The 144,179-nt window shown below is 40.6% G+C and overlaps 1 protein-coding gene and 1 long non-coding RNA gene across 6 annotated transcripts; one reads left to right on the top strand and one right to left on the bottom strand.

Moving 5' to 3' along the window:
• The first annotated feature begins 40,319 nt into the window (after positions 1-40,319).
• Positions 40,320-126,915, top strand: epha3 (eph receptor A3). 5 transcript variants are annotated; one of them, XM_052082086.1, is made up of 18 exons: positions 40,320-40,516; positions 46,699-46,763; positions 54,928-55,588; positions 86,405-86,560; positions 88,148-88,507; positions 95,877-96,001; positions 101,521-101,683; positions 101,857-101,962; positions 102,748-102,812; positions 104,288-104,413; positions 106,523-106,708; positions 110,426-110,487; positions 112,512-112,721; positions 114,331-114,480; positions 114,593-114,786; positions 119,450-119,605; positions 122,204-122,322; positions 123,961-126,915. In XM_052082086.1, the coding sequence occupies exons 1-17, from the start codon at positions 40,423-40,425 to the stop codon at positions 122,280-122,282; spliced, it is 2,958 nt and encodes a 985-aa protein (XP_051938046.1). In that variant the 5' UTR covers positions 40,320-40,422; the 3' UTR covers positions 122,283-122,322; positions 123,961-126,915. The 5 variants fall into 5 exon arrangements, with proteins under 5 accessions (XP_051938046.1, XP_051938045.1, XP_051938044.1 ...); XM_052082085.1 differs by having other exon boundaries at positions 122,201-122,322; XM_052082087.1 differs by lacking the exon at positions 122,204-122,322 and adding an exon at positions 54,212-54,247 and having other exon boundaries at positions 40,502-40,516.
• On the bottom strand, positions 124,186-139,816 carry LOC127611569 (uncharacterized). Its single transcript, XR_007965374.1, has 2 exons — positions 139,629-139,816; positions 124,186-124,707 (listed from the first exon to the last, which is right to left on the bottom strand). It is a non-coding gene; the product is annotated as an uncharacterized LOC127611569 (long non-coding RNA).
• Between the last annotated feature and the right edge of the window lie 4,363 nt (positions 139,817-144,179).

Below are 144,179 nucleotides of genomic sequence, written 5' to 3'. Positions count from 1 at the left end.
GTTTTCCACTTTTGTCAAACTGTACAGTATAACAATGAAATCCGACATTTTGATGACTTATTCATAGACTCTAAGTATAGAAAACTGAAATGTACCTCTTCTTTATGTCGTTTGTAAACTGCATCGGTATCCTGGGGGAACACAAAACAGAACAATAAGATAGTTTCATTGCTAGTATTTGAACATAAAAAAAATGTATTTTTTCCCCCCAAAGGAACAGAGAACATTGCAAGCTGACTGAGGGGAAAAGAAGCCCCCCTTAGCATTCAAACTATAGCAATGTGGCACTAATGGGGCATTAGATTGGGGTTAAGCGGATGAATGGGGAATGGTCCGTTACCTCTAGCCTGTGGCTAAACATACAGGGACGCCGCTGTGCATTAGCATAATTGCTGGACACCGGAGCACAGCACAATGATTGAGCTCAGAGGACTAGCTCTGAGATCGAAGAAAGGCTCTTGGATGGGAAAAGAAGATCTGGTAAAATGGTTAGAGGGGATATAAAACAGCACAGATGAAGCAACACTGTTTAGACTGCAGTGAATGATCACTTAGATTCTTTGTTAAAGGGGAGAGGTAGTGCAGGAAAGAAAAAGAACAGCGCAGCTGCAGAGAAAACAATCATGTGACTGCTTGTAATTAAGCCAAAAAAGACTTTTTTTCCAAAATAAAGCACAGCAGTCCTTGATGAGATAAAATGACCTTAGAGGCAACAACTTTGTCATGTGTGTTGGAGCATAGACGGCTTTACACGAGTAATTTTCAGACTGTGCTAAGAAAAAAAAAAGAAAAAAAAACGGGGTGGGAGTTGAGAAAGTCTCATTTTTAGTTGGTCAATTGCTATGCCAGAACGAGATCAAATTCACAGAGGCAAGGTATGGAAAGAGAAGAGGAAAGAGGTCGTTTTATGTGGAATTTACAAATTGATGGCATTTTTCAGTTGCCCAACCTTACTGAGCCAAGAGACCCTTTTACTTTTGAAAAGTTTCACAGCACACCCCAAAAATCTCAAAAGTATGAGTATTAAAATGATGATGATCTTGTTTCAATTTACTTATAAATTGACTTAAAGTGAAATCACAGTGTCAAGTTTTTGTTGTGAGAGTTATTGCTGTTATGACACACAAGAATTAAAAATACTCAGTTTACTTCGTGCCAGATTTTAACGATCGTACTACTTCAAAACCATGCAATAGGACGTCATCTGTGGATTAGAAAGAGTTTAATATCTTTGCGGGGATGCCGAGCGTCCTGCTCAGTGAGGCTTTGAATCAAGACCCGTGGCCCTTACATCACGCCTGTGAGGGTTCCCTGAACCCGAACAAGTGTTTCCCCTCCCACTTTGAGCTATCGCTCCTCGCCCGTTGCTTTGAGTTGCTATTCGGCTTGTTTACCATACCAGCAGGCCTATTCAAACTGCAGTGAGCAGTTCTTATGGAGCCTTACAGAGCCACTGAACTGTTCCTAACCCACTAATCAGACCTCTCCTCCCTTTCAGCCCTAAAACATAAGGCCCTATTTTGACTACCATTTTGTAGGTCAGCCACTGTGGGCATTGTGCAGCCCGGAGCCCCACCAGAGAAAGATCCTCCTCCTATTGATGCATCGTGAGCATCTCACCCACGCACCTCCCCTTGCAGAAGGAGGCGGCCAAAGACATCCAGTTTATTAAGCTGTCACCGCGCATCTAAATCTGCTCCCTATTGCAATGGTGCAAGCGTTTGCAGAGAGCAAGGGACCCCATTGTGTGACACCAAGGTATTCACACAAGTATGTTAAAAAAAAATCCCCCACACTAAAAGTAGTGCACACATTTAGGCGTGTGCACACACACACACACACACACACACACTAAAATGAGATGCAAATCCAATGATTTTGTAGGCAGCGTGTGCTTTCATTTTGTGTGTGTGTGTGTGCGTGTGTGTGTGTGTGTGTGTGTGTGTGTGTGTGCGTGTGTGTGTGTGTGTGTGAGATATTGTTTAGTGCTTATTCGCCAAATTCCTCTTTCACATTATGCGGTAGTATAACAGCATCTTGCCATAGATGTACAGTATGTTATGGGTGCACTGTACTGTACTGAGACAAGAAAACCTCTGAATAAAATGATACTGGTTAGGCGTGGAAGCAGTGAGGGCAAGTGTTGCCTTGATCCACTCAGACTTTAAGCTTCTTCCTTTCATTTCGACAAACAAAACCCTCACGTTGGATTTGCATGGTTAATGGGAAATTGGGGCTCTTGTCGACGCAAAAGGCATTCTGATAAAACCTGCAGACTCGATCTTGCCTCAAGTGTATGTGTCTCTTGGTGCATTATACATTTTAAAAGTTATTCTGATAGTAGTCACTCTTAATTGTCCCTCTTTTTGTCTGGATTGAATGGCTCATTCAAAGTATTGCAAATTAACTTGTCAGACCTTTGACCAATAAACTTGTCTCTGTTTGCTACCATTCTCATGCAAGCAGTTTTCTCTGTGTGTGTGTGTGTGTGTGTGTGTGTGTGTGTGTGTGTGTGTGTGTGTGTGTGTGTGTGTGTGTGTGTGCACGTGCGTGCAGGGCCGGTTGAAATTACAGGCTCCAAAAGGTAAATGTGGGCATTAGGATGGAAAACTAACAGAAAGCCATTCAATGACCTGTTGATCCACTGTCCAGGCTCTCACACACACATTATGTAAATATATAAACAGATATACTGTAAATGATGGACAGAAGCAGGTTGAGGGAAAGAGCAATCTGAAGCTGATATGTAACTTTCCCACCAACTGTTGCACAGATTTCAGAAAATATATTATTTATTTTAGATGAAGCTGTTTTTGAGCATATTTAAGTAAAACCCCCTTTTTTTGGGGTGCTTAGAGGACTAGGTTACAGTAAAAACATTACAGTCGTGCATGTGTTTCAATATCATTAGGTCAGCCTTGCATGTGAGATGAAATATGACCCAATTAGCAGTGGTAGCAGTTTTGTTTTCATTTCTCCTTGAATGAATCTGCTGGAAACTGGACCAGAGTGTGGTTTGGAATGGTAGATATTTCCCAAGGTACTGCTTCTGTGTTTTCATATGTACGCTGCCCACTTTGGGCCTCATTTACTAAGGTCCCAAAAAGTGGGAGCTAAATTCCGTGTTTGCTCTCGTCTAACAGATTGCAGGCATTGTAAAGGGGGATGTGATAAAAATGACGATTTACAATATATTTAATTCTGTGGTCATTTACTCACCTCCCAATTAGTGTACGCTAAATAACCTGTAGCAGATTGCCTGTGCTGTTGGCAACAGGTGTGAAAATGGTGATAACTGCCATAGTCAAAAGACTGTTTTGTGCTTTCCGTAGCTTTGAAGGTTTTTACCATGGAGAATATGGGAGAGCACCTCAAACACGAAACAATGTTTGAGGTATTGGAATTAGAAGTGTTAGTTGAAGAGAAAACAAATACATTACTGACTTACAGCAAATTAATTGCTTGCTCTGATAATTTTGAGGGAGCCAGCAATTGCAGAAAAGTCATGTTTTAGTTGAATTAAATTGCCCGGAGTGAACGTAAACCTCCTGCTGGGAGAGGTTAGCTTTAATTTTCTAAGTATGCTGAAATGCACTGAATGCAAAGAAATATTGAGGTGAGAGGAGATTTGATCAGCGATATGCCACGACTCTTTCCTGTGACTGGTTTCAAGACAGTCCTTCGACCATTCACAAGCTCCAGAATTGCATTATCGAACTGACAAATTATTTGGTTGGAATTTAAAAAATCTTGAGACAGACAGAAAAGTTTACCTTACCACCAATAATTTGACCTGCACTCCACTGAAACTGCTGGTTTTAAACAAGTCATGTCAGTCAGCAATTTCTTTCGAGTTTGATAAATCACATTCCGCAAGCTAAAGGAATCAGTTTGCATGACCTCCCCTTACATTGTGAAAATGAAGTGCGTCTGTTTTTGCGTGTAGATGAAGTTAGTGCCGGTTTATATGATTTTTTCCGAGAACCAACTTTATCTGAAAAATTCATGTTTGGCCCAAATCTTCCATACATTGAAACAAGGATGAGAAACAAGATGCTCAAGGAAGCCAAGAAATGTCACCTATAATGGATCAAAATTGAATAAAGCATCTTCCACAATTCCATCATCCAAACAATATTGGTTATGACATGAATAATCGTCACACTTCACTGAGCAAAATTAAGTGAATTATTGACAAACCCGTTCAACGTCTTTGGGCTGAAGGTGGACCTTGAGTTGAAAAATATTTAACTCAAGATTGGCATCGCGTAATAGGAGAGGAGCTGGCAGAATGATTTCAAAGTGCTAACAACGAAATAGATTTACCGGAGCGAAAAACCTCCCTTTTACTTCCTGGTAGGCTGTTACACAAGCACTTCCAAATATGGGAAAGCTTGCCCTGGTGTCACTATGATCCTTGCTCGCTTCTTCTCGGCCAACTCCAAGAAAACCAAGTGTTGTGTGAAAAGCCCCTAAGATTACAAGACAGCATTACGGACTATAATGGCCTATTGTTTCGCTTTTGAAAAATGTTTCCTGCTATGTAATGCATACAAATGACTTTTTACACAGTTATTACATGAAATAAATGTGCAAAGGAAATAGCCTAATGGCCCTGAGTTGCAAATAGCAGACACATAAGAATCCTGGAGCACTTAGAGCACTCTTTCAATTCTACCAAGTGAATTTCTCTTTGTTTTCTAGCGGAAGATGGATAACTTCGAGAATGGGCTGTCGACATAGTAAACAGCACAATGGATTTAATCACAATAACACATTTAAAAGCTTCGAGATTGTTGAACAGGGGTACGTCTTTGCTAGACGGGAAATCGATAACTTCGGCGGAAGGAAGAGCCCCTGCGTGACGGACGAAGCTTGGCAAGGCGATGGGAGATTGAGATGAAATGACTAGGAAGAGGGAGGAGTTTATTAACTAAAGAGAACTGTCCATTCAAGAAAAAAAAAACACCACCATGCATTTTAGTGATAAATGGATAAAGGGAGGAAAGGAGAAGTAAGGTTGAATGAATAAACACAAATCATTTGACTCATCTCAGTGATCACCATCGAAAATTGTACACAAATGCAAGTTTGCTGTTTATTATGCTACGTTGTCATATTCATTTTAAATACTGGACATATTTACGATGTCTTGAAATCATGCTACTTTATTCTGGCGGCTTCCATTTAAAACACCTAAAGTGTAAAAGGGACATTCAGTAGATGAATCAATATTGTTTTTGCTATTAAACATAAACTTGCTGCTCTTGATGCATGCATCTGTGATTTGTGTTTTTGTGAAATAGCTACATTGCGTTAATACTGATAACCATGATAATTTGATGTAAACTTTTCCCCAAAAGTCAGCTTGGACAGGCTCCAGACACTAAACAGGATAAGCTGTCGTAAATTGATGGACTACCAAATTCTCAAAGATAAATCGGCTGTACTAAATGAAGCCAAACCAAACACTGCGCCTTTTTCAAATCAAGATCAGTTCGCAACGAAGCTCATAAAATGAGAGCTACTTCAGCAATGTGATGGAATAATAATGTGGTGATGCAGTTTCAAATAGTTCTGTAAAATGAAGATGAACTGGCAATTGTGTTTGTCTTCAATTCAGCTGTTTGTTTTAGAATTGGCCGTCTCGGAGAGGGGCGGTAGGCAACGTTTCCTCTCTTATCGGCGGTACTCATAGCATCCAAGATAAAGGAGTAAACAAAGCATGCTGCTCCGTGCTGATAAATCTCTGCCAAATGATCAGTGTTCATTTCCTAACAAAGAAAAAGTTTGCCCATCAGCATCAGATCATGTAGCGTTGCAGATTGTTCTCTTTATAAGTACAATCGGTTTAAAAGTGCAAGCTCTCATCAGAAACTTGTCAGTGACACAGTTGTAATGCATTTCATTACATTGGACCACATACCACATCTTAACAAGTAAACAGCTATCTTTTTTTGCATTTTTTTTATATTAATTGGATCAATTCATATTCATTATTACAGCATGTAGACAACCAGATCACCCACATGCTGCATAAAAGGAGGTATACCACAGTACTGGTGTTAACAGGTTTTAGGGTGCCTTGCTCAATAGTACCTTGATTTGTCACAAAACTAACTTGGACCACTATAACTGCTACGTCTAGTAGCATTTTATTTCGAGAGTTTTTCAAGGAGCAGCATGATTTTAACTGTGGGCCTGCGGACAAAGCCTGGTGCTTGCTAGTCTATGCATAGAACATTATTTTGTCATATGTTGATGGTTATGCAGGACTGGCAGTAGCAGCACCACTTTTGAGAATTGCCCAATTAAATTACATTTAAAAAGCATGAAAACAACACCAATTGCCTGTACCAACAGATGACATCAACGACTTAAAATCAGTTTGACGGCTTCCCGATCCTCACATTTGGCTTGCACACTACAACCAGGAAATAACATGTTTTTCAAATACTCTGCTGAAATAGTCACTGACATGTTTACTTTTCTTCATTGGATGGTGATTATATGTGCCTTCGAGTGAGTGGTTTAGTCGAAAGGTGGGCTATATGTCTGAACATGGGCCTCATGATAAATTTCTCTTCCTGTTATATAACTGAGACCATAAAGTCTTCGCATTTCTGCAACTCTGACCTAGTGCCGTTTTGGTTGCTTTAAGTCAAATCAGGAAATGCTTCGATGGGCAGTGTTGGAAACGGTCTTCCGTGTAGTGATTATTATTTGGTAATTGTGCTCTTCTGTATGCTTGATGCATTAGCCTAATTTTTGTTCTTTATCCATGCACCAAAAAATGAGCAATATACTTACGTCACAGCCGGTGAGCACCCACGTTTGTACAGATCTCATTAAGATCATTTCCAATGTTTATGACATTTGAATCTGGACAATACCAACTCTCCTGAAATCTAGTTTCAATCCCTCTCGTCATTCCAGAATGTCTTTCTGGATCAATAAAGTGTCTGCTTAACCAAATTCCAGTTACTATTGCTCCCTTTGAATGTGATAGTATCCCTGCCAGGACACGCAGCATCCACTCAATGAAAGACCAGTCTGTCAATGCACTCTGAAGCACTTTCTTGCAGACATGTGGTTCTTATTTTGAAAGCCGGAGGAGCAGATTAACATAAAAGAGGGTGTGTAACAGTTTTCGTATTCAAAACCCAGCCTGGAGCAAGAGGAGGCCTCAGTGGGATTACCTCATTTAAGATCCTTTAAAAACTCTGTTTACCTTGCAAAGTGCACATCTTAAATGAAGTCTTGCTGTGGCAGCAAGCATATCAGGGTCATTGCCATTAACTACCTAATTTCACAGAGAACTTGGCATACATTGACAAAATGATACAAACTATGATGTTCTCAAACCAATGTAAGATTCATTCAAACGTTTGGCTTATAGTATTGTAGAAATTATCAACTACAAGATGGCTGACGTGCACAAGCAGGAAAGCAGCAAAATCCAAACAGGAAGCTTCACAATGTAGTCAGATTTAATAAGTGGCGGACAAACTTGTTGAGTGGTTATTGTATAAAAAGTCAAAGTAAACCACCCCAAATAGAAAGAGAAAAGTCAGCGACTGCAATGCTGTTACCAGCAAAGCTAACAGCTAGCATACCTCTCCACTGTTTTTACAAGTACTTTTTGACTATAATTACGACTGCTACTTTGTATTTTCCTGCAGTCTGGATGTCCTGTGGCACGATCCTGCTTCACACATTTCCTGGGAGTGATTGTTAGGTGTGGGGTGCATGACTGTTGGTCATTTCCAAGGACACTACCCACCATAAGCAAAATAACAAACATGTTTGGGTCTTCTGCATTAAAAGAAATATTGTATGATGCATGCACATTTGACATGTCTGTCACCGGATATATTCCATGAATCTTTTGTGAAATTCATTTTAAAATGGTACAATATGACTTGTGAACAGTCACACGACACGATGTGCCACCAGCCATTTTGAAAATACATCATATTATTTTTATTAAAAGATAATCTAAAAAATAAATTTAAATCAGGAAAAATAAAAATAAATCAGGCTGTATATGTGACCTGGATCTTATCAGTTCATTTTGATGTTATTCTACATGTTAGAATCCACATTAACACAGCCTTCTTATGTGTCCTCGCTACCAGATCAGCTTGAAGATGGATCTTCATTCAGGACTGCACCCTCCCTCTACGAGTTGCTTTGTCACACAAGAAGCCATATGAATGGTCAACTGGAAAATACCTGATATGAAGGAATCCTTTGTCTCGGAGAAAAACGATTTAATTTTGAGCAGCTTGAATAAATCATAATACAGCTGGTAATGAATATCCACTTTTACTTTTTCATTACTCTGGCCAGTCATGTTATTAGGCTCTAAATATAACCTCATTATATATTCCATTTCTATCAGCTTAATTCAAAAACCAAATGGTTCTCTGAACATCAGGTGTATATTTCACTTTACAATTCATGCACAGGATGGGGCCCTTTCTTTTTTTTCTCTATCGCTCTCACTCCATCTCTGTGAGTTATCACCACCATTCGCACCCACGACCAGCAGATAAAGGGAGCCAGGATAGGAAATGGTTGAGAGAAACAGGGTGAAATTCTATGATGAAAGGATGAAATTATGTTTTTGATTGGTCCTGCGAGATGTTTCACCATGAAGGTAATTTAGCCAAAGTATCTCTGTGGTGGTATGGAAGCTGAATTGACCCACCAAGACGGGACCCAATTAAAAAAATAATTCATTTGTGAAAATTCTTTGCACATTTGTGTTTGTTTTATGTAAATCCATCATCAAATGGCGTAGAATTTCTAATTAGAATTAAAATGTGTCTTTATGACCTTGACCCTGAGAGGTGAGGCAGATGATGTCTGAATCTGAGTCAGGGAGCTAATTCATCTCGACACAGGAGTCAAAGGTCATAGATGAAGCTGTGATAAGAGACACAGCTAATGAATAGCAATTAATGGATTAACGAGATGCCAAACCTAGTTAGTGAGGATGTTTGACCAATGATACCCAACAAATATCACATTAGGGATAAAAGTCATTGTGTCCGATGCACCTGAAAGCATTATCTATCAATGTGCATACAGCTGGTGAAATAAATAAATAAAAAGGGGGAAAAAATTCAAAGGCGCTCAGGAACAATCAACGATCATTTATATATATATATATATATCAGAGGCGATTGCTCTTAGACTGCTATCTCAGCTTCCCCTAAAATATCAAAAAGTAAGTGATCAAATATACAATATGTGTGTATGTATAATTGTGTGGAAATGTCATGAACTGAATATGCGTGACAACGCGCTCAACTTTTGTTCGGAATCAGTTTCTTCCTATTGATTACGACGCGCCTCTCTTCTCATTCATTCCCACAGCTTCAATGTGCTTTAAACTGTGGACGCTGAGCGTCGACCGCGCGGACGCTGGGCGTCTAGAGAGTTCAGTGTAGGTTGCCCCAATGCATTGAAACGAGACGAGTCATTTGATTAAATGCTGGTTTTGTCCCGCCCATGGGACGCTCAGGGTCTCTGGGAGTCTATGGACAGTGGGCGTTTATCGGCTGGCCCGGACGCTCAGCTTTTGATCCGTCTGAGGTTGAATCTAATTTCATTCATTCATTCATTCATTTTCCTAGCCGCTTGATCCTCACTAGGGTCGCGGGGGGTGCTGGAGCCTATCCCAGCTGCCTTCGGGCAGTAGGCGGGGGACACCCTGAATCAGTTGCCAGCCAATCGCAGGGCACACAGAAACGAACAACCATTCGCACACACACTCACACCTAGGGACAATCTAATTTCACTGACAGTGAAATGAGCCAATCACCGATCTTAAGGTGAAGGCATCCTTTTCATTTTTTTTTTGAAAAGTAACGGAGAGTAGAATTCACGTATAAATCAACGGACACATTTTATGATGTAGGCCAAACTCTTGAGCTTCCCCTCCTTGACAGACCAGCATCTGCCACTGATTTATATATATATATATATATATATATATATATATATATATATATATATATATAAGGCCCCGGATAAGCGGTAGAAGATGGATGGATGGATGGATGGATGGAAAAAATCAGTGGCGGATGCTGGTATGTATATATATATGAATGTATGTATATATATATATATATATATATATATATATATATATGTATATACCGGGTTATGTATGTATATTATATATATACATATATATATAGGCGGCCCGGTAGTCCAGTCGTTAGCACGTCGGCTTCACAGTGCAGAGGTACCGGGTTCGATTCCAGCTCCGGCCTCCCTGTGTGGAGTTTGCATGTTCTCCCCGGGCCTGTGTGGGAAGATGAATGAATGAATATATATATATATATATATATATATATATATATATATATATATATATTCATTCATTCATCTTCCTAACCGCTTGATCCTCACTAGGGTCGCAGGGGGGTGCTGGAGCCTATCCCAGCTGTCTCCGGGCAGTAGGCGGGGGACACCCTGAATCGGTTGCCAGCCAATCGCAGGTATATATATATATATATATATATATATATATATATATATGGCGGCCCGGTAGTCCAGTGGTTAGCACGTCGGCTTCACAGTGCAGAGGTACCGGGTTCGATTCCAGCTCCGGCCTCCCTGTGTGGAGTTTGCATGTTCTCCCCGGGCCTGCGTGGGTTTTCTCCGGGTGCTCCGGTTTCCTCCCACATTCCAAAAATATGCATGGCAGGCTGATTGAACACTCTAAATTGTCCCTAGGTGTGATTGTGAGCGTGGATAGTTGTTCGTCTATGTGTGCCCTGCGATTGGCTGGCAACCGATTCAGGGTGTCCCCCGCCTACTGCCCGGAGACGGCTGGGATGGGCTCCAGCACCCCCCGCGACCCTAGTGAGGATCAAGCGGTACAGAAGATGAATGAATGAATGAATGAATATATATATATATTATATAACATATATAAATTATGACGGAAGTGACGCAACAGCGCACGATATGGCACCAGCTTCCCGCCGTAGTTCAGGCTGAGCTACCAGGGAAGTCACAGGGTAAGTCAGGTTTCATTGGCGGTCCGGATTCATTCTAGTTTAATTACAATATTTCACTTTGTTTTCCCTTTTTCTATGGCGCTGTGTATTTAATTAGTTCCCGGAATTGTTCCGAGTCCACATTGCTTTTTGTGTCGTCATTTAATTTAAGTTTTGTCGAATGAAAGTTTTTATCCATTGAGTTAACAGGTGTTTTTTTGTTGCGCAGTTTTCTAGACTGAAAAGCCCCGTGACTTCACCTATCTTGCCATACTGTGTTGCAGGTAATGCTTCTTTCCTTTTGATTGCACTGTATATAGTTTTTCGTGTTGTTTTTCATTTGACTATTAGTGTGGCTGTCGTGTACCCGCGCGGTTCGTCGCAGCCGCCATTACTGTGCATTGTGCAGCCATTCTGCTGCGTGTGATGCGTTCAGAGGCATCACGTAGATACCATTGAAAGTGCTTTTTTTTTCCTTTTCTTTGTAAATAGTTAATATACGATCACCTATGTTGTATATTTTGATTTGTTGTGCATTTAGCTTCTTGTGGATGATGTTGAGTTCAGGCAGAGCTACCAGGGAAGTCACAGGTTATTTTCTAGACTGAAAAGCCCCGTGACTTCACCTATCTTGCCATACTGTGTTGCAGACAATAAAAAAAGGAAAAGCCACATCCTAGTGTCTGGCATTCTTGTAGCGGCAGCGACGTGGAGCTCGAGACCATCATAGTTGTGACCCCCGTCACATATATATATATATATATATATATATATATATATATATATATATGTGGGTGTGTGTATATGTATTATATCTGTGTGTGTGTGTTTGAGCGTGTGTGTGAGTCTGAGAGAGAGAGAGAGATGCACCATTTTGGTGCAAATCCAGGTGGCGGCTTGGATCCAGAAATAATGTTTCAGTTACCCAAATTGCCTGGGTGTGTGCTTGTGCTCACCATAAAGTGCTGGAAATCAATTAAGGTCTTATATTGTAATCCTACACAAAAGTGGGCAATCGTGTCGTCACGTGTATTTTGATATGGGTTACTTTCATAATCACAGTTGATGTTACGCCACCCCCACCACCAGCACACCAACCGGCATGCACCATCGGAGGGGCCCCTTATATCCCCAAGCTTTGTGAACCCAGACAAGCCTATTTTTCTAAAGAGGCATTTTATCAATACCCTTCCTGCTGCCACTCTCCCTGGCAAAGCTGCAGTTTGTCGCCAAGTCTTTTCTTCAGACTCAAAACTGATTCTTAAGCTACTTGTAGTTGTTCGCCTTTGGGTCGACTGTCAGAAGCCCGTCCTGCGATTATACTGTGGTTTTCGATTTGACAGACCTCTTCCTGCTCGTTTCCTCCACTTTTCACTGGACCTTTGATGGCAGAGGAAACCATGTTCACTCACTCCTCGGTTTTCTTTGCAGGCCCTCTTAAAGGAAGGCATACACCTGAAGGCTGTTAGTCTGTCTGCCTTCCTGTAGTGGAACAATCTGTTCCAAGTTGGAACGTCTGAGAGTTGAAATGTTATCACCAACTGTCTTGGATTTATTTCATTCGTTTCGCTGAAATGTTGCCAAGGATCTGGGAGCTATAAACGTTGCTTATATAACGTTTTAGACTTTTCCTTTCGTCCTCATACATCACTAAAAGTAACAGTAAACTTCAAATGCAAGCTTGAGTTGACCCACCTCTCTCTCTCCAAAAACTAGGGGATGTCCTTTTCAGACAACACTGAACATGTAATTGAATGACACATTCCCAGGGTTCCCACAGTCAGAGCAATACACAAAATATTAACTTTGCCAAAGGAAATAACGAAGTATAAAACTAGTAATTAAGTATAAAATATAATTATTCTATAAAAAATTTTGAAAAAAAACCCCTAACATTTCTAATTTTGTGGATACCATCCAGCAATTGCTCAACATTGAATTCTTCGCTAAGGTCATTTTCTGTCATGATATTCTAGCAATATCTTTCATACTTTCAGTGTTGATTATTCATTAAAGTAAGACACTATAAACCCAGTTGTTCAAAATCATTAATTAAATTAAGTACAGTGATGTGTATAGGGTGTAATTGGGCCTGAAAACAGGTTTTGGTCTTTGATTTCATTGTATATAGAGTTTAGTATAGTATTGTATAATAGCTAAAATAAAACAATGTTCACTACTTCACGGATTTCACTTATCACTGGTACTTTTTGGAACGTAACCCCAGCGATAAACAAGGGATTACTGTACACGATTCTCAAAGTTTGACAAAAAGTACTACTAACTTAACTATGTCCTATGATGAAACATGTTGTGCTTTTATGAGTAATGTGCAGTAATATTATTTGATTCAATTGTACTAGTTTTGCATATGTATAACTTTTAAAAACATCACTTTGGTATAACCTCATAAAAGTGAGTTGTTAAATAGTACGCTGTACTTATTTATCATTATGAGTTCTGTGAACTCATTCCATTGGTTTGAAGATGAACGTTTATGAGTAAATGAGAATCATTGAGTTTCTGTAACTGAAAGCTTCTGAGTTACTACCGGTATATCAAAAACATATAAGTTGGATATCATGATTCTATCCCAAGTGAAGATCATTGGGGCACTCCAATGCAAGCCTTTAACGTCACTGTGGGGGAGTATACCTGCTTTTTTTTCTTTTTGACCCACAGGGTCACTGGAGGCCTGGATGATGGAGATAGCGGAAAGGAATGAAGATAACAGGATGGAATAACAATATGCGTTGCGCATTCATTTGCACATACATTCATGCACTAAGTGCACATGTGCTGATGAGGTCTCCCGTCTGTTGGCTTGTGTGATTGGTCAGTGCTGCATTAAATCCTGAGCAGTTTGCCGCTGGCCACATGCAGGAGCTGGAGATAACTGTGTTTGCATCTTAGAGTCCACAGCCCAAATATTACTTTGTATTTTCCCTGTAGATTAAAACTGGTACTTGGAGATAACAAAGGAGCTTAGAGAGCCTATCGTGTTGTTTACACCTGCTGTCCATCTTCTACATCATTATAGATAAACACCCCCCCCCCTTCCACACCCATCAAAAAGATCAGTTAATATTTATTTATTTTGAGATTCATATAAAGAGCAGAATGCAATGTATTTACTTACATAATTCAAAGGCATTCAGTAAATGTTTTTGTTTTCTGCATTTAAATACAAACAAAACTGGAAGACACCAGTATAATAAAAATGGAACATGAAAAATAATGAATGGAGAGGGTGCATTTGTGGTAACAATTTCTGCTGTCCACAGTGCAGTAAACAAGGTCTATATAGGCATGACCGGGTGAGTTTGATGTGGTAGAATATGTCTGCCCTTTCAAATGTTCATCTGGATGAAGGAAACCATCCCTAACGAGAAAAAAAAGACATAAAACTTTACATCTCATATTTTAATCTTCAATATATTTCATTGAAAGCAATCAATATCTGGACTGAATTCTGCCATTGTTTGTGGGTGATGGTGTTATACCTCTTCATTTCAGTGTTTTTAAACTTAAGATTTTTTTTTTCTTTTATCATAAAAGTGCACTTCTTAGCATTGCCTCTTCGGTACAGAGCTGCATATTGACACAAATGCTGGACTAATGTTGGTCTAATTGAATGGTGGTACTCCTGGACTGTTTTTCAGAAAACCTAATTGTGTGGACAGGCAGAGTGAACTAATTATCTGCATGCTGTTTTCCCAGCCAGTGCTGGTAATTTAACAGCAATTGACCTCCTGCAGTCTGCTTGCAAATGAAAACATGTAGGCTGGGTTGCTAATGAGGAGACCAGAGACCACAGGGTTTTTCAGGCCCCTGCACTCGACACAGGACATAGAACACCTCACTTCATTTCCAATTTAGCTCTGAACCACCTCCAAGGAAGACCTCATTGTCCTCACACAGAGTAATGGCTGAGGATTACAAACTTCAGTGGAGGAGATGGCTGTCAAGAAAACAATCAAATCCCTATCAGTGAACAGAAAATATTGATGGGTGTCAAGTCCTGGTTGTACCCCACCTCCACGATAAGCCAAAGCTCACTTGTGAAGCTGTAGTCGGCAGTAAAAACTGAATGCATGTCTGAACAATAGAATCATCACAATTCTTGTTCTGTGATACAATTACTTACTTTGGAACCAGTCTATCAACTCCAATTACCGGTACCTTTACTTTGTAACAAGGGAAAGGTTATCACTGCATATTTGCACAGATATAGTGAGAAATATTTCAATGGAGCAGCCAAAAAAAAATCTCACTGAGTGGTGGCCATATTTTACTTTTGCATGCTCCTCAAGCCCTCTGGAACTGAGAAGTCATTGTTTATCATAACGTCCACATTCAGGGTTTGATGAAATCAAATGCAAACGCATCCAGAACCTTGCCCAATGCAATCATAATAAAAAACAGGATCAAGTCGAAATAAAAAGCAATGCTTTGCTATGCCGAAATTGCGTTTTAATTTGCAGGTGCTTTACTTTTGTGTACTCGTAGGCTTTTTCTCAAAATGACCATGGCCTGCATACTGGGCCTTTTCTAAATCAAATCGTAATTGATTCTCATGGCAAGTACCAGCTGAGCAGACCTGCTGACACTCCTCCCATTGCTGACAATCTTACACCTGCTGAATTATAGATGCTAAAGATGATATAGGCTATCCTGCACCGCAACATTAATTCCTTGTTGACATCATTCTAAAACTAATATTTTGCAACTGTAATTTAAAAAAAAAAAGCTTACTTAACCCATTTATAAAGAATGAATGTGCTTTAGGGCAATACCAGACACAAAGGATACGCTGGTGTTTCAAAACGTTTCACACGAGGAATTATATACATTTTTGCGTATGTTCTTTGTATATTTTTACTTTGTGCAGTGGCTTCTTAAGCAAACATGACTGCTTTATGAAGACTAAGTAACCCCACCACCATAGTGCGTTTCTGTGTGTGTGTGTGTGTGTGTGTGTGCTTCGGTAATCATTCACCGCAACCAAGATAGTTGGTGGTTGTTATTATGACTGTGTCAGTACCCAGTAATTTGCGATGCCAGTGACTGGCTTAGACAAAAGACGGCTTTCGTCAAAATGTCCACATCGAAAACATGCGTGAACTTGTAAGTTTTGTTGAGGCAGCTCGACAAGGACACAAAGTTAGAATGGGAAATAATACCAGAAGATTAGCCTTTTTTTTTCCTCCCTGGCCAAATACCAATCTGTCTAAGCGCAGCTCTCCCACACCCATTTTCAGTGTCAAACTAACTTCTGGATTGGAATCTATTAGTATACCATTGCAACTCCTCAAGGAAAAAAAAAAACAAAAGGAGGATGTCAAATTTGTGTGTGTGGAAAACTCATACGTTTTCTCTTGACACTGCACCCAAATTCACACTACACTAAAGGATGGTGAGTGCGTGTGTGTGTGTGTGTGTGTGTGTGTGTGTGTGTGTGTGTGTGTGTGTGTGTGTGTGTGTGCTTACGTATGTTAAACACAGCAGCTTCCTGGAGCATTGAAATATGCAGCAAGCACATTCTTTGCTTGTATTAAGCTATTGATGCTGAGCATAAGCTGATTTTGCAGCAACAGCCTGAACTGCTGAATCACCTTGCACACTTTGAGCAAGTCCACTAGTTTTATGTGGAAAGGTGGGCGATAGCCACCATCCGTCAACTTATCTTTTTTAAGTGTACTCAATGTTCCTGATTTACTTGAGGTTTACACATGCAAAAACGGGCTCAAACTTGACTCCTCACGCAAAACAGATGTGGATTTTGATTTACTAACTGGACGCATCCTGGAGTGCATCTGCCAGCGGCACATTTGGGGGGAAATACAGTGTAAAATAGAACATTTCAGCATAAGAAATGTGATTTGCCAAACTTGGAGGAAATTGCAAAGGGTGATTATGTGTCTTTAAATAAGTGACAAGCCAGCATGCACTGTTGCCAGAGTAGCACAGGCAAAAGGAGAGGAGATGGGTGAATTTAAAAATGTTTTAAATGCCGCAAACAAAAATGATCGCATCATATTGTTGATTCAGCAATGTGATTCTACAGCCTGACTGATGATTTCTTGGATCTTCTGGAAAATGGTGAAATACAACAATGAAGGGTGACCGCAAACTGGTCTAGATAACCAGTCTGAGACTAGATTGATCATCTGCCTGGAAAATTCTTTCAAAAATAACACAAATGTTTTTCATCATGTGATCAATCAGTTACAGAGGGAAAATATGAAACATGATTTCATTTTCAGTGAGTATATTGTCATGCCACAAGGTCAGAACTACAAGTGGCTGTGGATTTATACCAAGGAAGTCAAAACCTCAGAATCTGAATCAACTTTATTGGCCAAGGATGTAGAACACACAAGTGGTAGAATACAATACTAGAACAGTTGTGCAGTTGGTGCAGATAATCATTGCACTATTTTAAAGTGACCAGTAGCAGTATTTGTAGAGCAAGTTGAAGTGTGCAATTGGCAAACAATACTTCTGAGCAAAGCCTGCAGAAATTGGCCAGAAGGCCATGAATCATTGGCTCTACGTATTTCAGTGAGGCCACTCTAATAGTTAAACTATTGGAGATAACTTTGACAAATCTACCACACACAAATTTCTCTCTCATTGTCTTTCCCCAGCCCAATACCTCCAAATGTCGTCAAATACAGTAGATGCCTCAAATCAGACGTGTCTCAATGGTTGTTTGCATCATCCAGGTTTTTTATTTTTACATAATAGATCATAAATCCAGTAGATATTATACTGTTAACAAAAAACATTAACCAAAATTAAATATTCAGCATTATGATCATGTCATGGGGGAAATGAGCCACAGCCAGAACGCAATCATCAAATAGGTCCCGTAAATGTTTTCAGCGTCAATAAAACAGTGTTCATCTGTTCCCAATGAAAGTCATTGTTCATCATCCGCTTCTCACAGTAAACATTTACATGACAGACTCAAATAGGCACCATGTATACAGTTGTGTCATAATCAGAGGATGCACTGTTGATGCTTCCCTGTCAACATGTGACTTGTGTGTGGTCAGCTTTTTGTTCTATTGACTTGCCATTGATTGTCAGCTGTGAATAAGTGCATTGGTTCCTCACTTGAGACATCAGTCATAACTTTCCCTATCTGGAGATCTGCAGGGTTCTTGTGTGTGTGTGTGTGCGTGTGTGTGCGTGTGCGTGTGCGTGTGCGTGTGCGTGTGCGTGTGTGTGTGTGTGTGTGTTTTGTTTCCTCCAACTGCTTCTGAACACGATCCCAGAAAATCAAAGAGAATTAAAAAAAAATAAAGAATTAAGACAAAGTAGAGAGAAGGGAGTATGGGTGTGCCTTGTGTGGATTCCTGGCAGTGCATCTGTGTGTTTCGCAGACTGCGCCATCAGGACTTCATAAATCATGCTAAATGCACTATGTTAATGAAACTTTATTCATTTGTCAGTCTCGACATATACAATTGATGACTTCAGCAAGCTTTTTTTTCTTCCAAGATGGCACCCGATTAGGCAGCCTTCGGCAGGTGCTCTTCAAGAGCCTTGCTTTTCTGTTGTTTTTGTCTTTTGTTTTGTCACATGTTGTTTGTTGTTTCATCGTGTGGACCTGATATGGACTGTTTTCAGCGTTTTTTTGGCCACAACATTCGTCAAAGGAGAAGTATCTGTGCTTGGTGGTTGCGCCTTCTCGGCAGCACGCTTGTACCAGCACAGATTTTGATTGGGAGGAACGTCGGCGCCATTGACTGGTGGTGCTGGATAGACCTGGGACGCTTATGTTTTTTGCGCCTGTAATGGGCCACATTTTTCACAACCCCGTTTTGTTCAGTGCAGATGTCGGCGCTGTTGGACAGTCGGCTTTGGTGCGTCTGGATGGATGGCTGCTCAAGTTGAGGATGAGGAGAGAGGAGCGTTGGCGCAGAGCGCCGATGCGTATTTGGAATCGAGAGTCACTGCTTGGAATTGAAATGGATTTCCATGGAACAGGAGAAGTGAACCAATCTCTTTTTTCGTCAATGGATGCTACAGCTTCTTGTTGACTTTGAAACTTAGCTTGTAGCCGACGTGTGCACATTTTGAGCATGACGTCTCTGATCCACTGGTTAAAGGACACTTTGATTCTCTCCTCTTTCATCTCAAACTGCTTCAAACAACAAAGCGTGTGACGGAAAAGTGGTTAGGACTGCACGACTGTCTGTGTTTTATGTTATGTGTTGTGTTTATATATTTTACTTTCTGTTAACTGTTTTGTTAAGTGCTTTGTTACAGCTGCAGCTGTTGTGAAAGCGCAAAATAAATCGGAATGTATTGTATTAATCCAATACGAATAAGACTTGATTCCAGATGAATATTGAGCAGTGGTTGCATAGATATTATTGTATTATCCATCCATCCATTCTTTTGTGCTTATCCAGGGTCGGTTCGTGAGGGCCGCAGATTCAGCAGGGAAGTCCAGAATTCCCTCTTCCCCAGCCACTTCATTCAACTTTTCCTGTGGGATACCAAGGCGCTCCAAAGCCAGCCGAGAGACTTAGTCTCTCCAGCATGTCCTGGATCCTCCTTGGGCTTCACCCCAGTGGGCCATGCCCTGAACACCTCAGCAAGGAGATGTCCAAGTGGCAACCTGACAAGATGCCCGATCCAAGTAATCTGGCTCCTCTTAATCCTCTGAGCCCTTTCTACATGACTGAGCTTCTGATTTCTAATGGACAGCCCGGACACTCTGCGTCAAACACTCATTTCAGCCACTTGTATCCAGCATTTTGTTCTTTTCGTCGTGATCCACAGCTTGTGACAACAGGTGATAACAGGAACGCTAGCCCGACAAGTAAATCGAGAACGTTGCCCTTCGGCTCAGCTCCTTCTTCATCATGACGGACCAATACAGTGTCCACATTACAGCGATCTGCCTGCCAATCTTCCACTCCATCCTCCCCCTTGTGAGCAAGACCCCAGGATACTTGAACTCCTTCATTTGGTGCAGGATCTTGTCCCTGACCTGGAGAGGGCACTCTGCCCTTTTTGAACTGAGAACCATGGTCTCAGAATTGGAGGTGCTGATTTTCATCCCAGCTGCTCCGCACTTGGCTGCGAACCGTTCCAGTGAGAGTTGGAGATTCTGGCTTGAACAAGCCAACAGTCCCACATCTTCTGCAAAAGGCAGAGATGTAAGAGTGAGACCACCAAACCGGACGCCCTCAAAACCTCGGCTGCGTCTGGAATTTCTGTTCATAAATGTTAGGAACAGAATTGGTGACAAAGTATCATGTTATTGTAACATGATTTAAAATATATATATATATATATATATATATATATATATATATATATATATATATATATATATATATTTTTTTTCACGAGGTCAACCCTCATAGCAATCAAAGCGACCTGTGACAGTTGCTAATAACAATATCATCCTGCACTTTATGATCAGCTGTGCAATTAATTTATTCCCTTTTACAACATTAAGGGATGTTCGGATGCAGTGTCTGACATGACGGCAGAGGGCAACATTCTGTCAGAGAATGAAGTTGCAAGAGAAGAAGAAAGGGAGGGATAGCGTGTCAGAGTGAGATGCCTGACACGCGACTGAGTTCTTTGACCTGGCAGGCCAAGAATGGCTCCGGACTTGACAGAAGTGAGGGAGAGATGCTCAAGAGGGAGACGGGGGGAGCGAAAGAGGTCATGTTTGCAGGAAGAAAGGAGGGGCTTCCCATTTTTATTCAAACTGACAACTGAATGGAATATTTTTGTCCATGTATTTCAGTTATGATGATTTTTTCCCCCACAATTCACATGTGTGGTAAAGACCACGTACATATCAATAGACAGAGAAAAAAATCCTGGCAGACATTGTGCCACCTTCAATACCATTCAGGTCTAAGATATGCTAAACACCAGTCTCTCACCTTTGATCCTTTTTCCTTACAGTTTTTTACCACTCAGCGCCTGCTATAGGCAACATCACCATCATGGATTACTACACAATTAGTTGCGTCACTCACTTGACAAATAAATGTAACCCAAACCGTCTCCGAAATGTAGTACTTTACTGTGAACTCGACAATGCAATTATTACGATTTTGTGCTTCCTAAACATGTCCACCTTTGGGTGGACATGTTTAGGTACTGTATTTATATAGTATTAAAAGGTACTGTATTTATTAGGCTATAAGTCACACTGGATGGTAAGTGAGACTATAAACAGTGGAGCTAGGTCTATTGATTATTGCGCCTTTTCCGATTAGGGTTAGTCAGTTAATTAGTTAATGCACTAGAAGTGTTTGAGAACCGCTAAAAAAGTAGAAGAAAGAAGAAAAAGAAAATAACAATTACAGTAGAAGTATTCAAGGCAACTAACGTCAGTTGGCAACATCACAAAAAACAAAGGGACAGTCTCCTCAATTAGCTCGCTAGTTTAGCATGCAGCATCCGCCAAAACAATAATTTACTATTTACAGCACCAATAGGCATTGTAAACAACTAGGATTCCATCTTTGGCCACATAGTGTGTTAGTCGTGATATGTGCCTATCATGAAGTGGTGACGAGTCCAGGGTGTGCTCCGTCATGCTCCTCAAGTCAGATGGGTTCAGCTTCAGTGTTCTACAAGCCTGAACAGGGTTACTGATATACAGAAAGCAGATGAATCGTGACTGGACCATGTGATGTTGCGAACTAAAACAAAAAAAAAAAAACATAAGTGAACATGTCTTCATCATAACTCTTTCTGCAAAAGCATTATTGGCGATAAAGTGATCCTTTGCTCTAATGCGGTTCACTTTCCACGGCTTTGCTGTTTCACAGATTTTTTTCGTGCAGTTTTTTCATGCTTTTTTAACCCCTTAAAACGCGTCGGCGGCGCAGCGTGTCGACAGTACAGTATTTCCAAAAACTATTATAGTTATTTGTTGAAAACGTTTGTTTGTTTATTTGTTTGCTGTTTTTTGTAATTGGGCCTGTAAACAGTATATATATATATAATATATATATATATATATATATATATATATATATATATATAGTTAAGAATTGTATAATAACTGTAAAAAAATACTTCATCAATTCCAGTATACCCACTGAGCTTTTAAACCGCTAGTTTACTTGACTGCTTTCACATAGTTTTGATTTTATTTCAGAACAAGAATTACTAGGCTGCAGTTCTTTAATTGTTAGTTTGCACGTACATACACTCTCTGGCCTTGCTGTCTTTTGTTCCTATTTAACTTTTATTTTGTACAGACATCTTTTGCTTAATTGTCAAGACATGTATTTAAAAAAAAAGAAAAACAACACACACACACAACAATTGAAGTCTGTCATTTTCCTGAGCATCATTTAAATGCCCATCCAGACTTTCAGCAACATTCCCTGAATGATGAATATTCGGTCTGGCAATTGCAAGCCTCTGTTAAACCCATGTTCATTTTTATTTATTGTTTATCCTGTGGCAGAGCAAAGGGGTTAATGTGTCTGCATGAGTGCCATTCTTAGCCACTCCACTGACCTGAAATAATCACTTGAGAAGGGATACAATATATTTCTTCATTTTTGCACAGAATAGCCAAAAAGAACGAGCGCTTTGCTAAAGAGATACATCCATCAACGACAGAACTTAAAGACGTTAGTCATTTGCAGCAATGCGACAGATGAAAGATTTTGTTGCAGGGTACCAATATCTGCATTCACACTAAAGCCAAGGGGGGGAAAAAACAACAACAAAAAAACGGTCATTTAGAGGTAAGGGATGGCGTGGTGTTCAGCATGCGTGCCAGTGAAATTGTGCCACTGGGTCTGTGTCACAACGCTTTAGACTTCAGACAGTCTAACAAGCATGCGTGTGTATGTTGGCTGGATCTATTGTGCACGCAAACCCTGCAACATAAGGGCAATGGAACAGAACGTTTGCATACAGCTATAATGATTTTTATTTCATTCTCTGTCATGGTTTTCTGTGCAAACAATAACATGTTAAGTTGCACTTTCCAATGCACTGTTAACTGCAACAACCACTGGACTCCAGCTTTCATTTGTATTTTATCCCTTTTGTTCAAACATTTAAAAAAAAATAAATAAAGTGATGCAATGCGAGTTATATTCACTGTATTATTAGGCCACATTGTAACTGGTGCACAGCAGAAACTGACCAATCCAGTATTGATTTTAGAGAGACAGCGCTTCAACTGGACATATGTTTATCGACAATTTATGACTGGCAAAATCCAATGAACTCCCTGAACTCGTCCTCTATCGCTGGATGCCTATCGCAGGCGGCTTATGAACCACAGAACCGCAACAAAGTGATGCAAAAATACCCGCTAATTGGGCACAGTTGCTGGATTATTGTGCTTGTTTGTTTGTGCCTCGCAATTAGCCACATCTCCGCTGCCAGTTGCACTGTTTTATGAGGAGTACACGTTTCATAATTTTACTCAGTCTATTGTGATCCTCTATGTATTCAAATAGATCAAACATCTCACGGGCAGGTTGAATAAGCAATATACTGTATATATATATCCTCGTCTCACCCCTCGGGTGGTGTCCGTCCCTCATTCAGCTCGGGTCCTCTACCAGAGGCCAGGAAGCTTGAGGGTTCTGCGCAGTATCCTTGCTGTTCCCAGCACTGCACATTTCTGGTCTGAGTTGTCCGATGTTGTTCCCGGGATCTGTTGCAACCACTCATCTAGTTTGGGGGTCACTGCCCCGAGTGCTCCGACCACCACAGGCACGACTGTCACCTTTACCTTCCAGGCTCTCTCCAGCTCCTCTCTGAGCCCTTGGTATTTCTCGAGTTTCTCGTGTTCCTTCTTTCTGATGTTTCCATCACTTGGGACCGCTACATCCACTACAACAGCTTTCCTCTGCCCTTTATCTATGATCACGATATCTGGTTGGTTCGCCATTACCATCTTGTCAGTCTGGATCAGGAAGTCCCACAGGATCTTCGCTCTGTCATTTTCCACCACCTTCGGAGGTGGTCCCCATTTTGACCTTGGGGTTTCCAGTCCATACTCCGCAAAGATGTTTCGGTAGACTATGCCAGCCACCTGGTTATGACGTTCCATATAGGTTCTCCCTACACCGTCTCCCGTATGCCAAACCGATGCCTTACCAACTGAGCTATCCAGCTGCTATATATATATATATATATATATATATATATATATATATATATATATATATATATATATATATATATATATATATATATACTGTATATATACACACTCCAGTCTCATATTTCAATATCTTGATGTCTGAATCATTCTCAATACACAAGCATCTGGCTCTCCACAGTCTTTTTGATGAGAGTTGTTTCGTCTGTGTTTTCACATAGTGTGTGCACGCAAAGAGATAACAGTAGGCAGCGTAAGAGTCAAGGTGAAGTTGACCTCCGGAATCCCTTTATTACTGAACCACGCACATGCATCACTCTATAGATTCCCTCAGTGATTTCATTCTAAGATATCTTCGCATTACAGCATTTTCCCACACTGGCTCCAGCAACAAGACTGTTAGCTAGTATGCTAATGAAGACTAGTGGAGGTTATTTCCCTGTGCGCAGGATGATTCCAGAAGCAAAGACAGACAGAGGATAATGGAAATGTTGATTAAAGACAATTACGGGTCTATCGGCGCATTTATTTTTCAAACATCCAACACACATTTCTCACCAACCTACAACATAAAGACCAAACGGCAACAGAAAAGATCACAGTTTGTGATGCTAACTCCCCGTGCCGACGTTTAATCCCCTTGCATTTAATAACTGTGGAACAAGGCAGGAAGAGCATGAGCCAGCCATTCCTGACATGAACGATGAGATGACTGAAAAGGCTTCTGAGTGCTCAGTTTCAGTTTCAATGTGATGCAAACATGTCCTTAGTTTTCAAAAATCGGAAGATGAAAAAAAGGTTCAAGGCCCATTGCATACTTTAAAAATAGAGAAAATTTGAGTCACTAAAAGATGACGGTCAACTCTATGATAGTAGAATTCTTCAGGACAAGAGCAGCGATTGAAAAATATATTTTTTTGGGAGGCAAGAGGCACAAAATAAACCAATAAGGTTCCATGTACAGTACAATAAATGTGTACTGTAAAAAATTATTTATTCTGTTTGATTGCTTTTTCTTCTGCATTTTTTTTTTGTCCACATTAATTGTGAAGCACATCAGGCCATGCAAGCAACCACAGTATATTCTCTTGCCTATTGCTTTGAGTAGACGGCATTTTATTTTGAGTTGATGCAGTTATTTGCAACTGTGTAAACAAAATGCTCAAGCACATTCTGCCTGGCATGTGCCAAGACAAATGAAATGTCTGTCTCTATAAATATTTCGATTTCTCATTGAGCTCACTGTAGAAGTTTGTCAATGTACTCAAACCTCTAAGTACTCCTTATATGAAATCAATGTTTCTTTTTTTTTCACTTTCGAGCAGTGTGATTCTTGGGGGCGGGGGGTACTTGGACAACAACAAACAAAAAAGCCTAGGCACATTTTACTGATGTGAAAAGTGGATTTTAATGACTGTTCTAATTTAATATTGCTTATATTAAACACTACTGATCAATGAACATAATGTCTGGAAGTAACTAGAAGCTATGATATCCCAGGAGGTTTTATTTATGCATTATATAACGTAAGACAATGTTTACCTGTTTTCACTGTTGGTTTCTAATTAGCATATTTGCCTGCAAGCACTTTGGAGAATGCCTCCGCAAACTACTTGAAATGAACAAGTGACAAGGGACACTCACAGCTAAAAAGTAGAATACCTTTCAGTCGTACAACATAATTTATAGTCAATCCTGTATTCTGAAAACCATCCCAAAAAATGTTTTCCCTCAACGGACTGATCACTGCTGCAATGAAGAGCATTTTTTGTGCTCTTTGTAGACCTTGGGAATGCTAGATATAGCGCATAGTTTTTGAAGAAACACAAAAAGAATAACAGGAAGCTTGAAGTTTCTTGCGACTGTGTAACCCCTGAGATTGAGCACAATTCTTACTGTGATTTATGAAAAAAAAGACATACATAAAAAAAAAAATATATATATATATATATATAAAATACATACTATATTATGTGCTCTTATCATGTTCCTCGTTCTCGTTACATTTTATGCTTCACTTCATTTAATAGAATCTATGCACTCCAGCAATATTTTATGGTTCAAACACTTTTTATTGCACATTTCAACTTCCTTAATAATCATTTTTCCCTCATTCATTATATATCACACACATTTTCAAAAAAGCGTTTTCCAGCAGACCAGATCCTAAATCGGTGTGGCACACCCATGACCTTGGCTTTTAACAGACATGCCAAACTATTCATAGTTACACAGGCGAGACCAGAGGGAAAGGTTTACAACTGAAGAAAAAGTATATTACCATCAAAATGTTTATTTTAGTTCCTGCTCTGTTCCCGATATCCGTTTCTTAAGCAATCATCAGTATTACTTTTAAGGGGGAGGGTTGTTTTAACATGTTCTCACTTATTTCACATCATCGGTCTGCAGAACACATTAATCTTCGAGTAGTGTGTTTGCATCACATTCATACATTGTCCATTTACAAATAAATCAACTCAATACCCCTACTGAGAACCCAGTGTGGGTCCGCAGAGCACAATTACATGGGTAGGTGTTGAAATAATCAAATTAATAAAAAGCGCTGGGTATTTGCTCCTGAGTTTGGTGTTACTTGATGCCTCAGCTGCCTTTTCTTTGCATGACTGCTCAGCCGTATGTTGCTCAGGTAACAGCCATGATTAATGAATAAGGGACTGGCCATTAATAGCGTTGTCAGAGAGCAGGCAACAAGTGTGTGTTTGTGAGTGCTTTTCTACAACACAAAAATCCCAATCCATTTGCCATACTGAGTTTGCGAGCAGATTTTAATGAGCGTGTGAACGTGAGCATGCGCCAATAATAGTCTGTCACGCAAGGAAATATATTATAGTGTGAAGGTGCAATGTAATTGTAAGTGTAGGTGTAATGAACGTCTGCATCTAATGATAAAAAAGGCAAAGCAGCAGAATGGACAACATTGCTGTTCCCATGAGACTCATTTGGGAAGATTCTCACACACATGCACACAAAGACACTACTGTAGGGCCTACTCAACGTAATCTGTATAATTAAGGTGATTTTCTCCTGGATATTTTCCTTCAAAGTGTCAGCAGCAGTGAAGCAATAGAGCCGAAAGAACTACAAAGAGCGAAAGCTCAGCTTTAAACATATATCTCGGCATGCACGCCGATCTTATCACACTGAGTTAATGCCCAAATCATTTGCTGGGTATTTGCTCCTAATGTGACCGTATGCAATTATCCAATAATATTAAATTTGACTTTGACAGGTTGGGCGTAGCTTTGAAGTCAAATTGAATTAGGAGGCAGAAACGGAGAGGAGAGAGCCGACTGCGACTGCTCGTTTGCCTTGCTTGTGCAGCTCCACGAGACAAAACCAAACCATCAAAAAGACCAAATGTTTTTTTCCTCCTCTCCAATTAAACATTCTTGTGGTTTACTTTTTTGTTTAGTCACTCTCCACAAAATAAGCGTCTGGAAAGTGACTAAACTCTTACGACGGTTATGTTTGGGAGTATTGATGCCTTGCCACCTTATAGAGCCCCTTAAGTAATGGCAACATTCCCCCCCAAAAAAGTGTAAAGGGACAATTTTTGGCGCATGTTTATTCCTACTCCCTTGATCATAATAATTGTGTTGAACGATGACTGATTTCTCTTTCCTTTGTACTATTTTACTTAGCTTACTTTCTGTCAAATTATTACTGTATATGTTTCATGTTCAATAAAAAAAAAAAAAAAAAAACGAAACGAAACATGGCAATTATTAAACATGGCTACCCTATTTTCCGGAGTATAAGTCGCAGTTTTTTTCATCGTTCGGCCCGGGGTGGGACGATTTATGTGTGAAATGGTTAACGCATTGTACACATCACATGTTATTTTACCATTAAACCGCAAGAGGGTGCTCTCGGCCTGTGTTGATACTTTCCACGTTGGCGGTAACTGAGAAAAACAAGAGACAATGACTCTGACGTAAGCGACGTAGAAGAGGAAACGTTGCATCTTCTACCGCCGGAATAGTTTTAAAAGTGACACCAAGGATGAGGATTTCATTGGATTTTGTGATTTGGAGTGACGCTGATGGTTTGGTAAAGTTGTTAGAATGTTCTTTGTGCTATAGTTGTCAAAATAACTCTTAATATGTGACGTGAACATACCAGGCACATTCACAGTTGGTTGTTTAAGCGTCATGTATCGTTAGCATATCGTACACTTATTCGGCCTGTTGTTCTCTATTTTTATTTTTATTTGAAATTGCCTTTCAAGATGACATGTATGTTTTTGGTGTTGGATTTTATCAAATACATTTCCCCCAAAAATGAGACTTATATATATTTGTTTTTTTTCCTTCTTAATGTTGCATTTTTTTGGCTGGTGCGATTTATAATCCGGAGTGATGTATAATCCGAAAAATACGGTACTCTCATGTTCATGAAGAGTGAACACTTCAGTATTATACAGATGCAATTCAATTTTTCTCATCTCACAACAGTTCCATCCCCGACCAAAATGACAAAACTAGAAAAAGTCCTTGAAGTTATTTTTTTGGCTTAATTCAGGGGTGTCAAACTCAGGCCGTGGAGGGCCGCTGTCCTGCATGTTTTCCAAGTCTCCCTGTTGCGACACACCTGATTCAAATGAACAGGTTTAATGTCAGGCTTCCACAGAGTTTGCTGATGATCTGATCATTTGAATCAGGTGTGTTGCAACTGGCAGACTTGGAAAACATGCAGGACAGTGGCCCTCCAGGACCTGAGTTTGACGCCTATGGCCTAATTGCTAGGAATCAGGGAGGCGAGGTTGGTCTGCATCCGAAAAGTATTTAATCCAAGAACATAAAAAAAAAATAATAAGGCACTCCAAACTAAATTAAAGAAAGCCCAAACAAATCTTACTCATAGTAACAAAACATACACTAGGAAAAACACTCAGCGTGACTCGACTTGGACAAACAAACAATGAACCAACATGGACTGAAAAAGCAGTCAGCTAATTACAAGCCAACTGAAAGGACAATGAAAAGACCTGACAATGGTCAATGACAATACACAAGTGGGTAAGAGAGCTGACTGGAACCCGCAAAGGACGGCAGCTGGCGAGAACAGGTAGAGACAAAATCCGAACGAGAGACAAACCATAAGAAAACATACAGCATGAAATAAAATTTGAATGTTCAAAACAAAACAATAGTCCAAATACAGTTCAAAAACAAGATTTACGCCAACATTCTTTGAGATTTGAGACTCCTAGTAACCAGTTATGTAATCCTGTAATCCTGTATTAGAAAATGGATGGACAATAAATGGTCAACCAATTGATAGCCTTTCAGGGAAATGTGTTCTACACTTCCCGTTGAAATTAAACTGTAAACTTTAAAAGAGTGACTGTTACACACTAGAAGATTGTTAACCTTTCCCGTGATTTGAAATATTCCTCAAACAGCAAACCAAGTTTCCCAGAATAGTGCCTTCATATTGTTATTCTCACCAACCAACCACTTGCCACTGCTCCAGATGATTGACATGATGGTAACTGGATGTAGGAAGGCAGTGAATTGTTTGTCATGGGACCAAGGCCTGACACTGTGTGTTGTGGGAGGTTCGTCCTCAAGCAGAATATGCCACATGAAGCATAAACCCATTAATCAATTCTACAACCAGAGGGGCTTTTGGTTCATTTGTGCAAATGACAGTAAATTAAACATTCTCTTCCGAGATAAGAAAACTTACCTCATTCGACTCCGAAATTCCCATGCCCTGCAGTAAAAGTTCTGTTCAGAAGTAGCTACATCAATAACAGGCACCAACTTTCAATGCTTTGACACGTCATTATACTTTGGAACGTCTCATGGGAAATAAGTTCTTTTGTCTGTAATACACATGACAGCTTCCAAATGTATCTAAGTGGGGTTATTTTTTTCTTACTGCTTCTATGAAAAATCCAACATAGTGGTCTATGTTTTTGTTAGATGAGGATTACACAAATATTGACACATTTAATATCCTGAAGATCCATAATGATGTCCTGTATCGGGCCATGTCTTTCAATTGATTTTTAAGATTTTCCAAATGAAGGGCTGTTTTCACTAATGGCGAAGTAATCGGCAAATGTAATCTAGACTTGCAGTGGACTTCTGCAAGCAAATGAAAGGACAGATTATGGGCAATCGTAAAAAGCCTTGAAAAGCACCACTCGTGAGATGTTTAATATGGTGGGATTCTGTTCCACGCCAGCGGCCTGCTCGGCTCTCCTCCCTCACTAGACTGGGAGTATGAAGGAATGCGCTGCCCAACAACCACATGGAAGAAGAAGGTACTGACAGCAAGCAGGAAACCCAGCCAGCCAGTCTTTGTTTGTTGGTGCGTTACTGTGTAACACTGTCAGGCCTTGGCAGCTTCAAAGCTGTTTGAAGCTCTCCCTATTGCCGCAGAAGATACGTTGGGATTTGCATTGCGGCTCCGAATCAATATTTGTTTCCATTTCATATGGGACCGTTTTAGTGGCAGAGGTTCAAGAATGGTCAGTATTTATCGAGAAAGGGTGGGGAAAATGGAATTCACCAGACCGAATGAAATGACAAATCATTGTGGTTGCCATTTTACTTCAGACTGGTGTGAGTCATCTCTTCAGTGAAAGTGAACATTAGGACTTATAAGTACACGCAGATAGTTGTCCAAGAAAATTTAGTCATCATCTTCCTTCTAGCCAGCTTATGCTTTACATATTGTTCTGGGTCGTGCTACAGCTTATTGGAGGTAAAGGGGTGGAACGATAAAAAAATGTTTGTAGTCAACACTAATGCGATGAAAGCCTTCAATGAAGCGGCCGGGCTTCATATTGTGCTACTTAGCATTGCCTTTTGTAGGACAGGACACCATAGCCAGGCAAAAATGTGAATTTCACTTGCTCTTCTTGTATTGCATTCAAGGAGATATATCCAGTGTATATATATATATATATGTATATATATATCCATCCATCCATCCATCCATCTTCTACCGCTTATCCGGGGCCGGGTCGCGGGGGCAACAGCTTTAGCAGGGAAGCCCAGACTTCCCTCTCCCTAGCTACTTCTTCCAGCTCTCCCCGGGGGATCCCGAGGCGTTCCCAGGCCAGCTGGGTGACATAGTCTCTCCAGCGTGTCCTGGGTCTTCCTCGGGGTCTCCTCCCGGTGGGACATGCCCGGAACACCTCACCAGGGAGGCGTTCAGGAGGCATCCGAATCAGATGCCCAAGCCACCTCATCTGGCTCCTCTCGATGTGGAGGAGAAGCGGCTCGACTCCGAGCCCCTCCCGGATGACCGAGCTTCTCACCTTATCTCTAAGGGAGACCCCGGACACCCTGCGGAGAAAACTCATTTCGGCCGCTTGTATCCGGGATCTCGTTCTTTCAGTCACGACCCATAGCTCGTGACCATAGATGAGGGTTGGAACGTAGATCGACCGGTAAATTGAGAGCTTCGCCCTTTGGCTCAGCTCCTTCTTCACCACGACAGACCGATACAACGTCCGCATCACAGCAGACGCTGCACCGATCCGCCTGTCGATCTCTCGCTCCCTCCTGCCCTCACTCGTGAACAAGACCCCAAGATACTTAAACTCCTCCACTTGGGGCAAGATCTCCCCCCCGACCTGGAGGGGGCACTCCACCCTTTTCCGACTGAGGACCATGGTTTCAGATTTGGAGGTGCTGATTTTCATCCCAACCGCTTCACACTCGGCTGCGAAACGCTCCAGTGAGAGTTGGAGAGCCCTGTTTGAAGGAGCCAACAGCACCACATCATCTGCAAAAAGCAGGGATGCAATACTGAGGCCACCAAAACGGACCCCCTCAACGCTTCGGCTGCGCCTAGAGATTCTGTCCATGAAGGTTATGAACAGAATCGGTGACAAAGGGCAGCCTTGGCGGAGTCCTACCCTCACTGGAAACGATTCCGACTTACTGCCGGCAATGCGGACCAAACTCTGACATCGGTGGTATAGTGACCGAACAGCCCGTATCAGGGGGTTCGGTACTCCATACCCACGAAGCACCCCCCACAGAACTCCCCGAGGGACACGGTCAAACGCCTTCTCCAAGTCCACAAAACACATGTAGACTGGTTGGGCGAATTCCCACATACCCTCGAGAACCCTGCTAAGGGTGTAGAGCTGGTCCACTGTTCCACGGCCGGGACGAAAACCACACTGCTCCTCCTCAATCTGAGGCTCGACTTCCTGACGGACCCTCCTCTCCAGCACCCCTGAATAGACCTTACCAGGGAGGCTGAGGAGTGTGATCCCTCTGTAGTTGGAACACACCCTCCGGTCCCCCTTTTTAAAAAGAGGGACTACCACCCCGGTCTGCCAATCCAGAGGCACTCTCCCCGTTGACCACGCGATGTTGCAGAGGCGTGTCAACCAGGACAGCCCCACAACATCCAGAACCTTGAGGAACTCCGGGCGGATCTCATCCACCCCTGGGGCCTTGCCACCGAGGAGCTTTTTAACCACATCGGTGACTTCAACCACAGAGATAGGAGAGCCCACCTCAGAGTCCCTTGGCTCTGCTTCCTCCAAGGAAGGCATGTTGGTGGAGTTGAGGAGGTCTTCGAAGTACTCTGCCCACCGGTTCACAACGTCCCGAGTCGAAGTCAGCAGCGTCCCATCCCCACTGTACACAGTGTTCGTGGTGCACTGCTTCCCCTTCCTGAGACGTCGGATGGTGGACCAGAATTTCCTCGAAGCCGTCCGGAAGTCGGCTTCCATGGCCTCACCGAACTCTTCCCATGCTCGGGTTTTTGCCTCGGCGACCACCGAAGCTGCGTTCCGCTTGGCCAGTCGGTACCCGTCAGCTGCCTCTGGGGTCCCACAGGCCATAAAGGCTCGATAGGACTCCTTCTTCAGCTTGACGGCATCCCTTACTGCTGGTGTCCACCAGTGAGTACGAGGGTTGCCGCCACGACAGGCACCAACCACCTTACGGCCACAACTCAGATTGGCCGCCTCAACAATAGAGGCACGGAACATGGTCCACTCGGACTCAATGTCCCCCGTCTCTCCCGGAACATGGGAAAAGCTCTGTCGGAGGTGGGAGTTGAAACTCCTTCTGACAGGGGATTCCGCCAGACGCTCCCAACAAACCCTCACAATACGTTTGGGTCTGCCAGGACGGACCGGCATCTTCCCCCACCATCGGAGCCTACTCACCACCAGGTGATGATCAGTTGACAGCTCCGCCCCTCTCTTCACCCGAGTGTCCAGAACATGCGGCCGCAAATCCGATGACACGACCACAAGGTCGATCATCGAACTACGGCCTAGGGTGTCCTGGTGCCAAGTGCACACGTGGACACCCTTATGCTTGAACAAGGTGTTCGTTATGGACAGTCCGTGACGAGCACAGAAGTCCAATAACAAAACACCACTCGAGTTCTGATCGGGGGGGCCGTTCCTCCCAATCACGCCCCTCCAGGTCTCACTGTCATTGCCCACGTGAGCATTGAAGTCCCCCAGTAGAACAAGGGAGTCCCCAGCAGGAGTACTCTCCAGCACACCCTCCAAGGACTCCAAAAAGGGTGGGTATGCTGAGCTGCTGTTTGGTGCATATGCACAAACAACAGTCAGGACCCGTCCCCCCACCCGCAGGCGGATGGATGCAACCCTCTCGTCCACCGGTGTGAACCCCAATGTACAGGCACTGAGCCGGGGGGCAATAAGTATGCCCACACCTGCTCTGCGCCTCTCACCGTGAGCAACTCCAGAGTGAAAGAGAGTCCAACCCCTCTCGAGAGGACTGGTACCAGAACCTAGGCTGTGTGTGGAGGCAAGTCCGACTATATCCAGTCGGAACTTCTCTGCCTCACAGACCAGTTCGGGCTCCTTCCCCGCCAGAGAGGTGACATTCCATGTCCCAAGAGCTAGCTTCTGCAGCCGAGGATCGGACCGCCAGGGTCCCCGCCTTTGGCTGCCGCCCAGCTCGCATTGCACCCGACCCCTTTGACCCCTCCCACGGGTGGTGAGACCATGAGAAGGGGGACCCACGTTGCCTCTTCGGGCTGAGCCCGGCCGGGCCCCATGGGTGTAGGCCCGGCCACCAGGCGCTCGCCAACGAGCCCCACCTCCAGGCCTGGCTCCAGAGGGGGGCCCCGGTGACCCGCGTCCGGGCAAGGGAAACTGGATACCATCGATTTTATCTGTCATTAAGGGGCTTTGTGAGCCATGCTTTGTCTGGTCCCTCACCTAGGACCTGTTTGCCATGGGTGACCCTGCCAGGGGCATAAAGCCCCAGACAACTTAGCTCCTAGGATCATTGGGACACACAAACCCCTCCACCACGGTAAGGTGACGGCTCACGGAGAGGTGTATATATATATATATATATATATATATATATATATATATATGTTATTGCATTTACCCTTTACTTCTTTGTAGTTTTGATGTTTACTTGAATATATTCCATGTAACCCATGCACCCAATCTCATTTTTGATCAAATATTTCCACATACTTGTAGCATCGTACAAGACTAAATGGTAAGACACAAATTACATAGAATAATGACATAACAGTACATTTGACAATAAATTATCCAATCCAATCCAATGTCATTAACATTTTGGAAGCAAAGATCGAACCTCACCACCAATTCGGTGGTCCCGCTGATATAAATATATATAATTGAAATATTTCAACAAGATTTGGAACCAGAACATCTGAGTGTGAGGCCGAGGTGCTAACCACCTGAAGTGACATGATGCCACGCATCTTCCAGTAATGCTAAAATGAGTAATTTTCACAAATTAGGGCAAACATGAGCCTTTAGCTTATCCAAGATGACCTTAGGTGGAGACTAGGTAATGTTCACCCCAAACTGGACGCCAGACAATTGTCAGAATGAAACAAAACAGAAATACTGTAACTGGGGAAGTACAAAAACGAACAAGAAAGACATGTCTATATTAGAATACAATAAATCACCACCTCTAAGGGCTTCAGCATGTGCTGTCCTTCTCGACCATCATTCCTAACTACTCAGTATCCTCCTCCACCTGTTTATAATGAGGTCCCTGCTAAAGGAACAACTTAGAAAGACAAAAAAAAAAAATCCTCACAAAGAACTACACAGACAGTGAAACATTCAAACATATTTCAATGATGATGCACCAAAGTTCCAAAATCTTTGACATTATCACCAAAAGCAAAATACCCCATGCCTTGTATAATCACGATAAATCCGTGGTCACATTTATTTTAAAAAACCTTTTGTTACTTTTCCCATTACTGGCTTGCAGGTTGTGGCTGAAAACTCCACATCAACATGCCTGTCCCTGTGAGGCAAAGGAAACATTTTTTTGTTTTGTTTTGTTTTTGGTAATCCCATGGAGATATTAAAACATGGTTTGGACTAAACAGTTAGTTGACGTTGCACTCCTGAGCATAGACCTCCAACAATGACCAGTCAGCGTTGCCTTGTCCTAACACATGATTTAGTTTAGCACATGCTTTAGCTTAGCACAAGCTCAGCAGGCATAGAGCGACCTCGTGACATGAGCCCATGTCGGTGAGTTTTAATCCAAAAACCAAACCCCAGTTGAGTTGAATTAGATGAAAGCAAAAGGGCATTTCTTTATTAATGTCAGTTTAAGAAGTTAATTACCAGAATGCTGAACTCAAAAATGATATCCGACATACAGATTCAAATTTGCTGTAAGATACAATGTGGCAAGAAACCTCTTCACGTTGATCCTTATTATTTCAATTGGCAGGCCAGAACTCATAATTACCTTTACGGAGCCCACTATACTGCACTACTATTTCTATATTAAAAATAAATATTACAACCCTACAGTGGCTCATATGACCTGCAAGTATGGTTGGCTGAGCCTCCTGTTGATGGCAGGAGATATATGAACAAGATAGATAGATAGATAGAGAGAGAGAAGAACAATGCTAAATGGAAAACACTCGATTTGAAGGAAGCTTCACTCACTATTCCGAAGTGGAAATGAACAGTGTCCCATCTGTCTTAATTATTGGTCTTGACATGCTGATGAAAACAGGGATTGAACTGTAGACTCATCCAAGCCCACTGTTAGCAGAGTCACACCATCAGGAGAGACAAACCAGGGCATTTCTGAAATGAAATGTGAGGAGCCCCTATAATAGCATACATATGCGCGGACAGAAAATGGCATATACAAAAGACCGTGTAAAAAGAAAAAAAATATGAAATTAAAAATCTGACAAAAAAATTCAACATCCCATTTATATACAAGGCATTCAAGCCCATGCCAGAAATGTCAAGAATTTTACATACACATGTAATCATCATAACTTCAACTCCTGTGTGAAATATCCCAATCACAGGATAATGTGGAGCATGTTTGTAACGATTTAAACCAAGTTCCTGTCAGTTGCTGCCTTTGTGACCACTCATGAGTTCCAGCTAAAGAAATAAGGCCATTTAAATTCAGACGCTGTTTCCAAGAATCTGGGCGAGTAACTGTGTTGTTAGTTGCTGTCTCCTCTAACTTTGTCCATACGTCAAATGCCTTTGCAGCCTTCAACCCCCCACCACAACAGCTGGTGTCCCTGCACGGACCCTGACGTTACACTGTCCGTGCAGGCTTTTGCTGCGGATCAAGTCTGGTGGTGTCGGGGGCCCCTAATGGCCCTCGCAGAAACATGCACACAGTAGGATATCATATCCCTCAGTGCCAAAAGATTTTGCCTGCACGGTTGTGTAGATTGGATGTATCCTCTTCAAACCAGCATCGTTTGGTCCTATTCTCTACATTTGATTTCCAATATATCATAACCGTAGAAATGTTTATATATCCCTGTCAGTCCCAAAGATGTTTCTATAATGTGCCTTTTTGAAACACAAGAACATTTTGTTAGGCCAAAGGAAGACTTAAGACAAAGACAAATTGCACGATACCGCAACATCGAAAATTAACAGGGATTTTCCTGAATCATTTTGACATGTTTTGTTTATTGCTTCAAGTCCAAATCACTCAAGGTCAATGCTTAGCTTACTCATTTTCCACCCAATCAAGCTTAATTCTGAACATTTGAACTTCAAAAAGAAAGCTATCAAATACAGGAGTTTTCATGTACCGGTACTGTAGAAAAGAAGATGGGTACTTTTTCTTTTAGCTTCATATGTTCCTCGATAAACCTGTTTAATTTCAGATTGTTGTTGATTATTTGCTCATCTTTCCACCTAGTGACTTCTAAATATTTCTTAAGTAACTCTTACTTTACTTGTCTTTACTTGTACTTTTAATGGCAATGATTATTGGGTATTTATTTATTTTATTTATTTTTTGCTCCCAGTTAGATTGGAGTGCATGATGTATGCACCGCCATCTGTTTTGTCACACATTTAGTATTTACTCATGAAACCAGCGTGTTAAGCCATTTTCACAAAAATGTATTTTCCTTTTCCATGTTTTTTTTCTCTGTGGTTTGTTCCACTGTTGACAAGTAACTTTGGTCACTAAAAGTGTCAGGCAATAAAACACACTTTTGGGGAAACTCCACCAGACTGAAAACTTCAGACCTTGACTTTAGGACTGAGGGAAAAAATTGGGGATTTTCACAGTGAGTGGAATGCCTGTACACACACACACAAACACACACACGCACACACACGCAAACAGACGCACTCAAACACACTGCATTATGTGCGTGTTATGTGTATACTCTTGCTTATGCTCTTGTAGAATGGCTCAGAGATAATTTGAAACCTGACAAATTTAATAAAAACTCTTTAGAAATACAGTAAATTAAAAAAATGAACACCAGAACCTTTTATGGTCTCATACATTTGTTAAAAAAACAACAAAAAAAAAGAAACAACAACAACTAAAAAACAATGACAACATATAAACTGGGCAGCCCGGTAGTCCAGTGGTTAGCACGTCGGCTTCACAGTGCAGAGGGTTCGATTCCAGCTCCGGCCTCCCTGTGTGGAGTTTGCATGTTCTCCCCGGGCCTGCGTGGGTTTTCTCCGGGTGCTCCGGTTTCCTCCGACATTCCAAAAATATGCATGGCAGGCTGATTGAACACTCTAAATTGTCCCTAGGTGTGAGTGTGAGCGTGGATGGTTGTTCGTCTATGTGTGCCCTGCGATTGGCTGACAACCGATTCAGGGTGTCCCCCGCCTACTGCCCGAAGACAGCTGGGATAGGCTCCAGCACCCCCGCGACCCTAGTGAGGATCAAGCGGCTCGGAAAATGAATGAATGAATGAACATATAAACTGACTGGAACAACATTTTCGTTAACTTCATATTTTGTTTTGAGATGATCACAGCAACTCAATCACACTTATTCACCTGCATTCTTCCACTTTTTCAGACTTCTCCAAACTGTATGTTTCGCCTCCTTCACACATTTTTAATAGGCTTTCGATCAAGGCTTATCAAAGGGCACTTTTGGTTGTTTTAAGCTATTGATGGGCGCATCGGCTTTTTGACATTAGGCAGCACATTTAGCGCCAGGATTCCTTGATGGTCTTGACATTTTATTGTACCATGCATAGATTCAAGATCCTCTGTATCAGATGCAACAAAGCAGCCCCAGAATGTATCCAAGCCTCCTCCATGTATTCACTGGACTTTGTCTTATTTTCTTTGTATGCTTAATTTTTTCGCCGTTAAATGAAGAGCTTGTGTGACTTGCAAAAAAAGATCAGCTGTTGTCTCATTTGTCCAAAGGACATTCTTACAGTAGCTTTCGACAAATTCCACTCTTGTTAATTGCAAGCAACTTCATTGACCATTGTTGGGTTTTCTTCAGCGCAAGGGTTTCAATTTAGAGTGTTCCATTAACCAGCAATGAATGTTTTTGGAATGTGGGAGAAAATCACAGTACCCGGTGAAAACCCACATAGGCACGGGAAGACCATCGAAACTCCACACAGGAAAGGCCAGAGCTGGAATACCATCACTTTGTCAAGTTTAAAAAAAACAAACAAACAAACAAACAAACCAAAAAGAAAAAACCTGTCATCCTTGGTGGATGCAAAGAAGTCTTAGGCCCTAAACGGCACTCCCTGCACCGAAGGAGGAGCCGCAGGATCAGAGACATCGGTGCCTGCCCGTGATTGTGAGCCGCCCAAAGAGAGATGAAAGTCTGTCAATATGATAGTGTTAGCAGAGCTTCCTGGTCCAATGTTTCATTGTAAAAGTCCCCTCCCCTTTCTTACATTTTAAGCCACCTTTCAGTGTGCATCTACATAACTTTTTTTCCATTTATCATGGACTTGGCACAATTATTTGCTAGTGAACCATATACACAATGTTATTTCTTCAACAAAGTGTGTTTTAACTTATTTTTATATACAATATTTATTTTTCGCTACACACATACAAATGCAAGGTGAATACAACTTATTTATGGGGATGGAACCAATTATTTGCATTTCCTTTCATTTCAATGGGAACCATTACATTGATTCACAAACCATTTGGTTCGTGAACAGAGTCAAGAAACAAGTTAAATTTTTGAATCGGGTGCCACACTGTATTGTAGTTCCGATCCCTGGAGGGGTGGCTGAAACTTCTTCAGCTTTTTAGGGTTTCTGTTGAACTCTGTGAAAAGAAATTTTGAAACGTGCATTACTGCCATTTGTAGGACTTGTGGAATAGCACCAGTGCTTGAGCGGCAGCAGTCACGTGTATACCATCCATCAATCTTTACTTAATCCAATTAATTTGTGGAGAGTAAATTAGAAATGAACAAAAAAACACTTGTAAAATTGTGGTGCACCATAGGGAGGGTAAACCTCGAAAATAGGAATAGCGTTGAAGGACAGTGGTTCATTCTGTCTGTCCATAAATTTCCCTTTGCTTTCACTCAGTGAAATTCACTGCATACTGTATCATCATATGGAGTGGTGTAAATGTCTTTTTTTTCTTCGCTTTGTTTCAGAAACTGTCAAATTCGTCCTTTGCAACAAAATGCCAACAATTTTATTTATTACAGTTTAATAGTTTCATGAATGCAAACTGAAGTTTTAATGACCTAAATTTGTAAATCAAACAGATTTGCTATTTTTTTATTCACTCAACAATTGTGCATGTTGCAGTAACCTGATCTAGACTGACCGGTACGTTGAAATTGACCAGTATCTGCGCCCTCTCTCTCTCTATCCCTCTTTTTTTCTATTGCGTTCTCTTGCCGACTCTGTAGGACCCTGCGGAAAAGCGTCGGCATGGGTTTGTAGAGTGGGAGAGAGCCGCGCGTGTACTCTCAGACCAGTCAGTGGCTTCATGGAGTTATGCACCTCTGATGCACCGCCATGGATTGCAATTCGCGATCGCACTTTTTCATGTTACCTCTTTTACTGTCTTTCGTGCTTCCAGCTTTCACCATCGTTTACCCTCCAAATGAAGGTAAGCAAAAAGTCTGCCTTCTTTTTCTTTGTCCATGTGCTCTTTAGTGTGCGTGCGTGCTTCACTTCTTTGCTTGGTGTTTTGCGCTGGTGTCCCGAAATTTCCAAATGGTTGTAATTCCAACCAAAAACAACAACAGTGGAATAGGTGATGTACTTACTGTCTGTCATATGGAATGTTTAGTATAAATCCATCTGTATTTCTCGCTGAACGCTGCGCACACTGAAACGTGACAATAGACACAAACACGACAAACAAGAGTTCCGTAATTTCAGATTATCGCTCCAATAAGGATTAAGTGCTTGAATGGGGGAGAATGTACGGATTGCCGACCAGACACGTCGCCAAGACATCGCAGTTATACCGCGGCGGTGGGAAAAAAACCCCAACTCAAAAGAAACTATATGGTTCGCTGATCTGTTCTGTTCAACCAGCCACGTAAAATTTGCAGTCTCGGCGCTCCTATTTTTAAGAAGTCAACAATATGAAAGCCACATTGGTGTAAATACTCGCAAATCTCTGTCCTTTTTGTTTTGACGCACATCGTTCAAATTATCTGCTATTTATGTTTGGTGCTTTTGTAACGCGCGTCTGAAGTTTATAGCCTATACATCCCAAAGCGTTCTAACTCATCACACGAAAAAAATAACGGTACATATGACTCGAAATTAGTCATTACTACCCCCCCCCCACCCCATCTTTGCCACTAGTTCACGGTATGTGGGGGCTGTGTAAAAGGCGACAGAAGGAGAAGTATGCGGTCCACTGGACGTAGTCACCTGTTTAAACACTTGATATTGCTCTGCAAACAAGTGAAAGTCGCACATGTTCTCCTTTGTATACTAACTTTTTTTTTAAGTTGTTGGGTTTCATCGTTAACGCATGCACTTATTATTTGGAACTGTATTTTTGCAGAGAGATCAAAACAACAAGCAGACGAGTGCGCGCTTGCTGGATAAATTGCGAGTGTTGCCGTGCATAAATTAACGTGAAACCGTTTCATATTGTCAATTCCACAATGATTACAATCAATATATTTACTCCGAGCAACCACAATAAGGTTACTTTATGTCTGTGTACGCACTTTAAAAAAATATATTGGGAATATATTGGAACCCATTTGGTTGGGAAAGATAGTGACAGGTGTGAGGCCGTCAATGTAATCTCTGAATGTGGTTTCGAACACCGCAAATCATGTTTTAAAAATGGACCTGAAGAGTTTTGATCATCAGGCTAAACTGACTTACTTTGAGTTTTTAAAAAAAGTTTGACATATAATTAATGTTGTCCCTTATTCACGTGGGACATCAACAATCAGGAAAACAAAACAGACCAAAACCTTGTGTGATGAGTTTGCATCGTGACTGAGACAGCAAATCTTGTCACCGCGAGAATCGTTTACACCTTTAATTCTATTGCTAGTACACAGAATTAAGCGAAGGAGTTGAACTTTTGTTAACTTTTTGGAAGGTGCAACTCAAGTCATTTTTAATTTACTTTATATGCATGAATGATTTTATCTTAGTTTAAAAATAAAACTAACATATAGTTTGCGTTTACCAAACAAACCCCCCAAAAGTTTAAATAAATAAATAATTGCATGGGGGGGGGGACTCTCAAAATGATGTTTTATCGATTTTTTTTATGCCACAAGATCGAGTTGAATTAGAACCACTCCATGAACAACACATTCTAAAGCAAATTTCTTCATTAGTGTGTTATTGTATATTCAACGTTTGCGTGTGTGTGCTTGTGTGTGCTTGTGTGTGCGCGCGTGTTGCTGTGCGGGGAAAGGAGTGCGCCCGTGCCATCGTGCATGTTTTCAAATGAGCTGAAAACATCAATGAATGAATCGAAAAGAGGGAGTACTGTACCATGTTTCACGATTGTTACATTCTCCATTTTTGTTTGTTTGTTTTTGTTTGTTTATCGCTCATCATTGCAAGTGCTCAGTGTGTGTGTTGTGTGTGTATACGTGAGTGTGTGCGTGTGTTTGTATGGCTTTTAAGTTGCAGAAAAAAGTTTTCAGTGACTTTATTACAAAATTGCAACAGCCAGTTTAACCTACCTTTTTCAGTCATGTAATAATAGTATCATTATGAAGATTGATTGAAGGCAATGTGAATTTGCAACTGTCCAATTCTTAATGTGTTGAACTTCTCATTTTAATGTCAACAAATACTTTGACATGACTTTGTAAATTTGAGCTTGCCATCGTTATGCATTTAACCTATTTATACATTAGAATTGTGATACCTAATTATGTCCTAAAATACTGATTTAATTTGATCTTCTTTAATAATATCACAAGATCCACACTTTTAAAACATAATCTGTAGGGCAGGTCTTGTTTTATTCCTGATTAAAATGTATTGTAATTGAGGGTAATTTAGAGGATATCACCTTGTATTGCCTTAACGTCAAGCAACTATGACCCCCCCCCCCCCTCCCACACACACACACACACACACACACACACACACACACACACACACACACACACACACACACACACGCACACGCACCCTCCTCCCTTGAACATTGAGTATTACTGTTGAGTCCGAGTGTATCGGTTGTAATCGGTTGGTGTGAATTTGGCCCTTGCTGCTGGGTGTCGCGAGGCCTGAGACCAGCTATTTTTAGGCGGCCGATGTGGAGCTTTGGTCCCGCGATTTCATCATTTATCAGCAGTGGTACCTTTTTTTTTGGGAGGGATGCTAAAAGATAGACACCTTCGAAAATATCCTTTTAACTAAAACATGCAATCTCATGTGTTTCAACCAATCACGAGTGACGCTGACACGAAACCGTGTTGAACATCGGACGTGCTGTAGATAACAGACAGGTCCTTTTGTGGGTAAACCACAGTTATGTAGTGCATGTGCTCCATATATTTCTATTTCATTTTTATTGTGAACGTATAGGTGTATGACAAGTATAGGGGCGTGTGACGCTAAAAGAAAAAGAAAGAAAGAAGAATGGGGCCAGAGGGGTTGGGCACGCGGCAGTAACATCAGACAGAGCAACTCTGCACTTGAATTATTCATAATGGGAGGTGAACATTTCATCCTTTAACACAGACACAAGTCGCCTTGCTTTGCCTGCACTGCAGCGTGCCAACCTGCACATGCACGCCGCCATAGCAAAACGAAGCTCTTTGCGTTAGCCTATAGCGCATCTATTCGAGCATCTGTCGATTCCATTCTATTCTATTCTATATTATTACTCATGTCTTTTGAGCGGAGACCACCAATAGTTCCTGTTATTATTTTGTGCCACATAATGAGAGGAAATTCTATGACGAATACATCAATGCTAAGATCATTAACTTGACAATGCACCCATAGCGAAGTGCATATTACAAATATTTCACTAGGTGTGATCAAGTGGTGTGCATGATTACTGTTTTTCTGACTTACTGTAGAAGAAAAAATTAAAACAAAGGGGGAAAAAAAGATATTTTTGATTGCTAAAATAGCAGTTTGACCAACAAACGGGTCATTGTATGATCACAGCCAAGGCGTTTACGATATATCAATACCTGCTTCAACTTCTGAAAATGTTCACATCCAGTCTGTCTGTTTTCTAAAAATGCTCCCGTTTTCCGGTTTGAGGCACTCTCTCACACGGGTATGGGCTAGCTGCGTAATGCTAACATGCTAAGTGTGCATACATGAATGAGGGGCCTGCCTCTGTCTGCTCTTGGGCACGTCCAGGTCTTTGTTTGTCTTTTTAGAATGTTTAATATGTTTTGTACTGTATGTGGACTATATGCATATACTATAAACAAACATGTTTTCAAGAGGGCGTACTTTGATGAGGATTTTGATGTGAATGTGTGTATTTTTCTGGAACTGTGCTCCAATTGAGTGTTTATATTCGAGCCACTATTGGTGCTGAATTCTCGGCCAGGTGCAGCTGGATGGAGCGTTTTTTTTTCCCTCTCCGCATGCGATATAAGAGCTGTTTAATTTTCTGCTCTCAAATTCCCCCCGCTTGGCTCAATTTGAGTGGTGGGTTCGCCTCATTGAGAAATGTAAATTGGAAGCAATGGCCCTGGATGCTGAGCTGCTATTATCTGACATGAACAGATAGCTTCATTAGACTCCAATAAGAATGCGTCTGCTGCCACTCAACTGGCGGAGCGGCCCGAAGAGGCGACAGTTCAGGTGGAGCCAAATTCAGTTTTGCACACCACGAGATACACGGAGCTTTCTTCTAGTGTGAAACCACAAGATGAACTCATCGAGAGTGGAGAGTCGTCGTTCATTATACTGCTTGTGTGGGCTAAATCTTGTTTGACAAACCAGAGTGTGGACTGTGACAAAACGGTACCATCGTCAGCATCAGTATATTCTGCATTTGCATACAGAAGTTTGGTATCGTTTGGATCTGGCTTCACTTACTGATACATGTGTGCACAGATAGCATTTGCTCGTGTGTGATGAAATAAATTGAGATCGTCTCATTGTAATGTAATATGAAACTGTCGGTAAGCAATATTCAAATTGGCCAATTTTCCTGTAACGCGAGAAACTTGTTCACGTGCCAATGTGAGCTCCATAAATTTGGACAAAAACCTACAAGACACCGCCAGAAAATCGTCAAATTTGGCAGCAACTTCACCAACACGGCATAGACGTGGTGGGCTGAAAATATAGCTTGGAGCAAAAAGAATTCACATTTTGCCATTTTTTTGAAAGGCTTGCAGTTAGGGAATAATGGTAAGATATTCATAAGAAAATGTTTAGTCTGTATTTAAATCTCATTAGGGACATTTCCCTTCACTTTTATGTTTGGACTTACTGAGGGCAATCCAAGATTTTACTTGCTCATACATTATTTCCTTGCTTTATTTCCCAAATCGTTATCAATTATTTTCTTTTATTTAAAAAATAACTAGAGAGGAGGCCAATGTGAATCCCGCAACAGTGGAGAATAGTCTCATAAATGTATCTCATATATACAAGGTTCAACTAAATAGTTATTTGTGGATGTCGCTAAGATCCCAGGCGCAGTGTGTGGATATTCCTGACACAGTATGCACGGCTTTTTCCTGCATCTCAGCAATCCTGAGATGGAAATTACATGGCAAGCTACGTTGACAGCTTGTGTATAGTACGTGTGTCAGGTTTGTCGGGATGCCTCTTGCCAGCATATTTTAAAATGCAGACCCCTGAAACGGCATTTAGATCAGATGGTCTCCTTTATTCAAGTCATGTCTGAGAAACTTGAAAAAAAAAAACACACACAGACAAAGTCAATGCAAATTTCTTTCCTTGGCTCACTTGAGCATATTTCCATTTGTGTAAATACAAATTAGAAATAAAATGCTTGCTACATAATCATTGCAAATGAAAATTGGTCTGCAGTCAATTTTGATCCCCCCCACTTTGCCAATAGTGCTGACAGAACGGAGTGTTTTCCAGCCAAGAAACTGCTCGTCACATCTCACCGTCAACCTGGGATGAATAATCAGAACCCAAATTCTGGAACTGTAACTCACCCACACTAGTTTTCTCACATATGTTTTGTAGTGTCCTTCTGGGAAAAGAATACTGAATGCCGACTTTTTCACTTTTTTCTTTTGTTTTGAAAACAGAATCTTGCTGAATTCAAGCACCTCTGTCCTTCCGAAGCATTCTTTTCTTCAATTGGTTTGGGTGGGGATGCCAATTCATTTGATTTCCACCACATTTATGTTATTCAAGATTGAGCTTTCCGTATATTTTGCATCTGAACATGAATTAGGAAGACGCTGTCTCTTGACCTGTTTTCTCAATCGAATCTTTTCCGAAGCTAGCGATTGCAGAGTAACTCCAAATTGCTGCCCCCCCAAATGTATAAAATGGTGTTGGTGGTAGACAACGGGCACAATGGGGTCAGAAACTCACATGAGCATAAACGACCCTTTTTTTTACCCCCCATTGACGCATGTTTTCTTTTCTGATATCTGTGCCTAGCAACTTCTGCTTGTATGCTTGCGTGTACTAGGAACTCTGCCCTTACTGTTGCCAAGCACAGAATATGTGTATTGTGTCGCAGCTGAGTAAACAGTGGCATGATCAGCGCTAGAGTGCTTGAGGTCGGGGATCTGTCCTGCGGGATTAGATAAGGGCTAATTGGGGCTAACAAGGACTAGACACTCATATGTTCTTTGTTTTCTCTCTTCACCCCGACAGTGAACCTGTTAGATTCTAAAGCAAGCCAAGGAGAGTTAGGATGGATTTCCTACCCGTCACATGGGGTGAGTATCCTCTGTCTCCAGTGAATTTAGACATGTGATCCTCCTGACATTGACGAGCTACTGTTATTTCCACTATTACGATATTTCGTGTGGGATATGTCGGCATGCAGACTAGGATTCTTTTCTTGATGTCCACAGGCTCTCTCTCTCTCTCTCTCTCTCTCTCTTTCTCTCTCTCTCTGTCTCTTTGTTGTGTCAGACGAATAAGACAAGTGTAGCTTAACCCACTTTTGTTTCGACGATTTGGTCCATTCTTCATCTCACAGGTTGAAGGGTATAAACATTCAGCACTCGCCATATGGTCGAGATGCTTAGGAGAATATGTTTGTATTGGTGTTTACTGTAATTGTGTGTGTGTGTGTTTGTGTATGTGTATGTGTGTGTGTGTGTGTGTGTGTGTGTGTGTGTGTTCATTAAAGAAAGATTATGGTATTAAGAGATTTTGGATTGTTTGGACAAAAGCATCTTTGCTGGAATTTGCAATATGCTTAACCTCTTTTTGGCACGATATGCATTCAAAACTGACCTGGTATTTTACCACCCTTTATTTATTTATTTATTTATTTATTTTAAGGAAAACACTGCAATTGAAGTGGTATATTGAATAAACCAATATTTGATATGAGAGGATATTCCGCAATGACTTCTGATAGGGGACCTATTTTTGTTGCGGTGTGGTTTAAAAAAAAATCATTAAAAATTTAAAATCATTAGTGTCATAATACAATATACTCATATACCTACATAGTATTCAGAATGAAAAGAAAAGTTACCATTAAAATATTTTCCCTTTTAATAATAAAATAATGCCCTTCAACACATTTTCTATGTTAAAAAAATGTTTCAGAATGTGATAAATGTTACTGAATCTTGCTTAGCTGATAAGGTGTTGACGGACAGGCTTAGATTGTAAGAAACAAAACTGACTCGTACCTACGTGGTGATATACTGTAGCTTTGCTGGGATACTAAACAATAATCAGTGCATGCATCCACAGAAAAGTTTTTTTTTTCAAACCGCAGCAAAAATATCAGTATTGCATTATGCAAATATCACACAAAAGTGTGCTTTTAAAAATGAATTTGCACCAATATTTTGGGGGTTTAAAAAAAAAAACATTTGCAGGCTCATCTGTCAGCCTTTCTCCACTACAAAGCCTTGGCACTGGGTTCTCGCTTAGTTTATTTGTCTAACTGGTTCGACTACTGTGCCTCAGGGTTGGCCCACACACTCGCAAAATCACACGCACTTACACACACACACACACACACACACACACACACTTAGGAGCACATTTTCTTATTTTTCCTTGATTAAGTGTTTTTGGCGGTGACTTAAAATAATTCTCATTTGCTCAGAGGAGCTGCCAGAAGTTTTTTCCTCAGTCGCATATGGGACTGGCACCCTGTAAAAGGCTCTAATTTGATTTTTTTTTTAAAGTTTATATTGAAAATATAGTGTCTGAACAGTGAAAAAGCTTGAAAGGTGTCGGCCAAAGGTATGTAACACTGGTTTAAGTGAGAAAAGTAAAGAACATTACACAATTATACGCATGCAAAAATAAAACATGTATTTTAGAATAGGATTAAAATTGTTAAGTCAGAAATTTTGAAAATAATCTTAATTAACAACCAAAAAATTTTGAGGTCATATTGCAACATGCATGATATCCACAATTTTTGTTATACCTCAATTCACTGAAGATCAAAGATTTGCTCCTGTGTTTTGCTTTTTTGGATTGTATGTAGAGCAGAAGTTTTGTGGACGCATCTCGCGGCACTCTGCATGTTTTAAGGCAGAGCAACGTGAGAGAGGGTACAATTTTTGCTGTTTGACATTTGAGCATCTGTTGGACCATGTTCTTCAATGTCATGCCAGCTGGAGATGATGTAAAACTAAAGTACTACGTTAATTTTAATATATTCGATGATGGTAATAGTTTGGCCCTGACTTTGGTAGTTTATGTTCAAAATAATTTGTCCTATTCTTGGACAACTATCGGAAGTGAAAACATTTCGAAGAGTGAACGGTTAGAATATTGATTATTTTTATCCATCCATCCATTTTCCAATCCGCTTATCCTCACTAGGGTGCGGGAGCCTATCCCAGCCATCTTCGAGCAGTAGGCAGTGGACACCCTGAATCGGTTGCCAACTAATCGTAGGGCACACAGACGAACAACCATTCGCGCTCACACTCACACTCACACCTCGGCACAATTTAGAGTGTACAATCAGCCTGCCATGCATGTTTCTAGTTTGTGGGAGGAAACCAGAGTACCCGCAGAAAACCCACGCAGGACGGGGAGAACATGTAAACTCCACACAGGGAGGCCGGAGCTGGAATTGAACCCGGTACTTCTGCACTGTGAGGTAGACGCGCTAACCACTGGAACACCGGGCCACCTTTATTTATCTATTTTTTTTATGTTGTTAAATTTTGAACGCGTTTGGTTTTCGTCAGTGGTGCAGCTTTGCATGCTGGTAAATGAGCTCGCACAGGTTAGTTAGCCTGGCAATCACCGTAATTGTATGATATTAAAAAAGACAACACCACAAAAATGGTACTGTAAAGTACTAATGTGCCCAACAACAAAGAATTATTGACTATAATGGATAATATGTGTCCATTATATATTTATATATAATGTCAGCGAAGTTATGTGGAAATTCTACTTAAATATCATGTCATCATATTTGTACTCTGTTACATTGCAAGATTGGGAATGAGAAGTATTAGAAAATAAATAACATGGGCAGGAGTACCACTGCTGCAATGTCCTTATTGAATGTGAGTTTTATCGAAAAGACAGGGATTGATTGAAATGAGGGACAAAAAAGATAAGAGAAGAGACAGAGAAAGTCAGGATGAGAGACAGACACGGAGGGAAAGAATGCTGATGATGAAGTCCTCAAGGTGAATCATCTGTAATTACTCACGTCATCTAGTGACTTGCTCTGATAAGCAGCCTGCCCTGGGACACTGCTGCGCGCAAATGATTTCTCATAATGTGGCACCAAGCCCTGACACACACGCACACTCCTTCACATTGACGGTGAGGCGGTGGCTATTGGTCCACTGAGACACAACATGCTCCGGTCAGAGCAAATTAAAGAGTTCACCCTCCCAGGATGTTCACAGTGTAGACAGGCTGAAGTGATGAGGGTCTGTGTGTTAGTATATGCCAATGTGTGTGATCCAGATATATTTCTTATCTGTTTGGGAGGAAGGCTGATGGCGGAGCGGTGTCCTGGGAGCTTAGCCGTCCACAAGACTAAAGAGAGTCACAGATTACATTCTTGAGTGCTCTGAAAGCATTCTTCAGCAACAAACCAACACCCCAGATACTCTCTGGACATGCAAATAGAATTAATGGGTACACACAGTGTGAAGTCTGTGTTTTGTGGAAAGCAGCGGAGAATACAACTACGTTGTGGCCAACAACTTTGCATATCCCGTGATCATAAACTTGAGCAAAAGTTGAAATTTATGAATATAGTTGAAATTCATGCCATTAAACTGCAAACGGCGAACATGCTGGTCCACATGGTTGACTTTTGTGCACCCGGTGTGAGATAAATTCCCACTTTGAGTGAAGGCTAGATTGAATTGTATCCCTCTTGATGTGCGATTGCAAACAATCATGGATGTATTCTGTATTAAATTCGGAGTCAAGCTGGGTTGGGCTGGAGATTCCCCGTGACCTGGAGCAGGATAAGTGGATGGATCAGACACATTTTACTTGAAAAATATGACTTTAAAAAAAGTACTTAAATAAATGGTAGCCGTTACAAAGTGTATTACAACAACATTTTCTGTAGTTCTACTTTTCTACTTTTAATGCTTCAGCCCAACAAAATCAGCACTTGGAAAGTTGTTCAGTTCAGATGAAAATGATTAAAAGATTTCATGAAAAATAAAACTGTTCTCTTACGTTATGATGCTCCATTTCAACCCCCAATATTTAATTTCCCCCCCAATTATTACTTATTTATTTTTTTAAATACATATTTACAATGTACTTACTTACTGTAATGCTCATGCGGCAAAGATGAACCACATTCGCTGATGCACTTTTAAGGCCGGGTAAACAGTAAAACAAATAAAGACAATGAACACTTTCATGCCACAGCTCATGTTCAAACAATCGGACGCACACTTGGATCACGTGTCATTTCACCAGGAAAAGGCACTTGCATGGACACCGACATTTGTTTGCAATTTGTAATGTTTGCATTCAAATATGTTTTCAAAATTGATTCAAATGTTTTGGGGAGATAAAACTATTATTTTTTTAATTGATTCTCGACAGTGCGGATTTCACCTATTGCAGGAAAAAAAATACTGTCTCATCAAAGTTTTCCTCCTCTGCAAGCCATTTGGTATATTGGCATCAGTAAAAAGGAGTGTCGAGTCAATCTGACTGCTAAATACAAAAGACGTCCTTGTAATTGTTTCTGTAGCTCCACAAGACTGTCTTTTCCCATCACATCATAGAAGTCTCATACGGTAATAATCACAATTTGTACACAATCTTGCCTGAACGGACGCTAGCATGGCTTTATTTACACCACCTCATCTGTGTTGCGAACATGACACACATTCACATCTTTCCTCATTTAAAATTCACGCCAAATCAGATTGGCAGCAAAGTAAAATAGAGGAAGCATGCAACGTGTGCTCCTTTTGGAAAACATAAGCTGAAGAAATGTCCTTTGACTGATATGCAGCAGTTGTCGTGTCTGTGACCCCCGTTTCCCCTACAGAGGTCAGAGTTTAAGATGTCTCCACACTTGTTATGGACAGCCCTGTCCTACTGTGGAGGACAAAAAAAAAAAACACATTCCATGATCAAACCATTAACTGCTCAGGAATCACCATTAGTCCAAAGCATGTTTTATACAAGCATTCATTTATTTATAGGGTGAAGTTTAAAGTATAGGCTTCACATACAAATATTCAAACTAACATCACAAGGTTTATGGTCACTACCCAATTTCATCAATGATTCTTGTTGAATTCATTCAGGATGCTTAATGTCCATCTTGTTTCCTCAAGTCTTGGCCTAAAAGCATTGTTACCTTATAGTGGCCCCCATACTGGCCCGTTAACTCGCATTGACCTTTCTTTGAAGCGGGTGAACTGGTGAACTGCTGAGACGTGCCTGTTGCCGTACTTGTAATTTCTTTTAACAGCTCATGTTACTGCACTCTCGTTTTACTGTCCCTTAAGTTGCTTCACCTACAGCAAAGATCAGAGAAATCTAGGACAAGATCACACCAAACAGTGGCCCAGCTGTGACCATGGGGGCCAGGGGGCAAAGGTCACAAGGACCGGCGTAGGGTCCTCGTGTTGTTGTATGTCAATTAGAAGCCAATGGGATGGGGAGTTTCACACACCAGGTGATAAACAAAGGACTTGTCCGCTTGTTGCTTTTAGTTATTGAGACAAGTTTGGTAAGAGAGCATCTCCGTATCCATGGTTGGAGATTCCTAAGCTGTTGGATGAGCTTCTTATTGACCTTCTAAACCTTCATTTTTACCAATTCAGTTGAATGGACAGTTAATACGTACGTGCATGTCATTTTGCTGTAAATGAAAAGTCTTTGGACACTGAATGGGTCTTCTTAAATAATCTTTTTGTGCTTTACAGCCATTTAAACAGTAAATTAATCATAGTATTCTCCTACTTCACTTCTCAAATGGTGTGGCACGGTGCAATACTTGGCACGTGACCTCAGGGATTCCTGATATCGTACCCTTTTCTTATAATGAATGAAGAAAAAAATAGACAAGGCACGGAATTTAGTTTTTATTTGTCTGTTTTGATTTAATTGTGTTAGGGTGATAAAGGCACAAGTCCTACACGCTTGGCGTTGTATCAGCTGTCCATTTATGTGCAAATCGGTTTTACAGATATTTTCCAGGAATTGACAAATCATGCTTAAACTAAACTGGAAATTATCTCAATGAGCAGAAAGTCTTTAAATGAGACTGACAGGGCAATGAAATGAAATGAACTTTCTCACACATAAACAACAACAGTAACAGCCCAACTGTTGGGCGTGCCTTCGGGCTACGAACGGTTCCCAGTCAAGTCAGGTCGGCAGGTACCCGGGTCGCTACGACTTTAGTAGCCGCTTTAGGACCCAGTTGGAGGTTGTTCAACAGCAACAACATTAACAAAGGCAGGGAATGGCACCACAAAACATCAATGATCCAAACCCACTGAATTACAAATGGGGCACTAAATAGACTTAATTAGTTACCATACAGAAAAGACACCTCTGGGTAAAACACTGCGGGAGGCTGGTAACTGATTGGCTGAAACAGAACGAGCGAGGCGGGACAGATGAGGCAGTAAAACTAATCACACAGATATTTGGATTTAAACATTCACACTTCCATTTTCTGCGCCACTCACCTTCATTAGTTAAAAAACAAAACTGAAAAAGAAAGACCTCTGATTAAAAAAAAAAATCCACATGACCAAAAACTCGCTGTAGTCCCACGTATCCATTTACAATGTCTTATCCTCTTATAGTCACAAATGAATTGAAGCCTGTCATAGTTGACTTCAGGCGAGTGTCTGACGACATCTAAAAAAAAACACAGTTTTACTTAAAGTTTCGCTGAAGTTAAAAAAACAACAACAATAAAAGGTTTGCTTTATTTAGCCAGATCACTCAAGTATGCCTCCTTCTGCCTGTTTTTGTTCGACCTATAGAGCACTTAGACTACACTGGCGAATGAGGTGATGCTGTGAAACTGCGACAGTGGAGGATAAACACCAGTGGAATTTCAAGGGCCATTATTTGTAGCTTGTGGTGCTCTCTCCTTCATCCATCGCTCTGCTCTTTGGTGCAAGCTCTACTTGAGCTTGAGTCCCCTCAGCAGCTCTCCAGACTTCCACTTGAGGTCTTTTACTAAGAGATGAAAAGAAAGTGGCTATACTTCAGCCTGAGAGGTCCTTGGATACTCGAACGATATGATTGGCACACACGGTGGCAACAAACAGAAGCATTCAAACCTTGCCATACTGTGTCCATGCGTGGACCTCCGCATGCCACATGAACTATATGTGAATGCGTGAAGGGTTTAAGTTTAAGTAACACTTGTCCAAAAGGGGTAGTTTTGTTTCCACTTATCAAGTGTGTCTCTCTCTTTGTTTCTCAAAAGTACTGCCCATCCAGGCTCCCATCCATTCTTTATTCCGCCAGAAGAGAACAAAGCCCCCCTTTAGACCCAATAATTCCAATGACTGTCCATGTAACCACAGTGAACCCAGTGTTTCAGGTGTTTTCTCATTCGTCGTCTCTCTGATTCACTTTTGGTTTTCCTGAACTGCGAAGCCAAAGCGTATGATCAATGAGTCTTCCCACTGTGCTGAATTCAAAAGGAATGACCCCACTTTCTTGTCTCCTTTCCTCTCTCATCGCTTTCTTCCAGTGGAGGGAAAATGTAAGATAGCCATGAACGTTCCTGGTATACACTGAAATCTCTCCATACTTTCTAGCTTCTTTATTTTCGTAGTAGTTACCGCACGTTTCTATTAGTGGCATTACTGTTACGTAGATAGCCAAAAACTGCAGTCCTCACTTGTAGATCACCTGTTAGTAAAAGGGGCGGGAAAAAAACATTACAATATTTTTTTTAAAATAATGATCCCATAACTTGTACTGATTTTAATCATGTTTTTTCATCTCTAGAACAATGAACCAATTAGTTTACAATTCACTGTTCTATAATAGCTATGGTAGTGTTATTTTTCCGCCCTTAAGTGTTTAGATTTCAGCATGGATGTGTCTGAATCTAAATAACGTAACTGTGAATCTTTCAGAATGGCAATAACGTTCTTTTTTCTCTCTATTATCCTTCCCTATTTTTCCTTATTTCTGCTTCTCTGATGCTTCCCTTCTTTCTTCTTCTGCTCACCCCAAATACTTTTCTGGCACTGTCTCATTCTTTAACTTCTGCCTGCTTCTCTTTCCTGATCTTTTAATTCAACGGTTTCTATCTTTAAATACTTTCTTTTCCGTACTTTCTCTTTCCCTCCTGCAAATTTTCACCTGCATTTACCTCTGCGACTTTTCTATCTTTTGCTTCTCTTCGTCTTTCCCTACTTTTGTCCCTTGTCCCTTTCCATCCATTTCTTTTTTTTACAGTGGGAGGAAATCAGTGGGGTGGATGAGCATTATACACCCATCCGGACTTTCCAAGTGTGCAACGTAATGGAGTACAGCCAGAACAACTGGCTTCGCACCAACTGGATCCCTCGTCAGTCAGCCCAGAAGATCTACGTTGAACTGAAGTTCACACTGAGGGACTGCAACTCCATCCCATTAGTTCTGGGCACATGCAAGGAGACCTTCAACCTTCTCTACTTGGAGACCGATGAAGACCAAGGTAGTCACTTCCGAGAACACCAATTCTCCAAGATTGACACCATAGCTGCGGATGAAAGTTTCACTCAAATGGACCTTGGCGACCGCATCCTCAAACTCAACACTGAAGTGCGTGAAGTGGGCCCACTGACCAAGAAGGGCTTCTACCTGGCATTCCAGGATGTGGGTGCCTGCGTCGCTTTGGTCTCTGTGAGGGTTTACTTTAAAAAGTGCCCAAACACAGTGAAGAATCTGGCCTCCTTCCCTGACACGGTGCCAGTGGACTCCCAGTCACTGGTTGAGGTGAAAGGTTTATGCGTCAATAACTCAAAAGAGGAGGAACCTCCGCGAATGTACTGCAGCACAGAGGGCGAGTGGCTCGTGCCCATTGGAAAGTGTCTGTGCAACGCTGGCTACGAAGAAAGGAGCAGCACCTGCCAAAGTAAGACTTTTTTTCCCTCTTGCGCACATTCATCATTTGCTGTTTTATTGTGTCTGTCACTTTCCCATGTAACATTTATTTTCTTTTATGCATTCTTGAACCGGCCTCCCTGAATCACACATTGCCTTTTGTCATTGAAATATTGGATGTCTTAAAATGCACATTTACCAAACATACGTTCACACCCCATATCTGTCAAACCAGAACCTTTATAACATAAAATGTCCAATCTTTGTTTTAAGTTGATGCGTATGTGTTCTGTTTGTGTAGTTCAAAAGAACCAAAGAAAACCATAGTGGGGGTGGATGAATCAGCAGTCACACATTTATTTTTCCATTCATGCATAATGTGTTATCCAGGTCTTGGCTGTGGTGTTCAGCACACGGTAGTTTGAGAGTAAGCCGCTCTGTGTCACATCATTAACTGGGGGGGGGGGGGGGGGGATCAGAACCAGAAGAGCAAGAATGGAAGTGATAACATAGAAGAAAGAAGAGGGTGGGAGAACGGATGCTAAAATACGAAATAACTGTGGTGGTGGTTGTGGGTGTTGGAGGAGACATGAGTAAGTCGGCATTAAATCAAGTCTGGAGATACTCAATTTCACCCTGAATGTGTATTGATACCCTGGAGGTGGTTTCTAGCTATCCTGGTCTAATTTTGGTCTATGGTCTGCTTACGACATTATCAAGCATGATATTCAGAACAGTGATGTGAGTTGTCAGTCGCAAAAGTTGCAGGAGCAAAAGTACGCAATGAGTGGATGGGCTGATTTTCTTCTACTTGACCTCAAATTGAGTTTTTACCGATGTGAGAAAAAAGAATAAGTTCTCCACAGTACTTGTATTTTTTTATTTTTTTTACTTGTTCTTGCATTTAATTTTACATGTCATTTTCAAATGTACTTTATTGTTAAATATCCATCCATCCATTATCCAAACTGCTTATCCTCGCAGTTGTCTTGGAGCCTCTCCCAACTGTCTTCAGGCAGTAGGCGGGTTACACCTTGAACATGTTGCCAGCCAGTTGCAGCGGGACACATAGACAAACAACAACAACAACAACAACTTCACGCTAACATTCACACCAAGGGACAATTTAGAGTGTGCTATTAATCTGCAATGCAAGTTTTCGGAATGTGGGAGAAAACCGGAGTACCCAGAGAAAACCCACGCAGGCACAGACAGAAAATAAAAATCCCGCACCGGAAGGCCGGAGCCATAATCGAACCCTGCACCCTCACGGTACTGTGAGGCAGACATGCTAACCAGTTCAACACCATGCCGCCCACTCTTAGATATATTCTTTTTAATTATCCATCCATTTTAGATGGTCACTTGGCTTTATTATGGCCTCAGGTGAGATAGAGCCACTTGTATTAGGGGTACAAACTCATCAATCAATTAGGGGGCACACAAAAAAAAAATCAAAAAACATTCCCCTTCATTCACGCGGATGTGAGAGGAAGCTGAAGTCATTCTAGAAACCCACTTCAGCTTACGGAAATGCTTGAGATTCAACACTAGAGTCTCTTTACTATGAAGGAGACGTGCCAACCATGATTTCATATATTTCTTAATTTATTTTGAATGCATTATAGGAAATCTGTCTATGATTTTTGATTGTGATATTGCCATTGGGACCAAGCGGCTAAGTAGGTTCAGAGGATTTGTGACGTAACGGTGATGATTTTGCATCAAGTGATTCTCAGCACTACAAAACTTTTTAAAATACAGAACTCAGTTACACGGGTTCGAAAACTATCATCATAAACCACATGACCTAGGTTATCTACAGAAAGTTTCTGTTTCATAATGTTCCAATTAGCTCCCACAATGCATGCATTTCTTATTATTCCAAGTCAAATGCATAATTTAAAAATCAGATACAGCACACTGTGACACCCTGAAACAAAATTGGAGCGTCATTACAATTGATAGCAATCATTTTCCAGAGCTAACAGAGAGTCTTTGAACAGAACTCAAACATCATGCTGGCCCCATTATTCGCCATTGCCTCTTTTCTCACTATCCCATATATAAACATGACAACCTCTGCTTTTTCTAAAATTGTTATGGAAACTCTAAGATTACACATATCAGTGGTTTCTGGCAACTTCCTGTTTAATTCATGCTCTTCTGGTTTATGCATGTGTTTACATTTTTTTTTCCAAATCAAAGCCAAAAGTGCTTGCAGACACAGCATGTGCTGTAAAACCCCAAGTTGTCTTCAATGTGGCTGGCAACAGTGGTTTATGTCATTCTATATGTTCTGCTCCGGAATATGAAAATGTGTTCCAAGCGGACATTTCTTCCCTTGCTGTCCACAATGACTGTAATGTTCTTCTTGTGCAATATAGGAGACCGATATCTACATTTTTATTTTCATTATTATATCTGGTTGCAAATGCTGCCATGTTGATCCACTTTCCAGACCTCGGCTCATTGTGAATTAAAGATCAAAGAGAGTGTAACGGGTTAAAACCCCTGCTGGTGGGGCCAAGGGAATGTCTTTTCTGGGATGGTGGACTTCTGGTAGACTCACTGTCCTCATGCTTTGTTATCATGCAGGCATCCTGTCCTAACAAAACGTCAAAAGATAGAGGAAACAAATGAATACTTGTTTTGCACTGATAAACGAGGATTATCATGAGTTTTGGGTGTTCTGATAATGCTGAGAAACAGACATTAACCAGACGAAGACATCCACCTCTGACCGAGGTTATGACCTGCGACGGCTGAAATATCGTTAGAATAATTCAAAAAGCATGCCCGCGATAATGATGCAAATAGTTGTCATGTCAAATATCCATAGTACGAGATTGATGTCGTGTTAAGAATGCTTTGACTTTTATTGTGTCTATGCAAATGCATAATGTTAGCAAACAGCACCTTGTAGCCAACGGCTAGCCCTTTAGCCAATCAACCTTTTTTCCCTTCCTAACGCCATGTGAATTGTGCGAATGTTTGGATGTACTGGACAATCTCTTATTGAATTCAAAGTGCTCTAATGGACTCTAATAAGGTCTTATGTTACTCTGGAGTGGGACAGCTGCATCAACAGGCCCCTGCATCCCCCACATGCAGCCACCACGGGCCCCAGAGCATAGCTCGCTGCCCAGGCCGTCTGTGTTAACAGACGGATGAGTGTATGCAGTTAGGTCACCTTACAGACCCATAGCAGGGAAGCTGAACACTTATTTACAATGCAGTACACGGCTAAAATGGATAAATAATGGCATGTTTAACCCATGTCGTCTCCACAGACAGTATCAGTGGCAGTATCAAAAACGAAGGCAAGGACACCCAAAAAAAAGCAGCAACTGGAGCCAACTGCTTTTCAGTACTGGCAACACATCTGATTAGGGTGATGATTGACCATGCACATTTTTTTTAAATCCAAGTATAGTTTTAATTAGTTGATACTTATATTTGCATCACTTTTTCTAACTTTGAGAAATTGATATTTTCTGTCAAATGTGTCATTTTTAATGAGTAAGTAGAATAGTTTAGGAAACTAGAGCTTCTTAAATCAAAGCTGAAAGTCCACAATTTACTAAAACATCTTGATTAGAATATTTTAAATCCATCGTGATGTTTTATAAAGTTATAATTCTAATCAATGTCATCGCTCAATTACTTCTGCAACTATTTACTGTTACGCACATAAAAGTTAATCTCAGATCATATTTGAGTAATCAGGTAATTCCTGAGTTGAAGAGAATTTTGCCATGGAATGTGATCAGCTCGCCGTTGGTGTTTTGTGTGTTAGTGATTCAAACTGCTCTTTGTTGAATATTTCATGTTTTGTTTTTCATCACGGCCGTTGCATTAATGCAGGATCTTCCATTAACCGATACCTCTGGCGTGATGAGAGAGGGGCCAAGAGAGAACATTAGAGCAGTTTTATGTTTATACAGACACAAAGTGTGTTTAAAGGGCCTCTACAGAGTACACTACGTTATAATCGCGTATGTGTGTCTGTGTGTGTAGTGTCCCATCCATTCCATTCTGTGAACTGTTTATATAAACCAGATTGTTGTTTTATTTCAGTGGTACCATCAAAAGTAAGCATGTCTGTTGTTCGAAATGGAACACCACGAGCAATTTGTAATGATCCGAAGGTGTGTGCCGAGTGGCACCGAATGGACGCTGAATGCTGCGAGCGCATTTGGATATTTCATCATCTCTGTCACAGCGGACGGCGTGAGGTCTTAGTGTGCGAGCGGTTGTGACCATGGTGGCCGAGATTATTGTATGCTTTGAGAGTAGCCTTTGCGCAGAGAATGTGGGGCCAGATCTAATCAAGCTAAGTCAGTCTTTCATCTGTCATTAGAACAAACTGCAGCAGGTGAAGCGACTCCTGTCTACCATCAGTGTGAAATTCCTCCGACCTTAATTTGATCCTAAAACAGCAAACGGATGTCTGTAAGGAGAGTATGGATATGTGTGTGTGTGTGTGTGTGTGTGTGTATGTGTGTGTGTATAAATGTGTTTGTGTGCGTATGTGTGTGCTCCTGTATGTGCATTTTGCAAACGCAGGCAGCTGTCCAGTCGCATGTTGATGAGAGGCCAAAGTTTTCCTTCTCACTCGATGTATCAAGACACCCAATCCCTTAACCGGCCAGCCCTGTTGTTAATGCTTTAAACGATAACACATACAGTAAATAAAAAATAAAAAAAGGATTTTCCCCGAAACTCAATTTTCTTGTCGCATCTGTTTGACTAGTGTAAAGGGATTATTTTTGGTAAATATTGTGCCACTAAATATAAATGACCACAATCACCTTGATTAATGTATCCCCCACCCCCACCACACTTTGTAATTTTAAGGAAAACCAAGACTTCTCAGTCTTCACATTGAGCTGTTTTTTGAAGCAGAAGATATTTGCTCATGTTGACGTGGCATTATGGAACGTGCTCCATATATACAGTCACTTATTTTATTCCTCTAGGTTATTGCAATAATATTGCTGTCTTTATGAATTCAATGTTGAGAATTGCTGAGATCTACCCGAGCAAGGATTTAATACAATTGAATTGATTAAATTAGCCAAATATGATGCACATTTGGGGGCATGTGAGTAGCAATGACATCAGAGCAATCTACATTAAACTTGATAAAATTGATTTTGTGTTCAGGACTGAGATCCAAAATAACGGGAGCAAAATTATGTGTTCACTATGACAGAGAGGTGGTTACTGGTAGTGAGCCCGTTGGCACACTATTTACTACGATTGCAGTGTTAAAGGAAGAGCTGAAATGTTTATTCACGCTAATGTGAAAGTGACATACTGTCTGCAATGTAAATAAAATGATATGTTGTAACAATTTTCACTTCTCGCATTTCAAAAATGGGAAACTATTTTGACCCAAGGGATATCTTCTTTTTCTTACACTGAAAAAAAACTTTTTTTTTTTTTTTAAACTGAAAAAAATGGTACGCTGAATTTACTTAAATTTATTTGGTCAAGGGATTGCCCCTCCCTTTTGTTGTGTTACCTTTTGGGTGTCTCCTTAATCAGTACACCTGTCTCCCCTACTCACCTGTCAATCTTCATCTCGTCAGCCACTGGCAGCATAAAAGCCAGTTTGAAGGGCCACCCGTTGCCAGTGTGTCAGTAATCTTTCCTGCCGTACACGCTTCTGCTGGGCCAGTCATATGCACACAGACATTCATTCATTCATTCATCTTCCCAACCGCTTGATCCTCACTAGGGTCGCGGGGGGTGCTGGAGCCTATCCCAGCTGTCTTCGGGCAGTAGGCGGGGGACACCCTGAATCGGTTGCCAGCCAATCGCAGGGCACACAGAGACGAACAACCATTCGCACTCACACTCACACCTAGGGACAATTTAGAGCGTTCAATCAGCCTGCCATGCATATTTTTGGAATGTGGGAGGAAACCGGAGCACCCGGAGAAAACCCACGCAGGCCCAGGGAGAACATGCAAACTCCACACAGGGAGGCCGGAGCTGGAATCGAACCCGGTACCTCTGCACTGTGAAGCCGACGTGCTAACCACTGGACTACCGGGCCGCCTGCACACAGACAGTCCTGTATTTTTCCTGTGTCTCCTCATAATGCTTCTGCACAGCACTGTTGTTTGCATCTGCCTTTTAAAGATGCTAAGTTATATACTGTTGTGCATTTTAAAAATCATTTTGTTTGACCCAGATTATTCCATTTACATGTAGAACTTCCAAAATATGCAACCTGAAATCATTGGCATTTTTGCACTTTTGCCAGAAACAACCCTGCATGTGCCCAGTTAGCAGATCAGCCTTTGTTTATGTAATAATCATAATAATATGAAACATAACAAGAAGAACAAATGGAAAAATATTTCTATGATTTTCCCAAACAGCTTCCTCGCGAGACATTTTCGGCTGGGTTCTATAAAATCACATTTATTGGCTCCACTTTGCTCCCCCAGAAACTCTGGCTTTGTTTGTGTTGACCGTTATATAATCACTGGCCTCTCGAGAACATGTCATCTCTGCTTACCCATGAGCGTGCATCTGTATAATATACTGTACGTCTCTGTGTTGTAAGCCTTTATATTTTTATCTTCCCCGAGTAAACTGAGCGATTGTTCTCCATTCCAGCAGCACTCAGCTACACATGATTGTTTTACCCAAGATAATGTCTTTTACCGTTTGCTGACCAGATTCAGGCTATATTGCTCTTTGTGGTTGAGTGTGGAGTTATTTAATGCTACGCAGAGACATATAGCAGAATGCACGCATATTTTAAATACAGCCATTTATATCAAATCATCAAATTTCATTGTCCGGTGTATGGATGCAATTTTCTTGTTTTTGTTTTTGGTAAATGAAGTGTTACACTGTATATGGCTATGTGTTGTAGGCTAGTGTTCCATTGAATCCATCCTCTCCTCCCCTGTCACTTTAGTTTAGCGTGAAGGCTTTCTCTGCTCTAGTCTTTTGGCTGGGTGCTCCCTGGAATGTAGCCATTTAAAAGCTAAGAAAGAAAAAGAGAAGACGAGGCAAGTAAAAAGGACAGGGTTTGGATTTAGGGCTCCGGTTAGAGTGGTCTCGTGTGGTGGTCTTATGAACGTATTGCTAATCATTATTATTCTTTTTTTTAACTCAAACACATTCGGCCTGTGAGAAGTAGCTATGGAATAGATGGTGGGTTATTTTTCACAAATGCAAAGTATGGTAACGTAAATTCTTACTAACACATCGTAGCCACTCCAAAAGATGAGAACCCATCCTGTATCATTTGACTTTTTGGGGCGCCCTCCATAGCCTTGATGTGTACACAAAGCTAATTAAAAAGCTTAGTGAGGGGCCTGCAGTAATCATACCACTCCACTACACAGCAGCCTGGAGGAAAGTCTGACTGGGGAGGGGGAGCAAAAAAAAAAAAAAAGAAGGGAGTGTGGAAAAAGTGAAAAGAGAGAGGCAAGAGGAATGAGCGTGTAGTTAATTAGAGGCAGCATTAATTCAACGACTAGAATTGACAATGCAAGGCAACTCAGCAATAATTCTGACCGCTGGAGCATATACTGATCCCTATGTGCGTGCGTGCGTGTGTTCTGTTGTGTGTTTGTGTATGCATGCCTGCGTGTTTGTGTGTGGAAAAGAAAGAGCGAGCCAGACAGTTAAAATAAAACACACACTCACATGGTCATCCTTCAAAGTTACACATTGCAGGGTTATAAGTGTTCTTATAATCCTGCATGTGAAATGCACCCAGGCTAATGTTTTAACGTTCGGCTATATCATCACCGTTGTTTCCCACAGAGCAGCGAGAATATTTTCCTGTGAGTAATGTTGTATACTTTCTTTGTGTGTGTGTGTGTGTGTGTGTGTGTGTGCGTGTGTGTGTGTGTGTGTGTGTGTGTGTGTGTGTGTGTGTGTGTTGCTGCTCCGTGTGTTAAAGTAACAAGAGTGTAACGGTTCGCATATACTGCAAAGTCTGTGCTACTTTCTGTGAGCCTGTCTCTGGCATTTCACATAATACAGTGATCCCTCGCTATTTCGTGGTTCGTTTATCGCGGCTTCAGTGCATCGCATATTTTTTTTCAAACATATTCATAATTTTTATTTATTTTTAAATCCGCAAAAGGTCAGCAAAAGGCCCGTGAGAAGCAGCGAAAATCAGCAAAACAACAGCGAGTCACATAGAGCAACATATACAGTACTACATGTATATGTTTACTGTATTTTGTTATTCATAAACTAACCTAATTTATACATCCTCTTGTTTTATGTTGAGAGGGAAGAAATTTAATCTTTTTATACATACAGCACATTTGACAATAAAGTTGTATCCAATCCAATGTTTAAATCTATTAGTATACAGCATTAAGTCATGTTAATTACCTCAAAATTGACTTCTACATGATTGTATCCTATTAAATTTGGGCTTATAAATATTATGTACATGTACCTTATGGAGGGGGGGCGGTGCTACTTCGCGGATTTTCGTTTATCACGGGTGGTTTTGGTCCTCATTAACCGCGATAAACGAGGGATTACTGTACTGCATGATCACATTAAGATAGCAGACTTTGAAATTGTATTATTTGGTTGGTTTGGTTTGATTCTTTTGTTTTATGTGTCAGTTTTACAGCTCACTTCAATTGAAAACACACTCAGGAATAGTGTATTCTTAATAAGTTTATGTGCGTTTTAATAAGATTTGATGTGTGTGTGTGATGGAATAAAAACACAAAAAATACAGAGTTTATTTGGCTGATCAATATTGTGGATTTTCACCTATTGCAGGTGTATCCCTCAGGAAAAATAAATAAATAAAATTACGAATGAACCAAATTTTAGTGTTTCACGTTGTAGTTGGCAAATGAGCAGCCCCTAGCTAAGGATGCAAGCGGGGTTTGTTAATTGTGGCATCATTGCCTGTTGTGCTCCTCTTTATGGGCCTTCTACTGCAAACTGGGGGATGGCGTGTAAGCCTGTCACTCTGGGGCCCTAGTAATGTTGCAACTTCAAAGCTGTTGGTAACCACAGGCTCAGGAATTCAACTTAACACACAGAAACAAACGCACCCCAAATGGACACATGCACGCACACACACACACACACACACACACACACACACACGCTCACAGACATTCATTGAATGGATAGATAGATAGGGTGTTTATTTGTTGAAGAGGCCTGGCAAGTTGACAGCACCACTTCCCAGTGGTCAGTCTTTGTGTGTGAGCGTGTGCGCACAAAGACTCCGTGCGTGTGATTGTGTGTCTTTCCAGAGGAAGGAAAAGATACAAATACAGAGCAATATTTTCTATGTGCATGTTTACATGCAAACCACATTCGCAATTGATGGGTGTGGAACTTTCCCTGAGATGGATTTTATGGTGTGTGTGTTTGTGAATTCATGTCTTGCGTGTGTGTGTCTGTGTGTGTGTGTGAGTGGCCTTACAGTGACAGCAGGATGGACATTGTGGGAAATGCTGTATTTACTGACACTGGGGATGTTTGGAAACACATGAAATGTAACAGGGAGGGCAAGCCATCACTGCTTGATTGACGCGTAAAAGTGAACTGAAAAGGAAGAACAAATAAGGGAGATACGGTACACCTGAGAGGGTGTCACACATAACGTGCTGTCAGTTGTTTCAACACTGATACTGAAACTCTCAAATTAATATTTGAAGATGTCTGTTATTAGATCAGCAGATAGCGCCTTGCAGTACGATTGTATTGGTAATAAAATACAATAAAATAAAGGCCCAGCATATTTGCCCCACTAGATCAGAACAGATAGCCCGCGGATCTAGTTCCACTGTACATTGCTTTTGGATGTATACAAAAGATAAAATTAAATACAGCGTTGCCTGAAGAGATATACGGTTAGATGAGATTGGCCACTTGTTAGATTAAAAATAAATTAGTTTTTTTAAATCTAGATTGCCCTTGCATGAATCCAAAAAATGATATCATGTTGCCATGTTTGTTCACTTGATAAACGGATAACATGCACTTCATTTGGTACCCAGTCAACACAGAGGCTGCATAACAATTATTACCTTTGCAACATTAGCAATATGTCATTTATACCGTTTTGCACTATGATTTACGTTTCACACTGTAAATATTTTTGTGGCGATATTTTACACCATTCAGTTAAATATTTTGGGCTGATGTATTCAAAAGAGCTTTCTGTGCGATACAGTGCGGCCACAATAATAAAACTTTTTTATTTCAAATAATAGCATTCTGTCAAATCAGAGCAATGTCTTGCTCAGAGCACATTTTTTGTACTAGATTTTATTAAATTGCAGGTGTATCCGATGCAGTGGCAAATGTGTTGAAAAGGCCGATGACTAAAACCCGTCATGCGTGAAGCGTGCTTTTCCTTCAGACTCATCTGGGCCCTGCATCTGTCAAGTGTCTCACTTATCTAAACAGCTCATGTAGGCATATATGGCAACATTTTGAGTCGTTGTCAGGCGCATCATGTCACTGTACTGCTGCAATTTTGTTATAGAAGCTTCCAGCCACATAAATGTCTGTCTTGCAGCAGCCGTCTAATCTCAGTGCACTGCTTTGTCACAGACTCGAGCGTGACAAGAATTTCCACCAACTCTCCAATGATGGCTAAACAACATCTGTTTTCACTGGAAATAATTGCTATTGCTCAGCTTCGTCTCATTCTCTTTTTTCCCGCCCATATTAAAGAGAAGCAAATGACAACGGCTCTCTTCATCTGCCCAGACTAAAATTTTATGCTCCATGAATCACACAAACATTTAGAATACAATTCTGTATGATATCACATGTTTTTAACACACCCTCTTGCTATCACACTGCCACAGCATGTCACTTGTCTGGCCCAAGTTAGATATTTTCATTCTGGGATGCTGAGAGGAGCGGAAGAGTGGTTGGTCTGCCTGACTTTTTGTTTGACAATTTTTGGACATATGTTTAGTTCATTGAATACTCGAAACCAGTAGTTCTTAACCTTGTTAAGAGGTAACGAACCCAACCAGTTCATAGGCACATTAATAGAGCCCTTCATTGGTGAAAGACAAACGTATGCCTTTTTACAAATTCAAGACATAAAAAAAAAACATTTATTAAAAACAGAAAAGAAGTACATAACATTTCAAGACATAAGTATAGTTTTTTTTTTAATTTTACGATGTACTATCACGGCAGTCACATGTTGACTACTGAGCGAACGAAATTTCCCGCGGCACCGATTGGACATGCAATGTCATGTGATCATCTGCAGCCAGTGATGGGCAAGCGGGCGTGTCATAACTAAATGACATGTTGAGTCAGGTGTGTCTTAACCTTCATGGCAGAGGCTCCATCGAACCCCTGAGAACCATTCGCCGTACCCCTGTGGTTAGATCGAACCCAGGTTAAGAACCACTGCTCTAAACTATCCTCAGGTGTGAATGTGAGTGTGAATCGTTGTTTGTGCCCTGCAATTGGCTGGTTGGGATTCGGGTCCAGCACACCTGCAACTCCACTGAGGATAAGTAGGATGAATGATGTAAAGGTTTTTGTCTTTGACATTTGTTTTCTCAAAATCTTCCTCGTTGATGAAATTCAAGTTTCAATTTGGTATATCTTAGAAGTTTACGATCTTAAAATATAATAATAAATAAATAATGCTTCAGCACGGTTATACAGACGTGTTTATGATTAGTCAATTAAGGTTTTTTAGACAATTAAGGATGGAAAGACCTACTTTTGTTCTTATAAGTCTCTCTCTTTCTCTCAGCAACACACACTCACCTGCCCGCCCATGCGTGCAGCACACACACGTGCCCCACGTGGACCTTCCGAGCTTGAGCAGAGTGCGCACACACTAGCACGCAGAGTAAACAACACTTAGACACTGATTTTTGCGGACTTAAAAAAAAAAAAAAAAAAATATATATATATATATATATATATATATATATATATATATATGAATGTTTGAAAAAATCTGTGATGCACCAAAGCCGTGATAAACGAACCGCGAAATAGTGAGGGATCACTGTAATTTATTCTGTTTCATGTTTCCTTTTTTCACTTCTGAAAAGACAAAATAGAACTGCTAGTAGCAACATGTTCCACCACTTTTGTGTGTGATAAAGCCAAGGAATGAGAAAGAGAGAGAGAGAGAAAATAAATGCACAATTTAAGTGGGAGAGACACATCTGTCAATATGCTGCATACAAGTCATTAGTAAAGTAGTGGCGGTGAGGACAAGAAAACGATGTGCTTACCACTGCACAAAAGCATTCTCAACACCCACGTGCACACACACTCTCACACATTCTGCTGTTGTGCGGTACACAAATCAGGGGCGTTGAGCACGTTGCCCTCCGATTTATATTTGCCAGTTATTGATAGAAAACAGAGTTACACTTGACTTTACAAACTGATGGAATGATATGTGCAGGTTTGAAATGGGATTCGAAGTTTGGAGTTAAATACCGCTGAGTTAAAGTTGACTGAAAAGTGACACTCTGGAGATGAGTCATCATCAGTTCTCTTTAGACTGTGTCGGAGAAATTTCTCAGTGACGGGAGAACATTTGGGCTCAGTTAAGCTGTCTGGTTTGGCATCACTGACTGGCAACTAACCCCAGTGGATCCTGCGGCTCGCAATGTCTCAAAAAAATACAAACGGTAATTCAGAAAACTGATGCTCCCTAAATCTTCAAGATGGTGGGCAAGATAAATATCGTTAGCAATTATGTTAATCTCATTTCATGTTTTTCTTCTTTTTTTTCCAAGATACATATCGAATCGTCTTCTATTGAAGAGAAGCACCACCTGAGCAACAACACATCACTATGCTGTTTTTTTAATCTGGTTAAACACATAGAAAAAGGACAAAAATTTGCTGCAAGTAAAATAAAGCTAAAAAACAAAAACAAACAAAGCTGCCCTGAAAACTAATGAAAACAAACTAAATTAACATTAATTAAAAAAAAATCCAACTCAAAAGAAAATAAAAGCTAGTTAAAGTTAAATTCCCAAACCATAATAACCCTGGTGTACACACAGAGAACTTCTACTCAAGCCGACAAGTGTCCAAGCGGTCCATGTGTTCACTTTCCATGCACCCACGAGCCTGCTAGCTAATCGAGATCAACGAAAAGCTCCCTGCACGCTCATTTATTGCACAGTCCACACTTCTCTGTCCACTTGCAAGAGGCAGAACGGTGACATTTACCCTCAGCCGTAGCGCTTGACTTAGAAATGGTCTCAGACGAAGTGACGTGCGTGAGTGTGCGCAGTGGGTCATTTGCGTGCAAGCTACATCATGCTCTGTATGCATATAAGTACATGTGAGTTTGTGTGTGCTGATTAAAAGCGGTCAGGCCTCAGCGGTCAGGCCTTTAACTGCCCTGCACTCTGAATGCCAAACACAACTGAGCATGCTCAGTGCAGCCAAGCATGGTGACTGGAACACGGACGACCTTAAAGGCCTGCAGCTGTGTGGATGTTTGGGTGTGTGCCTTTCCTCATCTCTAACCTTTACCCTATGACCAATCACCAGTCTTGAGCACCCGTATTCCTGTTTGAATTCCTCATTACTGATTACCTAATTCACGTACGCAATCATTAATAAATCTAACCTTAGATGTATTTGCTGCAAAACCTCCCAACGTTTTGTGTTTTTACTCAACATATACAGTACAGTACTTTCATGCTAAAGACTTTATGGACAGATCTATCTATTGTGTGTGCGTGTGTGTGTGTGTGTGTATGTACTTGTTTATGGGTGGTTCTCAGAAAGTGTCGTCTAGGGGAAAGACATAAGAGCCCAAAAATAAACTTTTTCCAAACCAACTCAACTGTATTTATAGAGCAGTTTAAAACAACCATCGGCAACACAACAAAGACAGTAGAAAGCATCATACAGTAAAACTAAGATCAAGTTTGAGTCATGCCGTGTCAAATGCCATAGAATACAAATTAGGTCAACTTGATATATGCTTGAAATCAAACTTTCCGACAGTGTGCTCTGAATAAATAAAGTTCGCAAGAGAGTGTCTTTGGACTTCATTATTTCTCATTGGAGGACTCGGTCAGCGGAAAAAAATAAAATAAGGAATTCCTTATAAATAATGAATGCCCTTTTGAATGAACACATTGATCGTGTTAAGTGTTTCTCACAAGGAAATATAAACATGCAACTCTATGGATTTACTCAGTTAATTTTATTTTGTGCAACCACTTGACAAAATAAAATAACTTTTTTTTTTCCAGTGTATACAGGAAAGCTGCACACAACGTTCTGTCGTCTTCTGAATTGCTCTTCCTGGAAGGATATTAATGTGTTACTTAAAGCAGGACAAAAGATCTAACCTTTAAAGGTTCTGGGACACAGTGCAGATGAGCACTGACCTTTCTTAGAAATTACATACAACTCATGCACATATTTCTCTCTCTCTCTCTCTCTCTCTCTCTCTCTCTGTCACACACACACGGGGCAGTCTGGAGAGAAAAGAAAAAAAAAGAGGCAGACAGCGACGTCCAACAAAATTACTTTACTCATCATCCACAGATGTCCCACCTCCAATTCATTTCCCGTCGTCTCCGCTAGTTCAGATACATGGCAGCAGGTATTTGTCATGATGAAGGTAGCATGACCCACACCTGCGATACACGTGACCAGTTTTTCCATTCCTTCCACTTGGCTAGGCTTTTTTTCCCGCGTTAAATGTCCTATTTTAGCACAGAAAGGTTTTGCCAAAGTGCAAATTCTAACCGGATTTAAGAGTAACGTCTTTGATTAATAAATGAAAGAACACCTTAAGGACTTGTGTGTTCCTTACTTGCCTTTTGTTAGAAAACACACTGATTTGTTTATCACCTTTTATGGGCAACCTTTATTGGCATTTGCTCACTTCAGCTGTATTTATTTATTTATTTATCTATTTGTAGCCTTGTAGGTTGCCAGTCAAGATCTGTTTTGGATTAAAGCATTTAAAGGCATTTACTAAAACGATGATGATCATCATGAGTTCCAGGTCTCTGATGTAACTGATTTGCGTTATTGATGAGATCCCACCGCTAATGAGCTCTGGACAATTAATACATCGATTTACATGTAAACGGTTCCTAAAAGGTTACTCTCTGACTGCCATCTGCATGTACTTACCATGCTAATGCTGTGCGTAGTGACACATGCACTCACACGTGCGTGCGTGTGTGCACTCACGCACGCGCACAGACACACACACCCACACCCACAGGTGATTTAGAGTTTGACAGATGAGGTGTATGTGAGATGAAGGAAGACATGGCTGCTTGGTGCCTTGTAAATTGCACTGCATCCAATTATCAGCAAAATAAGGTGTTAATTACGACGCCCACCTACGAACAGAGAATGCATTAATTTTGATGATCAGGTTAACTTTTTGTATCTCCGTCAATCACGCTTGCAGTGTGTTAAATCCTTTCTGTGTAGGTCCACCCAAAACCCAGTTTCTCAAGAAACTGGTTGCAACCATTATCCTGTTGCTTCTGGGCATCATGGAGTCTGTTAACTAGGAAAATGCAACATTACAGGATTCGACGATTGGCCCGTTAAATTACTGAGGTTCAGTGTTAATTACTAACATGCTTTAGTTTTTTTTTTCACGGGGAAATTGTTCCCAGGTGGGGGAAAGAATCGGCTTCAACACATTTTTGTGTGACTCAACTAATACTTTGGGTGTGTCGTTGGAGAGGATATGCATTTGTTGTGCAGTTGGTTGCATTCTTTTGGAGTTCTGAATTTGCCTTATTGGTGTGCATTGTGTTAATGTAGTATAGGTCCAAAAATCTCATGGTATTTTTCCATCTCTGTTTTGTTTCGCTTGTGCACAACTAAGCTAAAATATTCAAATTGTAACTTGGCCAGAAGTTCATTCAAGCAAGATGTGCCACTCTATAATAATGCCATCAATCATAGCCTCCCGTGTCTTCATTCCGTTCCATTTCTGTGGCCTCGTTAATTTAGCTTTACCATACAAGAGCCTAAAAAAACAGTGAGGGGGTGAAAAAAAGACGAAGAAGGCACAGCAGACGCTCGCAGTGCATGGGAATGATGAGGTCTGTTAAGTTCCATGCAGCACACCACATCGCTTTGAATTAATTGCACTAGATTTTGAACATCTGCTTAACATTGGAATATGTTTTCATATACGCAGTGTGTTTGTGGACATATCACAGCTCGTCCGTTCGGTAATTAAGATCAGAGGAGAAATTAAGCCGAGTCATGCTTCCTGGTAATTAGGAATGAAGGAAACAAAATACAGAATGTCTGTTTTCTCAAATACAGACTGATTCAAACGTATGGGTTATTTCTACAGCAGGAGGCAATGACTTACCTCTCGTCATCAAACTATCTAAATGAAACACTATAATTCACGTTTTAAATTGTTTGTAAAAATAATAAATATGATATGTCTCATAGCTTTATATTACCTGCTTTATATTGCATTCAATTAACAAGACCATTAAGATGTGTCCCCTCACGAAAAGCTATTGTTTCAATTCAATTTGTGGTATGTGAATTACAAATGATAAGATATATTGCAAACGTTCTGCAAATGGCCAATATAATATTTGGTTAACTTTCAGGGGAAAAATCACGGTTTGGCTTGAAATGTTTGTTATCGTGGTTTCTAAAATAAACTGTCAACTTGGAAAAATGAAATTTGGTGGTTCCACACAGGAAATATTGCTAACAGTCTCACACTGCAGTCCATCAAACCAGAATTCACCCGTTGAATATATTTTGGGGGAAAGATCACTGCTTTTATTCACCCACTTTTGCTTTATATCAATACTTAGGTCTTTATATGATCGCGTATATCTTAAGCTGATCGGTGATTCTAGGAGACATATGGAATACGATAAGAAAGACGCTATGGAGCAGATGCTGATATCTATCTGAACTCTAAGAGATGCGGGACCAATTGAACATTACCTACGTTTAAAAAAAGGGGAAAAAATCAAACAGCAAACAATCCGTGTGGTTCGTCGCTATCTGAACCTTAGAAGCATATCCAGTACTGTATGTCAATCACAGCAATCTGTCTGTCAGTGAAGAGAAATGCAATTTGATATAAATCACAATCGCTGACAGGAAATTAAGTTGCGGTTGCCTTTGCTCTCAGGGTGCTAATTGTGATTGTGGCTTGACTAAAAGAAGGGAAAAAAACATCTGAATGTGTAACAGCCGCAAGCATTTTACTTGGATCTTGCTTTGAGTTGTAATACTCGCATTTGCCGAGCACTGAGTTTCTTATGACAACAGACTCTCTGCCGTAAAAGGTGCGCTTAATGTGCCGTTGCGGAAGGCAGGATGGAGTAAGTAACACACGACTGGATAATCTCCATGAGGCTGTAACGTGCCTTTTGCCTCCCTGTGTGGCTTGAAAAGGAGGCTGCGTGGAGTTTAAAGTGGTAGTCAAGTGCACTGGGGGATACGACTGTGTTTTTCAGCAGCTTGAGATGATCCTTTTTGCAGTTGAAAATGGCATACGGAGATTCACCGAACATAATCTTTGGCTAGTTTTAGAGTTGAGCATTTTTTAAAACATCCATCCAATTCATTCGCTGGGATTGGGTTTGCTGGAGTCTAAATGATATTATATTGGTAGCTACAATAGCTGAGCGATATTTTACAGTATAAAAACTTTAATCTCAGTAGTACAGTTTTTGCAAATGCAGTTAAAAATGTGGGCATGTACATTGTCTAAGGCTCTGTAAAAGTTACTAAAATTAAAGCTGCATAACACGTTAAGCATCCACTGGGATAAAAAAGAGCGGGCAGTAAGAACAATGAATGTGCCTCATCTTCCTATTTGAACAAGAAGACAGAACAAGTACACGGATGTCTCACTTGTTTCTGTTTAATTTATTGGTGAAAAAAAAAAGATCCTTTGGATTTACTTAATTCGAACAAGTACATTTGCTTTCCCCGTCTTTTCCTTCAAAAGAAATAATTGATACGCATGAGTTTAACACACTTGAAACATGTGCAACTGATTTTTTAAAATTTTTTTTCTTCATTGTGTGCCAAGATGCCGTACTCCTTATCGGATTGCAGCTTTAAATCGTAGCGTGGGCAGTTCAGCAGAACTGCAGCGTTCATTGGAAATGTGGCTGAAGATTATAAACTGGAGCATCTCCGTTTGCCAACATGATATATTTGTCTGTAATCAGAACTGTTTGCCAGATTTGTTTTTAATGACAGACTGTTCTGGGTGGAGGTTATCACCCTTCCGCAAAGCGAAATACCATGTGTGCGCCCAGCGGGGGGACATTCCTGCTAGCCCCATGATTTCCTCTGGTCATTCATGCGGTCTTCATCCCCACTGTAACGGTATTGTCTTGGGGCTCAGCCGCCCTGACAGGCCCCCCACACTTCAGTCTTTGGCCACCCTGACAGCACTGCTTTTCGGCTTCGCGTCAACCACGTTGACGCTGAAACATGTGATGGGGCAGTGAGCGCTGACGGAGATGAGCCCTTTCTTGAGGCTAATCCTATGACTAGGTAGCCCCCCCAAAAATTATAATTTCACTGGTTTTATTTATTTTTCCTCAATACCTTTTTTTTGTTTGTTTGTTTGAAAGTAATAAACTTATTAATAAAAGTAATAAAATTATTCTGTATTATGATGTGCTCTTGTTTGATTTCTTAACTCATTCTGGACCAAGTCTGAAAAGACGTTTGAAAACGTCTTTGGGAGTGAATGAGTTCAATAAAGTGCATATGTTTTCTGATATTTGAAAGTACAGACGGTATCTTTCCGCGTCGCAGGGTGAGAGAATGTCCTAAAAGGTTTTAAAACAACAACAACAACAACAAAATCTTGCTCTTACAAAACATTGATAGAGTTCTACCCTTCTTTCCCTCTTGGCCATTGAGGAAGAAACATGTGAAAATTGTGAATGTGGCTGTGTGAACCAAGAACAAAGTGCTTTCTGTAAGTAAGTCAGCTACACCAACAAAATGGAGGTATGCAATGAAAGCAGGACAGAGGGCATCTGCCTCTACTTATTAACGCCACAAAGGGCATTCACTCTTTCCTTTCCTTGCTCTTACCGAATTCTGCCAGTGTAAAAGGCGGCTGTATGTCATCATTTAAGGAAGAAGCTGATTAAAGGTGATTAAGCCCTACCCATCCATCACTCCCGCTTTTCAACCTGTCACAGGTCCTGAATTACGGAGGAAACTATTGTTTTGATGTTGATGTTTATGTTGTGTGTGTGTTCAGTACAGAATGAATGACTGTTTAGACAACTATGTCATTTAAAATTGCACTATGACTTCAACTTGAATGTTTTTTTTTCAACAGAAATCCACATAAACTAAAGCTGCATAATATTAACATAATACACAAGGGGATTGGAATTACCCAAATGGGCCGTAGCGGCCCATTGTTGTAAGGCATTGTAACGCTTTCGCAAATCAAATGATTGATGTTCCCATTCTGCAAGGGAAAGGGTTCCCCCCCTGGCCCCCACCCCGCCTTACTTTTCATTAAAAGGCCTTTATTAGGTAGAAACCATATTTGGTTCCTCACAATGAGAACCGGTAGGTGTGTTGTCCTAAGGGTTTAGATGAGGAAGTGGACAAAATAGACACAACATACAATGAACCATCATTATGATTTAAAAAATGGGCACACAGTTAGTAAAATATATTTCTAGTCATTGATTTAATGTACTTTCCAGATATAGCTCAACATGTCTAACACACAGCTAACTAACTAACTAATATTTAAACTACAAGACTGAATATACTTGCATAACACTCTGGTTCGAAACTAAATGGTGATGTCAACAGAAAACACAAGACCTGTCTGATGATTTTACTGACACCTTTCCATTAGTTGCGTTCTTCTCACCCTGAAACCACATTTCAACCATCAAGAGACGTTGAAACACATGAATGAATTTCATTGCAGGTTTTATACTGTGTTGAGTTACAGCTCACTAACTTGGGTGTGCAAGGGGGAAACTGTATGACAGACAGACCACTGTCTGATTTCAATTAACAAGCCCAACCCGATTCCATAACATGAGTCAACCTTGTTTTTGCAGCCCAAAGACAGAATAGTGGGTTGGGCTTTTGTCCATACAGGCGTGAGTTGTGTATCATTATGGGTTAGTACCAAACAGTCGCCGGCCAACTTTCTGCTTAGAAATATCATAGCAACACGAGTGTAAGATAATACAGCGATTCTGGTGACACTTTTTCGGCATTATAACAAATTCACTTTGGGCTCCGTAGAGGCGCTACTGGTTACACTGCAGGGTGCTGTACTGCTGTAGTGTAAAGTCTTTCCTGCTGAACTTGCTCTTTTCCGAGCGTCATAATCCTGCTGCCACAAACCACACGCTGCACCACAGTCCTTTGGAAACAGACATACAAAGATAAAAGTTTAGAAGTTAGGAACCGTGCAACTGTAATTCATGAATGTGATTAACTAAGATTAGTACAAATGGCTGTCTCCTGAAATGAAACCATTCAGAATTTAATGCAGAAATGTTGTCAATGAAAAGCACCATGAAACAACAATGTTGAACTCAACTTTAGTGAAACTGATGGCCAGCACATTGGTACTAACCGATCACCAGGGAAGAAGTAGTCAGTACTCAGTCCCTCTAAATTTAACACCAACCATTTCTCTGGAAAAAATGATTCTTCTTTTAGGCACACTCACAATATTTCATAAGATAGCTGTAACTAGGCTTCCTTCATGTGTAATTTTTACACTGACAATAGTTTAATAATTGAAAGTTAGCTTTATATTTGTCTTCAATGTGTCCAATGTTGAAAACTGCAACACGCAATGGTAAAGTCATATGATATCCAAAGCATATGGAACCCGAATGTTGCAACCATCCTTCCGTCCAGTCAAATTGCTCTTTCAGGAGGCTGCAATCTCAAATGACATCGCACAAGAGGCGGGACACCTGTGGACAGGTCACCAGTAGACCACATGGCTTTCACGTACAGATAGACAATCCATTCCCACTCAAAATTACACTTAGAAGGAAGTTTGAGTAAGTGTTGCCCGATCTTCTCTGAATGTGTTCCTTTTATGAGAGGAAACAAGAGCACCTGGAGGAAACCTATGCCAGCACAGGGAGAGCGCCAGAAAGACAGGCACCGGCAATATTTCCTGCCTTGCTTTCTTTCATCTGTATATTATTCTCAGGAGTGTCCATCATGGTGGAAAAGTCTTTGGATCTTAATTGGGCCCCGGAGATTTGTTTCACTGAGCGCTAATGAATCACGACAGGATTCTTTGACAGTGTGATTTGTGTTTATGTGCGATCCAAGTATAGTCCATGGATAGTGTTTGGAGAAGACCTTTGCAAATGCTCATCATTCTTGTGTCCGTCAGTGTTGGCAAGATTGTGGGCCTTTGCATGTGTTCTCCCGGGTTTGCACATGCGTTTGATTTACTTATGGCAGGTGTGCATTTTTGCGAGCGTATGCGCAAAAACAACTAAAAGTCAGCGTGAAACTCAAATTTGTTCTGTAATATAAAACACTCAAATGATATTTATGATTTTCATCAACTTTGGCGTGTGCGTGCGTGTCAATGATGATGTCTGGGTGCATGAAATATGCTGCGTGAAGTGGAACTAAATGTACAGGTGATGAGCCGCAGGAACAGGGATAAGGGGAGAATCTTGATGCGGGCTGGGATTGTGCCAAGATGTCACTCAGCTGCTGCGATCTGTCACTCGCACACCGTATGAGTGTATTGCACCATACCATATTTCACCCCCCTTATCACAATGCTGTGATTGTGCGATCTTTGGCACAGGGCAAGAAAGCTGCCATCAGCACATCACAGTATTAGCGGATGAAGTACCTCCATAGGCAGCCAAAATTCCATTTTTATTTGACAAAAAAACTAAAAACATAATCATAAAATCATTAATGTTACCACGGGTCTATTTTGTACACAGAGATACAAGTTTGTGTTGGAACAGAATGGCTACTTGTGATTTTTAAAAATGTTTTTAAACTTAAAAAAAAAACAACAATTGCTAGGAGGGCTGAACAGAAGCAAGAGTGATTTCTGTAGAGGCTATTGTACCACTGGTCATCAGCAAATTTTAATCGGGGATGGCTTCATGTCTATGTAAATGTATTTACTTTTTTGTAGCATCAAATTGTTTCGATAATTTCTTTTTTTGATTGTTTTTAAAGTTGACCAATAAAATAAACTGAATTGACCATTTCAGACTGTTTCATGACCGTTACAGAAAAAAAATCACCTGTTGCTGAACACAGCCGTTAATGGATGAATATTACTAAATATGTTATTATATTACATATTATTTTCTTGATCTATTATTATTATTATTATTATTATTATTATTAAAACCTGATCTGCTGGAGAGAAAACGAGAAAGAAAATTGGGATTCACCATGAATAATCCCATAATAAAAGTTTACTTTCATCTCTTACTAACAAAAAAACAATTGACATCTACAATACGTTTACGGTTCCTAATTTGATGTACTGCAAATAATTGGAATAGAATGGAGGAATTCCTTTTGAGTGCAGGCAGTTATTAAAAATTGGAATTGATAGGGCAGCACAGGTGAAACTAAATACATTAGCCATGCCATTGTAAAGACTGAGTCCACGTGTGCAGAAAGAACACACATTCAAGGGTAATGTGCTAGTCACTGTCTGTGTTTCTCTCTCTCCCTCCCCACCCTCACACATGAGTGTGTAAGACCCACTCGGACCACAAGATGTTGATTTTTAGAAAGGTTTATCCTTCTCTCCGTGACCTAATAACCGCTGCCCCTGGGTCTTTCTCTCGCTGTCTGTGTGCACCAACACATGGCGGTGCACCCTGTGGTGAGGTGTGTCAGTGGAGCAGTGATTTAGCTTTAGTCTGCCCAAACCAGCTGACACACCTGCCTCCGTGCATTCCAACTGGACACACACACACACTCTCACACACACACACACGCATGCGCATTTATTTTATGGATAACCAGACATCAGTTTGAATGTGTAAAAAGGATACACACTTAGCATAGATTAGACGAGCACAGTACATGCAAACCCATTAAGTATGTCTGCTCCGTGTCCATATCGCATGTTTCATTGGAATTCGTAAAAGTGTACAGCATGCCTTGAATTTTGTGACATCAAATGCAACAACAGACAATAAATATACTGTAGTTCAACATTTTTTTAAAGTGAATTCTTAAAGACGTAATAAAACAAGCGCTTGATTTCAGATAGTGCACATGTGTTTATGTAAAATGTCAGATGGGCATATATTTCATTCAACAGATGTGCCTTAAAATCATTAAATGATAAATTCCGAAACAAAAACAAACAAAAAAGTGATTTTATTTGTTTGTTTTTGAGGGTGTGAAGTTGAGTATTTTTTTTGTTGTCAATTCCAGGTTTTCCTGTAATTGTAATGATTTAACAAATGTAGTCTTCCATCCACCCATCTATTTTCCGGTCCGCTTATCCTTATAAGTCTCTCGGGGGGTGCTGGAGCCTAACCCAGCCTTCTTCGAGCAGCAGGTGGAGTACACCTTAAACTGGTTGCCAGTCAATTGCGGGGCACACACAGACGAGCAACCACCCACGCTCACATTCACACCTAGACAATTTTGTGTTCTCAATCAGCCTGTCGCACATGTTTTTGGAATGCGTGAGGAAACTGGACTCCCCGGAGAAAACCCAGACAGGCACGGGGAGAATATGCAAAGTCCACACAGGGAGGCCGCAGGCGTAATCGAACCGTGCCCCTTTGCACTGTCAGGCCTACGTGCTAACCCAGTTGAGCACCATGCCGCCAAATGTAGTATTCCATCAAAGATAATGAGTACAGCACAGACCTAGGGCTATATCATTTCATGATAGCCCCTTTGGGTGCGTGGTCTTGTTTCAATTCAGTCTTTTTTTTTTTTGGTCTGTGTTCAGTTTTGACAGCATTAGTGGTGAACATTAGGAACTCACTGGAATGGGAATCATTCTAACAAAAAAAGACAGACAGAAAAGGATGAGGTCACAAAATTGACATGACAGTCTTATTTTTAACATAACATTTTTACACCCTGTTGGGTGTTTCCAATATTTGCCTCTCAAAACTGAAGACATGTTGGAAATATGAAGCTTAGATTAGATCTAATGAACCGTATACATTATATTTAGTCTGAAGTAAATTAATATTTTACTTCCACAATGCCCTCTACTGTATACAACATGGCATCATCTGCATATTGTAAAGCATCTGCAGTGAATAGAATTACGTTGAAGAGACAAAAAACATCAAATAGGGCAGTGGGGTGGGGGGGTGCGTGGACCTGGATAAAGTTAATATGGATTGAATGGCTGTTTTTGTTATTTCCCAATAACAGATGCAAACCAGATGGTGAAATATTAGACCTTTTGTGTTGGGGCTTTTAAAAATGTCAAATCAGCCAAAAGTACATGCAGGAGAAGAGAAGATCAAGCAAAATAAATCTTTTTTTTAAACAATCTAAACTAAAAAATATATATGAGTGAAAGCCATTAAAGATCTGTAAAGCACAGTAAGTAGTTTCAGTGTTCTACGTATTTTATATACCGTGGCGACAAAGCAGAAGCCTTGAAGGAATGAGGGAAGCAGTTATGTTTTCAAAGAGTAGTCATAAAGTGTTTACACACATAATATATATCGGCTACCGTACTGTATGATATAGCCGGAGAATCAAAACATCAGGGCTTCATAAACTTGGAAAAACATTTTCATATTTTGTGACATGACTATGTGTGCACCATTGTGACAAACTGCTTACTTTCTTTCATTGGTCCTGACATCCATTCTTAAGACCTTTTTGTGCAGAGTACCACTGTGGGGAATACTGTTAGGTTGTCTGAAGTAAGGTGAGTCGAGGGACTCTTTAGCATATGGCGTTGGCCCCTTACTGAGGAGTGTGTGTCGACGTCTGTCAGTGTGTCTTTTTGCATACACGTGTGTGTGTGTGAGTCTATGTGTGTGTGTCCTTCACTTGTCCTCAGGTGCTCCAGAAGTGAAAGTGGTATTCCCCGTTGGAATTTTCTAAAGTTGGTGTCGGCAGAGGAGCTTCTCCCTCTCTGGGACTTAATGTCAGCAGCCAGCTGGACCTCTATTCATCTGAAGTATGATAATGACTGTGGAGGTGTTTAACTCTAAAAATTGTAGTCCTGGACGTGAATTTCATTAAATGATGCGTTAAGGAGAGCGTTATAAGCATATTGATCAAATGTTAACCGTATCAAATCATCTGTAAGCGAACCTTTTTCATCTATGCAATGACTTGAATCATGTTTGATTGTTCATGAATGTCTTTGGTTCAGTTTTGCAGACGAATAGATCCCGTCGTTGGCATTCATACACTGGGAAGTTTAAATCTCGTACGAGACTGGAAATTGTGACATGGTTGCTATTGGATAGTGTTGCAATCCTTGTGAAGTTTAGTGTCGGCTCTGCCTCACCGGGATGACGGCAGCCAGTGTGTTTGTGCGACTGGTGTACGAGGACGGTTATCGCTGTTCAAAGCGGTACAAAAGTTGTATAATGGATGAATGAAGGCAAATGGCTTTCAATGTTTGGTTGGGAGACATCCGTTTCTATGGAATGGAAAGCGGAATGTGTGAGTGTGTGTGTGGGAAAGTGTGAGGGCATTAAAGGTTCAGTGTCACACTACAGAATTCACACATAAACCACGCTGGGACACAACGTGTGTGTTTTTGGGTATGGGTTTACAAGCGTTGACTTATTCCTGTGTGCTGGTTGTCCTGGATTTCCTTACTGACCCGGTTAATCTCCGGAGTGTGGACTGCGTATGAAACGGTTACTGCGTCCTTGATGGATACAGCGGGGAGTTGATCCATGCCTCGCTGTGTGTGTGTGTGTGGTTTATAGGACTCACTCCCTTGTTTTGGCCCACTTTATTGTCCTTCAAACAACAGAAGCGAGCACACACACACACAAATACACACACACAATTGAGAAGATTTAATACAAGAGCAGAGATGTTTTTGGAACCGAGGAGGAAACGAGAGTAACCGGAGTGAACATGTGAAATTCACAGAGAAAGGCAACCAGATTTGAGCAAAGAATTTTTGACTGTGCAACTGGGTCACTTGCCACCCAACATTTTTGTCTTTGCAAAAATGTATTCAAAATGGGCTTATTTTGGTTCACTTGCCACTCGGTGACAGTGTGACTGTGAATGCTTGTCAATTGTTATTTTCTGTGTTCCGAGGTGAAAACTGAAAAAGAAAAAAAAGAGAAAAAAACTTTTGTCTCTTATTTTTATTTTGATTCATTTACATTTCAAAGTTACATTTGTCAAATTAATGTGAGTGTAGACACAGACAAAAACAACAAAGAAGGGTAATTTCAGAATGATCTTTGGTCATAAATATCATAGTATACAGTCAAAATTTGCTTCTATTGTCATAATCAGGACGTATGGTTTGGTTGGATTTAATTACATATATCAACAGCAGCAGCATGTGTGCAGCATCAACTGAAAATAGGTTGCAAAGGAAATTAGTCTGATCACACGCATGCATACAAACACAGAAACACATGCACGCACACACTCATGCACAGTGCGAAAAAGCCACGTTCAATTAAATGCTAAGATTATACTCCAATGTGACAAAAATTCAAAATGTTAAAAAATCAATTATGCCCATTATCCATCCACCCCTCCATCTAATTTCATGCTACGTATGCTCTCACAGCAAAGATAGATCTGACGATGGGGCCAAAATCAGACTACTCCCTGGATTAGCCGATGGTCAATCACAGGGCATGTAGAAATACACACTCACATCCAATGTTATTGAGCAGGAATATATCCCAAGGGAGCTGCATGAAAAGTCAACCTGTTACCATGATTCATTTTATCATGCAGTGGGAACACAAGACTCTGATATTTGAGTCATGATAATGAAAACGGCAATGCTGATTTAACTAGACTTACTTGAGCTTTGCATTTTTAGTTGGCACATCCAAATAATAACACAACTCATTGGTGTAGTTGTCATAGGTATGGCAGCATAATAGCATTGAAAAAAAAAAGTCTTGCAAAGCTTTAATTGAAACATTTACAAGAAATAATTACATTCAGAACAATACTGTATGACCTGACAGTGATTTACATTTTTAAATAAATCTACTCGTGATATCAACACATTATGACCAATTCATTCAGGACAAATGATTAACATTTTGTCAGATATATGTTAAGGTGTATTTTTTTCCCCAGACTTCAATCGCGCACTTCAACGGACCCCCTTCCAAAGGCCATGTTAATTATTGATGGTGGTGACCCGTGACCTAGGCTATTGATTGAACAATTGGCAACTTTAGTTATTCATACAACCGACATATCACATGGCAGGTGCTGTTTGTACGTGCACGTGTGCTTGTATGTCTCTGATGCTCCTCACAAGTGAATGAAGGGATTGTGTTTCAGGCGACATTTTGTCGAGACCGGCGAGGCACAGTGATATACCCACGTGAGGGGTGGTAATTCCATTGGTTTCACTGTGAAAACACATCATTATTGATTGGATGATTCATCTGTTGCTGTATGTCGAATTTTATACATTTAAGCATTTTACAAGAAATGCTCTTAAAAGAGTCAGTCACTCCCAACACATTTTTTCAAGACTGGTTAAAAAAAAAGGTCTGAAAATGGCTGGTACTGAATCTCAGACTGCGTGTAATAAAGACCAATCAAACCGTTTTTACAATGACGCGTTAGTCCAGACTCTGTTGCAAGCCATGCTCACCAAGCTGTAACCATGCACACTCATCAATCTTTTGGCTCCGTGGCCATTCCAGTGGTCAGCATAATAGTGGAACAACTTTTGCCTCCGTCATTTAGAGTTGGTACATACTATTTAGAATGAAGTCTGCTGGGAGTTGAAGAGCTCCTGGGTTTCTGTCTAACTACACATATGCTATCACACTCTCTGCACACACTGCTGGTGAATGTCAGTGGAACACATGTTGGTTCTATTCTCAATGAGGAGTTAGCTCTTTTGAGTGGAATCTGATTTTGCCATTGCCCTGTTTCGGAATCCACCCCCATTTACTTTCTTGCCAGACCCACTAAAAAACAGGACTTTTACTATCCGATTCCAGCTGTTAGGAAAATATTTCTCTGGTTGTGGTGAGGAAAACACAACAAATCACCACCACCGTATGAAAACTTCTTAAGTGTATGTGGAGATATGAATTCTCGCACTGAAAAAATGTATGAGAAAGATCTCATGGTAATCTCTCAAGCATACTTTTGCGATGACGTGTCCAGGGATTTTTTTAAAATGACAAAATCTAAATTGTAATAATAGTGTTCAATACATCTTTATTTCTATAACACTTTCATAACAGCTGCTGCTGTCACTAAGCACTTTCCTGAACATTTAACATAAAATAACAACAGAACACATTGTACAACATAAACCCCAACAATAATACAATTGTAATAACTTTTCCTACATGTGTCTTATTGTTAGAGGTGGTTAGAGATGAAAGAGGAGAGAATTCAAGTCTCCTTTCACTAGTGGTTCAGAGATGTCCTGATCACAGCATGCATGACGTGACACGTCTGCTACAAGCTAAGTTTCAAAGCAAACAAGCAGCTGCAGCGTTCATTGACAAATACAGAGATCGGTTCTGTTCTTCTGCCCCATCGAGATCCACTTCATTCCCAAGCGCCGGCACACAGTTCCAAATATACATCCATGTTCTGGTCAATCCTCTCTCCTCACCCTCAGCTCCACCAGCCATCCATCAAGCCATACCAATGCAGACTGTCCAACAGCATTGACATCTTCGCTGAATAAAACAAAGATGCCCACCACAGGCGCAAAAAAAAACAAAAAAAAACATTTTAAAAACTCACAAGCAGCATAATATTCACCCTAATATGTTAAAATATCACAATATGACCAATACCACTATGGAATAACATCATGAGTTGATCTGTTTTCAATATGTCTGGGAAACAATATCTCTTTTATGGTTCCAAAATGAGAATTTTCATTTCTAATCCAATGCTGGAATATACAGTCAGTCAAATCAGTGATTCCCAATCATCAGCGGTGCCAGGTAAAATTATTCCATTTCATTTCATTCGTCAAATTATTAATTACAAATCTACAAATACACTATTCTAAGTGTAATTCTGTCAATGCCAGCAACTTAGAGTTGAGAGCAACAATTAAATGCCCTTCCATTATACGCCAGAAGGCACAATAAACTTGTGTGTCAACCTGTTTCCATTCTTACAACAGAATGAGGCTTGGCTTGCCGCAAGTATAGCAGCTTTATGTTGCATTATAAGCGGCCCAGATTTCTCACTGTGGAAGTCAGTGTTTGGAAATTGAGACAAAATCATCATTATTGCAGTACATTCCTTTGGTGGGTACAAAATGGGTCCCTTGGCTCAATAAATAATGTATAAAGGTTTTGATTACTTTTGCTCGAGGATGCAATAAGTACACTTCCACGTGGTTCTCATCCCCACTGATAGCATTTTGCTACAAGTTTGTATGTGCACTAATGGCAACTGATCCAACTGGACTCAAGCCAAGTGTTCAAATTGGACTCAAGCCAAGTGTTCAACTGCCCAATGAATGTAATAAAATAATCTTGCCTTTGGTGTCGAGAGATTAAGTGTGTGGAGCGTAGGTGCTCTGTCAAAGGTCAATTTATTGATAACAGGATCAGATCAAGGGTCATTGGCACCATGGTGAGATTAATTCATTTTACCTCTGGTCTACATTTCTGGTTAGTGTTCCTTGCAGGTTTCTGCTGACCCAGCAATTATACTGTTGCTTCTTGTCTGTGAATGGTTGGTGGTTCTGGCTGTCAAGTTTAATTTCCTGCCATATCATCCTGGAGGGGATGGGAAGGGTCTGTTTTCTGGGTGTGTCAGCAAGAATTGTGGTTGTCATTCTAGGGGTAGGATCATGTTTGGTCATTCCAACCTGCATTCAACACACACACACAGAATTACACACCCGGCTGGATGTAGTGGAGTGTTTACTGGAGCATTGGGACCTTGGCGTGCCAGTGTCAGTGATGGATAAGGTAGTCGTGGTATGGGCAGTGTCACCGGCTTTTGCAGGAGGGTGTTGTTCTGCTGAGCCAACATATTCTGCTCCCTTTGCTGCGGTTGCTGGTACTGTTGTATTTTTGACTAGGTGTTTGGACATGTTCAGCCGTGTCAGTTTCAATCTCTTTTAATTTGTTTTAAAATTGTTTGCGGGTGTCACATTTTTCTTTTCTTTTTATTTTTTTTCATAGTATGGCATGGGATTTTGGCAGCACCAGAAAGTACAGCATGAATGCACTTTTAACTCAATTTGGTATTTATTTGTGTATACAGTAGGTGTAGCTTCAAACACACTAGATCACTCGGACAAAAACAAGCAGTAGTTTATATCCAAGTTGCATTGTCACATATAGCATTTGTGATGAGCTTTACAAAAACATGAATACAAACAGCCTTATTGTAATGAGTGGACAATTTGCCTACTTGATGCAATGTTTTCTAAAAAGCAAAGATGAAATTAATTGAGACAATTTAGTGAAGTATTTCATAGGCAATATAGGGTTATTGCTACATCGAAGGATATTATACATTGTGCTGTAACGGGCATGCTCCTATTTGCATGCGCGTGTTTTAGAGACCACCCAAGTTTCATTCCTTATACTTTGGGTGCTGTGGAGGAGAGCTTATCTCTGACATTGCTGCTGATGGCCTCCTTCCGAATGACAGTAATGTCTCTGTCTCTTTCTTTTCTCCCCAGTGTGCAGGGGTGGCTTTTACAAGTCAACACTGGGAAACGTGGAGTGCTCCAAGTGTCCGCCTCATAGTTACACTCACCATGAAGGGTCATTGCATTGCGGATGTGAGAAAAACTACTTCCGTGCCGAGGGAGACCCAGCCTCCATGGCCTGCACACGTAAGTAGGACGTTTGCACATCAAACCGACGGGATGCAGGTTGTGATCATTTCATTATCAACCGGTGCGTCCCAATGTCTCACAGTAGAAAAATTATGATATGGGTGGGAGGATTTTTTTTTAGCAGCAATAAAAACACATCTTCACCTGACTTGAGGAGTTAATTCCCTGTTATTTTGATTGTCAATACACGTTAGTGTTCTTTGATTAACTGAATGCTTTCAGATGTTTCTCACTCTGAGTTATCGTGCATCATTTTTCTACATCAAATTGTAAGATGAAGGTAATGTGAAATTTGGGAAAATAAAGCATTCGACAAAATTATAACTACCTATGGACATATTTAAGAATATCAGTTGGGGCCATAATTATTACGTTATCTTATTGAAGATGTTAGTGTGTAAACACTTTGTGATTTGCAATGTTAACTTTCAAATTACTTTATTCAAATTAGATTTTTAGCCCAGTTGGGGTGGGGGGGATTTTGTTTCAATTATGTGTAAATTGTCTCCAAATTATATCTTGGAAAATATTGACCTATCATAAAAACTAAAACTGAAGTTGACTGGTTCAAAGCTGTTGACAGGAAACCACATCAATTAAACATCGAAGGCAGCGGTAATGAATTCATGGGTCATTCAAGTTGCAAATGCTTATTGGTCTGAATCACCCTTTCTCCTGCCGACATGATTCTGTTTGTCCTCCTCTGATGCACATTGATTGCAGATTCATCTTACAAGCTTTCCAAAAGCCGTTCCCCAAGAAACTATAAATCAGCCCATTCGCTGATGTCTGATTACGTATTAATTTATGACCAAAGGACTAAGAGAGAAAAGTAATTTATCATGTTTCACCAATTGCAGGAACACAGTTGAACATATAAAAGGACACTCTCAGTAATGGACAGAATTTTAATTAGAAGACCTGTCATGACAGGCTGTTATTATTTAAACACCATCTGGTCAGCTGGCCAGCTTTTCTCTCTTTTGGGCAGACAGAGTGGTACAAGGGCTGCAACTAAAAATGATTAATCATTTAAGAGGTGCGGGTGAGGATCTTTAGAGTTGGCCTTGACATTTAAAAGCATCATCGGCCAAAACAGAAAGGCAATTGGTCCCTGTGACATTTAACCGTACGCCACATTGTTGTTTTTAGTGATCATGAACCTGAACGGATTAATTACAGTGCAAAGATGAAATACAATTATCGACAATTACAAACTATCAGTCAGAATAATCATTTTGTACATAACACTGCTTTACAATCCACTGTCTACTTTAGCACCAGGAATAAAGATTACATATTATGACCTTTTCAGTTGTTGCCAACACAAACTGTAAAAAGCCAGGCCTTGTAAAAGTGGAATTCAGAACTGCTGAGCTGATGTATTGGCTTACATCGCACTCATAAAATGGCGGTTAGTGGATTTGCCATTTGCCATTAAATGCCATTTTCTTTGTGCTGCCCCCCCCCCCCCATCTCATGACTTCACTTTCCTTCTGCTTTTGCTTCCTTTTCTCATCCTGTGTATCCAATGACCTCCTGTTCTTCTCACTTCCACTTCATGTCCTCTCCTCTGACCACCAGGCCCTCCCTCCGCTCCTCGTAACGTTATCTCCTCCATCAACGAGACCTCCGTTATCCTAGACTGGAGCTGGCCAGAAGACACAGGTGGCCGCAGGGACCTCACCTTTATTGTCCTCTGCAAACGATGCCGGGCCGCAGCCGCAAATGGAAGTAATGGTGGCAGCCCGCGATGTGAGCCCTGCCGAAGCAACGTCCGCTTTCTTCCAAGGGCCACGGGCCTCCAAAACACAACCGTGACAGTAGGAGACCTGCTAGCTCACACCAACTACACGTTTGAGATTGAGGCACAGAATGGAGTCTCGTCACTGGCGCCCAAGATGAGGCAGTATGCCGCTGTCACCATTACTACCAATCAAGCCGGTGAGATGTTTCAACAGATGGTAGATAATACAGGTCAAATATTCTGCTTCCACATTAGCAATGTGTGCTGGGGTGCATTTCACAAGCATGCCAGAATGTATTTGTCTATCAATCTTAAACTAGGTTATTGTTTTTTTCCAAAACACATCGCAAAGCTTTATTGTTTTTCAAAATCCCAAAAGTAGTAACATGAAACTTGTGACTACTACTTTAGAGTGTTTATTTACTGACAGTTTTTCACAAACTCCATCCACCAATTTTTTTTATCCGCTTATCCTCATGAGGGTCGTGTGCATGCTGGAGCCTATCCCAGGTGTCTTTGGGCAGTTGGCAGGGGACACCCTGAACTGGTTGCCAGCCAATCGCAGGGCACACATAGACGAACAACCATTCGCGCCTACGGAAAATTTTGAGCGTTCAATGCATTTTTTTAGAATGTGGGAGGAAACCAGAGTACCTGGAAAAACCTATGCAGGCACAGGGAGAACATGCAAGCTTAACACGGGAAGGCCGAAGCTGGAATCGAACCCTGCACCTCTAGATTGTGAGGTTAACGTGCTCACCAGTCGCCCACTGTACTATTTTGAATACATTTGACTGTTAAAAATGATTTCTCTTATAATGTACGTTAACATATATAGTACAGTAAGGCGAACAACAAAATTCACCTTTGCTTCCAGTCACATTCCAAATACGGCTGTGATCAAAGACCTTAAAACAAAAATAAAAGCATTGAAGGAAACTGCTGGTGTAAAGAAAGCAATCCACTGCGAACACTAAGAACACCAAAGAAAATAACTAAAACAAATGACAAAAGTCATCCTTTCAAAAAGTAGACACATAACCACCAATGAAAACAATGACAAAGCAAACATCTGTACAAGTTTTCAGAGGATTCACAATCTGGCAGTTATTCTTGAAGGCTTGTCTGGAATGAAAGGTTGGGGCAAGAGAAGCTGCATTTTGCCAAAACAATTGTTTTAACATACTCATTGGGAGCATAACGTTTTTTTTTTTTTTTTTTTTTTCCTCAGTTATTTCAATTACATCCAGCCAAGACCCTCGGTCAGGAATGTGACTTATCCCTCAACTCACCTAAAACACCCACATCAACTCCACTGTTGCAGGTGGTGCACTGTATGTACTGTATGCCTTCTGGCTGTCACGTATAAGCGCATATAAGGACGTGAGTTTGAATGATTTGGGAGGAAATGTGTTGCAAACCTCCCATTGATGCATGCAGGAAGTACCCACTTGGAACAATTGATACAACCATTAAGACTCATTAACCATTGAATCGAGAAAGCAATTCAGTAGTTGCAGGATACAAGACAAACAATGCACGGGTGGAACAACTTACCGGGTCTCTAACTGAAATATAGTATGCACTCAGAATGCACTGTATTAAGTGTTTTAAAGTTGTGTGACATCCATCTATTTCAAATGGGACACGTCAAAGAAGAGAAGATGCATGTTTATTTACTTGTTTCTCAAACGTGGAAGCTTTTTTAGTGCAATGCTTATAAGGGGCAGAAACAGGGAAGCAATACGTCATTGAAGTTATTTTGGTAAAATCATGGTCTTAAATGAATGGCAATAAAAGACCTGCTGTTTGGTGGGGCATGTGGCCCACAACGTTGCTATAATATTTGTAATTGTGGCTGCAACTACTGAAGAGGTAATATTGCTTAGACATTACAGGCCCAGTTTAATTTATTTTGCAAGACCTTACTTACTTTTTGCTGTGGTTGTTATCGCAGATATGGGAAGGCGTATGTAGCTTTTCTTATTTATTGTTGGTATTGCCATTTTTTGTTATTGTTTCAATTCTGAGACCAAGCAGCCTCAGGGACTCCAGGATGTCCTGTCTAAACAAGTACTGTATTGTATATTTACAGCTGTGCGGCACGCCTCTTACAACTATCACAGGTGCCAAAAAGTATGTACCTTTCTATCGTCCTCCAGCAATTGTCTCCTACTTGTATTTGTGATGACACACTAGGATAGATATCTGGGTCACAAGCAGCAGGACAGAGGAGGGAGACGGCACGGAGTCACGAGACACAAAGGAGCCTTAACAAACTGCACGCTATCTAAATAGCGTGAGGACTGAACACTGTCTCGACTCAACCCTTCTGGATATGGCATGACCTGGATGACATTTGAAGTGATAACTCTTAGAAGAGGCTGAAAGAAAAATACCCAAACATATTATCCTCACTGCTCTTCCATAAGATAATATTTCTCTCCCCTTTTATATTTAATGCTTTAGCCTTCAATTTAATGTTCATGTTCAAATGTACAGTACTTACACCAATCATAAATGCTTGATATTTAGAAGTCCAACCTGAGCTGCAGCATAATCATGGTCAATGACTGGAGCCTGACATCTCAGAAATGAAAATGTCATCCATTTTATGGGCCCTTAAAACTGCCATACTTAAAAAAAAGACATCTAACCTAAGAAGGCAAACAGAAGTGGTGCTTCCACATTACAGATGTCATTTCATAATGTATCCATGAGAATTTTTGTGGGGTCAGAGGTAACTGGTGTTGAAAATTGGAGCCTGGCTCACAATCTCAGTTCTTGTTCATCCTAAATGTGTTTTCAAGGGGTGAAGTTAGCGCTCTCTAATTCTTCCACACCAAAGTCATCCAGTCATACTTCTACAGTCATACTATTTTCCATGACAGCATGACTGTAACGAGAGGTGTGGAAGACCCTTGACTGGTCACCAAGCAATCAGAAGGCACATACAAAAAACAAAAAAACTAAAACAAAATTGAAGTCTTAGGTAAAATGAACGCACATTTTTGAAATGTTTCTAAATAAAATACACAGTTAATTTACTGTAATAATCTGTAACACATTGTTGGAGGAGTCCACATTAGACTGAAGGGTTTATACCATCCAAACAGACCAGGAGACACATATCAAGAATTGATTATTGTAACAGTCTTCTTCCTGGACTCCTTCAAGTGAGCATAAAATAGCTGCAGCTGACCACAGCAAAGAGATCAAAACATAATACTCCAGTCCTTACGGCTGAACTCTGGCACCAATTTGCCTGTAGAATATATGTTAAAGTTCTGCTACTACACCAGTATAAATCACTCAATGGTTTGGGTCCTGAATGCATTAAAGAAATGCTGATTGAATATAAACCCAGTAGATCTGCTAACTTAGGTTAGTTAGTGGACCCCAGAGTTCAAAGTAAATATAGTGAAGCTACATTTAGCCGTTATGCTGCACATAAATGGAATAAGTTGATTATTTTTATTTTTTGTGTTGTCTTTTTTTCCTGTGAAGCACCTTGAGCTGCCTTGTATATAAAATGTGCTACACAGATAAAATGGCCTTGGCCTGCCTTTACCGACCCACATGAGGCAAACACATGGGAAGACTATGGTCTATTGAATTGTGTGGCAACAGTCAGATCGTGTGAACTCATAAAGTTGCAAAGCATTTATGATGAATGTTGGCTGTAATTACATTGCATGGTCCCAGACTCACAGTTTGCTTATATAGATGATAAGAACCAGACCTACTTTAAGTGACAGGACATGGATTCGTGGCACATAAATATTCTGTTTTTGTTTATGTGTATCATGAATGTGTGACTTGACTGAAGTGGAAAGGGCCACCGAATTTTGCAACAACATATTTATGTCTGTGTGTTTGAGCAGAACTTCTTAGGGGGTGGATTATCGTAAATATAATCTGCAGGGATAGTCATGGGGAGTTTTTTTTTTTTTTTTTGAACATATACAGCATATGACTTGGAGTGCACTTATCAATGCTGAGGGCTATGTGTGCGCTGAATACTAACAACTGTCTTTGTTTGAGTAATCGTCAGAAGAGATTGATCTTAGCTTTTTACATTGTTGATAATTACACAAAGATGCAGGCCGACACACACGCTTTGAAGCTGAAAGACACTACGCACTCCACCTGACATACTGTTTTAGCATGTCTCAGTCCAAAGAATATCTCCCCCTGCAGCTGTACACTCTCTTTTGGCCCTGGGAGTTTACAAGGATTAAGTATGTCGGTGTGCCAGCCCTACCTGATCTGCTCACACGTAGAGATGCCAAAGCAGTTAAAAGATGGATTAAGTGTTTCCCTGGGTAGTAACAGTGTGTCCGGGCAGTTATGTCAGATACAATTCCTCCTCTCATCTCTTTGCCCTCCAACTCATAGTCAACATGACCATGAGTTGGAGGGCAAAGTTTGCGATCTATATTTAAAGCAGTTTATTCCAACACTAACCCTTTGAACTGCTCCTGAGTCTAATAGAGGGAAAAACACTTGTGCCTTACAATGCTGTACTGATCCTAAATACAGCGGCCACTCGCCATTTTCACCCATTTTACCTTTACATACTTTTAAGTCAGACATAATATATAGATAAGGGAACTAGCCTTTATAGAAATTTAAATATTACACCGAGTTTGTGCTAATGTGTGAGGATGAGAGGTAATGTGGATTTGCTTGCATCGTAGAAGGATTACACAAAAACCTATAAACTGATTTCCTTTGTGAGTGGTGACACATGGTGCTGAGTGAGAACCCATTACGGTATGATAAGGACCCAAATAATGTTCAGGATACAATCATGTTTCACTTTTCATTGCACAGTCCACTGGAATTGAGGCCAAGTAGGGCAACAGCCACCAAACCGATCCAATTGATAGAGCTGTCAAGTTTTGATTTAAATGGACTGTATGCATGCAGCACTTCCGTCTTTGTCATTGTAAGGTACCAAAGCTTCCATTTTGGGGGAGGCGCATCATCAAAGTCTGTTGTGAGTATCTTATAATGTAGATTTTGTAATGGAGCTCCTCTCCCGAGACCACCAGAGTTCACTTAATACTGTCCTTCCCGCTTTCAAGTAAATGGGTGCAAGCAAGGACGTGGAGCTCCTTACAGAGACTGTTGTCTCCTCTCCCACATCTAATGATCAATATTTTACTATTAGATAATAATCCTTGAACGCTGTACTGTCCTCTCTTCTTCTTTCTTCTGATGAATAGACGCAACCACACACATATAATCTTGAAAAAAGTGTCCTAAAAGTGATAGAAATTCAAACTTGAACCTACGCCACCTTATAAAATTTTAGCGGAAATAAATCCCACCACTGTTATTATTATTCATGATATAATGGTTAGATAATTACAGAAATAATTATATACTTGAATTATTGTGTCAATTTTCTTGCAAGGCTTGAATTTATTTTTTAGTAATTACTTCACCGCATTAAGTCTCTGAGTTATGTGCTCCCTGACCAATTGTCCTTACGTATTACTATAAGTGCCATTTAAAACACTTAGTAATGGCACCACAGACCAGTCTGACCCTCTGTGGCACCTAAGTCATAAAGTTACATCTTAGAAAAAAAAACAAGAGACAACAAATTAAGCATTTTGCAGTAGACAAGCTGAAAGAGATAAAGAAAGGAAACCTAAAACGAAAATCCAAGGAACTTGAAGTTGCCCTTAAGCTACTTAGACACACACAATCATTACCACCATAAACCACAGTGCCAATAAAAAGCACCACCTTGCCCCACTATCACAACCAAGGGGAGAAGAAGAGTTGGCGGTATGGAAACAGATTCTTCCCATCTGGATTCGTTATAGGAAAAAAAAAATCCCAATAGAATTACACGTGGGTATATGCATGGGAAGACAAAAAAAACACCCATACCCACAAAAGCACACTCTGTGGCTTTACAATAGCAATCAACCAAAGCTTGAACATTTCAAAGACAAACATGTTTTTTCCTGTGGTCTAATAAAATTAAAAGTCAATGCCTCAGATGGAGAGCAAACCCCAAAGCTCCCTGGCAATTAGAGAGCAGTTAAAAAAAAGGGAAATGAGAATCCGAGTGAAGAAAGACCAAAAAGAACATGTGGGGCGCAGAAAATTACTATAGTGGGACCATGTGAACATCTTGAAGTGAATGATTGCTGAGGAAAACTGGAGAGTAAGGACCAAACCCCAGAAAATGGAAGGGTCAGCTACCCAGAAAGTTAGCTGACCCATTGTCTTTTTGTCAGGGATAGTGCAGCCTTTGGAAACCCAGTTGTTGCGTGTGTTACGGGAGATGCAGGGGATGTCGCCCCATGGCCAAACATGCTGTTCTCTGTGGCTAGCCGCTAGAAGCTTTCGGCCATTGCCAAGAATGATGGGAGCTGGTAGTCAAACAGGCAACAGAGAGATGTGTGTGGCACTCATTTATGGCACTCGTTCCCTCTGCTCATTAAACTCAACTTGAGCTACTTATTTTCACCCTGCTATATACTTTAACGTTTATATTCCATCCTAAACAGCAGTGCACCACTATGCACAAACACTTCTACATGTCTGTGGACTGTTTCATTTTTCCACTGTGACATGTTTGGTAATTTCATTGATAAGCGGGGATGATACTTTGGGTAAATATATTGATGGCTTGAAGCTATTCAGTAAAACCTCATAGATAAACCACGTCACATTAAAAGCCACGGGGTTCGGATCGCGGGGAAAAAAGTGGTGGTTTATAATCTGAAAAATCCGGTAACTCTACAACATTGTATATGATCCGTCTCTGTCTTGTCCCGGTGCCTCGAATACATTTTTCCATGTTGTGTCTTGAGTCCTTCAACACAGAGTCGGCTGTATTTTCTCATGTTTTAGTGCTAAGAATATTTTTTTCCAATATGGTCTTATACATTGGACTCAAATAAGAGATGTCATATTTGTATAGACTGAAGAAAGGCAGAAGTGCAAGTGGAGCCTCAGAGGACTCTGATTTAAAATGAGCCCTTCAGGAATATGAATGAAAGCCTGTTTGCTATTCTGTTTTTATAAGTCTTGGAATATTAATCATAGGAACAGAAATCATGAGGGCCACTGCCAACTTCTATTCGCAGCTATGAGATGCTTCAAAAATTGTAATCCTTCTCTAACCCTTGGTCCTCTCATGGGATGAGGACACAGGAATCATTCTTCGGGGGTTGGAGGAGACATCATGTATTTACATGGGTGGATATGTTAGTTATATGGACACGTTAGACTGAATTACGATATCTAAACACTTTCTTCAAGTGACTTCCTATCCACCCTTACATGAGAACTGCGTGTGTGTGCGTGTGTGTGTGTGTGTGTGTTGTTTGCACTTGCTACTTTATGTAAATCATCTGTTTACAACCCCCAGTCTAAGCCTATATCCTTTAATGTGGCCCCACTGGACAGAAAACTGAATTAGCCGAACAGAAATGCTAGACAATTGCCAGGATGCAACTGAACTTCCACTGAACCTCCATATAGGATAACTCACTGTCTCACATGCTCTATTCTTCTCTCTCTGGTTTTCCTACCCAGCTCCCTCTCCAGTAATAGTGATCAAAAAGGAGAAGACATCACGGAATAGTGTTTCCTTGTCTTGGCTGGAGCCAGAGAGGCCGAACGGCATTATTCTTGACTACGAGATCAAATACTATGAAAAGGTTGGTACTTACTGGATTCCATCACACCTTTCCTCATTAGCACTATGTGCTCTCCTTATTTTAGTTGTGAGTTTATACATAAATTCACACTAACAGTGTAACATTAAATGTCAAAGATAATTTGTTCCCTCATGATGGCCGACTTGTAATTTCTTCTAAAGCTCAAAACTCCTTTTGCTTGTTCTCCCTCTACAATACGTGTAAAAAAGCCACAGAAAAAGGGCAATGCATGAACAGAGTTAATCCTTTGTTTTTGGCTAAACTGAGCTCTGCTTCTTGCTTCATCTGGCGTGATGCAAGGTTATTGAACTTGATGAAAACTAACAAAATAACAAAAGCAAAACAAAACATTTTTCATTATCGAAATACAATAAAAATGAAAATGCTTTTAGAGAAGTGAAAGCTAATAGAAACTACAATTTAAGTTCATTTTAAATGTATTCATTTTGGCCTTGCTGTATATTCATCGCTTACAGAAGAATGACATTCAGTTGTTTAAGAATTGTAGTTTATTTCGCAATATTTTTTTTAATTATGTTGCACTCAACAAATATTCAATATACTGTATTTAAAAAAAAGAAAACCACAATCCAAAATGAAGTAGTTTCAAAATTATTACACCAAAAAAAAAACCCTCACACAATTGTTTTACAAACTCATCAAACACAAGTACATTTAAAAAATAAAACTAACCGAAGTGAAAAATCCACACCTGCGATCTCCCTGGTTCGATACCACACACAGTGACAACTCAACCTTCAAGATTTAATGTGAGGTAGAATTATGGATTGTATTTCACAATCATATCTGTTTTGAGCACAGTTGTTCAACATTTCGGACAGTTTGAATTTACATGAAAATGATATAAGCTTTAAAATATCATTTGACCCGCAACCCTTGTGAAGATAAGGAGGTTCGGATAATGGCTGGATGGATGGACATATTCTACGAGGGTTGTAGGAAGATAGAACATACTGTAAGTCAGCCTGAAAGTGGCGGAGAGGCAGGGTCATCCTGGACAGATTGCCAATAAACCCAATTCAGAAAGCATGTGTTAAAGTTCAGGAAAAGGGAAGGGGCAGGTCTTTGGGTTGTTGACAGAACATTTGAGGATAACTGTTTGTCTCTGTGACAGTGACTCTCCTCTTTTCTCTCCCTTGACAACGTGAAACGCACGACATGAACTAAACAGTTTAATCTCTTAATAAAATCTTCCCAGGCAAAATGTATTGTGTTTGACAGAACCCTCTCAGTATTCTGATCCATAACAAACAGTACTCAGTTACTCTTAAACACCTGTGCAATACAAATAAAAAACAAATTCAGTTTCTTGGGTATGCTAGACAGCAGTTATGAAGGTCAAATGTGATATGAAAATATAGTGAAGTACGATGATATCGTAATGTAAACCATGAATACAAATTTAAACGATTCTTGTGTTTCAGCAGATTGCATGATGTTATCAAGGGTATCCAATTAAAATCAGCCCCAAACTTACTCAACTTCCCCACCTGCTTTTCTCACCCCTGAACCCTTCAAATCAACTTCTCATTCCTCATCTTGTCATCTTTATCATGTTTTTCTTTGCCTTTTCTCTTTCTTATTCTCACCTTTTTTCCCCCATGTTTCATGTTCTGCCTTTCATCTTGTCCTCCCCTCTCCTTCATGGAGTTTTATGTTTTATGGCAGTCAGTAAACGGGGTCGTTCATTCTTCTGTGAGGGGAAATTAGCACCGAACGAATTACACTGCCTTTCAGCACCAATGCTACTGGAGCTGATATTTGATGGTGAAATTAGTCGTTGATGCAAGTTTAGTCACTCGAGCAGATTCACTGTGTCTGCATTTGCTGTGTGTGTGTGTGTGTGTGTGTGTGTGTGAGAGAGAGAATGAGAAATGAGAGATTGTGCGTTTGTGTATGTGAGAGCAAGAGAGAGGGGGAGAGAAGAAAGTACATGTGTGTCCCCAGATCACAGTTTGCTTCAATGCCAGCCCTGGCCCCTAATCTCTTGATTAGTAGGCAGACAGAAGCAGTCTCCTCTCTAAACTCGTTCCCTGCTCAGCCACCCTTACCTAAGATGCTAATACATGGCTGGAAAACAGCAAGGGGAAAAGTTAATGACTGATACAGCGCTTTCTCATTCACACACGCTTGCACACACTCAACCACAAGATGCAAATTCATTACACAAGGATGAAGAAATGAAAAGGTGGGGTTTAAAATGGCGTAAAGCACATTGGCGTTGCATAAATCCTTGTCAGTCACATCCAGGGACGCATGAGGGCATGCGCACAAACTCTAACACACTTTACACAGGATTCTCCACAGCGGCCACTTTTTAAACTTCAGACAAAAGTTTTCTTCCATGCAGTTGGATGAACAAGGACACCAGTGGGAGATCCCCCTTAAAAACGGTGTATTCTGGAAGGCCACTTGAGGTGAAAATGTATGCCAAGGCTGAAGTCCGCATTGCAGCACACAAAGTGTTTCAAGACAGAATCACACGTTGAGATAAAGGAGATTGAGCTACACAAAGAGACACATTGAAAAGAAGAGTTGCGTTAAAGTCACTCAGTTTTGTTTTGTCAAGTTGTTGCCCAAAATAAAATCTCCTTGATCCAGATTTTTTTTAAGTCGACTATACCTCTACTGTACTTAAAATGTATCCAAAATTGTGTAAAATCAACAAAGTTTTCTTCCGTATAGGCATGCAAGCTGCCTGCGCTGAGAACAAAGCGCATGCAGTAAGATGATGAGCTGCGCTGTCTTAAAACACGGGTTCCTCTTTTGTTGTGCTTTTCTCTATCGTATGGTCTTTCTAATATAGTGATTGCACCGATATATACCGTACTCGATGTGTGGACAAATCAAATTTGAGTTAACGGATACAATTCCCAATCCGATAAAAGGCTAATATATTTTATGATATTTTTAATCAATAACTAACCACCTTAACATCTATTTCAATATTTTTTGACCGTAGTTTCACACAGGATAATTGTGCCATCTAATTTTAGGGGGAACTAAACAGCAGTAGAGTAAGTGTGTTTGCGACTTCGAATGAGCAAGGATGGCAATAAAAAGGCGTTGTCTGGGAAACCTGGAAGTGCTTTTCACCGTTCATGGTACTTTCACAGATGTGCAAGTTACCCAAGATCCCACGAGCACTAAGACACTCGCTGCATCATCAAAGATTTTCAGCTTCAAGCCGGTTGAAATCTGGATGTCCTTTTCCTCTTAGCCTGGAGGACACAATTGTCCATGATGTTCAAAGGCAGTGTGGAAAGAAGACTCATTACACATCAGCACATTTAATGATAGTTTCTACTACTTTGGCGGATCACTCTTGAAATAGTATCGTCTAAGCAGATGCGCTTTATCAGAGATAAACTTTCTGTAGATTTATGAATGCAATAATCCCAAAGATATAACTTGTATGCATGAGCTTTGAAACAGACCATTGATCATGTCTGACAGGGTTTCATATCTCCCCAAATGGTTGTTGCACGTTTGATTTTAAGATTTTTTTAGCTACTGGTACCTCGAAACAATATTAGATGCGCCGGAAAATTAGAATGCAACTAGCTTTGTTGAACCACAAGTTATCACTTAGCTCCAGATGTATGAAGGTGGAAGATGACTTTGCCTCTATTTGTGTTACGTTCAGTTTAAACATACAATATATGATATATTTTATGCAATTTCATTATCATTTCAAACAAAGAGAGCCTCTGATGGGCGTGAAACATCTCCACTTTCAGTAAAAAAAAAATCTGTTGTGTGTTCGTGGGCAAAACTACATTTCTTGCACATGTTATCAATGTGATCTCTCTCATGAGCACAGAGACCTTCACATGCAGAAATTTGGTGTGTTTATTTGGTCTTACATGGAAGGAATCCTGTTTTGCATTTTTTATGTGCATGTTTATACAAGCAATAATTTTCTTCAGCTTTGTTTAGATTGTCAAAGCGGCATTACAGCTATGGTGGTGATCTGTAGTGCTCCGGCGAGACACACATGGTCAGCCTTTAATCACAGGATGCCATTGCTATGCTTTGCTTCCTTACACACACGCGCCCGCGCACACACGGACATAGGTCGTTTTACCACACCTGTGTGTGATTTTAAAAGGGATCCCATGCTGTCCTTGCCATTGAATGGTGACAAGCCGTGAGTGGATTTATAGTTGCGATGAAGAGTTATCCTGATGTTGGCCTGTTGTATCAGTTACCTCCACACACCCATACCAGTTTAAAAAGCTTTGTGCTCTATAAAACTCTAATCCCCCCATTACTGGCCGTGAAGTCTTTTCATATTGCCCTGCGTGTGCCCAATGAGGGCTTGTAAATAACCCGGTTGGTAGAATGAGGATTCAACTCCTTCCTTGACGTGGGTTTGGTTTTTTTTTGCTTGCCTTATTTGAGAAACCAAAGGCTCATTTTGTTAAATGAATGCCATTTAGGTTGTTGAACCTTATTTTATCTTCCCTGTTGTTCTTTAATGGCTTATTTTGTTGTTGTGAATTGGTGGAGTACTGCTAGATTAATGGGTTGGTAGTCATTCCTTTAAATGGCAGTTTACTCTGGCTGGGTGGAGGAACAAACGAGGGTGCATGCAGTCCAACTTCAAATCTCAAATTAATGATGAAATTCAGATCAGATCATATTCGTCACTGGCTGACCAAATTACAATATAGCTGTGTGTGTAGAGAGAAATTTGTAATTTCACTCTAGTCTCCTCATAGAATCTTTCTCGCTGTATGCAAAAAAACATCACCGCCTAAGTACAGTTCAGTTTTATTTAACTTTTGGAGTGAAGTACCTGTGTCTTTAATGTTTAAGAAGTGTTTGTTTTTAAATAGCTATGTCAATACAATTTGTATTGAACTTTAATGTTCAATATATTTTAATGTAATTATGTAAAATGTATAAAATGTAAATTCAAGTACAGTCCCTACCCCCTCCATATTTAAGCGGTACTGTAATGTGCATCACATCAAAGCGACTGATAATAACCTGTTTTATCTTTGGTAAACTGTTGTGCGCTACTGTATTTCAAAATGGGTGTTTGAAGAGCTAACGTAGCCCTGTAAAAAGTTTGACAACCATTCTCCTAAACGACTGTGTCGCAACACAAACAGTAAAAAAAAAAAAAGCCTCTCCCGTCAACTTAATAAACATGTCAATCGAGTCAATCAATTCTATCATCTGAAAGACCTAAAATTAAAGTGAGATTTTTTGACTCTCATCCAAGAATTCCACATCTGGTCGCAAGGTGAAGACTCCCTGTTCTTGCTTTGCTTTATCAGCATAGATCAGCAGGAGAGAAGTCGTAAAATAGGGAGGCCATAATTCATCAGATAAAGGGAAACCTGTCAAACTGTCGGCATTGTTTGGGTCTGTGTGCTTATGATGGGCCACACTCTCAGATGAGACACCGCGCATGTTGTATTCATTAATATTTCGGCCCAAGGCGATGTATTTAATTTCCCTGTCTGTATTTCTGCCTTGTCTGTTAGGAGGAGCAAGAGACCAGCTACACAATCCTTCGGGCCCGGGGTTGTAACGTGACTCTGAATGGTCTTAAGGCCAATACTGCCTACCTACTGCAGATCAGAGCCCGCACAGCTGCTGGCTACGGAGCCAGCAGTCCCAGTTTTCAGTTTGAGACCAGTCCTGACTGTAAGTGGTGGCTGCCATGCATAAAATATGGAGTTTGGTTTCCAGAATGCCGGTTTTAAACCAAGGATTCCAACATACATTTTGTCCGTTCTTTTTAAATAACGTGTGCGTGTGTCGAATATATTGCTGGCGACAACATGCAACTCACTACTTTGTTGTTCTGTGTCTTTCAGCAGCCTTTTCCATCTCCAGTGAGAGTAGCCAGGTTGTTCTAATTGCGATTTCGTCAGCAGTGGCCATCATCCTGCTCACTGTGCTGCTCTATGTCTTGATTGGCAGGTCTGTCCACATGTCACCGCGGGATTATGCGACACAATCCTTTTGGTCTCTCCTTACAACCTGATTGCATAGATTAGGCATGGATATCACCAATAAAAAAAAAAAAAAATCAACCTAGTAATTCCTAATTAAAATAAATAAATAAAAGATTGTCTTCAAAAACATTACAGTCCAAAACAATGCTCTTCTCTCATCAATTTTATAAGAACAACCTTATAAATAAATCTGCATCTCATGGAATCTCGTTGAGAAATATGAGCATGCCTCGGGGGTTGTTGCAGATGCACAAATATTCGTATGCTAATGATGGTAGCCGTTGTAATTGATCTATAATTTTGACAAGCACGATGTTGGCCCCAAACAGAAAAGTATCTTTGCTCTCTTTAGGTCAAATTAAACATAATTAACATAATGTGTTATCTCCATACCTAACTTCCATGCTATCCTAACAATAACTGTATGAAGAATTATATGTCATGTGCCTGTCTGTGTGTTGATTGGAAGACATTAATAGTATGTCACTGATTTTGGCATTCTGGAAAAAAAGTTGATTCCCCCGCGGTTCGTAAGAGCTGGGATTTTGCAATTGTATACACTCCCCTACTCTCATGCACACGCACTCACACACACACGCACACACACACGCACACACACACACACACACACACACACACACACACACACACACACACACACACACACACACACATTAACTAAAATGGGCCAATGGGTGAAGCCTTATTAGACGTGGCACAGCTTCTAACCTTCTCTATTTGGATTGGCAGGTTTTGTTGCCACAGCAAATCCAAACATCCTGATGAGAAAAGACTGCACTTTGGCAATGGCCACCGTAAGTACCGGACTGTTTTTCTTCTTCAATCTTTCCTGTCTCCAGTTTACAGTTCACTGAACTCCAATTAGCTGGTTGCATTCGAAATTGCTTGAATGTTTTGTTCTTGTCGATGTTTCTTTCTCACAGTATTTTCACACTTCTAAACAAACAGAGGCCGGATGGGAAATGTTGCTCAAGCTTGACAATGTCGTATTGTCCAAGTCCCGTGTTAAATGTTGTACTCTCCAAATCCATGATCAGGGACATGCTTTATATTTGAAAAATCTCATGGCACAGCACCAAACAAAAAGTGTCACAAAAAGTTCACAAGACACAGAAACTGAAATAAGAATGATGTGTGGTGCAGTGTAATGTCTTTATTGTATGATCCATCGGCGTACACTGTATTTATTGTCAATCAATACTCATTGCCAGGCCAATTAGTTGAAATAGGACAATAAATATAGAGTAATAGAAACCTTAATTCCATTTGTACTTGTCTCACCAGTCATTACTTTTTCAGTGTAAACGGAGAGATTGATGATGTTAAAACTTTGATGATGTTAAAACTTTTAACATCATCAATCTCAGCTAAAACGAAAGTCAAGCAAAATAACAGACGCCCTAACAGAAAGGAAGGAAATGAGTACAGTACTGCATATGGTAGGCATTCAGAATTAGGATCGTTAAAGTACTCAATGTTTTTGATTTTAGTCTTTGCCTTTTCCTATATTGACTGTAGCCGCTAAGCTTGATAGGTTTAAACCACAAATCTCCCCAAGACAGTAACAGGTTTTTTCACTCATGAATAATTTAGGAGGATCAAAATGTGACCATAAACTACTAGGGAAGTCCAATTTTTAAATATACTGTGTATACATGTGTATATTTTTTTCTTTCCTGACATTTTGTCCTGTCTTAAAGTGGCAGTGAAAAGCCTTTGATTAGCTCTCCTAAACTCGAGCAAAATTGAAAATTTCATCGGACTGGGAATCACTGACCGTTGTAACGCTCGGTCGAATCAGATTTTGCAATGTGAAAAACATGTAATTCTCTGTCACCTCATTCCTTTTTCTCCACACTGAAGCCAAGCTGACACGATGTAACAGCAGCAAAGTATTATTTGCATCTGGTCATGATTGGGCTGGAATTTTTCCTAAACCGATCAACTTAGTTTTCCTTTTTTACTTGGATATACGCCGTTCTCATCATTTAGAAACATCTGTAAGGCTGTTGTAACATGTGTTAGTGTGATATTAATTGGCTTCTGCAGAGTATCCTCATGTATCCTGACATGTTCAAAACTCAGTGAGGCAAAGGAGATTACATCATCTTAAACGTTGCAAGCGACTGATCTGATCTGATTTTTATTTTTATTTTTTGTTTTGATTAAATCACGGCACTCCGAGGATTTAATGTTGAAACCTCGTGAGTATTTATTGACGAAGTGGCAGTTCTTGAGTGACCATTTGTGCTTCTCTTTCCTGCTCCAGTGCGTCTGCCAGGTATTAAGACCTACGTGGATCCCCACACATATGAGGACCCAAGCCAAGCCGTGCATGAGTTTGCAAAGGAGCTGGATGCCTCCTGCATAGCCATTGATAAAGTGGTGGGAGCAGGTAAGAATCAACTATACTCATATTGTCAAGATAAAATCATACATGAACATACTGCACATTAAAATATATTTTTGTCTAGCCAACATCCTTCCTCGGTTTCACTTTCTTTTCCCTCTCCCTTCATTCAAAGAATGCACAGCGAAACAAAACAAAAAAAAAAAGAAAGAAAAAAATGGAGTACATGCAAGGCTCCTGGGTTTAAGTGCATTGGCAGGTTATGTTAAGTGTAGGCCATAAAGTGTCCTGCGGGGAATGCTAATTCATTTTCACGCCCCAGTCTCCTTAAAGCTCTTTGATGGAGGAAAACAAATGATAAATGACAGCAGGTTTGCTGTTGTTGATTCATGTAACCTGTTTTCCTTTTTCTGTATCTTAATTTCCCCTTCAAGCGTCCTGTTCCATCCAGCACATAATCACTTTTGGTACTTAGCACCGGGTTCAAAGTATTCGGGCTCAAACCTCATGTTTTACAGACAGTTTTTAGCTTCAGACAGTTAGAATGTTAAATAGCAGGCCTAACTTTTGAGCTTGATACACTGTTTATATTATATATGTTGGGTATGGTTTTTGTCATTACGGTCATTCGTATTGTGGATTGTGAGAGCACCAGGGCAAACCATATTTTATTTCATTGCACTGTACATTGCAATTTTTAAACGAATATGACGATAAACAATAAACCGAAATTGTCCTACTCTGCATTTTTTCAACTTAACAACTGCAGTATAGGCCAAAGAATTGAACAGTGACCATGTCAATATACTCAACTGTTTGTGAGTACTGAAGACACGCAAGAAGAAAATATAACTTATAAACTGCTAGTTCTGGTTCCGCACGTCTTAAAACGTTGTGAAGAATTTGTTAAATCTTGAGAACTCATTTACTTTACATTATGGAATAATGGTGGTCTCCGCTTTTCCTTTTTGCCATAAATGCCAGTAGCTCATGCATGATATTTAATTTTATGTTTACAATGATTTAGTAACCAATTAAAATGCCATTTAAAAGGGTAAGCCTATTGCATCCTCTATGCAATACATGAATTCTCATATAGCACTCCGTATGAGAATCTGCACTCAGTAGCTTAACCAGACTTTGATCTTTTTGCAAATTGGTGATTGCGTGTTAAAAGACAAAACACTTTTTTTAAATGGGTCTTTCCCATCAAAGTAAGATACTCCACTTAGAACAGGAAGTGAATGAGTATCCCTAATCAAGCCTTATTAAAATGAGATCTCCACTCTCTGGGGGTGACCACAAAAAGAGCTCCTTTACCCTGTCTGCTCTGCTCACTGCTGGATGGAGCAGAGCAGGAAAGAACAGGCATGATGTTGGTATTTAGACAGGTTGTAATTATTCTGGCCTAAATTCTTCCAGACCCCGTCGCTTCATGTCTAGATTTTGACCCATGCTCTGTGTTCCACAGTTACACTGGGAAATTATAGTGTGGGCCACAGGAAGCGCGAGATCTCCAAATGTCTTAGCTCTGACATCACAGAGCGCTCCCAACGCATATACGTTGTTTAGTATGCATTCTTGATCCGCTTGTCTAAAGCGGGGCCAAATCCCTGCAGCCAGCTGCAGCATTGATGGCTGCATTTGAAGCATGCAGTCTTCCTGCACCACTTACTGTACATTGTGCAAAACACACACACTGGCACAGGATGAAATAAACACGCACACATCCCGTCACCAGCGAGGAATTCTAATCAGAGCATATTGAGTCACCTTGCATCCACTTGAACTAACAGACAATAAGGCTGTGTCAACAGGCGGGGAATTTTCTCCATTAGGCTTTTTTATTTGTGTTAATCAACAAATACACTTATCACGTAAGTTTAGCGTTAGATCACTATCCAAGCAGAGAGTCACAGTTTCCATCTTTTTGTATTTTTAACCTTTTTAAGCGAACCTTAAGCATAACATTGCTGTTGTCTGTTATCTGAGAAGCACACATTCATCTTCCAATGGGTCATAAGGACTGTTCCCGTACAACAATATGATTAAGTGGAATATGTGGTCTCCGTAAAAAGAGATACTCTTTTGATGAGAAACTCTCCCTCAAAAGAGTAATTGACCTTTTGTAAAACATTCCTGTTTGACGTGCAGGTGAGTTTGGTGAGGTGTGTAGCGGTCGTCTGAAGCTACCCAGCAAGAAGGAGATCTGTGTGGCCATCAAGACTCTTAAAGGGGGATACACGGACAAGCAGAGGCGGGACTTTCTTGCTGAAGCGTCAATCATGGGACAGTTTGACCACCCCAACATCATCAGGCTGGAGGGTGTTGTGACACGCAGTAAGTAATATAAATTCTTTATTGTACAAAGCCATTTGAAGGATCTGTTTACCGTCACATGAACCATGTCGTCACCGGTGAATGTGTATAAATGTACAGTATGATTCAAACTAAAGTAGAACAACTACGCTTGCGCACCCGGTCAAGATACTGAAACTGAAAGAGAAGTGGGAATGGTGTGGTGTCCTATTTGTAGATGACACTGGGGCGGAAATTTAACCATGTTGAAAAAATTCGGAATTTCATTTAACACTGTACAAGAATACACGAGGAAAGGTTTGTTATGTGATTTGTATGCACATTCCATGACACATTCATTCTCTCTGGATTGTTTTTACCAATTCCGATCTGAAAATGTCTTTGACAAATGGCCCTAAAGTGGCCGATGCTTTAGAGAAAATCGCAGCGTTTTTATCGAGTTGCCGTGGTGTAAATCTCTGCAGATCAATGTACTCTGATCAAAGCTGTGTCCTTAGTGGGCATGAATCCATATCTCTTGCTTGCTCCCCTCTGGGTCTCTTTATAGGACTATCATCAGCGCACAGAAGGAGTCTGTGAAAAGGAATGAGTGCAAAAAAACAAAATAATGAGTCTGAACTTTGTCGCTGCGAAACATGCCTGGCCTCTATCTTTCCCTGAGGCGCCAGCCTTGTTAAGAAGCACTGCTACTTAGTGACTAAAACACCAAGAACCTCTCCTCACTTAATTGTCCTCAATTTTTTCTTTCCCTTGTTTAATCTCCCTCAGTCTAATTCTCTTATTCTCCTGTGTGATCTCAGTGTCTAAATTGCTCCATGCCCTTTTTTTAATTCAGTGCAGATGGATGGTTTGTCTTTGCAGAAATATTTTACCGCAAGAAGTCAATGCCAGTCCAAAACTGAAAAACTAAACAAAACCAAACCACAAATTCTTCATTTTTTATTTATATTTTATTTTATCCTCTATGCTCAGCCATCTCGTTACCTCTGCGTCCCGCGTCCTAGGCGCATAATTTTCCCGCCAGACGCACAGTTCCAAATAATGTGCGTTTTTGGGATGTAATGTACTTTCTCAGTCAATCCCCCCAAAACATTTTTTTTTTCCAGCAACGAACGCAGTTTGACAATCGCCGCCATTGTTGTTTTCATCTGCATTAAGTAATCTCACGTAACGAGATTTCCATCCTCGCGAGACAAGATTGGCGAAAACCGGCCTTCACCTCTTGGAAATCAGACGATTGCCAAGTTGTGTAACGTTAAAACAAGTGTTGCCAACAAGTGCTGCAAAAGTTTATTGCGGAGATATGAACTAAAAGACTGAACCATGGGATGAAATAAGAGCCTATTTCTCAGCAAATTGTATATGCCTGAATTATTTAAACTTTTGCAGCATTTGTTTACAAGAAATAAAACTATTATCAATGTATATTGTTGTTGTTTGTGTTATTATCATATGCAATTGAATAAGAAGACCATTCAGAATTCGAAATTTGGGACTCTCTAAATGCATAATGGGACTCATAATTTTCTGATCAGAGAGTCCCTGGGAATAACAGGCCTCAACTGCAAAATTATCACTGTATGCTTGACCGTTTTTCACATTTCATGTACTTGATTTAAATTGTAGATGAAAGTGTCCGACCCGTAACTCACGATAAAGCACGAATTGTTTACTGGAGAAACGTGTCCATAAAACAGAAAAATATATGAAATATCTCCCATGACCCGGTCTGCGAGGGACTGCACAGGCCAGACACAATTAGTGGTCACAGATTCCTTGCTCTGTGTGTGCGTGCGTGCGTGCGTGCGTGCGTGCGTGCGTGCGTGCGTGCGTGCGTGTGTGTGTGTGTGTGTGTGTGTGTGTGTGTGTGTGTGTGTGTGTGCATGCGCACGTGCGTGTATATGCATGCTCATGTGCGTGTAAGTGAGTGAACATTTGGAGCGATACCCTAAACATATGTGCATGAGTTGGAGCAGCCCGGAAGCATGGCTCAATTTTATGTTCATTTGCTTTGCACACACACACACACACACACACACACACACACACACACACACACACACACACACACACACACACACACACACACACACACACACACACACACACACACACACACATACACCCGTTGATTTATTGAGATGCCCCTGTTAATTCTTAATCCTAAGACTTTCACACCCCATTTACCTTGCTGCTTTTGGGTGATCCATAGGCTGCATATTTTCAGAGACCCACATGCATGTTTGACGCTCACAGACACACACACACACACACACACACACTCAGTCATCCACATGAATTGAGCGACACAACAAAGGAGCTGCAGGGCCTTTATCTTTGCTGGAGAAAAGGATGGAAGTGGAGGGGCTTGAAGACACGAGGGAGGAACTTGTGTGTGGGTTCCACTCTCTATAAAATGGTCCTCTAATAAATGCAGGCATCCATCACCATTTTGTAGGAGTTTAAGCACAGATGTATAAACGAGGATTGTAAAAGTAAGCTTTGTGAGTTTATTGAGACAAACAATGTTAAATTAGACTCTTTTGAGTTTAACATAGAATGAATCAAGCGAAAGGAAAAGAAAAGAACAACTTTATCCTCACAAGGGTCGCGGGCGTGCTGGAGACTGTCCCAGCTGTCTTTGGGCAGTAGGCAGGGGACACCCTGAACCGGTTGCCAGCCAATCACAGGGCACACATAGACAGAGTGTTCAATCAGCCTCCCATGCATGTTTTTGGAATGTGGGAGGGAACCGGAGTACTCGGAGAAAACCCACGCAGGCACGGGGAGAAAATGCAAACTCCGCACAGGAAGGCCGGAGCTGGAATTGAACCCGGTAGAGAAAAAGAAACGTTTTTTTTTTCTCCAAAAAAGGAGCAACAACTTTTCCTATAGTTTTTGGGCCTTGGCATCATTTTGAAGTCACATTTTGATCAAGATTTTTCTGTCGCTGCACCCACTTGTACCAAAAAACCTCTTTTATGTGCACATTTTAAACATGACAATGTCAGAAGAAATTACTAGAACTCATGACCTAATTCACCTAATTATTCTGTTACTATGTAAAATGCCAATGCCAATCAATATACTGAACATTGATTTGTAAAATAACACGGCATAAAATTTAAACCAGCCTACCATATAGTTTATATGGTTTAAGTTGAAATATGAGATGGTGCACTGCTCAACCAGTAATTGATATCATCTATTTGGTTGCAGCCTGCTTTGATTTAATTAAAGTGATCCATCACGACCGGGACGAGAATGCTATTTTTTCATCGAGGCTGATAGATTTGTTGCATTTAACACGCAGTTCCATCACTTGTCCCGCATCTGATCCAGATGTGAGGACAGTTGACACACGATGTGGAAAGAAGAGGAGGGGCGAATTCATCAGGATGAAATGGAGATGGAGCATATGGCTGGTGGCAAGTCAAGAGTGAAGCAGCGACAACAAAGCCATCTGGGACACAACAAGTCTTGACGCTAGCCCTGTTGATTTAACAATGGATGCTTTAGAAGATGCACAAGTGATTTTTTTCCCCCTACCTCGTAATAAACCTCATGCTGGCTGTAGTTCGAAACAAAGATGTCACTCTTGATTACTGACCTTCTGGCGCCACTAAACAAAGTTTTGAGGAGTGAAAACTTTAATGGATTGCAGTTCGGTTCGCATTATAGCAGATAGCCGATAGATCAGATGATGAATTGAAGTCTTGAATGTCATTCTCTTTGCAGGTAAGCCTGTCATGATTGTCACAGAGTACATGGAGAATGGTTCACTGGACAGCTTTTTAAGGGTGAGTACACTCAGAAAATGACACAAAAATATGCACTCATGTATGAAATTATTCACTACCAAAGGTTGATGTCATAATTCTTCCGAACCTGGGAAATACTCTACCACTTCACAACTGAAGCATTAAATTATCTAAACTTTCGCTGTGTTATGACTCAGCAGGGTGGTGTTTTAATGGAATGAGTTTGCTACCGGTTTGAGTGTGCAAGTACTCTCTACAACCATAAATATTTTTGAGGTGTTTGAATTGGGAATATGCGATAATCTTTCAACACATATCAGGGTCAACGTCAAATGTTCCATATGCAATGAAGAATTGCTGTTATGGTGTCACAGCAAAGCATAACGACAATAACCGTATCACAATCACAGCCTCCCCAGACAGCAGTGACTTTGCTTCCTGCACGGCTCATTAGCCAGCTACCTTTTCCAATACAGTAAGCATGCACAAACAGTGATTCTGACATTATTATGCCCTTCCTGACCTAAAAACAAGACAAAAACAATGGGCCACTCTCATCCAGTGACGTAAACTGACCTAAGAATATTATGTTTGGCATTATTGTCATTGTATTTCTTCAATTCTGGTTCAGATTGAGTTATCTGTAGATTGTGTACCCATTTCATGCAGACATTCATCATGCAGAGAGGGACTTATTCACTTCTTTTTTAATGTTAACCATGTCTCTGCTTCTTAAAATGGAGTGACCCGCCTCACTGAAATTAGTCAAAGCAGGAGCGCCAAGTCATAAACACTGACATCAAAGCTTGCAGACTCATGTTTTAGCCCTTTACCACGTCTGCACAGCATCATAGTTCATCCTGGAGGAGTAGCTGTTTGTTGGCATGTTGCCTGAGGGCCTGCACTTCATCTCTGTAGATGTGTCATATGCGCACACACAAACACACACACACGCAAACTCATAGCGTATGCATTATAGCATATGTTTGATTCTAGAAGGCTTTGAAGTGACAATTCCAGGTGGTCTGGCCACTAACTGCTGCTGTCCAAATGTGATGATGGTCCGGTCGGGTTCATCAGCAAACTAAAACAACGAAAATGAGTCATTTTACTCTCACGAAATTTGTATTCGCGAAATATTCGCGAAAATGATGCGATGAGAAGACACCGCATTTCATTGGACGTAATCTTGCACTTTTGTCACTCATATGCCAAAATTGACTCACAGACTGCTTTACATGCTGCATTTGTATTCATGGGAGCAAATGAAAAGCAAATATGAAAGTGCTCATCAAATACTTTACACACTTCTCAATGAAAGTGTATTTATGTTGTCAATTTACTGTGCTAAACCCTTTTGGAAAACATGTGTAGACTGATAAATAACTTGACACACTCAATAAATTATTCTATTGGGGATTGGGTTATATCCCGAGTCTTCCACCTGCCTCTAATGAGAGGACACAAAGGAATTCTGGACAAGAACGGCTTCCTGGAAATGGTTTGGTGACTGACTAATTTTTGTTCAAGCTTGGTTGTGACTCAGTACACAAAGAAAGGTTCATGAAAGGATGGTTGGAATGTCGAGAAACCCAAGAGGTTTCTTCAAACACACTTGGGGTGAACAAGAACAAAGCCAGGCCAACACTACTCACCTCACAAATCAAAATTCTCTCCATGCATCCATACGATGTTGCACAACATCTTCGGTTTCCTTTTTTTATGCTTGACTTAGTATAGGTTGCAAATAATACTAATTATTGAACCCGTTTTATTTTTTACACAAAGAGGACTCTCATGGATCATAGAGAATTCTCCATTCCAGTGGTTTTCTGACTTCCTATTTCTGTTTGGAGTGCTGTGGGACTTGCTGGATGTCACCTCTGACCACAATGTGCAACAAAATGTCAAAAGTGCTTCTTAAAACATTAATTACAAGGTAGCGGTCATTTTTTTTGCGGAATTGCGTTTCATGCAAATCTTCTGCAACGTCAGACTTGTGGTCCGTGTGAGAACAAATTCAAAGACTGACATTAACTTTCGCTCACGTTTGAATTTTGCAGAAACACGACGCCCAGTTCACTGGAATTCAGTTGGTCGGCATGCTGCGTGGCATCGCCTCAGGCATGAAGTATCTGTCAGACATGGGCTACGTTCACAGAGACCTCGCCGCACGAAACATCTTAGTCAACAGTAACCTGGTGTGTAAAGTGTCAGACTTCGGCTTGTCGAGGGTCCTGGAGGACGACCCCGAGGCTGCTTACACCACACGGGTAAGCTCAACAAACCAACCTGACAGTGCAGCGATTCACTCGGCAATAAAAATACCCCTATATGTAATCCAATATACAAAATGAATGAAGGTCCCTATGGTGTTATTGTGCATGATTTTTGACACCTATTCTGTAATATTACCGTACTCTGAGACTAAGAGGGAAAAAAATAAAGTTTGTTGAATAAAGTCAATCTTTATATTTATACTGGAACGCAAAACTATTCTCTGCCAACATTTGACTGGCATTCCGCTTACAGTACCAGCCGGCCTGGCATGCTGCAGACTCACAGCTGTGTTATTTTGCAGCATGTGTGTGGTCATTTTCATCACAGGGATAATATAGTCTAGACTACACACGCAGCCCCTTTAGGCATGCTGCAATTTGCTGACCAATGATTGCTTGTCAAATAAACAGCCAGGGTGCCATTTGCCTTTCTGGAAATACGATATGAAATGTCTAATGATAAAACACAATAAGAAACAGACTTAGTATTACAGTAACTGACAATGCTTCGCAAAGGAATTTTATCTGACCTGATTTATGAGACAAAATACACCGTAGTCCATAATAAGTTGATTTTGTGTTATCAATGCATTTGAACAAGAGAACTAGATTGTCACAAATGACGTTGCGATGCCACTGTTCCATGTATGTTTGCGTTGCAATTCTGTCTGCACCTCAGTCATACATCAAGTGTTATAATACACATGTGCATGTAAAAAAATTTTTTCCCTCATCTCACTGTGCCTCCTTGGAGATGTGAGAGCTGGTGTTGTTTTAGAGGAGTGTGTATGACTGCACACCACCATGCATGAACAGAATAGTCTTGGCCGATGACTTTTGTTAGTTCTGGCTGCCATAAGCCTCCCTCCCTCAGCTCCATGTCCCTCATTTATCCTGTCTCTCAGCTAAAATGACAAATGAAGCAGGCGCTACAATAAGAAATGCTGCAGGAAATTTGGGATTAGATTTGAAAGAAATGTTATTTTTGGAAAAAGATTTCATTTATGTTTGTAATGAATACATGCCAGTGTGGAGAAAAGCCAATCAATCCATAATGGCCTTTTAAAGTTGAACACATGTGACTCAGCAGCTTCTTGGGGCCCACTGTGGTTTTTCAGCAAGTCTGACCTCTCCCATATGTCTGCATGGACCATAGTGTGAATTGGCTTGACCCATCACTTAACAAGACAATCAGTGGTGTCCGGAGTTCTTCAATCTTTGTGAATCATCTTATAAAGAGATTTGGACATCTCTGTGAGTTCAGGTTTTTGGGAGAGGTTTCGGAACGGGCAAGGTGCATAAGTCTCATGCGGAACAGCTTGATGCAGAGCCTTAGTACCCCTGTTTGGACGGTCCACCTTTCTTGAATTTTCAGCTCCCGTAGGATGCTTCAAGGCCAAGCAGAACATTTTGTATGATCGTGGTAGAGCCAATCCATCCAGACATAATTCAACTGTAAAGCATGTATGTCCTCAAGAACGTCATCGTACTCGCTTCCCATTTGAAGTTGAGTTGACATTGATATTTCAAAGGTCTTGGCTAAAAGTCAGTTGACAAACCTCTGTCTGTCTGATTTATTTTTCCCCTCCTACTGGTCTCACAGGGAGGTAAGATCCCTATCCGGTGGACAGCTCCAGAGGCAATTGCTTACAGGAAGTTTACATCATCGAGCGATGCTTGGAGTTATGGCATTGTGCTCTGGGAAGTAATGTCGTATGGGGAACGGCCTTACTGGGAGATGTCCAATCAAGACGTGAGTACACAAATGGCCCATTGTAGGTAAAATAGCACCGAATTGGCAGCAGACATCAACTGCAGCAATGTCAAGCTGAAATCAATCATTTCATTTTCCTTGCTATATCAAGGTAATAAAGGCTGTCGATGAGGGCTACCGCCTTCCCCCACCCATGGACTGCCCCGCTACGCTTTATCAGCTGATGCTTGACTGCTGGCAGAAGGAAAGGAACAACCGGCCCAAGTTTGAACAGATAGTCAGCATCCTGGACAAACTCATACGCAACCCCGGTAGTCTGAAAATTACAGCCAACACCACATCAAGGTATGGATAGAGTCTGGGTTTTAACAACTTTTTTTTTTTTTTTACTGGACGTTACATTGCCATACTTGTACACCTTTAAAAAAAATGTATACTGCATGTCTCGAAATAAATGTGACCTCTTGTATTATAGAAATATGTTTTGCTCGTTAGTGATTTCACATCTCTACGAGACGACGAATGACTGGTGTGATTTATGATAAGCAATCCATATAATGTCTGTTTGAGATGGCAAACTAAATTTTGGACAGGCCTCATTATTGTGTTTCAGAGTCAGCTTGTTTTTGCTCCATTTACTTGATAAAATGCCGTTACTCTCTTTATAGCCACCAAAAGTGTTGGTTATTGAATTTTTGCATTGTTCGTTTCATGTGTGCACCATTCCGTCCCAGAGAGGCATGATAAGGGTGGGCAGTACTTGTACAATTGTCAGCTTAGGCAGGAAGCAGGACAGGCAATAGGGTCTGCAACAGCCGCATGTGGTAATATAGAGACGTCAAAGCTCATAACATTGACTAATGATTTCTTAAGAAAGTGAAAATAGGTCCCTTGGAGTTTGCATGTAATTTTCCTGATTGGCTTTTAACACTGGGTGAGCACCGGCTGGCCGACAGTCTCGCGTGCTGATTTATGGGAAGTTTGTGTGTGTGCGTGCGTGTGTGCGTGCAACAGCAGTTGCGCAGTGGGAGCAGCTGCACTCAACTCTGCACACCTCGTTTGTCACAGAACTGTCCTAGCTGGCTAATGGAGCACCCCCTCTTGCCCGCACCCAGACAAGAGCCTGGGACCAGAGTAGAGCATCTGGAGGGTTCAGGGGTGGGACCCAGTCAGAGTTTACTGTCTCTGCATGGAGAGGTTCTGGGTTCAGTGGGTCAAGGTTGGCTGTCAGAGACTAATTATAGGCCAACAACAGTCCAAACAGGGCCGGAGGGCACTGTCTATCATGCCGGCTGTACAGTGCGGAGATTTCATGCCGGCTGTACAGTGCAGAGATTCCAGAATGCCATCAATGAATAATGCATGTGTGTGCTCTCCAAATTGTTCATTTGGCAGACAAACTACTTTGTCGATGAGTGTTCGCCTTCAAGACCCTTTACTGTTCCAATCAAATGTCAATGCGAATGACAAATCTGATTACATTTATTTCATTGCTTATATTGATACGTCATTCAAATGAATAAAAAAAAAAAACATTCTGACTAAATATGAATGTGATATCCCAAACGCCGATGGAGCAAAGAAAAATTCACATAATTAAATACACAGCAATTGACTGAAAAGTACAATTTAGGCAAAACATTGCTCACTTCTGGTCATGTTACTGTTAAGTGGCTCAACTTCTTAACTTCTTCCTGTCAGGCTAAAACTCTCACATTTGCATTATTCGCTTTGTGACCCTGTGACATACTGTATATATAGATGATCACATGACAATGTGGACTTGCTTCTGTGATGATTGACCTTTTTTTTTGTGCGCTGTCAAAATTCTAACAACTAATGTTGTCATCTGCCGAACCATTCCACTTAGCAATAAATGGGATTCAAAAGCCCATCATGAGAGAAATCTTTTTTTTTCAAGTAAAACTACCATCCATCCATCCATCCATCCATTTTCTGAACCGCTTAATCCTCACTGGGGTCGCGGGGGGTGCTGGAGCCTATCCCAGCCGTCTCCGGGCAGTAGGCGGGGGACACCCTGGATCAGTTGCCAGCCAATCGCAGGGCACACAGAGACGAACAACCATCCACGCTCACAACCACACCTAGGGACAATTTAGAGCGTCCAATCAGCCTGCCATGCATGTTATTGGAATGTGGGAGGAAACCGGAGCACCCGGAGAAAACCCACGCAGCCCCGGGAGAACATGCAAACTCCACACAGGGAGGCCGGAGCTGGAATCGAACCCTCTGCACTGTGAAGCCGACGTGCTAACCACTGGACTACTGGGCCGCCTAAAACTACCATATGCATCGATTTCAATTATGGCACCTCAAATTCATCAAATATTTCGAGTAACAATCTTGCATGCACGAGTGAGATAAAATCATAACGACACACCTGAAGTATTTCAGGTTAATAGCTTCCCTCGGACCACCTGAGTGGTACTGATTAAGGCGACGCAACATCCATCATATCCAACGGAGGCAGATCAGAAATTCAATTTAAAGGGCCAACCCTGGCTCTTTGTAGCAGGCTCTCCTCTCCGAGGGACTCCGTGGGAATTGCCCCGGTGGCACAGCCAGAGATGAATTGCTCTCCCGCTGTCCTGTCTGCACAAGTTCTTCTTCTTGCCTCCTCTCCTCCCTTAAGATCCATAGAACAAAAAAAACAAGAGTTAAAACAGCTATGGTTATCTAGAGGTCAAAAGAATGACAAATAGGGTGAAAGGGAGGGAAATAAAAAAATAAAAATGGGGCATCATGTTTAGTGTTTGATAATGGCACTCTTACTTCTGCCTTGTGTTTTCTGTACTCTGATGGTGTTAAGGTCGGCAACGGGCTTTAAAATTCCCTTTGCTCAGATCTCCTTGTTTCTTGACTAGTGATGCTGCCTCAGTTTCCTGTGCGATGCTGCCGAAAATGCAACAACAGAGCAAACAAAGAGAATGATGAGGCAAAGAAAACAAGGTCGTTTGCAGTTTACATCTCAGAGGAAAGTCAAGGAGAGAGCAGATGATAAAGGGGAAAAGAGATCAGAGGCGAACGAATGAAACAGAGCAAATACCCAGACATGATCAATACTCCTATAAACAAACATGTCAGCGCAGACGTTTTAATCAGTTGACGTTTTTTACTTTTTTGTTAATAACATCTGGTTTTAAAGTGACTGTACGTTGCTTACAAATATACATTCCGTCTTTTTCACAAATCAGTCTTTCTCAGTTGCTCCTGTGGGCCATTCGTTATTTTGACGTGCCTCTGATCTGGCAGGAAAAGATTCTGTCAGTGTGCCACCCACTCACATTTTCCTCTTTTCCTTTCTATGTTCAAGATGTCTTTTTACTTGTCCTCTAACTTCAATTCAGATTCATTCAGATGCAGAAAATTTTATTTATCCCATGGGGCAATTCATTGTCCTTTCTTGGCTCTTTTGTGAAAATATTTAGCTGCCATTTGGTTAACCTCTTTAACAAATAACAGAACAGCCAGCATTTTACAAAATGATGTACAAATTGAGAATTCAGTACGTAATGGCATCTAACCAATCACCAACAAGAGTCTGATTTGAAATAACATAACACCAACATCAATATCAATCAATAACACATTGCTGTGGCTGTGTGAATGTCAAAACCATCTCAGACAAGCTCAAAGTCAGACCAGCAGCCCCATGTGCTACAGAAAATGGCCGCTATGGACCAAACTGAAAACATGACCTTTTATTTTGACAGAAAGTGCCGGGGTTTTTTTTTGTTTTTTTTTATTACTATATTGGATCAATACAGATATTCTCCACCATTTTAAAAAATCACTATTAGATTTGCATAAATTATGCTGTTCCTTCTTTTCCATTGTTGGATCTATCCTTTTTGTTATATTTTTATGCAAATATTTTATATTCAGATATGTATTTGAATTTAACAAATTTCTTTTTTTTTTTTTTTACACAGACTGACAGAGGGAATTCAGTGTTTGGCAAACAGGCTTTCATTCTTCCTGCATTGTGTTCTCAGCATGCCAATAATTCTGTTCCATCCTCTTCAGCAGCTAAAAAGCAAGACTTTTCAAAAAGTGCAACTATAAGACGTTTTGCAAAATATATTTTAGAGGGTTTCTGAACACTAGCCAAAGCTCTCAAGACAGCAAACTCTTCTCAATGTTTGCTATTCTCACTGTATTCTTTTCCTGTTTTTTTTTCTTCTTGAAAAAAGAGAGTTATACTTGTTAAGTGCTGTTAGATAAGAGCCGAATATCCAATATCAATACTGGGCATGAATACGGCTGAAAAAGCAGCCGTTCCCCAAAGCATTTAGACGCTGCACTCATGAGTAAAGCAAAAGGAAAGTTTTGATGGACAAAAGAAACAAAGCTCTCTGCTGATTTGATGGATGTGAAATGTCAAATCAGTGAAATGTCCTTTTCACTGATTGTTAGATAGTAATGGAGGTGAGGCTACATAACAGTAGCCAAGTGCTTAACTGATTTTCATAAAATGTTTCCAAACAGTTTGTGCCTTGGCACAGGAAGTACCCATGTAATATCAGCTGGGTATCCAGAAATGGATATCCTGTATCACAAAATACGGAAACATTTTGCCCGTAACATCACCCATTTAATATTGCATCCTGCTTGAAATAATCAGGCATTTCCATTTGCAGACATTTATGACTGGAAAATGTGATTTTGTTCCATGATTTTTGCTTTGGCAGGGGTCTGTGCCCTATGTAGTGCCATTCTATTTTTGACCATTATTAATAGTAAGAGCACCACTGTGTGCTTGGAGGTTTGGTCGGTGAAAGAAGCAAGCTTCATTCCAGCATTGGCCCTTTGCTGTGCTTCCTTCTCCGCTCCCACAAAAAGTCCCTGCATTTCTCTCAGCATTTTGTCAAGATGCAATGGGTGTGGGTGGGGGGGGGGGCACATCTGTTGCACTTATTTATTTGTCCATATAAAGTTCCTCAAGCATATTTTCCTATCTGCTTTTTTGCTTCTGTCTCCCACATAGGCCAGCCAACATGTTGCTGGATAGAAGTAGTTCAGAGGTTCCCTCAGTGGGGACGATGGGTGACTGGATGGATGGAATGAGGACCTTGCCCTGTAATGAGGCCTTCTCTGGGGTCAGCTACAGCTCCTGTGATACCCTGGCCAAGACTTCCACAGAGTAAGACACAAACACACAAGGCTCCGCTGCCTATTCATGTCAACAGCCTTTACAAGGGCCCAAATTGTGAGGCAAGCGTTACTGGGAATTTATAGAGCCCTTTGATAAAGAGCTCACAATCGTTCTCTCTTGTTCATCAGAAGATAAAAAAAGCTACGGAGCCATTCCTAAAGGTCTCACGGTAACTCGTCTTGACAGGCGTTTCGCCATGCTCTCAATATGACTATGAAGGTAGAAGGTAAGGATGTGAAAAAAATGATAAAGAGAGAAACAAAAATCGAAATTGAGGGAGATGTATTTGTTAGGGAATTGTGAGTTCCACCAAGGGGATTGGTGAAGAGAGAAACTATTCATGGTTGGAATGAGAGGGTAAATTTGACAAGTGAAAAGAGCAGCCAGGGAGGCCTTTGCGAGACAAAATGTAGACACGGCTGTCCCATTGGTATGCAAGAATGCCACATGTACATTGTGAAAACGCAATGCAAATCAAACGCCGAGCAACATTTTTCGAAAAGTTATGTGGCGACTAAACAAGAGCAGATGTTTTAGTCGTGTACCACTGAGGAAGTGTAATTGAATGTCAATGCCTCCCGTGTTTAAGTGTATTGTCTCAATGGCCAAAAAGTTCATTGAAAAAAGAAATAAACAAATACATAGAAAGGTGCAGTTTAGTTAAAAGAAGGTCCTCACTCCCATCATGATTTGATAGATATTGCACACACACAAAAAAAACAAAAAAACAATATATTTTGTACATGTTTCATCCTGACATGTCTCATACCTTTTCTATCAATAGCTAAGTTTAATCAATGAGAAGTTATCTCCAGTCAACAACCCACAAAAGAGCTTACTCTGCAGACTCACGGATGACAAAACACACCACACGAGACTAATCTTACACGAAAGAAATCCCATTGCCCTACACTTTTTTCCCCCTGTGGCCAGATGCTAAATTGGATCATTTCAGTATTAATCCTCTGAATGATGAGGCTGTAGCAACCAAGGCCAACATTTCCACCGCTGCAAGACTCGCAGCCTTGACTGGGACTGTGCATTGCTCTATATAGATTACTCTATTGATTCCTACAGACTTAATCTAGTCCTTGATAGTCAGCACAAGTGTTGGCAGTGCTCCGACCTCCTACGAGCAGTAATCATACTTGGTTGCACCGTGCTGACTCGTCGGTTGGTGTAATTTCAGTCCAGATTGGGAGATGGGTTTGTTTCATTTTTTAATTTTATTTTTTTAACGTTTTTTTTGGGGGGGGGGATACACAATTCATAACAAATCCTACAAAGGTAACGTACAGTTTTTTTAAGTTTACTGTCCAAAAAAGAATAATGATAAACAACGAACACTTGGAAAATTGGTGCCCAAGCAGACCGCGCGAACATTCTATTTGGTTTGGTGTCTTGCTCAAGGGCACACCCCGATCAATATTTTTTTTATTCTTATCTGTTGTACTAAGTGAAATGAGAAATTTTAGCCAATGGCCACATCCACTTCAAAATGAGTATTATGGAAAACGGGTTCTTTTTTTTTTTGGCCTTTACTTATTTTTTGACCACTTTTTAAATTCTTTTAACTGTCCTAGAAATTGTTGACAGCCCGAGAATGAATCTCATTTCTCATGTCTTCAGTTCCATACATGTGGACAGACATATTTTTGGACAATGGAGTGGGAAAACCACCTGAGTACATGTGGACATAATCTTATCTCTCAGTTTCCTGCCACACATCCTTTGTACTCTTGCGCAAATCTGGAAAAGCCTTCAAAGTTCAAACCCTCCAAGGAAATAGCAAGTGATCATAGCTGTTATCCAGCATCCGCTTCAGATCACATCCTGAATTTTGCTCAAGGATGATCTTCCCTCCCTTGATATAAAAACTGGCCCCCTCATGCAAAGTTCAGCCTTCATATCTGAAAGGGGCAATCGAGTTAATCGACAGCAGTCCAGAGAGTGCACACTGTGCTGTTGTCACATTTAATTATTCTAAATACAAATACCATGCAGAGGTATTATACTGGGGTCATGGGAATGTCTGCACAAACACTGCAGAAAGAAACATTTTGACAGCTTTTTTTTTTTTTTGGGAGATACCTATCTCTGGCTGTAGTGTAATCCAACCTCTCAGGTTTATACATACAGTATAGAAAATCTTTGTATTGTTTTGGCAACGCTGCTCGTTTTTGAGTTCATTGCTTTTGGCTATTCTGATGAGAAAATAACAAACAGGCCTGCTTCATTAAGATTTTGGGGAAAGGTAACACATGGCTCATGAGATCATTCAAAAGGTTTTGGATTGAAAGAAAATATGAAGACATGAACTCATAGGGTAACAGATGATCTTTACTGGTAGATCTTACCGTTTTATATTATTCTGAATGTACGTTTGAATTCCTTGTGTGACTTCTTCTTTTCTGTTATTGCAGCAAGACAATGTTGCACCTTCTTGCTTTGTATGGACATGCAATTGAGACATGTCAATGTGTTAAATTACCCTTACAGTATGCAAAAATACTAACCAGGACATGACAAATAGTAATGAGATTCTGAGATTTGTTAACATTGCCGGGCGTGGCTGTGTCTCAGTAGAGTGATTCTGACAGAGGTCCACGTCACACCAGCAACTTGCCCAGAATGGGAGCCGTCCATGGGGATCACCACTCTCTAACACGCAGTTCCTCTCCTTTTGATTCCTCGGACTCTGGATGGTGGGTGGTGCAGCACAGCCGAGGCCCTCCTCAGGAGCAGAACGTGATCTGTAGAACTTCTGATTGGCCTTCACGTCTGGGTTTTAAGGGGATCGTTAGTGATAACTAGATGGCTATGTTTCCATCCCACAATGCATAATTAAACGTGCATAAAATAATGTGTTTAAAAAAACAAACAAACATGTATGTCCGCTTCATGAAAATGTTACTACCACCACTTGACCACGAGACATTTTCCATTATTTTTAACATGCCAACTGAGGTGCACATTTTCTGAATTGTCTCACTGATGTGCATATATAGGTCCCAAATCGGTGGTGCATTTGCCATGAGCGTACACACGCAATTTTAATTTAAAATAGAAATGCAATGCTTGAATCACAATATGGAAATTGGACGGGGAACATAAATGAGGGATTGGTTCATAGCCGTTGTTTGATTTGAAGAAAAAGGAAAAATCATTCTAAGTGTACTTTAAATGATTACTGACACATCTGCTTAACAACATAAATTTAAGAAGGATTTGGACATGCATGTTTTTGTTTTGTACTGTCAATTGAAATATTTCAAAGTGACAAGCAAACTAGTGGCGAGCAATTGACTATGAATACCAGTCAACTGATATGCTTGTTTTAGAAATGTATTACTATAGTGTGGATGGAAACCCAGCTATCTTCCCTTTTGCAAACTAATGCTGCTTGTTCCTGCAACACCTTTATTTGAAGTGTTTGTTTGTTTGTGTGTTTGTTTGTTTGTTTGTTTTACTGCAAACCTGATACATCCATCATAAGTAACCTGTCCTTTTGTGTTCAAGCACGGATTGAAGCGATGTCTTTCTTAAAGTTTGCTGCTTTGCAAAACAAGTGTCCTGCTTCCATAACTATTTCTCATTACACGTAACCAACAACAACAACAAAAAAGACATAAAATAGTTTATTGTAATGCCATCACATGGACTGCGACTTCTCTGCTTCTACTAATACTGTATTTAAGTGTACTCACCAGATTAGTGAGTTCATGAATGTGTTTTCCAAATGCACAGGCTACGCTGGCTTTCAGTTGCTGATCCAATCCTACGATCGAAGTGAAGCGGTAGCTCTTAACGAGCAACTTTTCTTCCTCAACGAATAGTTTGGTTTAATTGCATGTTTAATTATATTTCATGTACCAGTGGTGCTCCTTTCCCCCATATTCCCTCCTGCCTGATATATCAAATCCAATTCATTTCAGTGCAGGAAACCAGACCGTTGCATGTGATTGTTTCTTCCACTGACAGGTCATAACTGCAACTGTCAGTGTATCGCCACAGGCCTATATTGTTGATTATTAGGGATGGAGAGTCGAGGATATGCTCATTCAGAGCGGTGGCAGCTCGCTGGCCTTGTGGGAAATGCAGTCCGGTGTGAATGGCAGATGCATGGGAAAGTGAAGGGAGCCGTGCTGGGAGCATGTCATTAAATGTCACAAGGATGTCACATCCTTCATCACTAACGCACACTTTCTATCTCTTTTTCTCCCAATCTTCCCCTCTGTCATGTCCCGCTCTGTCACTCTGTCTGGTAAATGACCTCCCCATCCGTCCTTCTTTTCTCTCTCTTCCTTGCTTCTCTTCTTTGTACTGCATTTCCTTCTCACTAGGGATTTGAAAAAGGTTGGAGTGACAATTGCAGGACCTCAGAAGAAGATCGTGAGCAGCCTCAAAGCCCTCGAATCTCACACCAAGAACGGTCCAGTACCTGTTTAAAAAGAAGAGGCCAACAGAGGAAAACCACCCCGTTGGTGCATCAGCAGATTGTTGGAGCTAATTGCTTGCTATGACACACTGTGTATCCATAGTGACGATGGCACATGACTCATAGGGAATTCAAGAAATAAGGGGCTTTTATTTGACGCATAAAGTCTTGGCAGAGAAATGGGAAGAGCCCAGAATAGCAAACCTGGCTGACTGCTCCCCGTTGTCCCGTGATCCAGCTGAGATGCCTTACAGACACAAAGAGTGGCTCAGGGTTGGGTTTTAACGATGCATATGAGAACTAAAACAGCCGAGCAGAACTGGTCAGGGATAGAGACAAGTTGGCTGGACTGGGATAAAAGGGCGAACAAAGGTCAAAGCAGCAGCTCCAAGTAGCAGTCCAGGCGGGCGGAGCTTCCGTCCATATCCTGTCGGCCTGGGGTGCTTGGTGGCTCCTCCTAACAGAGCTGGTCGGCCACCTGTGCAGAGCACGACAACGGCGTGGCTCAACTGCCCTGTGTGACACTTCATGGAAGACGGCAGCAGCATCTGATCCAGTGTGGACCCTTCCTGGACTGATGAAGTCTTGAGATTCTTTTGCAACTACCCACGGATGAAAGCAAATCTGTTGTGATCTTTTGGATTCCGTAGACCTGTCACATAAAAGCAATAATTATGATAGTCAGAGATGAGCGTGCATCGTTCGAAAGCCATAACCATGCTACACTCCCAGTGGATTGAACAGTAAGAATTGAAGAAGCAGGAGCAATAACATACTTCACACTCTTTATATGACAAACGTAAGTTCAATATGATACAAGCAGATATCGTGACGCTATAGCGCTGTTCCTGCAACCCGGCAACCTTTTGTGTGAAATCTCAGACCGCGCACGTTATTTGATCTATATTTTCTCTAACGCGGAAACAGATGAAGTGAACAGAGCGAACCCAAGCAGGAAAAATTGAGAGTACACGGTAAGAGAGACGAGAGTGAGAAATTGTTAAGTTGGAAATGAGACGTAAAAGTAGCTGTGTTTTTCCACAACTCTCCTTCAGATAATATTATTGCTTAATGGAGGTTTTGCACTCCATGAGTAATTGTACTCGAGTTTATTTTTCTAGGAAAGAAAAGTTTCATTCAGCAGATCACATTTTTGAGTGCGTAAAGATGGGCATGCAGTGAAAACAGTGAAAATGACACTGAAAATGTTGAGCCAATTCTGAGTCGGGCAATGTAGGAATATAGCGCCGTTTCTAGTCAGGTGGGGCCTCATCGCACGATAATCTTGCTATGCCGTGACTGTTTTCCTCGAGACTGTTACAATTTGATCTTGCAAAAGGTAGATGAATAGTCGGCTACGTACAAACCGCGTCAAAACCAAATGACAAGGGAAGCTTAATTATTGTTAGCTTTGTTATTAGCATCAGTATTTCTGCGAATGAAAAGACAACGCTTTCCCTTGGTTTGTTTTGACAGTCTGCTACACTTTAAAATGCACTCGCCTTACACCTACAGGACCGAAATTGAACCACAATGACCCCCAAAATGTGCAAGTCATGGCCTTTCATCTAAGGCAATGTGCTCACAGAGCGCACGTTAAAATTCTGCACCGACAATAAATCCAACAGAGTATGCCCGTCTTAAATGGAGAGCAACACAGAAGTTCTGATTGTGATATGAGAATGCATAATGGTCTCCTGTCTTTAGTCTGACAACACGTCTAACAAAAGCCAAGGGAATTCTGTACAGCATTTCTCTTGAACGAGCTGACGATCCGGGGGGAGGTGGGTGGGGGATGTTGAGTGCCTCATGTGGTTGGGTCACGGTGGGATCACCTTGCAAACACTCCTGTTTTAGTTTAACCTGATAGGATTTTGCACCACCACCATATACAAAGTGGGAAGTTTTCCTTCAAACTGCGAATATGAGATCCAAATACACATGTCCAGAAAGGGATTCCCTGAATGCACCCTAGATTTGGATGGCCCACAGTATCGAGGTACATCCGCATGGATTCTGGTCTGTGAGTCGTGACCAATATTATGAACTGCTACTACTCAATACTTTTGGATGAGAAACGTTCAACTACAAGGGTGCACTCGAAATGCACTTAGTACACAATGTGTCAGCACTTTCCTTGACCTAGGAATTTTTATTGGCTTGGCTGGAGATTAAATTGAACCAATGAACAGAAGAAGACGTTTGTGCTTTTTGGGAAAAGCCAGATCTGTTCATGGTATCGGTATAGCCAGTGTTCGACCTGTGGATGCTGCTGTTGCTGCTATGTGATCTGTACATAATGTAAACCATCATAACGATATAGCAACTAGCCCGACAGATTCTGCAATATGTTCATGCCATCCTTCTTTGTACAAATTTTTGTATGTATAAAACAAAAAGGTTACAAATTGTGCAGCAATTTTAATGAAAAAAAAATCAAAAAGCATCTGTATTATACTTTATCTTGTTTTGAATTGTATTTGTCCGCCTGTTTTTATTTTCTACAATAAAAACGCAATTGTTATTACATAATTATTTATTTGTTAACATTACACAGCACATTGTTTTTTGTCGTCATTTTTTTTGTTTGTTTGGTTTTTTTAAGCTTACAGTAAATTATATGTCAGTGTTACCTGAGTTTTGTTTTTTGACTTATTTTATCAACCTGGGACATCTGAGAGAGCAATACTGTTATACACTCCATATCCAGAATCCTTCTTTTCTGTCTCAAGACTGACCTGCGTGTTTGTGTGAGTTTACGTGTTCGAACGTAGATGGCCTTGTCAACTAATGTAAAAGGATTTGTAGTGGAAACATTTATATTTTTATAATAAATATTCTCAAAATATTTTCCAAAAAAGTAGTGATGTTAGACCTGGTTCTGTGTTTTATTCTGAATGTTTATTTTCCCACATAAATTATACACAGTGTTGACAAACATTATACATGTTGCAATTTAAGTTGGTGGCACAGGATGATTGTTCCTGCTGTCAATAAACACTGCACGGCCCACGATGATCATAGAAACGATGAAATAATCCGTAATTTGGTATTCGAGTAAAAGATGCAGTTCCCATCCTTGGAACTGACCCTGTGCACACCTTTTCAACTGCAAAGAGACTGAGATTTAAGGCAATGATCAAGACTGGCATTAGAATCCGCAACAAGATCGACAAGATCAATTAATCCAGCGAAAGGATTTTGTTGGTGGTCAATAGCTACATCTCAAATTAGTGTGACACTTGTTTTTTTAGGCTTTAGTGAGTTATGGATTTAACACGCAAAGAAAGGTTTGAAAGCAATAGCTTTTGCTCTATAATATCTGGACATGAAATTTTATTTCTTTTCACTAAAAATATTTAGTATGATGTCCTTTACCTACTAATTGAATTAAATTTCACGATGTGACGAGAGATTTAAAAAATAAATAAATCAAGAAACCCAAAACATTGTCAGAATAATCTCGAGGTACTGTATTCAGAGGTACAATATATGTCAGAATACATACTCTGCAATACTCAAATGAAGGTACAATATAATATACAGTTGATCAAGGTATAATTGCAGTCTCAGTGTGTAATAACAATTTTTTTGGACAGAATTAGTGCACCACACCACTTCAGTGAACACTCAACTGGACTACTGTGTTCAGAATCATTAGTTATGTGGCTGCCGTGCACCCGAGATCACACAATTGTCCTGAGAACTTTGCTGTTTTGTTAATGAGTTTCTCAATTGAGCAGCTCTCCCTACACCCGACAACCCTGCTGCCATGTCCAATAACTCAATCCCATAGAAAGAAGCATTTTGTCTCCTTTCATCCTGGCCCCTCTAGGGTGAAATATGCTAATAAAGATGATTTGTTTTTGTTTTCTTTTTTATAACTGCTTTAAGGGCGAGAAGAGAAGAGTAATGGTCGCTCTGCTCAATGTTGTAAGGTTGATTCTGTCCAGATGTTTCTAGGCAGATGTGCAAGGAGAGAAAACAGGATCTGCGCTCCCAATGTCAAGAAACAACGAAGACAGTATGTCTGACATCGCCACCAATTTCATCCCGTTTTTAATCCAGAAACGCTCCATGGCACTCAAACCATCAGGGTCATGTTGTGAGGGGAAAAACAAACAAATAAACAAACAAAACTGAGCCATGGTGGAAGTGGGAGCGGCAGAAAGAACATTCAAGAAAAGATAAGGCAGGTGTGCTCTGTGTCACTTGTGTCCAGGTCTAGAGAATTTTGTGAACAATATTGCAGCATCGCAGGCGAAGGTTAACCAGCATCATTCCTCATCTAACCTGGCCCATTTTTAATGCATTCTCTCTGCAGTTGCACATCCGTGTTATACTTGGACAGCAGTGATGATGACAAAAAAAAAACATCACGAAGAGGAGAATCCATCCTCCCCAAATGAATAGAGGCAATATGCATGTCGGGCCCTTTTATAACCATCAAAAGTATTTGTGAGTGTGACTGAAACTATGGCAGAATATCCAAAAAAGGCTCACGGTTAAGTTTCTGTCTTGTTATGTTTGGTTTTGTTTCCTCATGTGCCCTTTTTGTCGCCACCTGTTCTCGTCATCAGTGTCCCTTGTGTTCAACCAATCAGGTCGCTCAACCCTGTGGGTCCTGTCCAGGTGTTTCTCGTTGTCTCGTCACTTTGCTTGTATTTAGTTCCCTGAGTTCTGTCAGTCTTTGTTGGGTCATTGTGAATTGTTAGTATGTGAGTGTCTGTGTGCCCCGCTCCTGTCATGTTTTGTTTTCTGTCACGGCTTTCTGTTGTTACGTTGGCTTCCTTGTGATTTCCAGGACTTTGTTTGAGTACTACGAGTTAGTGTTTTATGTTTTTCCAGTATACTCCTGTTTGCATTTTTGTGAAATACATCTTCGTCACTCCACTCTGCTCCTCCCTGCCTCCCTGCTTTTTGGGGTCATCCAACTGCACTACCACCACGCAAAACGTGACACTCACTCCCCTAACAAAAGCAAAGATACCATTAAGTGCAGTCGTAACTCCCCATGATGAATATATCACGCTACCATAATAGCGCCCTCAGAAAACATTTGCTTACTAGTAATTTGATATACTTTCGGGGGTGGTCAAAAACCCCTAAATTGAATCCCAGATCCTCTAAAATGTCAAAGATGTTTTTATTTGTATGTCCTTTTAAAACAAGCTACCAAACTGGATGTTATACTTGGCTGAAATGTAACATTGTAACAAGAAAAATTCAGCATCCGCCACCTTACCTCAAAAGCAGCCTGTTTCACACAAATTTTTCCTGTCCAACCTGTCTTTGACACAAAGTAACATGCCTTCCAGTGATATACAAAATGGTTCAGGACATCAGAGAGAGTGCCATTGTTCTTCAGTTTGATATGGATTAAGGGAAGCTAGCTAGCTGTTGTGTCATGTGCACGTCTTGGTTCTAAAGCCAATGTGCTACAGACAAGTGTTGCATGACTGGTGAACTACTATTAGGACACATAGAGAGGGATGGGTACATTTGCATTAAAATGTACAGAATTGTAAAAACCTCTGATCCTTGAATCTCCCAGCACATGTTAGTGATGGATGTGTCTGTGGTCAGAGACCTAAGGGCCATTGCTGAAGTTTGGCTCCATTCAAACCTTGCCCCTCTGAGAAAAAAATGTTCCAACTTTAACCTACTTGGTGGAGTTGATAGAATTCTGAACTGAATCAAGTTCATTTTAAGATTGGTCACAAAAGTCTTTTTGTGGGCCCATGCTGGATTCCTGCAGTCTTCCCTTCAGTTCTTCTTGCAGTTTGACTCTCCAGCTGCGTGCAGCTGCCTGACACCACGTTAAAAATGCATAACACTCCACTAAGCTCCCTGCCAGGCCACAGTTGGATCTAACTTTGGAAGTCCACTCCAAGTGGGCTTAAAGCACACCACCGCAATGTCATATTTCTATGATCTTTCTTAAGCAACTTGTTTATCCATTTAGTGGAATTGTTGCACAAAACATGAACACGAACACACAGAGAATCTTGTATCTTCTCATGTACAGCATGTTGCAAGGATGCTCCCTGTGGTGCACTGGTCCCCTAAGCTGTCAAAAGTCTGTCTCAATCACACGAACACAGACACGGACGCACACAGAAAGATGAATGTTAGCTTTGTACTGTCTGTGGTCTCGAAGGAAACTAAGCACACATTGGCTCCTCGATCATTTCATCGCTAAAGTAACACCAAGTGCTGCCCTTACAGCTCACACCACTACAGAGGTCCCAGGACTGCCATGCTCACACTGCCTTCTGTCAACGTAACAAATGATGGTAGCACAAAAATAAGAGGAAATATAATCGCGATGAATTCCTCTGCATCCTTGGTGGTACAAGGAGAAACAGGTTTTTTCTTGAAATGTAAATCGCAGGTCATCAACTTAAAGGCGACCTACACTTGCGGCTCTGTATTCGTTGACAGCGGCATATAAAAAGTGGCATATCCTGATATTCATGCCGATGCAAGCCTTGATGTACAGGTTTGGCAATTTTTTAATCTCTTAGCATCAAACTGGGCATCATAGCGTACTGAGAATGATACATATGACACGCAATAATTTGGTGGCTGAACGGGAAGTAAAACTTAACGGCTGCTGGAACAATATCGAACTGTTGCCGCAGGTGGTGTAATGTGTGTGTGTGTGTGTGTGTGTGTGTGTGTGTGTATATACAGTATACATACCGTATTTTACAGAGTATAAGGCACAGTTTTGTTTGGTTTTTCATAGTTTTGCCGGTGGGGCGATTTATACTCTGGAGCGATTTATGTGTCAAATGGTAAACACATTGTACACATCACATGTTATTTTCACATTAAACCGTGATAGAGTGCTCTCTGCCTGTGTTGATACTTTCCACGTTGGCAGGAACTGAGAAAAACAACCGACGATGACTCAACTACCTCTGGAGTTGGCGGAGTTGTTTAAAAGTGACCACGTGCATGAAGATTTCATGGTATTTTGTGATTTGGAGTGACACTGATGGTTTGGTAAATTTGTTAGCATGTTCTTTGTGCTATAGTTGTCTTAATATGTTACGTGAACATACCAAGCACATTCAGAGTTCGTTGTTTGAGCGTCATGTAACATTAGCATACCGTACACTTATTCAGCATGTTGTTCTCTAGTTTTATTTTTATTTTAAATTGCCTTTCAAGCAATGTTTTTGGTGTTGGATTTTAATATAAATTCCCCCCAAAAAGGTGACTCATATGTGTTTTTTCCTTCTTAACTTTGCATTTTTTGGCTGGTGCGATTTATAATCCGAAGCAACGTATAATCCAAAAAAATATAGTATATTTTTGCAAAAAAAAATCTCAATTGACCTGCACTGGGCACATAGCTTATGTCCAAAAATGTTGCCGTTACATCATCAGTTGAATAGACCAGTCCAGAAAAGATGTTATCAGCTAAGTTGAAGATCAAGGTGAATATCTGTCTTTGTGCAGCAATTACCGCTCTGTCTGCTAATGTTAATGGCCATGGAAGCAAAATTGAGAGCCGGGCACACAGCTGTTAACACCAGTGTGCCTTTCAGAAAGAATCGATTTTCAGTGAAAGCTGAATGATACGTCGCTCTGACATCAGCACTTTGCCACCCGTGATGTTTTCGCACTTCATCCCTTCCAATCTTACCCCACAGCACCTCTTCCCAATGTCTATTGTTAATTTGCAGCTAAACCCCTGCACACACACGTCCACCTCACAATTGTGCTCTAGCTGTTGCCTTGCTTGTCTCTTTTCTCTTTAGTAGTAGCAAGACGATTGATTCCAAGGTTGTGATCTTCAATACCCGCACATTTTGTATTCGCTCAAGTCGAATGGCTGGGTTAAGAATAATGCGGTCATTCATTCGCAGTCACCTACAGTACATGTTAATTGCGTGCTACATGCTATATGTTCTTCCTCTTGTTTTCCATCACATCCCTCCATTTTTCTCACTCCATATTTCTTTGTCATTCCTCAGTTTCTCCATCCTTTCATGCACATATTAAAGTCGTACATCACCAAGATCAAACCCCACATGTGAGAACCCGTGACAGGCTGATTTACTACTGGGTTTCCTCTGTGTCTCTGAGTTTTTTGATTAGGGTCAAGTGCCAGGGATTCAGGGACACACTTTCTTACAAGGCCTTTCTGTGGCCACCAGTGGCTCGAAGACCTTTTCGCCGCCTCCATCGGCTTGACCTCTGAGAATTGCAAGGCCACCTGTTAATGTTACTTTTGACTCAAGCGGCTGAGTTGTAGAATGGCCCGTAAACAGCTTACCAGATGCTGTGTGGTTCAAGAATTAGTTTGGACGATGTTTGAAATTGCGGCAAAAAAATACAACCAGACATTAAAAGGTATTGCACTCTCTCTAATGTTTGGACCGATGGGCAGTTGATTTAGAGGCAACGTAAAGTCAAATGTGCACAATCCATGCATTTGTTTTCTGTACCACTTATTGTCAATTGAGTCATGATGAAACACATTTTGAACAGTGATAACACTGCAATACACTGTCAGGTTGTCAAACATTTCATGGGAAATTTTATGAGGCATTTGGGAAATAAAAAAATAAATCAATGTGGTGTAGAATAAGTAAACATTCATAATGATTTTGCATGCAGTGGGGATTGCGTCAATCTCCTTCCACTAACTTGTGTGTTGTGTGCAAAGTACTGAGTGATGCATAGCAGTGTTGAAACTCACCCGAATTTAAGAAATTGTTCTTGTAACATCTCAGATTTATAGATTATGCTACGAGGCAGTTTTAAACAAATCACATGTGGGACTTTGCTGTGATTTACAACATTTCCAGTTTATTCCCGTTAGTTCCTGTAAAATCCCATTCATGCCAGATCCTTTTAAAATGTTTCATCCAAAATTAATTTGAAACATCTCAACATTTTTCTGCTCCTTTTTTGTACTTTATACACTCATTGATTTTTATTATGATGCCAATCCCCAGAATTTTGCATACACATGTGCGGTTTTCAAATCTTATTTGTAACATTTATTTACAAAGGGCCCTTTATTCCTACTACAAAAGCATTATGAGTGTAAACAAGGGAGTTCTCCCAAAATTGGTCACGGAGCTGTTGTGTAGCTTTTCTCAGAAGAACCATGAACTAATCCACATCCATGTTAACAGAACCAGGGCCAGGAAACATGACCAAATCCCCAAAAATGAACAAAACACCGGATGAGAGCACCGGGCAACTAAAACAACGGAGAAAACAACAAATGACACAATAACGCATGCTGTTGAGGCTCCAAGGTCTGCATGCATGAATGCCTGCACATAGTGCATGAAGCAAGATTTCTATCTCTTCTTTCCCCTCTACACACCGCACCCCTTCGTCTCTCCTCCCTCATGTGTTTTCATGTCGGCAAAGGAGACATGACAGGCTCTTTCCGGCCTTTCCCCAAAGTGAGCCAGTTCATTTACCACAGTCCCTCTGTCAGCCAGCCAATCAGTCAATCAGCTGTACCGCACTAGTCTTACAGGAATGTCGGGGATGAGTCCAGCCCCCAATTAGAACCTCGCTCCTTTCATTTGCAATGCAATCCTGCTGAGTTGGAGAATGTGGATGAATCAGGTAGTATGGTATGTCAGGAGGAGAGTTACAGTATTGTTTGTGCTTAACATTCGTCAAGAGATTCAAGATGTACAGTATGTGAACACAAGAGGGCTCAGTCTGCTTTTATAGTACCTCCATTGCAAACGAGATTACTTATTTTATGGGTCACGTTACCTTCAAAACAAAATGGATTAAAAAAACAAACAGACTGTATACCTGTATATCTAGTTGAGGATGTTGTCTGTAGGCCTGGGTTTGTCGGCTCCCTTGTTCCCTCTAATGCACTGTAAATATGTACACAAGGAGAAATAAAGCTATTTACTTTCATGCTAATTCTGCCTGACATGTACAATTACCACTGTGTTTGGTTACAGCAGGGCCAGCTTTTACGGTCCCGTTGACTGTCAAATTTGGTTAAGTGTTTTTTTTTTTTTTTAAGCCTCGGCTTTCCTTTCATGGGAACCGTCTTGTTTGGTTATTCCTGTGCGCGTGTGTGTTTGTGTGTGTGCATGCATGTGTACGGAAGGAACACCCCCACTTAAATTTAACAAAAGATCAAAAAGTGATCATATATGTTGTAACAAAAATAAATGTTGGACCAGTGTGATACATGGTAATCTTCTGCTACATTTAAACAACATGTACTTTTCTTTTTTTATTAGTTGGGAGGAAGCACAAAGTACTAAGCACCCATCCATTTTCTATACCGCTTGTCATGTTGTGGCTAAGCTAAAGCTTATCTCATCTTCCCTTGGGATTGGCAAACCATCCTTCACATTTGTATTCAACCTATGGACAAGATGTGTCAATTCAGATAACATGCACATTTTTGGAATGATGGAGGAAACCAGAGTATCTTGCGGAAACCCCTGCAAACATGCTCAACGCAGGAGGGCCTAAATTGAGATTTGAAAACAAAATCTCTCCCACTGTGAGGCAGACTTGCGAACGACTACCCCATCGTGTCACCCACATGGTTCTAATGAGCTAAAGATCTGTGGGAGGTTCTGTTGTGTGTTTGTTACCAAAAACCACAAAAAAAAGCAGCTGGTGGCTAAATGCTCATTCTATTGTTTTATATGTTTTAAGAGAAAACATGACAGCATTCTGGAGGGAACATAATGGATGTATGTTGTGATGCTGCACGACTTGACAGCTCTAACATGGATATCGGAATTCAAACAGAATGCTTGCGTCAACCTAACTTAAAAAAATGGTTGTTTTTGAAATAAAGTTCGCATTAGAGTCAAGGGTGGAAAAAACAATGTTGAAAGGGGGTTACTGTGAGCATGGGAAGACCATAAAGTCTTCAATTTGATAAGGTCCGAGAACGTTGTGACATGAGTCAGAGTTACGACAACATAAACGTTCAACTTTTTGGCTCTGAGTGATGGGACTCAACCAAGCAACCTCGCCCTGCCTGTGTTGGTCGAAATGGATTTATTTAAGTTTGAGCACATCTGTCATTTGAACATAAAAACAACTGCATTTATGGCACCAGTCGGCTTTTCTCTGATGTGAATGATTTTATGACGCTAGAATATTTTTTTCCCCAAAATATACTTTCAACCACTTTTCATTATGAGTATGTGTATGCACAGTCATACAACCAATAAACAGAAGTGTAATGTCTGCCTTTGAAATGATCAATCAGTTCACATGTAAGTTCAACAGCAATATGAGGATACAGTGTGTCTGGGAATGTACAGTTTTCAGCAATTTATTGGGCTGGTGAGCCTTACAGAAAGAGGATGGGTCATTTTGCTGCAGTCACAAATGGTTGAGTCCTTCCCACTCAGATATTATCATAAAGGGGGAAATGACATTAACAAGCCAAGCAATATCATCTGGCTTTTTATTCATTCTGAATCCCACATGCTCTCCAATTACAGGCAACCAAACGGTTCAGGGAAGTGGCTGCTGAAATCTACTAATGGCATGAAGAGTATGCTGGGGACACACTGGATAGACAGACAGATAAAGTCATGAGGACTGTCAGACACGTCACTATTGATTTTGTAAGAGGACGCTATTTCCTAGTGGAGGCCTTATGTTGATAATTCTGAATTATCGCAGGCTGTTGTATAATGAAAGGTAACATTTCGGTAGTATGAACTAATTTTAGCCATGGTGATTGCATTCATTGAGTATATTCTGGTATATAGTAGAGGAGATGAATTTATACGGAATCATCCACCCGTCCGCTCATTCTCACGAGGTTCGCGGGGGTGCTGGAACCTATCCCAGCTGTTCTCAGGCAGTAGGTGGGGGACATCCTGAAATGGTTGCCAGCCAATCGCAGGGCACACACAGACGAACAGCCATTCACGCTCACACTCACACCTACGGACAATTTTGAATGTTTCATTAACCTGCCATGCGTGTTTTTGTCGACCACTGCCCTACACGGATTCAAATCATATACTGTACATTTAGATCTGTTTGGTTTGATTTTTAAGGGAGTGTGTTTTATAAGAAAATGAATTCGGAAAATGTAACTAATCATAAATATATCAAAGTGGTTGAATTCACATTGTAGGTTGCTGTATTTGTAATGTGCCTTCAAAAAAAGAATTTAAAAAATCTATCTTAACAGTTTGATCAAAGTTTCAATGGAAATATTGAAACAAGAAATTGTGCAATATGTTTATTATTGAAAGTAAACAAGTCATGAAATTAAGTTCATGGTAAGAGATCGAGAAGACAAACAATAAAACTAATAAGAATAAAACGGGATGTAAAGATTTTAGAATATTTATTATAAGGCGTATGCACGGATACAGTAGTGCCCGTGTTGTATGTTTTCTATTATTTCATTTTATGTTAACTGTTCTGTGAAGCGCTTTGCTACAACTGCAGCTGTTGTGAAAGCACTCTTGAAATAAAGATGTATTGTCTTTTATTGTATTCCAATATAGGACGAGTGGTTTGCACAGCCGCCTCACATGTCTGTATACCCTGCCTCTCACTCAAAATCAGCCTGGATAAGCGGTAGAGAAAGGACGGCCGGATAATTTTCCAATAACTAAGCAGTGCATTTAAGTATCAAAAGAAAAGTGCAACAGTGCAAAACCTAAACATATCACATATGTAAATCAATTTGAAATTTACAAAATTACAACCCATAAAGCCCGCGGGATAAAAGGCTTTGCGTCTCATGGTCGGCTGAACAAAAGACAAGTGTTCGGAGGAAGAGGGAACTGAGGGGCCATACGCTGTGTGTTGATGTTACATTCCTCCTTGGAGCAAATCTTGGCACACTCATATGGCACATTGCCTACTTTCTCGTACTGGAGAGGTATAGCTATCAAAGGCCTGATAATGATGTGATGGTCTGCTAGCGCTTCAGCGTCGATGGATGGAAAATGTGAGGAGAGATCACAGTAAAGGTTGAGTGTGATCAAACGCAATCCTCCCAAATACTCCAAATCCTCCTCCTTTCCCCTTCCGTCCGCAGAAGGTGGAGAGATCAGGAGGATTATTTATTTTTTATTTTATTTTAACAGCTTCATTTAGATCCCTTGGTTATTGTCAAATGTATAAGTTATAGGAAGTGAATACCAAAAGAGATGAGCATTTCATCCTACTCGGAAAGTTTCCAACACATGCTTTGAGAATACCCATCTCTCCTAACTGACATCATAAATTGGAACAAAAGTTGTCAGCATATGAGGAACGTATTCTACGTGGTGTGAAGGTCAAGGGCGCTGCCGGCTGTTAATCGTGCAATGTCTTGCATTGTGGTTGGACACCACCCTCCAAAATGCATATGCATTAAGTTCAAAATAAAATAAAAGGACCAATGTGTGGGAACACGCCTGCTTTGAAATTTGATTTCTATGTTCATGTATTTTTACACTGGAAATTTTACTGCACAAAACCGAGTGTGAGCACAAGTCATCCGGGTGTGTTTTTACAATAATGGTTTATTTTATAAATTACCCTCAGGTGTCCTTTTGATTATACATTTGCTTTGAAATGAAAGAGAGAAAATGGTCTTCCTTGACGTTTCCTTTTCACTAATCCACTGGTGACAAAATCGATCTTGTGTGACGATGTTGATGATTAAGGTTTGCAAAATAGAACCATAAAATCTGAAAAAAAGTCATATGTACTATTTTTGATTTCGGTGCATGCATGTGGCGTATACATCTGGACCAAGGACTCTGGAAAAACTGAATAAATTGCAAGGCGAGAAAGATTTTTCACTGCCGTATAGTATGTCTATAATCAGACCTTATGATCATGGAAATTAGTTATAGCCATGCGTCACGCTCTTACGTCAAACCAAATAATTTTCCAATGCTGAAGCCAAAAACAAGTAACAAGCAAAAGCCTAATTTCTGACACATTTTACAATGTTGAAATGACATTACTGTTCAAATCATGATTATTCAAATCATCAAACCGTACATCAACATTCTAAATAGTTGTCATTTTATGTAAATCCCAAAAAAGAGTCAGTTCTTAAAACCAACACGTGCATACTATTTGTCCTATTAATGTAACAATACATTTCTGTCCTTTCACATTTAGCAGCGTAATTTGTAATTTCATGTTTATAGCTCTGTTCCTAATGTTATGTTCCAACCAATAATGGCGTGTTCTTTTTTTCTGGGTCTATATTTTAGAACGTATAGAGATTGGCACAACAATAACATATTTGACTTAAAAAGAACAGATGCCGACATCCAAATACAACTCCTTGCAGGATGTCTGACTTGGGCTTAAATTAACGCTTCTCATATTTCAAACCGTTTCGGTCATTTCATTTCTGTCGGGTATGAAAATCTCAACTGACAGTCAAAATCACAATCTGGATGAGATCAGCAAGTCCTCATTAGAGTCAAGACCATCTGTTTACAGCTAGTCAGGGCCACCCAACACCGACATCCGGTCAGAAAGAGTGTTATCATAGGCAGATCTGAAATCAGTGTTTTGCAAACCGTTGGAAATGTCATGTTGCAATGAATGAATTGCACTTTAAGTCATAGTAATCAATTGTATATGTTCCCAAGTGTTGATGAATGTGAAGACCGTCCTATCTACTGGAAAAGGTCGAAGCACTAATGGCTTTGCAAGTTTTGCTCAGTTTCCAGTCAAGCCCTGAGAGTGTCGCACATCGAAAGAATGATTGTTCTCTTTCTTGTTGGGTCGCAACCGTTGCTGCTGTGGGATATTCTGCAAATCAAGTTAACGTAACTTATAAAGAAAGATGTTCCTTGCGGGTATTATATATATATAAAGCAGTAGACGGTATTCTTGTTCTGTTTCCAATAACAGTTGCTACTTTGACCACATTCTTTTGTTCAGAACAACATCACCAACAGATGAAACCTTGTTTTTGAAGTTTCATGATGTAATTGATCAACTACATACAAACAAGCAACAAAAAGGATGACTGTGTCTGTCGATTAGATATGTAGGTCTTTTATTTGAATTTTGACTCGACTATACATCCTCAATTGTGTAGGTAGAATCAGTAGAGTAACAGCTTGACTGGCATGTGTATGCCAGTCAAGCTGTTACTCTCCCAAAAAAACTCACAAGACTCCAAATGGCAAATGGAATTATGGCCTTCATATGATGAATCAAGATTTACCAGAGCCTGCCCGAATATAGTCTTATTTCCAGTGTGTCAGCCAAATACAGCGGACATTAAGCAGGCAGTTGTCTCATTCTTTTACTGCCTTATTCCCAAAACACAGTAATTGCATGTAAAATCCATTATCATCAGAGTCCATGCTAATCATATTGCGAGACTGGGCTAACGGGTAATTGTTGAACTTTCTGGTCAATATGTGGAGATGCAATCCTGGCACTGCCCTGGCTGCAGCTGCTTCCCCTTCGCCTGTGTAACCCCCCCACCACCACCCCCCGCCCGCCCAAACCACTACAGATTGCTTTTCACTCAGCCCCGGAGTGGAATATAGAGGAGAGTTAAGTTCCTTCAGATGACATAGAATTTTATTCTTGTTACCGTACCTTGAAAGTTGGCAGTTCTCTCTTCGAAATGAAAAATTGACTTCGGCATGCCTCGAACAGAGAGAAAAAGAGAGAGGAATGCAAGCAAGTGGATTCAGGGGAGTGGAATGGGAAGAAGAAAGTGGAGTGAGAGTGGGATGTAGAGTTTTGTGTTTAAGAGCCAGTGTAGAGACAGCTGTCATGGAGCAGCTTGCACTTTGGAAACAGACTCATCAGTCAAACAGAGCTGCACCTGCATCAATGTTTGCGCTGTGCGTGTGCAAATGCAAGCATGTGTCACTTGAGTGTGTATCAGCACATTTTTGTAAGATAAATGAAAGCACGGAGTGGACTTTATTTATCTTACTAAGTGTTCCATTTAAATATGTTTCATGTCCCTTATTGTACTTATAATTTCCAGGCACTCCAATTTTGTTTCCGAAATGATGGCCCGATTTAGCTAATTGATTGACTCATACAGTGATGGAGAAAATCTAACGGACAGAAAGTAGTCGGAATGGCAAGACAAGGGCTCTTGGTTGAACCCAAGTCTACCAAATCCAACAATGCGTAAAAATACACAGTATTCATCACCACTTGTGTAAAAACAATTATCAATATAGATCGCTGGTATATACAGATGAACATAGCTATTTTTGTAATTCATGTACAATTTCTTATTGACAAATTCTGTGAAATTGGATAATTTACTGAGGCATCCTGATGGTCCCCATAACACAGTAGTGTACCACACACCCAGGATGGTGTACCAGTAGTGTACCACACCCAGGAGCAACTGAAGAATGCACCGTTAGTGTGGTGTGGCCCACGACTCTAACATCTCTCCATCCATGCTTGCTTGAAGTCTGGTTCCCTGGCTGGCTTCATACATGCAACTCAACACGCAAGAAGCAGAGTGGAAATGTAAATTATCCCCAGGGATTTCAATTAATTAGAAATTGCTTTGTAGACCAACTGTGTAAAGGCAAACACTCTAGTGTTCCTTTATAAGTGTTGACTTGGCGTGATTGTACTATTATTCAAATTACACGCGGAATTTCTGACCCAATAACTATGAGGCATCCCAACAAAGAAAAAGCACAAAGATGAAAAAGAATATAATGAAAAGCGCACAAAAAATGCCGATAAATGTCAAAGAGCTCACAAACCACTAAGTGAACATCCACGCTTCAAGTCCAGCAAATTTTGATGTTTTTATCTGTATTTTACAGTCATTCAAAAAAAAAACAATTTGGAAGCTTTTAAATAAAAGTTAAAACGCATAAACTCTGCCATCTGCTATTATTAATACCAGAGTTGAACTACTAACCACTAAATACTGCGATGTAATTCCTTGCTTAAACCAGGCCCGAAACGTCCATGTGCAATTGCATTCAACCAGGATAAAATGTTGTATGTTACAAGAAGACCATCACCACTTAACTCCAGGAATTATTGCTAGGTTTAAAAAATAGGGGCTATGCGTTGAACTTCTTGTCTTGTAATTCCAAACAGAATTGAAAGACATTCCGTCCAGTGTGGTGTATATATATCTTCCGTACCGCTTGATCCTCACTAGGGTCGCGGGGGGTGCTGGAGCCCATCCCAGCCGTCTCCGGGCAGTAGGCGGGGGACACCCTGAATCGGTTGCCAGCCAATCGCAGGGCACACATAGACGAACAACCATCCACCCTCACACTCACACCTAGGGACAATTTTAGAGCGTTCAATCAGCCTGCCATGCATATTTTTGGAATGTGGGAGGAAACCGGAGCACCCGGAGAAAACCCACGCAGGCCCGGGGAGAACATGCAAACTCCACACAGGGAGGCCGGAGCTAGAATCGAACCCGGTACCTCTGCACTGTGAAGCCGACGTGCTAACCACTGGACTACCGGGCCGCCCGTGGTGTATATATAAAATGCATAAAATTTCATCCATTCATCCATCCGTTTTCTATACCACTTTGCTTGCTCAGGGTCATAGGAAGTGAGCGACAAGCTATTCCAGCAGACGCTGACAGTGTATATCTCGAGACAGACAGACATTCACATTCACACTATCCCTGAGGATAACTGAACCAACTCTGCCAGGAGACAAATTGACAACTGCACAATCATTGACCCCCTTTCATAAATATAACATGTTATATTTTGCAAATATAGTAGTAGATCAAAAAATATTTTAGTAAAGAAAAAAAAGCCATCCTACGCTAAATAATTTGTCCATGGACATTAATAGATGATTATTTGATTGACTCATAAAAAGTCTCATGGCATAAATGGTAAAATATTGACTGATCGAGTGACACAGATTTATAGAAGATATGGCCCGCTGAGTTCCCTTTTCATAGTTTACAATGTGATTTAGCTAATTTGAGCAGTTGCTAAGCCACGATGACAAGTTTACACATTGAGCAAACTATTTGTGGTTTACGATTGTATGCCTTCTGCTCTTGTGTAGTTAGACGGTCTGTAAACCCTTTTTTATGCGATCGTTGATCAAGTGTGGAAAAATCGGTGGCGGCCAGAGCCGCTTGTTGAAGCGGTAACATGAAAACAAGCCCTGGTATGACTTTTGAGACCAAGTACCCTACTCCCACCAGCACGGATCAGGAAATGCTCATACAAGTGGTTTGACCTTCACTGACTCAATCAACTTTTTTTTTGCTGTGAAAAAAAATTATATATATACTGTATATACAGTATATAATTAAAAGAAATAATGGTGGAGTGTCTAGAGGAAATATCTTAAATTGGATTTTGAGTTGCATGAACATAATAATTGTGCCTTCAGAGTTGGAAAATAAGACTAACAAAAGCCTCTGAAAGCCAATCATAAGGGTACCACTTGATTTTCAACAGCAAAAAAAAAGATAGTGTCACAAGTGAATGGATGGTCTCATCATTGAAACTGCGTAGGATGCATTTTTATTGGAAAAGAAACGAAAGTTTGTATTGTTAAGGACTGCGTCAAGGCTGGATGAATTGTCCCCTTGGCTCACATGAAGGGATCGCGCGCTGGATTAAGGGGCTCTATAGACCCGGTGTTAATGTTTAATGCATGCCACAGGGCTGACTATGCTTATTACAGATGGGCCAAGGCAACTGTTGTGTTTCAGAAAGGGGTACTCTTTGAATGGGTCTCATACTGTACTTACTGATGTAAACTTATACGACTTATACACACTGGTGTCTGACGCGGCTGGCATGATGTCTTATGTGCGAATAGCTGGTCCGCTATGGTCATTCAGAGGATTTGCGGATATGCGTTTGATGTTGAAGGCACACTACGCTGTGCCCTTGTAGATTTGTGAGACAGAGATGAGGTCGGTTGCTGGTGTGTGGCGGGAACGGAACACATGGTAAACCAAGATTTTTCACAACATGCAATGCATTCACTCACACAGTAAAATGCTTCTTGTGTTTGGGATGCACTGCAATCAGTGAATATCAGCCAATGTTTTATTTCCCTACCCAATGAACACTGATGGAGCCAAAAGAATGAAGACACACAGAGAATATTTATTGTAAAACCTTGAAATGTTTAAGAGTGTGCTTGTAAAGACAAAAGCATGCATCAATGTTGAGAGAATCAGAATTAACAAAATTACATGTTGGAACAATTGCGTTATGCATTATGTGTGCTCAGGTTGGCCAGCAGAACAATTTTCAAGATCATTCAGCATAGTCTTAAACTCCCTCATAGTCATTCATCCTGCCAGTCTCCTTTACATGTCTATTTTTCAGAGAGACAAGGTCTGAGGCATTCTAAAATAATATGCTACAAACAATATCTTAAAGATTAAAATGTTACATTTCCTCAACAGAAATTACAAGATAGATGTATGTCCCCCGCACCCCAAAAAAGAAAACAATATGGCTTGAGTTAGAATTTTTGAATTAAAAGCGCCCGCACTGCAGCTTGAAAAGTAGTCTAATCAATACATGTCAAATGTCAAAACTGATATTTTGCAACCATTTCAAATATCAATTCATCGAGCAGCAGTTGTTTGGTCAGTAAATGATGGAGGTGTTCATGTTGACTGTGACAACCTCATTATTGTTAGAGTGTGTGATTCTTAGAATGTTAGACACTACACATTACATGACTGTGGGATTTTCCGACCTTGATTCATGTTCAGGGAATGGGTTATTATAAAAACAGCTGTATATTTAAAACAGCTACATATGCTTTGCCGCTATACAATGTTATAATTTTACAGAAATGTATCACAAAACGGTGATATGATATGACATGACAGTTTTTACTGTGGAGAATTGTTTCTCTGTTACAATTACAACACTGCTGTGTTGGATTTTTTAAAATTATCATTATTACACAAAAACAATTGACCCAAAAATCACATATGTGCATCGTAGCAAACATACTGTACATTCAATAAATTCCTCGCCGTTAGGCTTCTATTGATCTTCTCTGCAGTATCATATAAACCTGCTGTTTGATCAATCATCAAAAACAATCTTTGGTTTGAGTGTGTTCTTGTTTTACTTGTGAAGCAGCGTTTCTTAATACCACAGCTAAACTATGAGTATATTTGCTGAAATACAG

Source organism: Hippocampus zosterae, chromosome 12, assembly GCF_025434085.1.
Source record: "Hippocampus zosterae strain Florida chromosome 12, ASM2543408v3, whole genome shotgun sequence".
NCBI lineage: Eukaryota > Metazoa > Chordata > Actinopteri > Syngnathiformes > Syngnathidae > Hippocampus > Hippocampus zosterae.
The sequence above is the reverse complement of the archived record's forward strand: the minus strand, read 5'-3'. Positions and strand labels throughout refer to the sequence as shown.

What these genes read in the sequence shown, in the direction of transcription:
- epha3 (XM_052082083.1), top strand. Translation starts at nt 40,423, where the DNA reads ATGGATTGCAATTCGCGATCGCACTTTTTCATGTTACCTCTTTTACTG. An exon ending in AGCCTCCATGGCCTGCACAC is followed by an intron (nt 86,561 to 88,147) that starts GTAAGTAGGACG and finishes TCTGACCACCAG; the next exon opens with GCCCTCCCTCCGCTCCTCGT. An exon ending in TGATAAAGTGGTGGGAGCAG is followed by an intron (nt 104,414 to 106,522) that starts GTAAGAATCAAC and finishes TTTGACGTGCAG; the next exon opens with GTGAGTTTGGTGAGGTGTGT.